This window comes from Amblyomma mixtum, chromosome 8, assembly GCF_055824585.1.
Source record: "Amblyomma mixtum isolate Tamu chromosome 8, ASM5582458v1, whole genome shotgun sequence".
Classification (NCBI taxonomy): domain Eukaryota; kingdom Metazoa; phylum Arthropoda; class Arachnida; order Ixodida; family Ixodidae; genus Amblyomma; species Amblyomma mixtum.
The window spans coordinates 121,624,706-121,768,884 of NC_143019.1; the positions used below are offsets into that span (position 1 = coordinate 121,624,706).

The 144,179-nt window shown below is 46.7% G+C and overlaps 2 protein-coding genes and 1 pseudogene across 5 annotated transcripts; 1 reads left to right on the top strand and 2 right to left on the bottom strand.

Moving 5' to 3' along the window:
- Nucleotides 1–17,618: 17,618 nt before the first annotated feature.
- LOC149334162 (uncharacterized) lies at nt 17,619–89,438 on the bottom strand. Its single transcript, XM_089556209.1, has 13 exons — nt 86,037–89,438; nt 85,869–85,912; nt 79,053–79,212; nt 78,299–78,346; nt 77,252–77,284; nt 58,807–58,983; nt 43,880–44,153; nt 39,306–39,444; nt 32,688–32,809; nt 29,399–29,510; nt 24,435–24,602; nt 20,097–20,210; nt 17,619–17,776 (listed from the first exon to the last, which is right to left on the bottom strand). The coding sequence occupies exons 3-13, from the start codon at nt 79,054–79,056 to the stop codon at nt 17,630–17,632; spliced, it is 1,338 nt and encodes a 445-aa protein (XP_089412335.1). The 5' UTR covers nt 79,057–79,212; nt 85,869–85,912; nt 86,037–89,438; the 3' UTR covers nt 17,619–17,629.
- A 3,836-nt stretch (nt 89,439–93,274) lies between these two features.
- On the bottom strand, nt 93,275–139,138 carry LOC149334163 (DNA polymerase theta-like). 4 transcript variants are annotated; one of them, XM_089555040.1, is made up of 12 exons: nt 138,979–139,138; nt 131,581–132,070; nt 126,959–127,222; nt 124,449–124,752; nt 118,058–118,195; nt 117,053–117,246; nt 116,452–116,580; nt 114,714–114,903; nt 101,975–102,159; nt 96,193–96,304; nt 94,663–94,941; nt 93,275–93,565 (listed from the first exon to the last, which is right to left on the bottom strand). In XM_089555040.1, the coding sequence occupies exons 1-12, from the start codon at nt 138,990–138,992 to the stop codon at nt 93,366–93,368; spliced, it is 2,499 nt and encodes an 832-aa protein (XP_089411166.1). In that variant the 5' UTR covers nt 138,993–139,138; the 3' UTR covers nt 93,275–93,365. The 4 variants fall into 4 exon arrangements, with proteins under 4 accessions (XP_089411166.1, XP_089411169.1, XP_089411167.1 ...); XM_089555043.1 differs by lacking the exon at nt 131,581–132,070; XM_089555041.1 differs by lacking the exon at nt 118,058–118,195.
- A 3,967-nt stretch (nt 139,139–143,105) lies between these two features.
- The window catches only part of LOC149334164 (uncharacterized), a 3,408-nt pseudogene continuing 2,334 nt past the window's right edge, over nt 143,106–144,179 (top strand).

Consider the following 144,179-nt stretch of genomic DNA (forward strand, 5'->3'; position numbering starts at 1 on the left):
TCGTAAATTAGTAGCGGCCGCGGTGTCTCAGTGGTTATGGCGGTCGGCTGCTCACCCAGAGGACGTGGGTTCGGTCCCGGCCGCGACAGGCGCATTTTGATGGAAGCGAAATGCTAGAGGCCCGTGTAATCTGCGATTTCAGTGCACGTTAAAAAAAACCACGGTGGTCGAAATTTCGGAAGCCCCCCACTACTGCGTCCGTCATAGCCTGAGTCGCTTTGGAGCGTTAAGTGCTGTAAACCAAACCAAACCAAAACCGAAATCTCTAATTGGGGGCTAAAATTCTAGCGCAGTAAAAGAATATGGTGGAAAATAAATAGACCAGCCACTTGAATTTTTTAGGCAAGGTGGTAGATTCCATGTCCGAAGAAAATTATTCGTAGCAATAGAGAGGGATTGAGAACTCGTTAGTAAAAAATGAGTAGCTATGACTCCCGTAGGTTACGAACCGCAACACTGGGGCTCCTGCAGACGATACTGCCCGATTTCCTTCTGCCATTCTCACCAACTTATACCACCGGTGACCACCAAAGTTGCGAGCCCCAGACAAGGAACTAACCAATGATAACTTGTCTGGTGGGAAGCTGCGTGTGTTCCTGGCTTCAGCTGAAGACCAGCAAACACGTAGCAATGTCTTCTTAATAAATACAGTTTTAGAAAGGCGGAAGTCACTGCACGCAAATCACTTGCACAGTGATCGTGTGCAAGTTTAAACACATGACATACAGCAGATTTCTAGAAAGCGAGAACGACGTGCTTCGTCGACCACTCTAAAATTATCGCCGTGTAACAGGTAACACAAAATATAAACATGTAAGGATGCCACGGTTCTTGCTGTGTCGAGGTAAGTGGGTTGATTAGTGTCCTCATAAAACGAACATGTCATTTATACTGACAGTAAAAATGAAAATAAAATACAGTGGAACAAAGGAGAATGAAAAATATGGAAGCCATATAAATGCAAAGCCAGGCTTGAGCAATAGGGCTTTAAGAAACTTTTTGGTCACAAGTTTGTTAAAACTTACGGAACCCAGCAGCCCGACTCACTCAAAATACTATCTGGTGGTCTGTGTATTGCCGGGTGTAGTTTGTCCTTAGGATAGGTGTTTTCCTGAGGCCTCTGCGAAGAGATTACTGTGAACATGGCCTTGGTTTTGTAATTATATAAAACTTATTTTTCTGCAAGTACTCTAAGAGTTTTTAATAATATAGTTGGTTTCCTGCGATTAATAAATGTATTGAAAAGTGTCCACTTGTAGGAATATGTTGTTTGTCACAGAAGTTTGCAATTATTCCCAGTTTTGTTTCGTAATGAAATCAACGTAATACAATTTTGACCTATTGTAGTTCCCCAGATCAGTGGGCAGCAAGAAAGCCATGAGTAGAACAGAATGCAATACCATTTTTTTAAACTGAAGCGAAACGAGATTTCTGATCTCATAGATACAGCCACCTTATTTGCTTAGCTTCCCTGCTAGGCGGCAGACATGTGTATTCCAAGTTGCTTTGAAACCGTAGACCCAAAACTTTTCCGTCATTACTTGATCTAATTGGTTAACCTGGAAGCGTAAGGTGATTTTTAAACATAAAGTCTTATTGATTGCTGCAAATATAGCATATATAGTTTTGTTTTAAGTAAAATGAATTACACCAGATCCTACTAACTTAAGGATCTAAAATGGAGGGGAGAGGGAGAGAAAAAACTACGAGGTTTCTACGAGGTTTTAATCTCCAAGCTTTGGAGTCGGTCAGGATCCCTTTGTGGCCTGGCGGCTGCCTCGGCTTGATTGATGACTTCGTTTTCCTTACCTGGGTGCGAGCTGAGCATCACAGCCTCCTATGATTCTTCATTTTGAATGGTACCGGATTCGCTTTCTAAGTGTGTGCACGTCAATAACATGTGCATCATGTTTGACTGTCCCTCGCAAAGTTTCCATCTACAGTAGTATTGCCCCGGGTACCGCTTACTTAATTAGTGCGGATTCGGGTATGTGACCGTCTGTAACCACCTCCAAATTGCTTCCTCCTTTTTGCTGAGCTTGTGATCAGCTTGCGGGTATAGCTTCCAGTATAGTCTCTAGTGCTGAGCTATATCCCTGTCTCCTATCAGCCCGTCTTTGTCTCAGTTGTGCGAGTGTGAGGGGGGATGGGAGCCAGCTCGGAAAGTGAGACCTCGAGCCAATTCGTTTGCTCCTTCGCTGCCTGTCAAAGCAAGGTGCACGGAGGCCCAGATTAAAATCTGCCCTTGGACTTGGTTTCGCTCCAGAATTTTTGCTACCTCCGCAGAGACACGAACGCAGTTGTAATTGTTAATTCCGCTCTTGGATTCGCTGACTGTGATCTTGGCGTGTTTCGAGGTGGTTGCTAGTGCAACGACCACTTCTGCCGTCACCAGGGAACTATTCCTGACCATGCAGCAGGCGTGTATTTTCTTGTTCTCGTCGGATGCCACCGATACCTTGTTTCTTCCTCTCTCGTATTTGGCAGCGTCAACCTAGAGTACGTGTTTTCTTCCTTCAAATTTTGACCGAAGTGCTTCAACCCTGCCTTTTCTCCTATCCTCGTGATGCAAAGGGTGCATGTTCTTCGGGAGCGGGAGAATCGTGATTTTATTCCCAATGTGGAGTTTAATATTGTAACTTGGCGGCCAGCCGAAGAATGAGGCGTGATGAACGATGGACGAGAGATGATTTAATGGCCGCTCGCCTAGCGCGAGCGCACCGTCCCGCGCCACTGCCAGCTTCGTCTTATTCGTAACACCGAGCGATCGTCCCGACCGTAAACAGAAGACATCGACGAAAGGATGCGCGATGCGGCGATGGGTTCCAGGGCAGAAAAGAAGTGACGAGGTGGTGAAGTGCTGGCCGCCACAGCTAATATCCTGTCTCGAATCTGCTCAATTTTCGCTAAATCGAAATTAAATGCGATAACTAAAAGCGCGAAAGCCACTCATGAATTCCGTCTTAGCCAGCTTGAGAATCATAGGCCGAACATCTTCGAGCCTGGTTTCATTTTTGACTGCCCCAGCGCTACTTTCTCATCCACTGTGATAGATATGAAGGAGACCGGCGGAAGATCAGGACCAAGGAGACGATAATAGCGATATAGGATGATTAGTCTCATCACCGCTGAAGCAAGGATATGCCTCTGCGACAGTGAACGTCAAAGCGTTTAGTTGTGGTTGTTGGCAATTGCTTTGTCACCTAATTAACGCAAGCCAAATAGCAGAGCCAAAGAGCTAACGGTTTTCCCAGCCTCCTGCGATTTGTACGCGTCTATCACTTTCCTACTAGAAATGAGTTTTTGAATGCTGCAGTGCAGTGACATATATTCTAGAAGCCATAAATTCGAGCTAGTGGAACAATGTATAAGAAGGCTGTCAAATCAGTACTGGGGACAGAAGTCTCGCTGTTCGCCTTTACCTGCTTGTATTGAAGCACAGCACAGTGCACCGAGATTGCACACAATGAATGATATAGTTGTTTTCTGTTCCATTCACGACATAATCATTGTTAATTATTGTTTTTATAAGCAGAACTTGGAAACACTGTAGAAATAGTTCCATGAACAAAACTGGATCAAATAAACATTTTCGCATTGAAAATAGTAATACCGAAAGTGCATATATGATGATAACTGAAAAATTTATTTCCGTAATTTTTGTTAAGTGGTTCAATTCAGTTTGTCTAGCTAACATTTAATTCGTATTATATAACAAATTAAAAAGCGCTATAGTTTGTGCAGAAACAAACCTTCGCTTTTTAGACAGTTCAGGTTTATTTGGATTTGTCTCATTTCGAAAAAAAGAACACTTCAAAGAGGAATAATTGTGCGAAAACGGGTTGAAACGGATAGGAGAGAGGGCACGGGACGCTTGGTAGTTGCGAGATAATAGAAGCAGACAGCGACATATGGTAACAAATCCAAGCAAGAAAAAATACAAACATCTCAATCCCGCGAAATGTAATGAACAAGAGAGGAGGCATCATTCAAAACGAGAAAGGCTAAAATTGAAGCATGAAAACATGCCCACAAAGGAAGAATATAAAACGCGAAACAAATGTAAAATGAGTTGAAAAGAAGGAAAAAATAGATAGCGCACTGTACAAGGTATCTTCTTTTTCTAATACGCGCCACGGACACCGTACTCATGCCGTGTGTCGTGTGCTCCTCTCTGTGTGTCGTTTCTTAAGGACAGTTCGGGCGTTACCTTTGGGCTTTAGCGGACGCGCCCTTCGTGGTAAATGTGCATGCAAGGATTCTTGGCAGCTATCTGCCGCTAGGTATTGCAGATCTAGCATGAGCCATTCGCCAGAGGTAAGCTGGCAGCACAAATAGCACATGGCGCCAGAAGTAGCCGCTTCAGTAAAAACGGGATTGTTCATCTGTGTCGCTACTCTGTGTGTGTGTGTGTGTGTGTGTGTGTGTGTGTGTGTGCGTGTGTGTGTGTGTGTGTGTGTGTGTGTGTGTGTGTGTGTGTGTGTGTGTGTGTGTGTGTGTGTGCGTGTGTGCGTGCGTGCGTGCGTGCGTGCCTGCCTGCCTGCCTGCCTGCCTGCCTGCCTGCCTGCCTGCGTGCGTGCGTGCGTGCGTGCGTGCGTGCGTGTGTGTGTGTGTGTGTGTGTGTGTGAGCTTGCGTGCGTGTGTGCGCGTACGTTTGTGCGTTGCATGTGTGCGTGCGTGGGTGTGCGCGTGTGTGTCTGTGTCGCTTGCAGAAATAGTTTTTCTATTTCTGTATATATATATATTGTAATGGGACCGACCGGCAGCAGTTCGAGCAGCGCAGCGAAGAGCGAGACGAAGTGGAGTTGGGATGCTGACTGACGCCCGTGAGTCTGTCGTGACGCGTTTCGACCACGACCAACGCCCACCGACCTGCGCTTCGAATAAACACCTTTACACTTCGTCGAGGTGTCTCGGTTCCCGTCCCGGTCCTAATCATGGAACTTCGCAGTCGAATGTTACTCGCCCCGGCCACCATGGCGGGTGACCCGAACCATCGCCGCCCATTCCTGCTACCAAAACTGTGACCAATGCTATGACGAGTTACAAAAGCAACGCGCTTCTAGGCGGCAGTCTGGAGCGCCTGCTGAGGGTCTTGCTGGCTTGATCCTTGGTTCATAGTCTTCGGCGCAGTCCTGTTCATGACCCAGCGCCGTCCCTCGCGCCGACAATCCGCCACTGTCAGCACCGCTCAGCTATGCTGAAGCAGTCACCCGGACGCGGTGTTTGCCAACCCCTGCCGTGAACCGCAGCAATCCTGCCTTTTATGCTCCGCTCCCACCAGTTCCACTACCGCCAGCCTGATCGACCCCGTCGACACCCAACGAACCTTTCGCACAGCTATGGCAATCGGCCAATTTGCTACGCTTGTAGGCTTCCGCACCTTATTGCAGTCTTTCCCCTCAGCGATCGCCTCGTTCTTTAGATGACGTGCCCCAGACCAGATAATATCCACAGCCGCTCTTTCCCAGTGTCCCTGCAGGTTCGTCTATGATTCGGCCCTAGTAAACTACTTGCCGCTCGCCTTCTCCTAACCGGCGTACCATTTCTCCGCTGATCCGGGACCGGATCTCCTCTACGAGGAATATTTATTGCTGCAGTTCCAGAGGCGAGAAGTGCGCGCTTTGCGAACTCTTTAAGTACCCCGTTTCTCCCACTAATGTGACTGAAGTGCATATTGAAGACGTCCCCCTTCTCGCGCTTGACACGGGCGCTGCTGTTAGTGATTAGTGAAGTCCATCACCACAAAATCCCTAATGTGACGACGCCGGTGTCTTACTGTTGCCTTCGTACGGCCAAATCGCCGCGCATCCACCCGATCGCAGTCTGCACGCTGCGATATTTTATCAACGACGTAGCATATACCTTCGAGTTGTGCTGCGTGACTGCTCATATGGTGTCATCCTCGGCTGCGACTTACTCTCGGCCAACTATGCAGTGATGGATTGTGCCCGTGATGAACTTGCGTTTTCTCCCGTGTGTAACGCTTCCTTGTGCAACCTGCCTGCGCGCTCTGCTAAGATTCTTTTAGCTGCCGACACCGACATACCTCCCTTCTCTTCTGCCCTTATTCCCCTACGGACTGGCTCTGCCCTTAGCAACCCTGTTCTTTGTCCACACACCGCAGCCGCCACCCGCCATCCCGCCTTCTGCTTCCTTTTGTCGTTCTCGCGATTTGTAACGGTCACTGTGCCATCCATGCAACCCTTTTTCTTGCCCATCGTCTGTTCATCGCGGCGAATGCCTCGGCTGCATTGAAGAAATGAACCCTCTTGCTTACTAGTTCTCCGGTCACCCTATCTGTCCTCAAGTTGCTGCCATGGCCTGTTGCGCGACTCCCGATCCCGATCCGCTTCCTGTCAACGTCTTCCATCGCACCACCGCTACCAACCTTCCGGTCGTGGGTTCGGATCCCACCGGCGGCATGTGGTTGTTTTTTCTCTTGCTTTTCTAATCAATTAGCTTTAAGCGATAACATATTCAGTAATATTATAAATTGATCAACACCACAAAATAAATAAATTAATTAGAAATCCCCTGTGCCCCTTGGTTTCTGTGGCTGTTGGCTTCTCCCATATTTCTAACGAGCCCCTCATTCCCCTTTCCTTGTCTGCTTAATTGCTTAACGAGGGTTCTGGCAGCCTTGATGCCTTAGGAAGCATAAGAGGGTTCTCACACAGCTTCCACCCTCGCCGTTCGATGACGTTCTATGTCACATCAGCGGTAACTCAGGACGTGCTACGTCCGCCGCTTAAGAACGTGGGTGGCGCTGGTGAACACTCCCAAGGTTAGGTTATTTGTAAACATAAATACCCCCGAAAGCAGAAGGTTTGACAGCCGTCGCCGTAGCTCAGTGGTAGAGCACCGGACGCGTAATTCGGAGGTCGTGGGTTCGGATCCCACCGGCGGCATGTGGTTGTTTTTTCTTCTGCTTTTCTAATCAATTAGCTTTAAGCGATAACATATTCAGTAATATTATAAATTGATCAACACCACAAAATAAATAAATTAGAAATCCCCTGTGCCCCTTGGTTTCATGTGGCTGTTGGCTTCTCTCACATGACGTGATATTGGCACTTCGCAAAGCTTCCGCACATCTTTTGACCTTCAAGGCTTCCTCACATCTATTGACCTTACTCAACCTTCCTTTGGCCGCGCGCTGGCCGTCTCTAAAGAAATGAGATCAGTGCGCACGCCCTCATGTGCCAGCGCCCGTTCCGCGTCTCGCCCACTGAGCGCCAAGTCACCCGTAACAATGCCGACGATATGTTTCGGCCCGGCATCATAAAGGCCTATCACTGCCCTTGGGCTTCTCCAGTTGTCCTAGTAACGAAGAAAGACGGCTCTATCAGGTTCCGTGTGGACTACCGCCGTCTCCACAAGATCACTTGCAATGATGTTTATCCTCTACCCCGCATCGACGACGCACTGGATTGCTTGCAGAGAACAGAGTGTTTTTCGCCCTTAGACTTACGCTCCGGATACTGGCAAGTCCCTATGCCTGATGCTAACCGGCCGAAAACAGCCTTCGGCACCCCAGACGGCTTGTATAAAGTGAATGTTTTCCCATTCGGCCTATGCCATGCCTCAGCCGCATTCAAGAGGATGATGAATATTGCCAACATGCTAAATTAGGTAACGTATGTATGTTATCTGGTGACATTGTCGTTTTCTTAAAGATTTTCCAAGCCACCTACAGCCCATTCATCTCCTACTCTCGTGGATTACCGAAGCCGGGATAAAACTCAACTTCAAAAAATGTTACATGGATGCTACGAAGCTTGAAATATTACGCCATGTCATCGCCAGGGATGACGTTTGCCTGATTCTGCCAAACTTCGCACCGTCGCTAACTTCCCAAACCGACCACCTTAAAAGAACTTCGCAGCTTAATGGGCTTATTCTCATATTTTCGTCACTTCATACGAAATTTCGCTGTTATCGTCGCCTCTTAAAAGCAGCTTCGCGCCGGAAGCCTGAACCTCATATCTTGTTCACCAGCCTGTAAAGCTGCGTTCAACACCTATAGTCGCCTGCTGGTCTCCCTAACTTCGCCATTTCGATCCGGACTGATCAACGGAAATTCACACTAACGCAAGTGGCGAGAGCTTGGGGACAGTTCTTTCCCAACGAAAGTCTGGAAGTCCGGAATATATTGTCGCTTACGCACCGCCCCAAGCCCAAGGCGGAATCTAACTATTCTGGCACAGAAAATAATGTCTCGTCATCATTTGGGCAATTTCCGAGTTCCGTCTTCATATCTACGGCCGGTCGCTCTACGTCGTCACTGACCATCATGCCCTCTGCTGGTTGTCCTTCCTAAAAATTACCTCTGGTCGACTCGCCAGCTGAGCTTAACGTCTGCAGGAGTTTTCTGCTCACGTAATATTTGCTAACTTGACGCCCTTTCGCGTTCACCGCTACCGTGCGATTCGATCTCTGTCTTCGTCCGTCCCCAGATTTCTCGTCGTTAGACGTCCCTGGTATGCCTGGCACCAGCGGAAGCCCTAGCCCGACATTATGGCAACTTAACAGGTGTATACAGCTGGACACCTCCGGCCCACACCACGGGGGACGGTACTCGGTCGCGGTCGTTCACAACAGCAACACAATTAACGGCCTCACCTTCAGAGCTCGCAGTGCAACTCCAGCAAAAGAGGTCGCGATTACTCTCGCGGCCTCGTATTTCGATTCAGAATACGTAATTACCAACTTGTGCGGGGCCTGTCGGAACGTCGAACAAGGCTGCACTTCCTTCCTAGCCTATCGCATCTAGCAAAATTGCACACGGCACCCCGCACTTCGTTACTTTATATGCGCCCCTGCTCATCAGGGGTTGGCAGGAAACGAGGCAGCAGACACAGCCACCTGTGCGCTCTCTCACCGGGCTGTTCTTTCTTCCCCACCCGATCAAGAACCCGATTTTAATCTGGTCTATATTTTCAAAGTTGATTCAACCTACTGTCAAAATTGTCACGGCCTTTATCCTTGCCTATGTAAAGGCCTCAAGACGGCAGATGAGACGCGGCCACCGCATTGCCGCAAATTTCTTAATCTCATACGCCCATCTAACTTTCTGCCGCCCTCTGCTATATACGCTTGCCTTCTCTTGGAATCCACTCCGTTACCCTTAAGGACCAGCGGTTATCTTGCCTTCGCATTACATGCCCCGCCCAAGCCCACTTCTTCCTCCTGATTTCAACTAGGATGTCATTAACACGCGTTTGTTCTCTCACTCACTCCGCCCTCTTCAGATCTTTTAACGTTACACCTATCATTTTTATTCGAAGCATATTAACGTAGGTTCCGGGCCTTCGCGCGACGCCCGGCGGTGGCCACCATTGACCTTGAAGTGAGATCACATGATGTGACGTCACGTGATGACGTCACACCGGCTGCAGATGGGGCCTCATATCGCGCCGTCGGACGTCGCCCGGCGGAGGCCTCCACGCTTCGGTTCGCGCCGTCGCGCGCTACGCGGCGGCGGCGCCAACATCGCTGCATCACGTGATATGTGACGTCACGCCAGGGATGAAGCGGCGCGCGCCCGCCGTCGCGTCAATCTCTGTGCCGGCAACCGCGCCAGCGTCTTTGCGCCGGGCGTGTATGCGGTCAAGATGCCTCCAAACGCTAAGGACGTTAATAAGAATGCAAAACGAAGGCTGCTTCGCATCCACTGGGCTTAACCTTGATAAGCCTCCAACTTTTTTTTCCATACCTCGCTGCGTTGTCCTTAACTTAAGCTGAACCCTCTTTGTTAGCCTCCACGTTTCTGCCCCATAGGAGAGTACCGGTAAGATAGAGCTGTTGTATACTTTTCTCTTGAGGGATATTGGTTAACTGCCATTCATGATCTGAGAGAACCTGCCATATGCGCTCCGCCCCATTCTTATTTTTCTAGTTATTTCCCCCTCATGATCCGGATCAGCTGTCACTACCTGCCCTAAGTAGACATATTCTCTTACTACTTCCAGCACCTGGCTACCAACTGCGAACTGCTGTTCCCTTGCTAGGCTGTTGAATGTTACTTTGGTTTTCTGCATGTTAATTTTTCGCCACACCATTTTGTTCTGCCTGTCTAATTCATTGATCGTCCTTTGCAGTTCATGTCCTGAGTGACTTAGCAATGCACGTCATCATCTAATCTCAGATTACTTAGGTATTCTCCATTAACTCTTATTCCCAACTGTTCCCATTTCAGGCCCCGGAATACCTCCTGTAAACAGGCAGTGAATAGCATAGGCGATATTGTGTCTCCCTGACGGGCACCTTTCCTTATTGGAATTTTATTGCTGACTTTATAAAGAACTATGACAGCTGTGCAATCGTTACATATATAACGATTAATTGCGCAATATTTTTATATTCGCCTTAGGGTCAAGTGCGTTTCATTAAGCTCTAGAGGGGGTACAAAACGACCGATCCAGTTCCTTGTAGCAACATATCTTTTACGTGATCCTTTTTCTAACATTTTGCAGAAATCCCGCAATATATGAAAAAAAAAGACATGCGATTGCGCCCTTGCGCTCAGTGAACGAAGCGTGGGTGGTCACCCTCTCGAACTGAGCGGGCGACGCAGCATTTAGCATTGTCTTGAAGGTGCGTCAGCACATTCTTCGTGAACATGGAAAGCGACCGTCGTGATCCGCGATCAGTGATAAGCAGTCCATCGAAAACCAATTGACACGGTGCTTCTATTGAACCATCGCATACACAAAACAAAATATGAAGGTAAACCAGTAGAATTGCGTATTTCAAGGTGGCCTACGTTTCTTCGTTTTTATTTTGCAGCCAGTCGAACTGAGCGGTGGCCGCTCACTTGGGCGCGGTCAGCGCGCACGTTCGCGTCGATGAAAACATGGTTAGGAGCACTGGAATATGGTGGTGCATGAACGAAATCACGTGGCTTTTCTTTCAGTTCACAGGCTTTCATTAAACGCCAGGAAAAAAACTACAGAAAATGTTTACTTTATTCGAATCGGCGCGAAATCATTTAGCAGGCAGTGCTGAGGGACGGAGCAGACAGAAATCGGTGAATATGACGCTCTCCAAAGCAAAGCGCGACAGTGGGGCGGATTTTAACACGAGGCGTGTTGGCTGCGGTGATAACCTAGTGAAGAAAAAAAATAGCCTAGTGGTCTCGCTCAGCATAGCAGTTTCGAATCAGTTATGGATATGGTTCAATTTCTTTTTCTCTTTTTTATAGTTTGACCTCTAACTCAGCTGAAGGTCAGATTTACACGGTCCGCAATTGAAGCGCGAGGTCCTGGAGTGAAGCTTTCGTTTCAAAAGGACCACGCATAAGAAACGTTGCTACAAAAAACTGGATCGGTTCTTTCTTTACCCCTCTACAACGTAAAGGAACGTACGTGATCCTAAAGTCAATAACAGCCAATTTGCATAATTAGTCTGAGCTACTGAACTAATTAGGCGGAACTTAAAAAATACCGAGGAGCGCCACACGAGGAGAAACAAATGTTTTTGGTTTCGCCCAGCTCTGGTAAGCCACTTCTTTAATCCTTGATTAACGTATATATATATATATATATTTATATATATATATATATATATATATATATATATATATATATATATATATATATGACAGAAGCCAACAGCCACAGAAACCAACGGACCGGGGGATTTTTTATTTATTTTTTTATTTGTGGTGTTGATCAATTTAGAATATTACTGAATATGTTATCGCTTGAATCTAATTGATAAGAAAAGCAGAAGACAAAAAAACCACATGCCGCCGGTGGGATCCAAACCCACGACATCCGAATCACGCGTCCGATGCTCTACCTCTGAGCTACGGCTACGGCTGTCAAATCTTCTGCTTTCGGGGTTATTTATGTTTACAAATAACCTAACTTGAGAGTGTTCATCAGCGCCACCCACGTTCGTAAGCGGCGGACGTAGCACGTCCTGAGGTACCGCTGGTGTGACGTAGAACGTCATCGAACGGAGAGGGTGGAAGCTGTGTGAGAACCCTCTTATGCTTCCTATGACATCATGGCTGCCAGAACCGAGGCCCTCGCTAAGCAATTAAGCAGACAAGGGGAGGGGAATGAGGGGCTCGCTATAAATATGAGAGAGATGCTAACAGCCACAGAAACCTACGGGCAGAGGGGATTTTTAGCTTTAAGCGATAACAATTAGCTTTCAGTAATATTTTAAATTGATCAACACCACAAAATAAAAATAAATAAATAAATAAAGATCCCCTCTGTCCGTTGGTTTCTGTGGCTGTTGGCTTCTCTCTCATATTTATAACGAGCCCCTCATTCCACTTCTTTTGTTTGCTTAATTGCTTAGCGAGGGCCTCGGTTCTGGCAGCCTTCGCGCCATAGGAAGCATAAGAAGGTTCTCATACAGCTTCCACCCTCGCCGTTCGATGGCGTTCTACGTCACACCAGCGGTAACCCAGGACGTTCCACGTCCGCCGCTTACGAACATGGGTGGCGCTGATGAACACTCTCAAGGTTAGGTTATTTGTAAACATAAATACCCCCGAAAGCAGAAGGTTTGACAGCCGTCGCCATAGCTCAGAGGTAGAGCACCGGACGCGTAATTCGGAGGTCGTGGGTTCGGATCCCACCGGCGGCATGTGGTTGTTTTTTCTTCTGCTTTTCTAATCAATTAGCTTTAAGCGACAATATTCCTACTTGATCAACACCACAAAAAATAAATTAATTAAAAAAAAATCCCCTGTGCTCCTTGGTTTCTGTGGCTGTTAGCTTCCCTCATATTTATAACGAGCCCCTCATTTCCCTTCCCTTGTTTGCTTAATTGCTTAGCGAGGGCCTCGGTTCTGGCAGCCTTGATGCCATAGGAAGCATAAGAGGGTTCTCACACAGCTTCCACCCTCGCCGTTCGATGGCGTTCTACGTCACACCAGCGGTAACCCAGGACGTTCCACGTCCGCCGCTTACGAACATGGGCGGCGCTGATGAACACTCTCAAGGTTAGGTTATTTGTAAACATAAATACCCCCGAAAGCAGAAGGTTTGACAGCCGTCGCCGTAGCTCAGAGGTAGAGCACCGGACGCGTAATTTGGAGGTCTTGGGTTCGGATCCCACCGGCGGCATGTGGTTGTTTTTTCTTCTGCTTTTCTAATCAATTAGCTTTAAGCGACAGTAATATTCTTCCTTGATCAACACCACAAAAAAATAAATTAAGTAAAAAAAATCCCTGTGCTCCTTGGTTTCTGTGGCTGTTGGCTTCTCTCATATATATATATATACTACGGTTTAATTCAACGGTTTAATTCAACGGTTTAAAACATACGGTTTAATTCACAACATTTCGACTGGAAGACCACCTTTTTTCGAATGTGTATATAGAAGCCAACAGCCACAGAAACCAAAGAACACCGGGAATTTTTTTATATTTATTCATTGTGTGCTGTTGATGAATGGAGAATATTACTCAATATGTTATCGCTTAAAGATGACTGATTACACAAGCAAAAGAAAAAAGAACCCAATGCGGCGGGTGGGAACAGAATCCGCGGCCTCCGAGTTACGTGTCCGCTACTCTACCAACTGAGCTAGGGCGACGGCTGTCAGATCTTGTTTAGGGGGTATGACGTATTCAGTAATATTCAACAGAGATCAACACTACAAAAAAAGTAAATATCAAAAAATTCCCAGTGTTCCTTAGTGTCTGTGGCTGTTTGCTTCTCTCAAATGTATAACGAGCCCCTCTATCCCTTCCTTTATATATACCGGGTGTCCCAGCTAAATGTAACCAAACTTTTAAAAAAGTCGAAGTGTCCTAGTCCAGTGAAACCAATTCAGGGTTGTTCATAGTCGCGTGGCCTAGTCTTGAGTATTTTTTTCGCTATTCCAAGTTAATTAATTCGTTAAGTTTAATTAGCTAACTTTTTTATTACTAACTTCAGGAAGAAAGCGTCAATGCCGAAGTTTTAGATCACCTCGAAAAACCGCTAGTAGTACTGTTTCCGTGAAGTTATGATTTACGTAACTTCATTTATTGGCCTTAAAAGAAACTTGTCACGTGACCAGCTGATCGCTCACTTCTCTGCCCCAATGTGCACCCAAAGTCTCATCGAGAAGAGGACTTCAGAAAAAAATGGATTTTATTCTTTAAGGCGCGTCTTGGGACGTTGAGGTGGCACAGTTGTCATGTCGAAGCTTTTTCTTATTGTGCGGGTTAGGGTTAAAGGCCGGTAAAAAACTACTTTACGTAAATATTACTTTGCTGCAAATGTCCCAGTAAGCTGTTTCTCAAAGCGGTCTACAACTTTTCCATTGACACTTTGTTCCTCAAGTCAATAATTAAAAAGTTAGTTAATTAAGCTTAACTAATTAGTCAACCTTGAAGAACGAAAATATACTGGAGACTAGGACACGCGACTCTAAACAACCCTCATGTGGTTTTAGACGGCTAGAACACCCCGTGTTTTTTAAAAGCTTGGTTACATTTAGCTGGGACACCCTGTGTATATATATATATATATATATATATATATATATATATATATATATATATATATATATATATATATAAGAAGGGGGTGAAGATCGGATGGATCCGGTAGAGCATAAACGTAATTCGGTTGACACACGGTAGAAAAACAACAACTTTATTCTAACGTTTCGACCAGGGTCTGGCCTTCGTCAGAGTCTGACGAAGTCTCTGACGAAGAAAAAGGATCACGTAAAAGATATGTTCCTACAAGGAACTGGATCGGTCGTTTTGTACCCCCTCTAGAGCTTAATGAAACGCACGTGACCCTAAGGCGAATATAAAAATATTGCGCAATTAATCGTTATATATGTAACGATTGCACAGCTGTCATAGTTCTTTATAAAGTCAGCAATAAAATTCCAATAAGGAAAGGTGCCCGTCAGGGAGACACAATATAGCCTATGCTATTCACTGCCTGTTTATAGGAGGTATTCCGGGGCCTGAAATGGGAACAGTTGGGAATAAGAGTTAATGGAGAATACCTAAGTAATCTGAGATTCGATGATGACGTGCATTGCTAAGTCACTCAGGACATGAACTGCAAAGGACGATCAATGAATTAGACAGGCAGAGCAAAATGGTGTGGCTAAAAATTAACATGCAGAAAACCGAAGTAACATTCAACAGCCTAGCAAGGGAACAGCAGTTCGCAGTTGGTAGCCAGGTGTTGGAAGTAGTAAGAGAATATGTCTACTTAGGGCAGGTAGTGACAGCTGACCCAGATCATGAGGGGGAAATAACTAGAAAAATAAGAATGGGGCGGAGCGCATATGGCAGGTTCTCTCAGATCATGAATGGCAGTTAACCAATATCCCTCAAGAGAAAAGTATACAACAGCTCTATCTTACCGGTACTCTCCTATGGGGCAGAAACGTGGAGGCTAACAAAGAGGGTTCAGCTTAAGTTAAGGACAACGCAGCGAGCTAAGGAAAAAAAAGTTGGAGGCTTATCAAGGTTAAGCCCAGTGGATGCGAAGCAGCCTTCGTTTTCCATTCTTATTAACGTCCTTAGCGTTTGGAGGCATCTTGACCGCATACACGCCCGGCGCAAAGACGCTGGCGCGGTTGCGGGCACAGAGACTGACGCGACGGCGGGCGCGCGCCGCTTCATCCCTGGCGTGACGTCCCATATCACGTGATGCAGCGATGGTGGCGCCGCCGCCGCGTAGCGCGCGACGGCGCGAACCGAAGCGTGGAGGCCTCGCCGTGCGACGTCCGACGGCGCGTTATGAGGCCCCATCTGCAGCCGGTGTGACGTCATCACGTGACGTCACATCATGTGATCTCACTTCAAGGTCAATGGTGGCCACCGCCGGGCGTTGCGCGAAGGCCCGGAACCTACGTTAATATGCTTCGAATAAAAATGATAGGTGTAACGTTAAGAGATCTGAAGAGGGCGGAGTGAGTGAGAGAACAAACGCGTGTTAATGACATCCTAGTTGAAATCAGGAGGAAGAAGTGGGCTTGGGCGGGGCATGTAATGCGAAGGCAAGATAACCTCTGGTCCTTAAGGGTAACGGAGTGGATTCCAAGAGAAGGCAAGCGTATATAGCAGAGGGCGGCAGGAAGTTAGATGGGCGTATGAGATTAAGAAATTTGCGGCAATGCGGTGGCTGCAACTGGAGAGGGACAAGGCTAATTGGAGAGACATGGGAGAGGCCTTTGCCCTGCAGTGGGCGCAGTTAGGCTGATGATGATGATGAATCTTTGCTAACTAAATAAACGGAATATAATAAACATACTGAAGAGCGCTAGATGACAGGAAACATTGTGCACTTGTTTCAATCACATCTGGGGCGCCACTTTTTTTTGTCACTTTTTTTGTTTAATCCTTGGTCCAAGTTACGTGAAACGCACTGTATGCATGTATGGAAAAGCCAACAGCCAGAGAAAGCAAGGAGCACAGGGATTTTTATATTTTCTAGTGTTAATCAATGGAGACTATTACTCAAAATTTTATCTCTTAACAATAATTGATTACAAATGCTTAAGAAAAAACAACCACATGCCACCGGTGGGTACCGAACCCACGACCTCCGAATTACGCGTCCGGGGCTCTACCAGCGGAGCTACGGCGACGGCTGTCAGATCTTCTGCTTTCGGAAGTATTGATGTTTACAAGTGACCCAACCTTGAGAGTGGTCATCAGCGCCACCCACGTCCATAAGTGGCAGACGTAGTACGTCCTGAGTTACCGCTGGTGTGACATGTAACGCCAAGCTGTATAAGAACCCTCATGCTTCCTATGGCACAAAGCCTGCCAGAACCAAGGCCTTCGATAACAGTTAACCGAGAAAGTTAACCGAGGCCTTAACGAGGGCCTCGATTCTGGCAGCCTTGATGCCATAGGAAGCATAAGAGGGCACTCGCACAGCTTCCACCCTCGCTGTTCGACCTCGTGTCACGGACGAGCGAAGACGAAGGAGTTGAGTGCGAACGTGGTGGAAGTTGAAGGCGCAAAAGATTTGCTCAAGGTCGATGCACACCAGGTGTAGCAGGCGTACCAAGTGAGTCCCCGATGGTGTTAGCACTACGTTTGCACTTCCAACTCCGTCTTCGCTCGTCCGTTGCTCCACGTGTGTGTGCGTGTGTGCGCGCGCGCCTGTGAATGCGTGTGTGCGTGCGTGTGTGCATGCGTGTGCGTGTGTGTGTTTGTGTAGTGAATATGAAGCGAATACTATCCAGGTTAAAAACGGAATTTGTTTTTTATAGATACCACAGTACATGCCTACAGCTCCAAAAGGAGTGTAGTGAAGAAGTTATTAAATATTGATTAATTTTTATAGCGCAAGGGTTCCGCTCGTCCTAATCGCGCCATAGCACAATGTTTTCCCCTCCAATATTCCTCCAATAATCAGCTGAGCACCGGGAGACGGAAAAGCATGCACCCATTGAATCATCGTGGGGTACCTGGTGGGAGGCATTGCGCGTCAGACCCCACGTCATCCGCCGGAGTAGAACAAGCTCGAACCACAAGGTCACCGCTGAGTTTAGTGCGCACAGTTAGCGCTTATCCAGCGATGGTTCGGTCATGTTTAATTATATACAACACGGAGCCATAGGTAAGACGAACACATTTTTTTATGAGACATGATCCTCATGGGCGGGCGCAGGGTGTCCCACATGCGCTTTCTTACATACGCATGTAGTAGCTCAATGTTCTCACGCGGTGAAAAGCCCCTGACCGACACTTGGAACGAGGGTCGTCATAGTCCACATCATACAAGGCCAGACCGTGCTTCTTGGGAGGACTTGGCAGGCGTCCGAAGAAGGCCGTCGCCTGTGAGGAGACACAAACTTGTGCACACTCAACGGACCCACACCGCAAAATGCCGCACGTGTACCATACACCATGAATGTATGCAAACCTCACATCTCTTTACGAAATTTGAAAAAACAAAGCGAGTGTTATTCCATACTAAAACAGTTGTGACGTATTAACCAGCGCAAAATAAAAAGTGACAAGAAGGAGGTTTTCACAGGGAACAGCGATCAACACAATGGTCCGTGTAAAGCCATGGTGTTAGATTTTTTGTTTTCTGCGACAGTTATCATGTCGAAACAGCTTAATTTTGTTAGGATCAAACCCTCACACGCAGGCTCAGTTTAAATACAAAATTCCAACTTCGTTAATGAAACCCGCTACCAACCGAAGAAAGTCTTAGGAAGTTATGGTCCTTTCCAATCATTTAACTTCCAGGTATCTCTCTGTAGTCGCGCTGAAGAAAGCATTTAATGTGAATATTGGTAAGCTGACAACGGAAGTATTTGTTCTCCCTTCAAATAATTTGTTCACCAATGTAATTCTTCAAACAAAAAACAGCCCATTCGCTAATCACTGCCTGCTTGCGGCAGGTGTCGACTTTGTGTCACTCGCTGCCGACACCGACGTAGCCGAAGCGCGCACTGCAAACTGTGACATGATTTGTACGCCTGAAAGCGAGGCGTTTTCTTAATCGCATCGTTAGTGACACCGATGTCAAGTGCAATGAGGATAATTTACAGGTGGTCGATAATCACCCTTATTTCCATTTACGGTTGACGTGTTCGAACAGGCAAACAATATGACGGGAGACAGATCAAAGGATACGTTATCACAAGGACGCTTTGCGAGATCTGTCTTCCAAAGACCAGGTATTATCGAGAGCTCATCAAAAGTGGGCGCCACAGCTGATGTCAGAACCTTCCTCTTAAACAATGGTTCCACCATTTTTGTACAACCGTCACCCCGAAATAGCATCGAAAGAGTTTAATATGCAGCTTTCCCTCACACTGCATCTCTCATCACACCTTTCCCTCGGTGTTTCCCGATACGCGGATATTGCACCAACTGGTCGCACCTGTACTGGTGCAGCCCAGCAATCTCTACTTGGCCAGTCCTCGGCTCTTCTACTAGCCGTGAATGTTAGCTCAATCAAAGAGAAGGTCGTACTCCGCGCTGAGACAGACCGAAGTCTTGCGCTCCCTTGCACGAGCCAAGCGTTACACAGCCTAGACACGGGGCTAGTGTACAGGAGAGCACGGTCATATTTTTCCCAAATAAGAGCGCCACCGTAGTTTTGTGTCAGCCCAGATAACCACGCCAGCACTCTAGCGCCTGATCTACACAGCGGCGCAGTCGTCTTATTCCAGCCTGTGCATGACTGAATAGCCCAAACTTCCGCTCACTGCTTAATTTGCTGTAAGAAGTAGGCCATCGAATTGTGCACACATTTTGTCCTGTTTAAAGCACCACCAAACAAAGAACAGGACAGATAGCATGCATACGAGTTACTGTGCTAAATACTTTGAGCAAAGAATCGAAATCGTAATGATTTCCTATCACACAAGTGAACTTCCAGCACTTTCCTTGCCTCTCCTGACCGCTACTCCACGCCGTGCCCTCCTGACTTGAGAACATAGAAAATATTAAGCGTTTCCCTCCTTCGATACATTTCAAGATGAGAACGCTAGCAGGGACGCTATAAGAGATGCTAGATACAGCTCCGAGCAAAGTAGCTGCAATACCTGACATATGCAGTGCCTGTACTACACCATTTCAGTAGGTATAGCATCTAAAAAATTTTAAAAGCTTATGCGCGCCGCCCGCAATGATGCCAGGTGTTGTAAACGTAGAAATCAAATCACACTGATGCGCCTAATTAGGCTAATATTAGTTTTTCAGAGACGGCAAACGTAGCAAGGGGCGGCGAAAAGTAAGGTGGGCACATGAGATTGAGAATTTCGCGGAGATACAGTGGCCACAACTGGCAAAGGACAGGTTTAATTGGAAAGACATGGGAAAGGCCTTTGCCCTGCACTGGGCGTTTTGAGGCTGATGATGATGATGACGTGATCACCAAGTTCTTCTTGGCCTTGGCGTTATAAGTTTGCACTGAGCGAAATGAAGAAAAAGTGTTATATTCTTAAATTAAGCAATAATTCTGTCGTTTATGCCACAAGCATCGGTGTAGGTAGACAGAGTCATAGAATCTATATTTACTCAGAGTATACATGGGGTGCAAATGTCCTCGGCGTGCTTTCTACAAGCGGCCCACATCAGCTGCCCTAACGAATAGGACCCGAGATTACGTCGCGCATTGAGGCCATGGTTATCTTACCTTCTTGAGCATGTTGTTCGAGGAGTCCCACGTCAGAAGTTGTCCAGAGTCCCAGTTGCCCTTGTACATGTACCAACCGTATGATTCCTCGTACCCTCCGCCATCAATGCAGACCTGGGTTGTATATGGTGAGTCATTGCCAGTGAAATAACGTTAACGAGACAATAAAACAGGCGTTTAGTATGGCTATAATGTTCTCTTGCCACTATTTTTTACAAAACAAAATACCAGGCCATGGTTTAACCTTCTACGTAGCCTTAAGATTCGTGTTGACTTTCTGAAAATGTAATTCTGAAAAGAAGCATATTAAACCAGCGTCAACAACGCTGCGTACCACCTGACGCCAAAGATCTCGAAGAAATTTTTAGCTGCTTCCTCGCTCTGCCTTCTTGCCTATCTGCCTAACACAGTCTTCTATCTGACCACTTTTTACAGCATTATTCCGCTAATCTCACCCTTGGCAGTTGGCGATACCTTCAGTTGCCGGCGTGCCGTTGCCTTTTTTTTTTGTAAGCAATCAGTACTGGAGGAATTCAGTTCCTACAGCGAATTGGTTTCGCTGATGTTTTAGATGCACTCGTACGTTATGATCGCCTATAGCGACTCCACAAAAAAGATGCATATTCTTTTATGTCCGGCCAGGACGCAGTCATGAAAGAGAAACTTCGTGGCTAAGGCAAAGCTTATCTAATATTGATACAGCCCTGTCAGGCATTCAAATGAGCAGTGGATTAGAAGCCAGAGCTAGCCAGCAACGCGAATCACAGAAAATACTCGGAATCAATAATATTAATGCGGCAACCACATGGAGCCAACATAGTTGCGGGGAGATTTCAGGCGGAAAGGAGAATATCCACCGACATTGAGAGTACGATTCCAAATAAAAGGCAGCATTGCCTGCAGCCGCTGAGGGTCGCTTGGAGTGATAAGATAGGCATTTCGCTAGGACATCGTGACAGCAGCTGCCACCTGAGGAGCTGCATGTAGATCAGCAAACCTACCTACCAACCCACCTACCCACCTACACACCCAGCCACCCACCCACCCACCCACCCATTTACCTACCCACCTACCCACCTACCCACCCACCTACCTACCCATTTACCTACCCACCTACCTACCCACCTACCCACCTACCTACCTACCCACCTACCCACCTACCTACCTGCCCACCTACCTACCTACCCACCTACCTACCTATCTATCTACCTATCTATCTATCTATCTATCTACCTACCTACCTACCTACCTACCTATCTATCTATCTACCTACCTACCTACCTATCTATCTATCTACCTACCTACCTACCTACCTATCTATCTATCTATCTACCTACCTACCTATCTATCTATCTACCTATCTCTCTATCTCTCTCTATATATCTCTCTCTATCTATCTATCTATATATATATATATATATATATATATATATATATCTCTATCTCTCTCTCTCTATCTCTCTCTATCTATCTATCTCTCTATCTATCTATCTCTCTATCTATCTATCTCTCTCTCTATCTATCTCTCTATCTATCTATCTCTCTATCTATCTATCTACCTACCTACCTACCTACCTATCTACCTATCTACCTATCTATCTATCTATCTATCTATCTATCTATCTATCTATCTATCTATCTATCTATCTATCTATCTATCTATCTGTCTATCTATCTATCTATCTATCTATCTATCTATCTATCTATCAATCTATCTACCTACCTGTCTACCTATCTATCATCTATCTATCATCTATCTATCTATCTTCTATCTATCTATCTATCTATCTATCTATCTATCTATCTATCTATCTATCTATCTATCTATCTATCTGTCCATCTGTCTGTCTATCTGTCTATCGATCTGTCTGTCTGTCTGTCTGTCTGTCTGCCTGTCTGTCTCTATGTATGTCTGTCTCTCCATCTGTCTGTCGGTCTGTCTGTCTATCTATCTACCTGTCTATCTATCTCCTATCTATCTACATACCTATCTATCTATCTACCTATCTATGTACCTGTCTACCTACCTATCTAGCTACTTACCTATCTATCTACCTATCTATCAACCTATCTATCTATTTATATATTATTTATCTATTACCTATCATCCTATTACCCATCTATCTATCTATCTATCTATCTATCTATCTATCTATCTATCTATCTATCTATCTATCTATCTATCTATCTATCTATCTATCTATCTATCTATCTATCTATCTATCTATCTATCTATCTATCGGCAGCGCCATCTGTCCAGCAGGGCCTATCTTTCCTACTGTTGACTTTAATTACGATAATCATAAGTATTCTGAAATATCAAAAAGTCCAATCAAGCCCCCGACAAACGTCTGGCCTGGCGTATGCTTAGGAGCATGTGTCGCGTAGCTAGGGTGCCTACCTGCCACTGTTGGCATTGTGGAAAAAAAAAACCAATACGAAACGTTTTAAATCACAGCGTATATCACATGCCGGCTGCAAACATCTCGTGATAATTTATTGCACATGCTCGTGGCGCCGTTAACTTTTACAGCGAAACTACACCAAACAATTATTCACTTTTTTCAGCGAACTCGGGTCTGCACTAGAGCGAGAGGGTGGTAATTCAGCATCTCCAAACACCTCTTCCGAATGGGTTTGGGACTAAGCTTTCACATCGCCGTCGTCCACTGTGAGCAGTCTAGAGAGCATCGCGGCATTAGCGGGAAATACGGTGATGTGGGTGCGCGCTTTCGGCTGCGCGCACCAACATCCCCGTATTTCGCGCTAGTACCTCGATGATCCCAGTTTAAACGTTCCATAGAAACAGTGCATGTGGAATTGCTTATTCCGTTTATTTTGTTTGCCCTCAATGGCATAAAAGCATTCAAGAAGGGAGGGATGGGATAAAATGTAAAAGCATAAACAGCACGCAACCAAATAATATTTAAGTTAGAAAGGACGCCCAACAAAGATATTTCAGGACCTACTCGGTTACTTCATAAGGTATGACTGCGGGCAAGTTGCAGCTAGCCTTTTTAAGTTCTCGCTTAGCCGCCGTTTCACTGAATGCAGACCGTGGATGTAAGAGGTGGGAACGGTTCCTAGGGAGTGGTTAGCGTTGCCCCGCATCTGCTGAATATGCCATAACTTAAGAGCCTTCTGCGCGGGCGCGCTTGGTGCCCAGCACAATAGTTCCCTCGAGGTCAGTCTTCTGGTGACATGCCTCACAGAGTGCCTCCAGCGCGCTGCGTTCCCCGCTTCTTTTTATTTTGTTTGCGTCCTTTCCAACTTTAATTACATTTCTTTTCCAACCAGATACACCTCTATCGGAAGTTTTCTTTTGGACCAAACAAAGTGCAAGCTGGAAAGTGATGCTAATCTAAAGAAAGCAAACAAACAAAGCATGAAAAGCGCGAAGCGAAACAAAATACTGTTAGATTTTCAAATAGAATGGGCATATAAGCGCACCAGTGAATAAAAACAAGGCCATATTCTCAAAAACCCAAGCTGCAGAGCTAAAATACACGTGGTCATATTCGCACATCTAGCACACACACAGGCGCGCACAGCAGCACTCCGCACGCACAGTCTTCATGGCACAGAAAATGCAGTTCCTTTGCGTTTTTCACAAACTTTTCTGACCTATTCCGTATTACGTGTTGCTGTGTGATTTTCACAAATTCATTACGGAATACGGACACAGAAGCTATTTAATGTGTTCCGTATGCGTGGTCTGTACAGTCCTACAAACTCCGCTTCAGTTTGAGCAACACGAAAAACAGATTGAATAATGAAAAACTACATGAAAACTTTCAGCCACTCTATCAATACTGAGGGTAAGCTGGCTCTAAGAGCGCCAACGATACAAATTTGTCAGGTGTTTAGGCACTAGACGCAAACTGCCGTACAAGATTCATACCTTCGTCTCCAACTCATTACAATGATGGGTGTGCCTCGATTGTAGAATGTTTGAGGCCTAATGATGTCAGAAATTGAAAGTTGAAAGCATGCACTATAACAACCTTACCATGGCAGTATTCGGAGGGTCGCTGCAAGAAATTCAACGCGGCTTGAACCTAGTTATAGGAACGAAAGATCTGTTAAGTATGGTCTCCGTTGTCGGAAATCGAATGCCAACGTCAAGGGCCAAGTCACAGGTGAAGGTCAGGTACCCAGTGGTCATGGTCATATGATCGTGTGGCCATACTACAGTAGCTTGGACCACAACACCACGCAGGTAAGTTCGGTTTGAAATTGTGAGGCATTGAAGGTTATCGTCTCAACCACACCGAAACCGAAAGTTGTACCCCGAGCAACAAAGCTCTCGCTCTAAAAAAGATTTCTACGTATTCGTACCTGCTCATAGAGCGTAGGACCCCACGATTTTATCGTGTAGTAGCCAACCGAGTGGGACGTATATCGGTCGTAGTAAAGTTTCCACGTCGAGGCTGCCATTGTGAATGATGGCATGTACCACATGCTATCACTTAGCGTCGTGGACTTCCATTGGTCCGCGATGAGAGCCTGGATTAAAGAATAAAAATAGCGTGCGCGAACATGGGCGGCAGCACCAAAGCTACAAATTTTCGAAGTGGAGAACCAGTCACAAAGCACAACGACGACAAGAGACACGTACGCCACGATGACTGAATAACCAACCGCGCTTTAATATAAGCAACAACCTCCCAGCAAGGCTAAAATGGGCATATGCAGCACAGCAATCGTCAAATCCCGGAAATAACGAAGGAAGAAAAGCAGCGTATCTATCGCCGGTAATCTGTAAAAGCAAATTAAGTGGTACTGATGCACCATGCATACTGATGAAGTATGCTTCTAGAACTTCGCGCTCCTCTCCACCCCTAGCTCTGCCAAGAATGCCAACATTACCGCACAGAGGGTCTCGTCCTTGTCCTTTTTGACTGGTTCTCCCCTGTCATGTACCAAATGGCCCAGATTTCCACTCTTCTACAAATTTTACTTGCTCTGCTTGCCCTTTCAAAAAAAGAAACTCATTCCTTCTTAATGCAAGAAGTATTTTATTCACAAAAAATTGCCCGCGGCTTAGCTCGGCTACGCTAGGATATACGTGGGCATACGACAGAGCTGGCGAAGCGAGCGGAGGCGAGCGCAACGACGAAGAAAGTGGTGTGACGTCATACCAAACGGCGGCGGCGACTCTGCGGCGAGGCGCGCGGTGTAATGCATGCCAGATGGCGCGGCGAGCGCGCGGAGTCCGCCAGCTGCGGCGGTTGCTAGGCAACTGCTCAAAGTAGGTCTCTCTGCCTCCTCGGAGCACCACCAGAGCGAAATCGCAAGTTCGTGTCCAATGTAGCTTTCGCTACAAAACCCTTCCTGGCTTTGCGCCCCCATTTCAGTATGGCAACTAACCAGGACCAAGCTCCTTGTGTACAAGGGGCAATAACATCCAACGTGGACTGCTTGTTATACAAGCAAGAAAGCTTGATATTTTCCTAAGCATGCTGATTTCTCTTCCATAACGACTCTATATGACAGGAAGCAATAAAAACAAAATTTCCTGACACCTCAAGGGCAGTGTTGAGTCTCAACATGATTATAATAGGACGTGAATAACTAATCCTTGGCGTCATGCTTAGTATTCTTGATGTATTTTGATAAAAATTTTCCTCCCGCGAGACCGTTTAGCTCGTCAAGAGAATAATGGCACACTTTCCGACTTGCTATCGGCGACCGGTGAGAGTGTCACAAAGCCTCAACCAAGGATTGAAATATAAGCGCTAGTTTCACAGCATTCCTACATGTAAGTGACGCTGACAAAACTGCATGTTTCCCCACTCTTATATCTGCTCTCAAATAGGATAAAATTACATGTAGCAATGAGAACATTACCAATAGGCAGGATACCGATATAAGGACGGATTTCTCAATATTATAACTTGTTGCGAAAGATTTTTTTTATTGATTACTACATGAGCAGAATAACCGAGGTGCTCTAAGATGGAGGCTGCTTGAAGACTTTTGCAACGGACGCCCTAATTTCAAGGTAAGGTAAAAATTTCACTTAAATCAGTGCAACTGTCTATGAGATTGGAGAAAAGGCAGTGAAATGCCCTGAACAGCACCATCGCCTTCCCAACCACCGAAATAGGTTGCACCCACATCGTCCAATGAATCTCGGCTCTAAGCATCGCACAGTTTTTTCGGGGGACATGGATGAAGTAGATGCTGCTCTATCGCTAGTTAATTCATGATTATTAGAAACAAAACTCCGAAAGCACTTCCATTCAATAAACAGCTCTATTTTTTTCACCGCGAACTTTTGTCCTCAATAAACTATTCGTACACTGCTGGTATTAGGGATGTGAAATATTCTGTGTAGCCAATAGGTGCAGATGTGTGTTCCAAAATTTGCAGTCATCATTATATGGGCAACGGAGGCAGCTAGAACAGACTGCAGAAGGCACTGAAGGTACTCTGGCCAGTGCATTATCCGAATAACGAGGGCATTTGCCATACTTACGAACTTTACCAACACAGGAAAGTTTTCCTTTTTGTCCGCGTGGTCTCGGCAGCGGGTGCCACAGGAAGATAAGGATCCTCAACATTCGACTGGCCGCCTGTTACCCCATAACGGTTTCCTTTTTTTATCGTCACTTCATACGTGCTCATCACCGACACCTGTAAAGGGCCCTTCCAGTCCATAACCGACAGAGCGGATCCACGTTGCAAAATGCACTCACCGCACATTCTCTTCGCTATCAGATAAGGAACTGAACAAGCCCTCTTGCACTGCCGGTACCCTGGACTCTTACTCATCGGCAAGTTCGTCATACCGAAGTGACTCTCGAGCGGATCCACGTTGCAAAATGCACTCACTGCACATTATCGACAATATCACAAAAGGAACTCAACAAGCCCTCTTGCACTGCCGGTACCCTGGACTCTTACTCATCGGCAAGTTCGTCATACCGAAGTCACTCTCGACCGGATCCACGTTGCAAAATGCACTCACTGCACATTTTCGACCCTATCACATAAGGAACTGAACAAGCCCTCTTGCACTGCCGGTACCCTGGACTCTTACTCATCGGCAAGTTCGTCATACCGAAGTCACTCTCGAGCGGATCCACGTTGCAAAATGCACTCACCGCACATTCTCTTCGCTATCAGATAAGGAACTGAACAAGCCCTCTTGCACTGCCGGTACCCTGGACTCTTACTCATCGGCAAGTTCGTCATACCGAAGTGACTCTCGAGCGGATCCACGTTGCAAAATGCACTCACTGCACATTATCGACCCTATCACATAAGGAACTGAACAAGCCCTCTTGCACTGCCGGTACCCTGGACTCTTACTCATCGGCAACTTCGTCATACCGAAGTGACTCTCGAGCGGATCCACGTTGCAAAATGCACTCACTGCACATTATCGACAATATCACATAAGGAACTCAACAAGCCCTCTTGCACTGCCGGTACCCTGGACTCTTACTCATCGGCAAGTTCGTCATACCGAAGTGACTCTCGAGCGGATCCACGTTGCAAAATGCACTCACTGCACATTATCGACCCTATCACATAAGGAACTGAACAAGCCCTCTTGCACTGCCGGTACCCTGGACCTTACTCATCGGCAAGTTCGTCCTACCGAAGTGACTCTCGAGCGGATCCATGTTGCAAAATGCACTCACTGCACATTATCGACCCTATCACATAAGGAACTGAACAAGCCCTCTTGCACTGCCGGTACCGTGGACTCTTGCTTATCGGCAAGTTCGTCATACCGAAGTGACTCTCGAGCGGATCCACGTTGCAAAGTGCACTCACTGCACATTATCGACCCTATCACATAAGAAACTGAACAAGCCCTCTTGCACTGCCGGTACCCTGGACTCTTACTCATCGGTAAGTTCGTCATACCGAAGTGACTCTCAACTCCCACGGATCCGCTTTGCAAAATGCACTCACTGCACATTCTCTACCCCATCAGATAAGGAACTGAACAAGCCCTCTTGCACTGCCGGTACCCTGGACTCTTACTCATCGGCAAGTTCGTCATGCCGAAGTGACTCTCGAGCGGATCCACGTTGCAAAATGCACTCACAGCACTTTATCGACCCTATCACATAAGGAACTGAACAAGCCCTCTCTCACTGCAGGTACCCTGGACTCTACTCATGGGCAAGTTCGTTATACTGAAGTGACTCTCAGTTTATAACTGCACTAGAAAACAGAATGAACAATTCTAGGGTGAAGGCACAGACTGCTAACCAATGTTTCGACAATGGGGATTGTTTTCCTCAGGCAAATACTATGCACTTAGAATTGCGAGGTAGTTAATGCCCGCCCTGACGTGACTCAGGCTATGATGGATGCCGCAGTGGAGGCCTCCAGAATAATTTATACCAATCGTGGTTCTTTACGGTGCGCTATGTGACGATGCGCTTTTGTATTTCGCCTCCCTCCAAACACGGCCGTAGCGGCCGGTATTTAATTCGCGACCCTATAATAAGCAGCCGAACGCTAATGCCACTGTGCAACCGAGGCGGGTAAATACATGTTGCACGGTTGACTTGTGTACTATCGGGTACAAAGGTGGTATAGTCCACGCGGCGGGAGCCGGTGCAACGGAAAACTGCGCTGCAACGCCATCTACAGGCGGCATCTGGGATCGAGACAGCCTGTGCGTGACCTTTATTATCAGCACGCATGTCGCCTGGCTCGTTTCATGTTTCGCGCTCTAGCTCGCCAAAACTCCGCTGTTCTCCGTTGCTCTGGCTCCCGCCTCGTGTTTTGTGTCTGATAGTACAACGACATAAATATGCAGGTGCAAACTTGCTTGTAATATTTTTAAAATAGAAGCACGGTTTTTTTAACCACATAGACGCAAGGTGGATAAGATAGGATGTACAGTGTACTCAGAGTGCTCTGGAGCAGATAAGAAGTACAGTGTACTCTGGGTAGCTTTCTTAAAGCTGCATAGATCTTTTAGGGGTGGCCGTTCACAATACCTCCGGCTTTCAGTATTTTTAAATTCTTAAAACACGCGACTTGTTCTTTAAAAAATCAAGCAAGAGTATTCGAATTCGTTTGTTTGGGCAGCGAGAGGCGTTTCCACGCAAGAGAGCCGCCATTTATTTTTGTAATTTGCAGTTGGAAATGCAGCTCTTAAGGCATCAAAGCTGACGGTGCAACTTTAACAATTGACGCCTGTTTGTGAGGCGCCGCTCTAACGACGTTAGGATGAAAGAACGACGACCCGGGGTTATCATACACGTGAATACATGGAACAGCGAGGCAAACGGCAGGGCCACAAGGCCACTCTTTAATGGCAGGCTCACCATAGCGTACGAAGCATGGGTGGTAGACCACGTGGTAGGTCCTTCGCTATAGTCGCTTTTTACGGCCGAGATTGTGTGAGTGACCGTGATTACGATGGTTACAGGGTAAAATCTGGAAAATAAAAAATAAAATGCGTTATCTCAGTCAGCCCAAGATCAAGAAGTGAAGCAAAATACCATCGCAACAGGTCGCCAACAATATGTGTCGCTGCTCTTTGGTTAACCGCCGCTGCATGATGCTCAATTCAGTTCTCGTTCTTAACGTCGTCATTATTGCAGTTCTTGTGATTTTTTTAGTCAATCCTTGATTATAATTCTCTTCCCTATATTCATACACTGTTTATCATTGCTATATTCACACCCGTGCAATTGCGAACACGTTAAAAAGAGACCCTAAAGCCACCAACCTGGAACGCAGCGAGTGAAAATGAGTTCTTTTAAAGCTCTTGCCTTCTACAGCAATATTTGCAAATTAAGAGGACATGGAAATCAACTCAAGTCCTTCAAGACATTTCTCTAGAAAAAGCGGGCTTCAACCAAGGAGCCCACAAATAAACGGCAGTGTTGAAATGTACAGGCTATTGCAACGAACGGAAATTAAGATGTCCTGAAGCCTTGAGGTGTTGTACACTGCAAAGTAATTTTAAGTGAGCTCTGTTCTCAAAATTGCTTGAAGCCGAAGAAGCTTCGGAACATTTCGTGGGCTGTATACTTAAGCAGAGTAAACACCCTCGCAGTCATCTCCTCTCCAGAGTCGGTGCGCGAACATTTTGGCTATGAAATCGGTCAGCGCATGTTCTAACGGGGGATAAAGCTCTGAGTGCAGATTTGGCTTTTTGGCTGCTCAAGCGTTGATATCGAAATGGCGAGAAATGGGCCCAATGTGTTGTTCATGACGGTTCAACGCGCTTAACTTTTTACAGTTACGCGCTTGACTTGTTCAGCAATAAGTTAAGCGCCTTCAACCATCATCGTTGATATCAATTATTGCTGGTTTGTCTGACCTTTGGTGTAGCCTTCTCAAAGGCACCACAAGTTGGCGAGTTTAGAAGATCCAATGAAATTTAGATAGGGACGCTTCATTTCAAGCCGTCCCCACGAAGCAGGCGTGATCCTTCGTGAGGCGCACGTACAGTTAGCTGATGAACCAATCAAAATTCGCACATATAACTAGTGATCTGTTCTAGGCACGAATTGCGCCTAAAAGACACACACAGGAAAAAACACACACACGAGGGAGACTGACAGAGCGCCAACTATCAATTGGTGTTTATTCGAATCAGTGTCGCTTTATAGGCAGTGTGCACACGTGCCTACAAAGAGTGGAAAGAGAGGACAAGGAGGCAAATGAAACCCTGCGCGACAAACCATCAGAAACGAAAGTAATTAAAAGCAAGCCTGTCGATTAATAATTTAAGCTTATCGCTCGCTCCGGACTTACAAGCATCTCTCAAGCATCGATGCTCTGTGCTCTAGGGGTGGATTCCGACTGCCACAACGACGAACTGGATCCAAGCCAAACTCTAATGAAGTGTGCCACATCCACTTGATGGTTTCCCTGAATGAACTCATCCTTCTAGCTTCTACTGCATCTGCTTCCTGCATAATAAGTGCGCTCACGGAGAGTCGAAACCCGATGGCTCAAAGCCCTTTCACAACACAAGCGAGTGATCTCAAGCAGCAGTGCGCGCCTACTATCCCAGCCACGGCAGGCAAATACACTTATGCAAGATAAAGAAGCATCCAAGTAGGAAAATTTTGATGCACGTTAAAGTTCGACAGGGGGCTGACAATAACAAGCAGTCATCCAACACGGATTTAGTCATGTTCCACAGTAGTCACTTAGCGATAAGAATCCTAAAATCAACTAAACGTTTCTTATACTCGCCTTCCTGATGGCCCCTAAAAAAGATAAACTAACCATATAGACACATAGCAATACACTGGTAAATTCATATCATCCCACGTGGCATACAATTAAGAAATTGCGCATTGATTTACAGACTTCCTTCCGCCGGAATTAAGGTACAATACTAGAGGCATGAATTCTGCGCTATTTTTGTCGGCCGTTTAGGAGCACGCTTGAAGCTGTGTCAGAGGAAAGGGATGATCGAATAACAGGAAGCGGCCAAAGCAAATATCAGCGTGACACAGGCTAGGTGCAGGCAGATCATAGATATATTTGAGAATGACATCGGCACGGCCTGTCTTGCTTCTGCGTTGTTGTGTAGAGAGGAAACGGCAAGCATGCGCAGTGCACAACGAAGCACCACCAGCGCTTCGTCGCCTGGGATCAGACTATTGTCTATTATATTCCGCTGACCCACCGTGGGGAATTCATGCGGCAGACCATTCGCCATCTTAATGAAATGTTGAGAGATCACAGAAAGCTTTAAAGATAATATCAGGCCACCACGAACATTGCCTGCCGAGCAGCTGAGAAAGAAAGAGAAAAATTGGATGAGAGGACGGTAGACCACCAAAGTACGGAAGGTTGGAAAGCTAGGAAATTTGTTCGCTAGCTCCCCTCCTACAGTGCTACTTTTGCCGGTTTTTTTTTTCTGCAACTAAATCGCTTCACCATTTGGCCATTTTCTTTTTTTCGTGCTCCGCTGCCCACAAGCAGAAATCGCAACAACCAAGATATTTGCAATTTATTTAGAGTTCAACGGAATGGCAGTTTTCAACTTTAACGCAGACAAGCTACAACAAGGTTTAAGGAAACACTGGACAAAGCTTATGTCGCAGAAATTAGGCTCAAAATTTAATTTTAAAAATGCGAAAACCTTCGTATATTTGCTCTGTTAAACAACTTTATCCCATACGAAAATTGCGCACTCCACTGTTTATCTTTAGAGGCAAGACAGAGCATCTCAATAGCTGCCTATGTGCTGAGGCGAACTCTTCCGGCAAACAACGGCTCGTGAACAATAATTTTCTCTAAGTGCCGAGATTAAGTCAATTTCTTAGATTCGAGCCCGATATTTGGAGAAAAAGTTTTTTGTCACTCAAAAGAATATTGTGAATTTTTCAACCAAATCTTCTTTCGCGTGGAATGATTCCGGTTTTGATTGATGGTTACCACTTACCGTTTGGTGTCAGATATCCGCACGTACTGTATGGGACCACTGAAAGGCACCTAATTTCAACGGATTCAGGCATCGCTCTGTACTCTTAGTTATTTTGTTTTTAATAGTACTGGCATGGAATATTAGTCAAGCCTAAGTCCTAACGACCAGCTCCTGTATTTATGCATGTTTCCAGCCGTAAAAAAAGGAAAAGTGCTCACTTTTGAATATATTCCAAGATGCTCTTTGTCTTGCTTGTGTCGCTTCTTTTTTTCACTTGGAATCCCAATGCCATGTGCGGGTTCTTGTTCTTTCCTAGCGCGTCTTGCTGTTTTTTAGCCTCCTGCAAAATGACCACATATGCTGGAGTCCACATTGTCCCGAAGACAAAAAAAAACCATGCGCGTATTGTTTCGCAGTTACAACCAGTCTCTCATGCTCGCAGCGTCTCCACGTTAAAGAGAACGGGGGGGGGGGGGGGGGGGGGGGGCCACAGGCGCCAGAACAGATGGACCGTCGGAGGCATCAAGACGGCAGCCATGCTAAAGACAGCTGTAAGCGTTTCTGTTCCCGCACCTGACTTCTCTTACCCAAATGCCCTGTAAAAGAAGACATGAGAGTCACGCGAATATTTTCTGTCGTTTTAATACTGTTCTTTACTACCTAAAAATAATCAGATGACTCTAAAGAAAAGCTGAAAGCAACTAAAGAAGGAGAATAGGAAACGAATCAGAAGAGTCGCTTAGCCACTGAATCATGCTAGCTCTGACTTTTCACTACTTTTAAGCGTGACCTGCGTAACTGAGGCATTCAAGGCAACACCCGAGCATAAAGCACGTGAAAGGGCAGAGATTCCGAAGGTTACGCGACAGAAAGTCGCCGATTCATAAGCACGTATCGTGCGTTTTGTCTACAACTGATGCTTCTTCGAAAAAAGTTGACGGGTTTATGAGCTTTTAACGTCCCATAGCGACTCAGGCTACGTTGGAGAAGACATTTAAGCTCCGCCTTAAGGGTATGACGCGATAGAGTGGGTTTATACCCATCTATGCAGAAGGTCATTCTCTACTGGAAGTCCGCCCCGCCACGGTGGCTCAGTGGTTACGGCTGCTAGTCTGAAAGACGCCGGGACGGCGGAATTTCGATGGACGTGAAATTCTAGAGGCCCGTGATTGCGCGATGTCAGTGCACGTTAAAGAACCCCAGGTGGTCAAAATTTCTGGAGCCCTCCACTACGGCGTCCCTCAGAGCCTGAGTCGCTTTGAGACGTTAAACCCCAATAAACCAACCAAATTAATCTGCTGGAAGTCCTCATGCCCCTCCTGCTGCAGTGGTGCAGCAGTTAAACGATGCGCACTACCCTGAGAAGGCAGGTGCTCCGAGTCGTGGGCCTTGTGCAACCTAGTGAGCGACCAGTCAATAATTTACCGGCCACTGTGGGCAGTTCGCTTACTATCCGATGGGCAGGCTGTAGCGACGCAGCATGGTCACGTGACCTAGTTGGCCCACCAGCCTTCTAGGTTGCTCTCTCGGCACCGCCTGCCAGTGTTGCGGTCGTGCTTTTTCGCTCACAAAGCCGACTATTTGCTGGGTAACGGGGCTTTCATCAGCTATTTACAGCGCTCCATATATTTAACATTATTTGTTGTGTTGTAGTCCCTTTCCCGGTTCTTCCTACGGTTCACTGCCTTCCTGGAGACATTAGGAAGCGAAGCGAAGATGTCTGCTGCCCTCGTGGCCCAGGCGTTGGCCATCTGCGGTCAGCAGTTCACTTTCAGGCGCAGCAGTCAGGTGCGAAATGAAATTAAACCGCGGCATATGCAGCTTGCTGCTCTTCTGTTCATCGAACAATTATGAAGCTTTGTTTCAAGCAAATATAGTCAGAGAAATGAGGTTCGCGCTAATTAAACTGTGCAACAGCGAGCTCCACAAATATACAAAGTGAGTCTTCATTAAGCGAAAGCGTCCCGTGTTACTGGTAGCGCAAGAGTTCTTAATCTTAGCTTTCGCCAGTGGTAAGCTCTCAACCTAGTGACCAGACCCAAATGGTAGTATCATTCGCTGTTAGCGTCTCATCACGCGCTACGCCTGCTGGTATGTTTAAATATAAAAAAATTACCACGGGCGCCACATTCCTGTCTTTAAATATTCAATAAGAAAGAGAAAGATGCACCGGATAGCTTTAAAAGAATCCCTATGTCGAAGAAAAGCTATGATAAGGAAGAGTGAAAACACTAACCAGCAAAAATCTACTTGCAAGAAGACTCTCCCAAATTTTTCGCATGACGTGTTCTTTATCTTAATGGAGGAACAGTCCCAGAACTGACAAAAAACTTGAGGTACACACAAGCTTTGAATGTTACGGGTCATGGTTGGTGAAAAAAAAAAAAAGTCCCGAGCGTGGACAAGCACGCTATGAAGGTGTCTTACACTAGCGCATTCATTCGGTTATCTTGGCCCCAGAAGCTCCTTTTGTGTTTTATAAATCACTCCACGCATGCGCAATCACTATATCGTTATGAGCAAAACCATTCATTATTAAAATTCTTACTAGCGGGTAATACTACAAGAGATGGTATTGATTAGCTTACGTAGAACTCTCTGTAACTGTCCAGCGGACATGACCGGATGGTTCGCAGAAAAAAAATAGGCAATGAATGCCTCGATTTCCTCTCCCATAAGCCTCTTCAAACAAAGCGGATGGTGCTACGTCAATTTCGTGACCTGGAATGCCGAAGACCTCGCCCAACTAACGAAAGGCAACAAAAACGAAACCGCTTAACCTTTTAATAGTTGTGCCATTATTACAATGTCTATCAGGTGATGACGAAACCAAAGTGTTTATCACCTCCCCATGCCCTGAAAGTTGCGGCTTCACTTATACGAGGTCTGTTAGAAAAGTATCCGACCTTTGACCGTAGAAAAAAAACTTGCATAACTGGAGCGTTGCAAACCTATTCACCTTCAAAATAGTCTACTTGGGACTCCACACACTTCTCCCAGCGGTGCTGCCATTGTGGGAAGTATTCCGAAAAGGCCCCTTTCGGAATGGAGTTTAGCTCAGCTGTCGTTGCAGCCATAATGTTCTTCCTTGTCTGAAATCGCGCTCCTTTCAATGGCCTTTTGATTTTGGGAACCAGCCAGAAATCGCAGGGGCCATATCAAGAGAGTAAGGAGTCTGTTGAACTACAGGAGTCTGGTTTTTGACCAAAAAATCTGGATCAAGTGCGAGGAATGTGCAGGAGCGTTGTCACGATGGGTGCGCCAATTTCCTGTTGACCTCAGCTCCGGGTTCTTGCGCCGCACAGCATCACGTAGGCAATGGAGGACATCCCTGTAGTACTTTTTGGTCATTGTTTGACCCTATGGAGTGCGTACTCGTGGTCTGCCACACAGAGGGTGTTAAAGAAAGCAGTCAGCATCACTTTCACATTGCTGCGCACTTGGCTGGCCTTCTTAAGTCTTGGTGACAGGGAATGCTTCCACTGTGACGACTGGCATCTGGTTTCCGGGTCGTACCTGTACACCCAAGACTCGTCACCAATGATTATGATGTTGATGAAGTCGGGGTCGCTGTTTGCGGAATCCAGCATGTCCTGTGAGACTTCAACACGAAGCTGCTTTTGCTCCACCGTGAGCAGCTTCGGCCCGAATTTCGCCGCAACTCTCTCCATGGCCAAATCTTCGGTGATAATGGAATGTGCGGAGAAATTGCTCATGTCCACCTCTTCCTCAATTTCTCGGATAGTCACGCGACGGTCCCGCATCACCACAGCGTCCAGTTCGGCAATGACCTGGTCATTTTAGCACGTTGATGGCCGATTGGAGCGTGGCTCGTTCTCTACCGATGTGCGGCCATCTTTAAATCAATTGTACCACTGCTGAATCTGTGTGCTGCTCATAGAATCGTCACCGAAAGCCGTCTGAATATTTCGAATGGTTTCCACTCGGCTGTCGCCCAGTATATGACAAAATTTGATGCAGTAGCGCTGCTCCTTTCACTCCGCCATTTTCCTTGCAATAAAAAACCGACGAGAGCACTGCGCACTGCCTCACTCAAATGCTGCGTCCCAGCGACTGACGCTATCGGCAGGCGGGAAAAAATTCCTGCATGCGCATGAAAGTTCAAGGTCGTCTGATGCAAGCGCGCTTGTTTCATATCCATCAGGTGTTCGCAAAAAAAGATAAAGTCGGATACTTTTCTAACAGACCTCGTATGAACGAGCGCGAATGACTCTGGAAGCTCGTGCTTTCTTTGCGCCTCTGCGGGTGTTGAGTTAGATTTAAGCTGAACAACGACGGCGAATGCAAAGCGACTCATTCTTCGCTTTCATGCACCTTTGAAGCCATCGCCTCATTATTTACCTGTTATATCGACCGAAGAGCACCTACCCTTTGACCGCTACAAGGCCATTGAAGCAGTCGGGCAAGTAAGAGCGACGAACGTATCGCAGTCACCGTATATTGTCTCTAAATAATGAAACTACAGTTATTCGTGGAGGGAGTCGATACAAGCCTTTCGCGCATAAATATTTTATGGCTTATCCGAACTGTCTTCCTCCCATAGATGAATTATTTCTTAGGACACTGTTCGGTGCGTGTCGCTGGTCTGAGTATGCTCCATTAGTGGTTACTTTACGCTGGACATCCATGATATTGACGCGACTCATTAATTTTTAATCCTCAAGAGCAGCGATCATTCGCTTGTACTCTGGCCATCCTCGGTGCAGTGTGGTAAGGTCATAAAAAATGTGCCGGCGGCAGCGTGCTGGTGAGCGCGACTCACTTTAACCGTCGGCTTTCGCCGCCTGAGAACGCCAAGAGTGAAGATTCGTTGCGCCACTGTAAGGGCCCGTGGAACTCCTTCCACGGCTGGCGCACGCTCCAGGGCTTCGCAACTACTTTTAAAAGGCCACCGATATTGCGGCGTATTTAGCTTTGTCACACATGAAATGAAGCAAAACAATCGCGCAGGAGGGTTAACACTACGTAACGCTAGATCCCGTCGCTTCTTCGTCCTCATTTCTCTTCTGCTAGAGCAGAGTTTGCATAACGTCAGTAGCCTGTCAATCGCCACGTTGAATTGTTCGAACCACTCAATGTGATGCGCTTTCGTGGCGCGCTGAAAAGTGACGTTGTGCGTTATTTGAGTGCAATCCCAACAGTCAGCTTCGCGCGTCGGGTTGAGCAACGCCACTGTTTGCTGATCAATCAATGTGGCGCTGTGTTACGTCGACGTCGAAGAACGGGAAACGCGGTCTTAAAAGCTGTCACTGCAAAATTCTCCAGATTAAGAGGATAGAGTTCAACGGCCTGTTGTCCAAAAAATCCGGCATCGGCGTTGTGAGCGAACAGTCACGGGCATGACTCTGGCAGGTGGTTCCAAAGGGCATTATAGGAGACAGGTGGACCACCTTGGTAACACGACCTCGCGGCGTCATCACAGCCTGCCCACCTGATAGTAGCAGTTAAAATTAATCATTGTTCGCTTGCGAAGACCGACCTCGTCAGCACAAGGCCCACCGCTGGAAGCACCAGTGTCATAAAATTCGGCGCAATTGTGAAAAAAAAAGAAACAAAAAACAGCGGCGCATGTCGTGAAACGGAGGAGAAGGTAACCCTGGTGAGCGACTAGCCTTATGCTCGTGGCTGCCCCCTCCACCACCGCTCGCCGACGCAGCGCGCGGGGGTATTGCCGTCGATTTTTCTAGAATATCGGAGATGCTTCTACTCGAAACCGGCGGAGAGGACGTAGCCTTGCGTGTGCTAAGACATGCCCTCCTCCTTTTCACTAGCGCGTCGGCAGCGGCGCCACGCCAGAAAGTTACAGATGCTCCTGGGAACCACTAATAAGAAGGCCTAAATAAGAAGGCCGTTGACCGCTGTCGGTTAGTCCAAGCCGCCGTTTAAGCTTCATCGAAGCGCGCCCGCTCGACTCCCGAGACAACACCACTCGCCCCAGCCGCGGTCCAACGAGGCAGCATGCGCCAGCCTGCGGGACGGCATCGTCGTTAACTCTGGTCGTCGGACTGTCGCAGTGCCCGATGAACAAACTGCATTTTGTTTATTTGCCGCTCTCTTGTTTTAGTGCACTTTAGGTGCAATATTTCCTTCGTATTGTAGTCTCTCTCGAGTTTAACTTCGCATGACTTGCATTCTTTTGTTAATCACTTGTATGTATTTGCACTAGTGATTGAGAAATCATCTGTGTCACCTCATTCCTGTATAAATTCTTTGGTTTGTGAACCTTTGGCTCCGACCCATTCTCGGGCTTGGGGCCTGCTAAAGCTGGGCACCAAACGACCAAAAACCTCTTGTCACTTGGGAGCTGGTCTCCGCTGAGCTTGCCACACTGAGTCGAGGGCATCTCCTTTGAGTCCGAGACCGCTACCCCCACACGCTCTACGGGTGTCTGGGAACTCGCGCAAAAGTGCGCGAAGTTGGGTGACAACCAGCCATCACAGGGCAGTGGGGCATCGCTTAACCGCTGCACCACTGCGCCAGAAGGGGTATGAGCATTCCCAGGGATCCAAGAATGTAAACTAGAGGACTTCTGCATATGTGGGAATAAACTTGAAACGTCATACGCTTAAAGCGTTGATTAAGCGTTCCCTCCAATTTTCGCCTGCGCGTCAGAGCAATGAACAGATTAATGGTATCAACATCCTAGGATCGATCAAATCAGCTCAGCTCTGCTTCCATGAGAGCCCATTACCTGGGTGTTGTTAGCCCCAGCAAACTTGCATCATATTCCTCATGGCCCACGCATAATCACGCATAACCGACGCATAATTAAGATAACGTTAAAACCACCTTTCAAGAAAGCATTAATCACTGACCTTGATTAAATCAAGATTGGTGTTTGAGGACATGAGATTACTGGCCGTGTCCCAGACGTGGAGGATGCCGTAGTGGTAGATGCCTTTGTTCCACAGATTGCTTACTTTTGACGCATATCTAGTGCCGTAACTCGCGTACCTGCGCATACATTAAAAAAAAAAGGTTCCCATAACTCAGAAGCTGCGGGATAGAGACATGCGTGACTGAAGCGAGGGCGTAAAGGCGCTGCTGGCACACACACAAGAATTCAGGACAAAAGCATTTTTGATCAGAAGAGAGTTTATCAGTGCAATTTTTTTTATGTATTGTACGATTTCATTAGAACAACCAATATATCCGCAGATCTTTTGTCGGCAGGCTTGAATTTTTTGTGACGAACGTTTTTGCGATCGTCAAGAGCATTCCCCTTTGGTTTTCTATACAAGCCTTAACTGCTTGATACGAGTGATGGAAGCACTGTCCAAGAGTGTTGGGCCTGAGGCTTCCTGCAAGTGAGCAAGCCTTCATGAAATGTCCCCCAGTAGGACCCTTGAGTGGTCAGTTAATAAAAAAAAAACCGTGGAGCGAGATCCGAAGCCTCCTTGGCAAGGTCGAAATCACGTCTCTAGTAGTCGAGGAAGGTTGGTGCAGGAGAACTGTCTTGGCGCAAGGAAACCAAGAGACCTCCCCTACTAGGGCGCCCTGGCTCGGAGACCCCGGCCAACGTCCCGGTGTCTCGAAGCTCGATTGGAGGCCGTTTGTACCCATTAGGCAAAGAGTGAGTGCTCGCTCTCTACGGAGGTTTGTGACCAACTCTGATCTATTCGGAAGAATTTCCACGCTCCAAATTTTCTCCAAATCCTAACGCAACTCTCATAACACCCGCAAGCATCCTAATTCAACCCTTTCTGCCCATCCCTTCAAGATGTACCCCCGCATAGGTCACTGGGTCCACTACCACGCTATTGCGCCGCTTGAAATAGGTTCTTCCAAATAATTTATTTTCCCGACTTCACGAGTGCCAAAAGCTGTTTGCCTGCCAGGGCATTTTCGTTTCTATTTATTTCTTGGTTAAGGCTGCCATGTGTCGCCAGTACAGGTAGGGGCTCGTACTTTGCAATATTTCTGACAGCATGTCCGTATCTGCACGTGTAAAACGATAAAATGCAGGCTGGACGAGACATCAGAAATTCATGTAGCGCGCTGGTAGACTTGAAGGAGGAAACGCAGTTTTCGCAGTAAAAGTACCGGCTCTCGAAGCTAGTGCACACCCTGCGTGCATCATCATCAACAGCAGCAGCCCAGCCGCGGCCGCTGCAGGACAAAGAGGACCTGGACGCTCTTCAATTACCCATGGCCTCGTCAGCTGCTGAAAATTACCTCTTCGAACTTCCTAATCTGAACAGCATATCAGATTGTCGCCCACTGCAACTTTCGGCCCTTTTCCTTGCAAAAGTACTGTATTTCTCTCGCAGATATTTGCGCGGAACAAGATATGGCCGAATTTAGGTGCGTTCGAAACGGAGGGACGGAGCCGGACACCTAAAATCTTGAGCACAGGACTCTGCAAAAGGTCTGCTACGTAATACTGAAAGCTGATCTGTGGAAGCCAGCTCTCAGACTAGCCGCGTACCCGCCGGCTGTGCACATACACAGTACTTTCATGTAACTCATTCTATTCATGTCGCCAAATGGCGGAGGTAATTTCGATAGATAGTTTCTTCCCATTAAGCAAATGACCAACCGTGACGTAGAGTGCTTCGTCTAATGTCTGAGAAATTCAAAATGAACGAAGCTGAAGCAGATCATCACTACCACGTAGCACTACCACATGTTGCTTTATTTGCAATTATTCCAGTCAAGTTGAGCGGGGATGTTCACGGTTTCAATTACTGGACAGCAACCTATGCAGGCTACGTGCCGACCCAATACTTCGCAGTGGTATTGCGGCACCTTCTTTGGAATATGTACGTAGCGCCATTTCTTCGAGCTAAAACGCTCGTCATATAGCCTGGTCCGGTTTTCGCTCATGTTTCACACTGTACCTGCATACTGCATGTTTCAAACTAGCAGTATTTGATTTTCAGCTACTTGGTTGTAACCAGACATAACTGACTTTATGAACGTGTCATTGCCAACGTTTTAATCTCACCTCATGTAACTTTCCAAGGGTATATTATCCTTATTCGCCCTCTTTCTACTGCTTTCGTTTGTTTCTGGATTGTTACGGAAAATAAACTTAGTAGGTAGTTGGCGCCAGACCTGTATGTATGTTCGTCATCATGTCTTCATGCCGGTTCACATTGAGCAATTACTTTTCCCCCAGTGACCTTTGGCACAGCTGTAAAATTCTATTCCCGGCGTGAAAATAGCGGGTGGCTGCAGTCAAGCTCTAACGCCGCGCTTTCACGAGGTGGGATGTGTCTGTCGCACATTTCTAAAGTTGGGAGCACGTAATGGGGTTTAATATATCAGAAATGGAAGAACGGACTGAGTGTAACGACAGAATCCTGAGGAAAGACAGAGGACCGTAGCAGCTGACATCACCCACTTGTCCATGAAAATTCAACAAAGGAGTAACAGCATAGCCGACGGTGGCACTGCGCTCTGTGCTGTGTCACTGCGCTCTATTTGCCCACGTCTCCGCCGGAGAACTAATGCATTACGAGGGGGTACCCAAAAGAAACCGGACTTATTTTTGTTTGAACTTATTTGTTCACATTTTAAGCACAGACCTTCAATCTCCTTCAAATAATTCCCCACTTGCAATGATACGCTTGTCGAATCTTTCATTCCATTTTTCAAAACATTGTTTAAATTCATCTTTTGTGATGCTTGACAGTGCCTCCGTCGTTTTTTTCTTCACCTCAGCAACATCAGCAAAACGCGTTACATTCACCTATTTTTTCATTCTAGGAAACAAAGAAAGTAGCACGGGGCAACGTCGGCAGAGAATGAGGGTTGAGGAATAGGGGTCATGCCATTTTTGGTCCAAAATTGTCGTAGAGACAGGGCTATGGGAGCAGGGGCATTGCCATGATGGAAAAACCAGTCACCCGACCGCCACAAATCTGGCCGCTTCCACCGCACACTGTTGCCCAATCTTTTCAAAACATCCAAGTAGAAAGCCTGGCTAACTGTCTGACCCTGCGGAACAAATTCTCAATGGACGACTCCTCTCACGTCGAAAAAACAAATCAGCATTGTTTTGAGGTTTGATTTCACCTGACGAGCTTTCTTGAGGTGAGGTGAATTTAAAGTTTTCCATTGGCATGATTGTTGCTTTGTTTCAGGATTCGATTCAGGAACACTTGAGTTGTCCCCATAGCATCGTCCTTGTACGTCTTTCTTAATATTTCAAGAGTTTCCATTCAACTTTTTTCGAGCAAAAATCAGAATTTCACCAGCGCACGCTGTTCCAGAAAATCAGCCATTGCAAAAACGACATTCACACAAAACAGTCGTCACTCTAAAACTCTGCCTAAACTAGTCTGACCTCCGTCAACGACGACACTCGGCTTACTGACTCTGTATGGATGGATGGATGGATGGATAGGAGCGCCCCCTTTGAAACGGGGTGGTGGCAATTGCCACCATGCTCAGCTTTTTTTTATTTATTATTTTTTTTTGGTTTACTGTGTTGGCAATTCTCATTAAGATTCTCCATCAACTTTGCCTACGGTTTCCTACTATTCTAACCTTATGCCACATCTCTGCTTTTCAGCCACCAATCCTCCAATCGCTTTTTGCTGACTTCCACTGCAGATTTATTTACATGACCATTGTTATCTTTAAACCCTAGGGCCTCAGAAAGAGTGACTGTGCCTGCATCGACATCCGGATGGATACCATCACATTTGATTATGAGGTGTTCAATTGTTTCCACAGATCTACCACACACTGCACATGTGTCATCTTCTTCGTTAAATTTCTTTTTGTAGCTGCGCGTTCTAAGACACCCTGATCTAGCTTCAAAAAGTAGGGCACTGCCTCTTGAGTTATCATAGAAAAATTCTTTCCTGATCTGCCTTTTCCAGAATCGATATAGTTCTACACTATGTTTCTTTTCCATTGAATTCATCCAATTTTTAACTTAATGTTCGTTCTATGCGCTCCTAGTGGCAAAACGCGGTACCACAGAAGCTTTGCCGACCAAAAAATTTAGTGCGGTTTCTTTTGGGTACCCCCTCGCACACTCTCTAAAGTTAGAGAGACTTTGTCCTTTTGTCCCACTCCTCTTTTCTATTATGGTACTAGATAGGCAAGTGCTTCTTTTATGATTACTGTTCTTATTACTTCATATAGCTTTTCGTTTTACAATGTGTTCTTTTTGTAACAAAATAAAAATTCCCAGCGCTATTTCTCTGCTGCAATGTACAACTAAAACAGTTAAGTGAGCACAACTTTTGTGATGCATGTAAATTTTAGTCTGAAGAAAATAAACCAACCGACCGACTCACCAACCGACCGACCAACCGGCCGACTGACTGGACTGATCAATCTTCATTCAAACATTCATTGAAAGGCGGAGCAATGCTTTCAATTCTTCCCAACAGCCGGGCGTAGTGACGCTGGATGAAAAAAGATCACTCACTCGTACTCGAAGGAAGCACCGTAGCCGGTCTTCGCACTGCTACCGGCCGCTGTCGCTTGCTTCACGAAGAGATCGAAGCTTGCCTGGTCGTAGGCGGCAAGGAAGTCCTGCTTTTTTGGGTCGTATCGGAGGGAGGTATAGTAGAGGAGGTCGCAATAGCCATCCGGGGGGTAAGACGCGGCCCACTGAGCCCGGTGAGTTAACGTGCACAGCACGAGGTCGTCGTGCGTCGATTCCAGCTTATTTGGCGCAGGCCGAGCGGTAGAGGCGGGCTCTGTAAGCGCGTAGCGCAGATGTACAGAAGAATCAACCGCACTAGTCATGCAATTTTGAAAAAAAAAAAAACATGCAGAATGGGATTAAAAATCTCTGTATGCATTCACAACATAGTACGGCACAACCACCCTTTTCATGCATCTATACTTCATTTCCCGCTTCGGTCCACTAGAAACCTCTCCTTCGGCAACTGCAACCTCCCTCCCATCCGCAATGTATATCGTGAGCGTTTAGTGCAGTCTGCTGGGGTAAAGATCTGGAGCGCGATACCCATTTCTCTGAAAACCTCGCACAATTTTGCTGGTATGCTTAAAAAACACTTAATTGAAATAATTCATTTAACCTGAAATTCATTTTTCGTGATAGGTTTTTGTTATTATGAACTCTGTATGTAACACAATAGCTTTTACTAACACTGAATGTTCGATAGTTCATTTTGCATGTCATGTTTTCAAAGCTATTTTCTTTCTTTTGCCTCGCCATATGTTATCTACTAGTGTTTAGACTGCATTGCTTTTAATAATGTACTACGCTTACGCTTTTCTGTATGAGTCCACCGTTTTTGAATTTGCTTTTACGTATTTTGTGTACTTGGGCCCGAACTAGCCGTTGGCTATGGGTCCAAAAAGTGTTTGTATTTACTGTAAATGAAATCGAAATAAATTGAAATTGAAATTGCGACACAAGCCACATCAGTTCTCTTGCGAAACAGCGCAAAGGCACAAGGCTAGAGGACGAGAAGGGACGATACACAGCGCTGAGCGTCACTGTAGGTTTCCTAGGAAGGCACCCTAGAAGTAGCGGAAGCTGCTGTTGATGCATATGAACTCTGTTGTGCTGCTGATGAGGCGACTAACACCGTGCCACTGGGTCTTCCAACTACCTGGCGGGTGGAACATTGCAGAAGCAGCATCGCGTGGTCCTTGCTAAGCCTCACTTGTCATTGCCATTCTGCTCTCAGGAACTTGCACATCCTTATACCACGGCTGACGGAAGGCAGAAAGCCCCCAAACAGTGCCAGCACTTCAGCAGGAAGAAGACGCTTTCGAATGCAAAAACCTAGCATTCTTGATTTGCACGAGGCGTTGGCGATGACAGGGACGAAACGTGACGGTTCATAGAGACAAGACCTGGCCTCTGGCCTTGTGCCGTTGCGCTGTTTCACAAGAAATCATGTCTGACCAACGTGCCCACCAGCTATTGTTGTAAAGCCGCATCAGAATACTCCTGCGCATTACATCCACACAAAAGCAGACTAAATACAACTCCATGCAGGTTTTCTTACCTCAAAAAGCGATTATATGCCTTTACTCGCTATATTGGCGTCTGTGCGGCAGAAAAATAAGCGCTCATTGATGACAAGATAGAATTAAAATGACTAAAATGGACCATTTTTTTCCAACACTTCATGCCTGTGAACGGCCGGGAGGCAGAGAACAAAGTGGGTTTATTATCAGACAAGGGACTGCTTATATAAGGACAGGTACAAGCATGAGCATGCGCACTTGGTACCGTAAGGGCATGTGTTAACATGACAGTGCGCATACTTACATCTTCCTTCTTTTCGAAGAGAAAGAAAGAAAAGGAAAAAAAAGGAAATAGTTTCCAAATTCACATGTCAGGGACCTAATGCTGCGGTCTCTCTGGCAGGGGGTAACGTTCTGGCGGTTCTACCTGGCGGTCACTTCTACGAAGGATGCCCTCAGGTTGTAGCTCCGCCATCTGGTCGTGCTGGATACCGACTCCGCAGAAATGGTCGCTTCAGGGTCCGACGTTGGTTGCATTCCTTTGCCGAGAACCCCGAGAATGCCGAGAAGCCCAAAGTGATCGATGACTGGTGTCCACACAAAAGCAGGCTAAATACAACTCCATCCAGGGTTTGTTAGTTGAAAAACCGATTGTATGCCTTTCCTGGCTAGTAGGACTGATTTTTTCCTGGGCGGACGAGAGGTGGTCTGCGCGTGCAGGATCGGTGAAGGGGGATATTGGGAACGCTTGGAAAAATGGGCAGTCGGTTCTTGGCCGTTGAAGAGAGAAGGTCGCTTGTACAGTGAACCCCTGTCGAAATGCCTCGTCACTCACCATTATGGAGCGTTTACTGGATCAACGATACGCTAGCAAATTTTATGTAAAGCTCTGCAAAACGGGCAAAGAGACTAATGACATGATTAAGGAGGCCTACGGTGATGATGCCATGGGTATATAAGGTGTTTTTGAGTGGCACAAGCTGTTCCGACAAGGTAGAGAAAGAATGGAAGAAGACGACCGCTCCGGACGCGCTTCGACCAGCAAGACCAATGGAAATGTTTCGCGAGTGAAAAATTTACTGAACAGTGATCGTAGGATGTGTATCAAAATGATTGCTGATGACTTGAGCATTCCTCAAACCCACTTTTTGAGATCGTGACAGAAAACTTAGGCATGAGGAAAGTGTGCGCGAAGTTGGCGCCGCTGGTGTTGTCAGAGGAGCAAAAGGCCAACCGGAAAGCGATCTGCAAGGATCTTTATCATGTGAATGAGGACGCGATTTTTTGGACAATGTAGTGGCCTGTGACGAGACGTGGGTGTTCGAATACGACCCGGAGAGCAAGAGGCGGAGCTCAGAATAGCACACCCTTTCTTCCCTATGTTCCAAGAAAGCGCGAAAGAGCAAATCCAAGCAAAAGTCCGTGCTCATTTGCTTTTTTCATCGACATGGAGTCATTCACACACAGTTCGTAGCACCAGGACAAAGAGTTAAGGCAGTTTTTTACGTGGAAGTCCTCAAAAGACTGCGAAAAAGCGGCATTCGTGTCCGCCCAGCCACACCATGAAAGCGCGCCGAGCCACACAGCGTTGCGCGTAGTGAAGTATCTTGCCCAGCACAAGATATGAACGCTGCATCAGCCCGCCTAGAGTCGTGACTTGGCCCCGCCAGACTTTTTTCTATTGCCGAGAATAAAACGAACGCTCAAGAAGCACAACTTATCGGTAGATGCGGTTAAACAGGCCGTCACGAGACAGCTAAAGAGCATTCCGGTCCAGGCCTTCCTGGAGGCGTACGAAAACTGGAGAACTCATTGGGAGCAGTGTGTAGATGCGGAAGGGTGCTACTTTCTAAATTCCTAATCGTATCTACTATTCTCATGAATAAAATTTAAAAAAAAACGAGTAGTACTACTTTCAGAACAGACCCTGTATATTGACGTCTGTTCGGCAGAAAAATAAGCCTTCATTGATGAGAAAATAGAATTAAAACGGACCCTTTTTTCTCAACACTTAATTCAAAGTCGTGATGACAACCCACATGTGGTCGATGACTGGCGTTTGCGAGGGAATGATTCAGCAGCACAAACTGGATAGTACGCGGGAAGATACTGCTCGCGTAACAGCGATATGCCTGCGAATTGCTTGTGGCGGTGACAACCACATTTAACTTTTTGGGGGCCTTATCAGTCTCAGTATCTTCGTTTTCAGTTACTGTTTCTCCATTTTACTACACTTTAATGATTTACCCTTCCGGGCAGACTTCCTATTCTCGTCAGTGCCTCCCTAAAACGAAAAAAACAGTCTCTCATCATAGAAAGCACTAGTGCCGCTGAAAATGTAGACGCAGAAATGACGGTTGATTGGAGCAGTTAAGCCAACTCTGAATTAGGAGCGCTAAAACTACGTGCCCATTTTTCGGCATTGTTTAGCTTTGTTTTGTATTGTTTATCGTGGTTATGCTTTGTTATGCATGGCATTGCTAGGGGATTAAAGCCGCAAGCAAGTGCATGTGCGCGTTTGCATGGCATGGGCGTAGCACAGGAGATAAAATTTTTGACAATCGTTCCATGTATGTATGTATGTATGTATGTATGTATGTATGTATGTATGTATGTGTGTATGTATGTATGTATGTATGTATGTATGTATGTATGTATGTATGTATGTATGTATGTATGTATGTATGCATGCATGTATGTATGTTGTGGGGACGCCTTCGTCCCCTGCGTTCGCATTCCCTCAACGCACTAGTTCCCTCTCTTTCTTGGGACCGGGAAAGCGAGCAGACGTTTCGCTCGCGGCTCCGCTCTTCGTCGACGGGCGCCTCTTGGTCGGAACATGCTCCCGCCAAACCCGTTCCGTCCGGCCTCGGAGCTTGCCCTCTGCCCTACCGTGGGCGAACATTCGCTCGTAACCGTGCTGGTGAGTCGGACATCCTCGATTCCTCAGTGTATTTTGTGGCTAGCTGGCGTTATTGTTATAGCAATAAAGGCCTTGTTTGTGTCAGCCAGTGTGTCGTTCCTTTGTTCCAGCAGAGCAAGGCCCGCCGTGGTCGCCGTGCGCTCGGTAGCGTACGCGACCACGGGATGGGGTCAGCGCGGTTTTGAACTGGGTCAGCCGCGCTTAAACGAGGAGAACGGATTTATCTCCCCATTTTAAAAACCCACTTATGGCAGCCCAACGTGGGGCCTGCTCTTGGAACGTTGGACGACTGTCTATTCGGTTCGAGGAGCGCTCTTTGTCCGGACTTGACAAGTGCTAGGCCTAATGAGAGTTTTGATCGCTAGGACCTGCGGCATGCTTTCTTGAGTGCGAGGTGGATTGCGCTGCAGCATGTTTGAACTTTTCGACATACTCAGCACGTTTTTCTTCGTTTTTCTTTTCTGGAGTATCTTCAGCACGAGAACCACTTAGTCGGCACCGAGGGAGCGCGAGGCCTAGCGCCCGCGGAGTTGCCGAGACCGAAGCGAGTGAGTACGGAAACTGCGTGGGTGGTCCGAGTTTTCTGTACATATTTTCTCGCGGTCTCTTTTTCGACTCTGGGAGTCGCGGCTCCGGGAGCCGGGTGGCCTGAGCCACGGGTGCCGTTACGAGCTCCCTGGTATTGCAACTCGGCACCGGGCGCTCCGACACCGTCCGATACGGTGGGCGCCGACCGCTCAGAAGCTGCTTCGTGCATTGAGCGGGGTAGGACCACCCCATAAAGCTGATGCCACCTCGCGGCTGCGCGCACGAAACCCGTTTCGGGTCTTTCTTTTTTTTAGGGGTCGACGACCGTCACAATGGCAGTGAGGCCTAAGGCTTTTCAGAGCTGCCTGTACCATGTCGAAAGAGACACGACCACCGGACCGTGAAGTTGAGAGGGGGCGCACTTTGCTGTCAACCGTTTTGTAACCTCGCATGAACTGAGCACTCTCGCTCAACTCAAAAAAGGGTTTTGTTCACTCGAACTTTGCGTGGCACAGCCGTCCGACTCGTTTTGCTAGCGAGTTGAGCATGGAGCCACGAGGCCCTTGTGTACGCCGTTTCCCCTCCCGTGGCTTACGTTAAAGGCATGCGGAGTGTGTTTCGGAAATCTTGCAGATCCAGTGGAGCCACTCCGGCTTGCTGTCCTGTGCACGTCGTCTCGCTGCCGCCTGCTGCGACGGAGCGGCCTGTATCTTGTTCGCCGCATCCATTCGGGGCAGCCGTGGCGAGACCAGACAGGAAACACCTCCGGCTGCTGTTACCCTGGCCACTAGTGCAGAATCCTGGCCTGTAGTGGTCAACCGGCCCTCCTCTTCGCAGGCCTGCGGACACGTAGTCCGCGGCCCATGCGAGTCGTCCCAGCGGAGACCTTCACACCGCCTTCAGAATACCTCGGAAGACTGCGTACACGCTGTCGGCGTGACCTCCGCTGTAAGACCTGCCTGAAGTGCATTAAGACCAGGAGACTGCTCCATAGCATGTAACTTGCAGGTGCGTGGGTCTATTTAAGGTTGGGGGGATGTGGGGACTCCTTTGTCCCCTCCGTTCGCTTTCCCTCAACGCACTAGTTCCTTGTGGTTACCTTCCACGCAACGCACTCCCCTTAGTTGTGTTACTTCAACTAACAGGGGAGTGCGCTCGCGTCGCAGCGACACCAGCGCCACGGATGGCGTTTTGCTGCGCGCTCGCGGGGAGCGACGGGCTCTCTTCTCCTTGGGACCGGGAAAGCGAGCAGACGTTTCGCTCGCGGCTCCGCTCTTCGTCGACGGGCGCCTCTTGGTCGGAACTTGGTCCCGCCAAACCCGTTCCGTCCGGCCTCGGAGTTTGCCCTCTGCCCTACCGTGGGCGAACATTCGCTCGTAACCGTGCTGATGAGTCGGACATCCTCGATTCCTCATCGTATTTTGTTGCTAGCTGGCGTTATTGTTGTTATAGCAATAAGTGCCTTGTTTGTGTCAGCCAGTGTGTCGTTCTTTTGTTGCCGCAGACCAAGGCCCGCCGCGGTCGCCGTGCGCTCGGTAGCGTACGCGACCACGGGATGGGATCCGCGCGGTTTTGAACTGGGTCAGCCGCGCTTAAACAGGGAGAACGGATTTAACTCCCCATTTTAAAACCCCACAATGTGTGTGTACGTATGTATGTATGTATGTATGTATGTATGTATGTATGTATGTATGTATGTATGTATGTATGTATGTATGTATGTATGTATGTATGTATGTGTGTATTGGTTTATTGGGGTTTAACGTCCCGAAGCGAGTCAGGCTATGGGGGGCGCCGTAGTGAAGGGCTCCGGAAATTTCGACCATCTGGGGTCTAACGTGCACTGACGTCGCACAGTACACGGGCCTCTAGAATTTAGACTCCATCGAAATTCCGCAGCCGCGGCCGGGATCGAACCTGCTTCTTTCGGGCCGAGCGCCGTAACCATTGAGCCACTGCGGCGGGTGTATTATGTATGTATGTGTGTGTATGTATGTATATATGTATGTATGTATGTATGTATGTATGCATTTATGTATGTATGTATGTATGTATGTATGTATGTATGTATGTATGTAGGTATGTATGTCGGTCTCGTGATCCATAAGTTCGTTCAACACTCATCAAACACCGGAAATCGTACACTCTGTCTGAAACACTAAATCAATGAAGCTTTGATACTTCGCGCTAGCCACACTGTCCGGTGTAACCAGATGGAAATACACGTGGCCACCTATACAGGTGTTTCACCTAGAGTTTACACAATTTTTAAAAATAATCTCTTGAGAGCGTTTTTCTCTGCTTGGCATTATCAGCGGTGTAGTACATCAGAAAATATAAGACGTGTTAACTAGTAGAGTGGTCAACTAATCTTGAATAGTTAACTTTTTAACTTTTGCCGTTTGGCTCCTCAATTGTCGAGAGGCGTGTAGCCCACCGCAAGTAATATAAATATTTCTTTTTATAATATCAAAAATGCGGTTACCCTCGGCGCTGTGGTTTAACAAATTATGGCGACATCGCGCAAAAATACATGCCCTTTCAAAAAGCTTGTAGGCAAAACAACCCTTGCACTGCACGTAACTTGTCGAAATAGCCAGAATTGCTTGGGTCACAGCGTCGAATGTAGCCGCGTTTTCTAAATTCTAAAAAATGATATAGATATCGCTTACGGTGGCCTGCACGCCTGTAAATAATTAAGGAGACTAACTGTAATAGTTAAAAAAGCTCGTTAGTCACATACATATCTCTTAAATGTGGGAAGGCGAAAACCATTTGCGACTCATTGCACGGATTTGAATTTGCCGCGCTTGAATTCATTTCACGACAGAGGATAAAAGCGTGGCGAGAGGAAGTGGTGACGTCATGTTGCGCATGCGCAGCGCGTCGGCAGTTGCTTGGCGGTGGATCACGCTGCTTCGACGTCCTTTCGTCTGATGTGACATCATCCAATTTTTCTTGTTTTTAAGCAATTTTTACCCAAATTAGATCTTCCGGTGATTCTAAGCACTAATGACGCCTAATTAAACATTTTAAATGTAATTTGACACAGATCTGGCGTTTTTCCGAACATTCTATAATAATTTTCACAATGCTGTGATGACTTCCGGCGCATGTGACGTCACGTCATTCCTGTTGCTATATCAACGTCCGCGCTATATCGACGCATGTCGTTGTATTCTTTTTTTCGCTTTAATTGGATGTAATTAACTAATACTCTGCAGTATCAAACTTGGCGTCGTGGTCACATTTTGTCCCCTCTATTTGATGCGACCATCAGTTTTCTTACAGTCTCACAAACAGCATGCCGCAAATATCTACGCGGCAGAATCGGGCACAGAGCGCTCCGCATACTCCGCTCTGGGGGCCACATAACACAACGACAGCCAAACGAAGAACCATTCAGGCACACGATAGTATGGACACCGGGACACACGGGAGTAACAGGGAACCAGGAGGCGGACATAATAGCTCGAGGGTACACTTATTACCGAGCATCCAAAGTAGGCGACCTCGAGGGGAACGAACCTGCACCCCAAGATTATTCGGCGATACTAAACTACTACAAGGGCTCAAGAAAGCAGTATCCACCACCACACAACTCCCTTAGCAGAGAGGACTCTGTCGCGTGGAGGCAGCTACAAACGGGCTCGTACACAAACCTACAGGTACTCAACCAAATATACTCCACACAATACACTGACAAATGCCCTTGGTGCCAAGAACCCCCATGCTGTAGCACATAACGTAGGCATGCCAGAGGATAAGCGTGGTACCAGTTATAACAAACCCGAGTGCGGAGCAATGGGAGGGAGTGCTCTCCAGCCATCGCCGAGTCGACCAAGAAGGTCTGATTCGGCGAGCACAACTGGCAGCAGCTTCCAGCGGAGCCCTGGACTAAGGGCAGCCGATCTTTGTACAAGCAGATGGACGAAGCCATCTGACAGCCGCAGAAGAAAAGCAAATCTATAGCTTAATAAAGTTTTTCACTCACACACTCTCCTATCCTAATCAGTTGCCGCGTTATTCGTGGAAGACAGCGTTACACCGGACATGACCTTGGCCACGAGTATAAGCCATAAAAGTTTATTAAAAGTTTATTATTCAATATTAGGTAACCATGGTGCCTGCTATTTAGCACGTCTTCGCAATATTCTGATGTCCGTCATCGCTGAAAATGCTATGGTGGAAAAAGGGCTCTTCTCTCAAAAAGCCTATCTTTAAACATTGTATAAAGTTTTAGCTGAAACATACTGTATATAACCAAGGAAGTCGCGTAACGGTCAGCTCGAAAAAACTGAGACCAACATTTGAAACAATTTATGTTTCGACCTTGGAAGGGCCCTCGTCACAATGGCAATGAGTTTACACACGGTGGAAAAACAACTTCCTTTGTTCTAACGTTTTGGTCATGGTCAATTCCATTTCTTCTACGTGATCCATACGATTTTCACCCCCGGCTTTTATATATATATACCGGGTCTAGGCGGCCACAGTGGAATTTAACTAGACGCACGTGGGCTGTGGATGCACACACATGCACACACCCACAATAAACAAAAAAAAGCCAGTAACATACGCGACTTTGGGGAAGAAAGGTCGCATGGGGCCACTATGAATGGCGGCAGTGTTGAAGCGAGGGTCCTTTGATTGCGCCGCGCTCGTCAAGATGGTCTAATTGGTGAAAGAGTGCTGTGTGGGATGAAGACATAGAAGTCGACATTGATTTTCTATGTAAAACCTGAAGCTCTGCTTCTTGCACAACTTTTTGTTTCTACATGTTTGGAGACCTGGCATCTACTTTTTTCACAAGGTTGGCACGCCAACCTCAGGTGGTTATATGTTTTTGAGTGTAATAGAATATTCTGCATGTTCTTCGGTCGTCTGCAGGCTAGGTAAGGGGGTGTAGGAAAAATTTTGGCAAGGCGCTCTCTTTGTTTAAGAATGTTGAAATGTTTTTTAAGGATTTTGTTTTCGTTGGGGGGGGGGGGGGGGTTACTTGTGAAAGTAAGTACAAAGTTTGCCCGGCGATCTGTTTCTTCGCCGCGTCGTCCATGCACCGCAGCGCCAACGAGAAAAAAAAAGAAAGAAAATATAAGTAGTATAGCTCAGCAGAGCAAGCTGTCCGGCTAGGTGGCGTTGCATGTTGCGAAGAAGTCAGCACAAAAAACAGACCCACTCCACGCTACACCCACGCAGCCACTCTCTCCACCCTATACCCACGCGGTACACTTTGCTTGCATATGAAGGCACTTAGCGGAAAACATTACCGGAGCTGCCACAAGCCGCGCAGTGCCCACAGTCCAGCCGACATGCCCTCAGTTATAGTTGGAACTGTGCAGGAGACGGGGGCTGGAGAATAATCCATATGATATAAGTGCTGTCTCTTAAACTTCAAAGTATAACTGCGTCATCAATGCCCATCCACAAGCTAGTGACCGCTGCCATCTGAGATGTCATTTGGTGCGTGGTCAGTCACCCGCATAGAAATAAGAGTGCAATATTCTAAGAAGCGATGCGCATTCATTCGAACAAGCATCTGCTCATTACTTAATAAAGGCAGTTTTTTGGTCGGCAAGTATGTCAAAAGTATGCCAAGTTTTCGGTGCGCGGAGCTAGCCCAAAGAGGCACGTCGTCCGTCGGCGCGCCATCTGACACGTGACACCATGCTTGAAGCCTTAAAGGCGTGTTGTAGAGCTATGGGACCCCATCACAGCATTGTGTTAAACAGTGTGTGGCGACAAAAGAATGTCAGGAGCTCTGAAGCCCAAGATAGCAGTTGTCGACAGAGACTGAAAGAACAATCATTTTGTGCTGAACACTAACATATCAAAGAAAAGGGAACCGGAAGCCATCGGCGGCGTGATGACTTGCATGAACAATGCCGGTTACGTAAACAATTTCGTTCTACAAAAGCCTCAGTTCCCTTCGAAACTTGCGCATACAGGGCGCCCCCGCCGTGACAAACAAAGCTATCATCTGCTAAACATGCCCTGGGCACAAAAGTTCCAGAGATGAAGTAAAAAAACAGGATGCACTGAACAGCTATCCTATTGTAAAAAGTCTGCATTCAGAAGAATCACTTTTCAGGCTTTCTCCGGGTTCATTGTTCGGATAAAAATTCGACCGCAAAGTGTCTATGGTTTTGCCGACTCACACTAAAATGCAGTTGTCCCCAATATGCCGTTTAATTTTGGCAAGAGTATTTTCGAAGCGCTCTTACACGTGTCTCTTCCTGAGCCTTGATTTTTCTTGAATATTCTTCTTGGTGTACTTCCGCTAAAAGCACCAATTATGTCTGTTCATTAGCTGCCACAATGCTGTGTCCACCCCAGAAATGCTTGCCACTAGTACTGGCACATGAAGACTCCTTTGCTGTTGCACCGCTGTTAAAATCATCTGCCAAGACGAGATGTAACAATCCATCCTTCTCGTGCTTTATGTTTGAAGTATGCTTGTTGTTAGCGACGTGTTGAGCTGAATAGGCATCGCTTCTTGCTTGATACGCTTTGCAGAAAAAGAACACTTGTACCAGCTGAACAACCATCTCGAAACAGGAAAACCCGCTTGTCTAGAACGAACCGCCTGCGATGCTTTTTCTTTCAGTCTGCCAGCGCAAAATGTAGCGAAATGAATGCTAATGAAGCAAGCGCAGAGCAAGGTCATTCAAGTTAGTGTACTGAGTACTCAAAGCTGCCGGCGACGAAAACACCGCCTCCGTGACGATAGACGCGGCCGCGAGCTTGGAGCCGAGCTTCCTTTCCATTTATATTTGCCAGTATGCACAACACCCATACACCTTTTATTGCGAAAGCAATACTACGCTCATGAACGGCCTTTCGCGTAGCGGCGGCCAGTAGCCACGTTTGACCTATAGAATGACCTCTGACGTCAACCAGGGTGAGGGATGGGTCGTCGCGCAGCGGCGGCCGGTAGCCACACGTGACATTTAAAATGGCCTATGACGTCATGCTATGCCTAGTGACGTCATAGCGTGACGTCATACAAGGGTGAGAGAAGGGCTACTAAGTCGAGTCTTCACGCAGCGGCGGCCGGTAGCCACGCGTGACCTGTAGACGCGGCGCACTGCGTTCCTTCTTTAGACGCGGCGCGCCGCGTTCCTTCCGTTAGAGGCGCTGCGCTCGCTTTCGCAACCTACCAGGCTTAACCAAAGCTAAGTCCCCGCCATTTTTTTTACAATCGGACTGACTGCCCCTTCTTTTGAAAGTCGGAAGGAAATTCCGGCGCAGCGTTCGTGCGGCCTCGACATTGGACGGCCGATTCGGGAATTTGGAGTCGTACCGAGACTTTACCTTCCCAATGATGCCTGGAAAATATGCCACTGCAGGCGCGGGCGCAGTTTTGAGTACAAATGCGCGCCTGTCAATGGCCTCGAGGCTAACCAGGACACCGCCACAGACGCGAGAGAGCGACGAGCGTGAAGCACTGTGCAAAGGTGGCAGCCTTGAGTATATTGACGTGACGGTCCCCAGCCGGACAGCGCCGGTTCGGCCAGCGGCTACACTTTGAGAAACAAAGGTTTCACGATAATAACAACTTTGGGCTTGCACTGGTGCGCCCTTTGTATCCTTTTTAGAGCTACGCCAAAAAATGGCACAAGAGCACAAAACAAATGCCGGGTTTAGGCATCTTCAGGCAAACATTTGTCTCAAAGAAGACGTATTTTAAAAACCTGCCAAAAGAAAGGAAATTGCAATGCTTGTTCCTTTAAGTGTCGAAGAAATTCATATTTGCACCTAATGCCTAGAAGCCCATGGGCAAATATTCCTGTACCCATATCTGCCTGGCCAATTAGGAACTATATTGAAAGCGAATAACGACCATTTCCTCGCACCGGTCTAGATGCTAGGCTTTCACAGTGTCTTACGCTGACGAGAATGAGTTGTTTAGGTAGTAGGTATGTACACATAAGTAAGCCCCAGGTGATGTAATATACTCTGAAACAGTATAATTGCGCTAGCAATCCCAACAGGCGCTTAGGGAAGGGTTCAAATAATAATTTGGGTACAGCGCATATGAGTAGGTATCACAAATCTTGCTATTAAAATTATATGTTAGCCACGTTCCAAAGAACACAAGCAATAGGATCAAGGAAAATATTCCCTCTATACCTAGTTTACTCATAGTAGGGAGAGAGCAGGGGGACGGTTGCTTGACAACAGAAACAAATGAACAAGGAACATGGGCGGAGGGTGGAAGCCAACGTTGCAACATGAGAACTTGTGCTCGTATGGAAAGCCGTCCATCATAAGCAAGGCTTATCAGGCCATTAGCTCCGAGGAGGAAGTTACGATGGGAAAAAATGTGATGTGGGGGACGGTTGGATGATGAGCTTGAAGTCGAAATTTTCTGTCTGGGCGGGATGGCTGATAGAGGATTAACTGAATGGCCAGTAGAACTCTGATATAGAAACAGGTCAGCAGAAAGGAATCAGGGGCGAGGGAAGGTCGAAGAGATAGTGAGCTCGAAAGGCTGTCTGTCTGCCCAGAGAACTAGCAGAACGATTATTTTCACTTAGTTTTTCCATGTCAACCCCACCAGTCCTACCAGGCCACCTGTCGCATCTTTTTATACGGGGACACAGCCTTTCAAATCCACGTTCTCTACCTTTCCACCCCCTTTGCGTACTTTCGAAAACCCACTATGGAGAGGAAGCGTCATTTCCGCTCACCAAAGCTGCCTCTTTAAGCCACGCGTGATTTTCGTCATAAGAAAAAAATCAAATGCTCCCACTCGAGCTTATAACAATTTTATTGGCAGTCTGTATTCCTCGTAAGGAATTTGCTTCACCCTTTCGAGGATCTATTTAGCGCTTGCCGGTTTCATAACCTGACTCTCCATACAACTATTTCTCTTGAGGCGGAAAAAAATTGACTCACGTCTAAAAGTTGACAATTTTTGAAAGGCTAGTTAAGATATGAAAAGAGAACAGTAAATGTAAGCAGAGATAAGAGATACTAATTGGACATCAGTATGAAGAAAGTGGTAATTTATTCCTTAAAGTTGAAACAAAAAATGCATTCTCTGGTTGACACTTAGATAATCGGGCGTAAGCTTCGCAGAAGACTATGCGCGCACTAAGCATACGTAAATCATCCGTAGCCCAAAACGGGAATAAATAAAGTGGAAAATTATTTCTAAAATTTGAAACAAAGTTTACAGACGGCTTGCTAAGCCTCTAGCCACCCTCCGGGGCCTTCCCGTGCCAGGCATCTACCGGTGGCGCTTCGCTCTGCTGCTTGGGCAGCAAGTTACACCGGTGACACCGACGCCGACAACGACGCGGAACGCATTTTTTATATCGACACTTTTTTCTATCGAGATCGAGATTTTTATATCCACACTTAGATAACCGGGCATAAGCTCAGTAGAAGACGTGGCCTTCATGCACGCTAGACGCATAAATCCGCCGTAGCCGCGAGCAGTAAATGTACTTTCCCCTCGTGATCAGAGAATGGAATCGCCTTGATCCCTCAATCATAACTGCAACCACATTATCCCAGTTCACGTCATGGATAGAATCCTTATCAATTAACTAATAATGCAGTATCACTGACATACTCCACCGCCGCTCATCACTTCATTAGATTGTTGATTAACCGTGAAGAAAGTATCTTTTTTTTCCGCTGCCGTGTTCCCATGTGCTCTAATTGAATTCCTTATGGAAATGCTCCACCCGACTCCTAGACATGTATTTTTCTTTTTCCTTGCTAATGTTTACCTTTTCTTTTGCTTGTTCCTTTCTGTTCACCTGTGTTTGATTTGTATTCACTTTTTTTTTTTGAGTTACAGAGTGCACTGCTCAAATTTTTATCATGTTTGTCATTTTTGTTCGCCCACCTGCTATGGTCCCTGATGGGACTGGCAGTATTGTAAATAAATAAATAAATAAATATTGCACCACCACTGTTCTCATCATAGTAGCGCTCACCCTGGAAATCGTCCGGCGTCGGTGAGGTCGTGGCTTCGGTGGTCGTACGCCGCCGAACGAAGGGCGTCGTCGGCGCAGGCGGGTCAACCACGATGACGAAGCCGGGGCTCCCCTTCCCGCCCTCGCCTTCGCCGCCGCTGCCATCCTCATCGTCGCCGCCGATGTAGCTCCCTTCGCCTAAAAAGGACAGACAATGTTTGTTTGCTGCTGCGGGGGTGGCTCTGGTCCCGTTATAATAGTAGTAATAATAAAAATAACAATCTTTATTCAGTGTAATCCGAACATACATAAAACGGAAGCAGCCAAGCTGCAAGTGGGCTTCTCCGGCGACGACCGGCAGCCGCGGCAATCTCCGCGCTACATCAGAACTCCACCAGAGGCAAAAGAAATTTAAAGAAGTAAATACAAAGAACAAAAATTTCGCACAGAATAAAGCACTTAAAGGGACACTGAGGAGAAATTGAAGTTGACTTGTTTCGGTAAATTACCCGCTCCTGATTACAAAAACGCCACTCATAGTAACGTAGAAGAGAGCGAGAACCAAAATACAAATGTCGCCGCCACAGGCCAAACTCGCAAGTACAAACGTGATGACGTCATAGGACAAGACAGTGTTGCTAGAACCAATGGTTCGAGCAACACTGGGACACGAGACGCCACGAATCACTGAGGCTGACAAACGAAGGTTGCGCGGTTGAATAGTCAAGTAAATTTTGTTTTGAAACCAATAATGCGCTTTTATCGCACAAGGCAGACCAACAAAAGACAACCTGAATGTCGTAAGCGAAGAAAATCAATACTTAGCGGCGCCAGAGGCGGCCAGATGACTTTCGGTGTATCATGGCGCTTCGCGTCTATGCGCTCTGCATTCCTGCGTGGTTTTGACGCGCCTCGATTTACAAGCACGGAACAGCAGAGGAACTCCAAGTGCCGCTCCAAATGCTAGTTAATTTTTGAAGGAGCCTGTTAAGGTTGGTCAGATGATCGCCACGGTCGATGAAAAACTATGATGGCACGATTTTCCGTGATCGTACAAGGCAGTTTGCAGTGTAAAGAGCACGTTGAGTCTACGTACGCTCGCCAGGCGAAACGTTCCCGGTTGTCCCAGTCAACTTCCAACTACTTGGCGCTCTGTGGGGTCGCTGAAGTGCAGGCTGAAGTTATTACACTTTTAGCATACCGTGTACCTCGTTCCCGTTACCGGTACCTGAGTTCCGGAGCCCGCGCGCAGCCAATGCATGCGCAAATCTCCTTGACGTTGACAGATGGCGCCACGTACCCGGCAGCTACGCGCGTGCCTGCAGCATCGGGGCCAATCAGCGCCTGCTCACCGGCGGTAGGCGGGCTTCCGGTTCTCCGCTAACGGTAACAAGGTGCACAGTATGCTAAAGGTGTCTATTTTCGAGGACTTCGTTGACAACAAATCACTGCTGCTATCACCGCTGCAAGCAACAAGTGCGCGTGCGCGCCTAACGGAGCCATCGACCGGATATAAATCAGAAGCAGCTGGCGAAGCGGTCATTTGGCAGCGGCGGCAGCACCCTGCGAGCATCACCACTTACACTGCTATCGAAACTGTGCAGATACGACGGAGAGCAGTCTTTTCCCGGATCGTCTAACGCTGCTCGGCTCCATCGGATGCGGCGGGCTGCCTGGATTTTCCTGCCACTCGTCACCTTGCCCTACCGCACTGCCGGCTTCGCACGAAATCACTGCTGCTATCACCGCTGCAAGCAACAAGTGCGCGTGCGCGCCTAACCCATCGACCGGATATAAATCAGAAGCAGCTGGCGAAGCGGTCATTTGGCAGCGGCGGCAGCACCCTGCGAGCATCACCACTTACACTGCTATCGAAACTGTGCAGGTTAGTTTGTACTCATATTCTTCTATTTTATGGTGCTTGTGCTGCGGTCGCTGCCAAAGACCTGTAGTGTAGTGTTTTTTCCTGTGTTGGTTCTGGCGACATCTTGTCGCAGGGAAAGCCATGTCTGACGTCTGCTGCACTTGTAATGTGGTCCTTCTTGAGAGCGAGGGGCGCGTGGCTTGTTCAGAGTGCGCACGGGAGTACCATTTCGGAAAATGTGCTGGGATAGCGGAAAAGTCTTTCAAGGGAAAATCTGACGCTGCTAAGAAAGCGTGGCGATGCCAAGATTGTCGGAGTTCGACGTCACATGGTAGCTGCAGTGATGAAAGTAAGACCGATGGAGATATAAGGGCTATCCTTACATCTATTAATCTGAAGCTTGAAAGCCTACCAGCCCTCGTAACTCGAGTGGAAGCCATAGAGGAATCTGTCACGCACATGTCTGCCATTTTTGAAGATTTGAAAAAAACAATCGGTGTGCAAGACAATGAGATAAAAGTGCTCAGAAAGAAGGTGCAAGAACTGGAGGAAAGGGAAGAAAACAACCTATTAGCTCAGGTTCAGCTTCAACGAGAAGTAAATGAGCTTGAGTTTAGAAATAGGCAACTTAATCTTGAAGTTCATGGTGTTCCTTTTCGGAAAGATGAAAATTTGCTCACCATATTGAATGAGGTTGCAGATAAGCTCGACACGCCTCATCTCGTCGAACAAGACATTGTCTCGGCACACAGGCTGCCCGCTCAGAAAGATAAGACACCCGGCATAATCGTGCGCTTCACACGACAGGCGATCAGGGAATCGTGGTTGAGTAAGAAGAACAACCTAAAAGACAGTAAGCCAAAAATCTTCATCCAAGAAAACCTAACCAGGCACAACCGCGAACTGCTTCTAGCAACAAAAAATTGGGCGAAAGAGGCTGAGTTCAAATATGTATGGTACACCCATGGAAAGGTTCTTGTGCGGATGATGGATGGGGCAAACGCAATTCATATTAAATGCTTCAAGGATCTTGATCGCCTTAAGCCAGAATGAAGTATGCACTGAATGCTATACTTAAGTGAAAAGGGCAAAGATGTATGAGCACAACTTTTACTCGGCAGATGAGCTGAACATTACGGTTTCTAATTTTAGGTCTTCCACACTGAAATGTGTACACCTAAATGCAAGATCTGTCCGCAACAAAACTTTTTCTTTAGAAGAATTCTTCAGTAAATTTTCTTTTAGTTTTTCTGTTATTATGTTCAGCGAAACATGGAGCACGAACGAGAGTGACGTTTTCAGAATGAAGGGCTACAATACGTACTATGTCAACCGCCCTTGTGGTCGCGGAGGTGGCATTGAAATCCTCACTTTGGAACAAATTGACTGTGAACTGCTTGATTCATTTAGCATAGTGACTCCAGACTATGAAGTGTTAACTTTAATTGCAGATAAGGTAATATATTCGGTCTGTTATCGACCACCAAATGGTCATATTTCATCATTTTTTGATTTTTATGAAGGCTTTCTTTCATTTGTTGTAGAGAACAAGTATAAGCTGATCGCCGCGGGTGATTATAATATTGATATGGGCGTTAACACTCCTATTAGTACAAATTTTAGCAACCTTCTCATTTCATATGGGTTTGACAACGTTATTAATGTACCCACCAGAATAACAACTGAATGTGAGTCAGTGCTAGACATATTTATAACAAACCTTTCATCGCAAGATATAACAGCTGGTGCCCTATCGTGTTCCATCAGTGATCATCTTCCCGTGTTCCTTTGTTTACGAGTTGCCCGCGCTCTAAACTGTTCGTCGGCTGACAGTCTTTACCAGCCAGTAACTGATTCGGCTCTCAATGCGTTTAGAAGTGAGCTGCTGCAAATAGACTGGCGCGAAGTTCTGAATATACATGATGCTAACAACGCCTACAATGTTTTTTTAGATACCTTCAAAAGATTGTACAATGCTCATTTTCCTGTTAAGCGACGCAAAAAGAGTAGAAAAATTCGAAAGCCATGGGTTACACATGAACTGTACCAAGAAATGAGAGCAAAAGATAAGCTCTACAGACAGTTTTTAAACACCCGCAACGCTGATGATTTGACCGTCTTTAAAAGGTATCGGAACCAGCTAACGAAAAAGCTGCGCACTGCACGTAAAGAGTACTTCTCGCGTTTTTTGGACGACAAAAATGTGCCGAGTGAGTTGCTTTGGGACAAATTAAACACGCTACTGCGTCGCGATAACCAACGTAGCTGCATTTCTAAACTAACAATTAATGGCAAAGTTTTGCATGAGGAGGAACTGGCTGATGCTTTCAATAAATTTCTTACAAGTATGAGTACTCCACGCGGTTCCTCAAATGCATGTCGGTATATCAGCACGCGGAATGAAAAATCAATATTTCTACAGCCGGTGAATGAACAGGAAGTAATTTCAACAATAAAAAATTTAAAAAACAGCACCAGTAGGGATATCGACGAAATTCAAATAAAACCAGTAAAGTATGTCGCAGATGTCATAGCACCAGTTCTAACACATATATTTAACAAATGTCTGACGACATCGACATTTCCGGTGAAAATGCAAACTGCAAAAGTAGTAATGCTTTTTAAAAAGGGAAGCCGAAATGAATTGGGCAATTACCGTCCGGTGTCTATCTAACCTATATTTTCTAAGCCTCTTGAAAAAATAATTCACTGTAGGCTTGTAAGTTTTGCTGACCACTGCGAATTAATAACAAAACACCAGTTTGGGTTTAGGAAGAATATGTCTACTGAATTAGCTCTGCTTCACCAGAAAGAGTATATTTTAACGCAGTTTGAAAGCAAGGCAATAGTAGTCGGCCTATTTGTCGATTTTTCCAAGGCATTCGACTTGGTGAACCATGATGTTCTGCTGCAGAAGGTGGACTTTTACGGTATACGAGGGTGTGGATTACAGTTATTACAATCATATTTATCCCATCGATGTCAAGTAGTCCAAATAAACAACTCGCGATCACCAGTCTTGCCACTGCTTTGTGGTGTCCCACAGGGCAGCATATTGGGCCCCTTGCTATTTAACCTGTATATTAATGACATTGTTAACATTAACCGGAACGCCAAATTTATTATATATGCAGATGATACTAGCATATTTTTTTCTGGTAATCACATCGATAAACTCATCACTGATTGTAACGACACCATAGTCCAACTGCAGCAATGGTCCTCATCCAATTACATGAAGATTAACGAAAATAAAACGAAAGCAGTTGTCTTCCGGCCGAAAAAATAAACCTGTTCCTCCTCATGCTGATATTGTTTTAACTCTCATCCTGTTGACATTGTTGACCATTTCAAATGTCTTGGTGTGATATTCACTGCCAATATGTCCTGGGAATCTCATGTGAATTTTGTATTAGTGAAACTTGCTCGAATAACCGGTGTAGTTGGTCGTCTCCGATATATGCTTTCTACTAAAACAAAAATATTGGTCTATAATTCTCTTTTCTGTTCACACGTCAACTACTGCCAGCTTGTGTGGGGCACAACTACATTCTCTAACACACAAAAAATATTCCATATGCAAAAACGGTATCTACGTCACGTGTACAATGCTGGCTACAATGCAACTACTGCAGAATTTTTTCACAGTGCTCATGTTATCACAGCCCACAAGCTATACCGTTACCGTTTGAGTGCTCGGTTTAAATATGAAGTGAAAAAAAATATTCACAGCCTGGATGCCTTGGCACATTTAGAACGAAATGCTAAATGTTATCAGACGAGACATGGAGAAAACTGGAAGGTTGCTGTACCACGCTTGAATTCTGGTATGGAGCGATTGTGTTATTCTTTGCCATCTCTGTTAAACTACTATCAGTCACTGAATTTTGATTTATTTAGTTGTTCCACGCTTAAACTTAGAGACATGTTTGCCGATTGACTAACCTGATTTTATCTATTCTGATGTTTGTTTTACCTAGCTCAGGACTTTTTTCCTTTGTTCTGCACTGATGAAGTGTCTTGATTTGTTTATTGTTTTTTCATTATCTGGTGCTGTCTACACGCTGCCTTATATTTGGGGCTGCGGACTCGTCAAGTTGCCAAGTGGCAGCTTTTTTTCCGTAGCCCTCCATCTGTAGCACCGATGGAAATAAAGATTTGATTTGATTTGAACTTCGAGAATGGGATCCATCGTTACGCTGGCAAAACGCCGGTGCAAACGGAAACGAAGCGACGGTAGCGACGACCGCAGTAGCCGATAGATGCCTTCAACGTGCGGCCTGCGGTCGCTCTCATTTCGGCTGCTGCTAGGCCGCCACACCGCTAGCCGCCAGAAATCACGGAGTCTACGTTACGTCATATGCACGTCCACAGAGTCTGCGTTACGTCATATGCACGTCGACGGAGTCTGCGTTACGTCATATGTACGTCATGTTTCACGTCACTTAGTCCTGTGTCGTCATAAGAGAGTCCCAAGTTTGAATCAGCGGCGGGAAAAACTTTTTCAACTTTGAATCCGAATTTTTTAGAAATCAATGCATCTTTCGCTGCCGGCCAAGTGGCAACAAAGCCACGAAATGCCGAACTATCGGATTTTGCTATAAAAAATAATAAAGCTCTCCTCACTGTCCCTTTAAACATTCTCCAACGCTTCAACAGCAACACGTAGTTTTTTTCGGGTGGTTAAAGAAAATAAATCGTCCGGCAATTCCTTAAAGATAGCTGGCACGTAATATTGTCTAGTTGATTTGCCGTAGTGAGGGCGCACTCTCGGTTTATGATAACGAGGAACATGTCTAAACGCTACCGGTTCCGTATTTATGTGCCTGTATGCGCTGTTCCAAACATACTTCAGTACTACAATTTGTTTAAAAAGTTTGTCAGAAGAAGGAAAAGCGGCTGCGGTAAAGACACTGTTGGGCAAATTTTCCTGCGGCAAGTAGAAAGCGCTTGTAGCAATGTTTTTCAAAAGTCTATTAACCGGACATTTCCATGTGAAAGAGCAGTTAAAAAAAACAACACATACCGTATCTGAAGACACTATATCCCAGATCCTGGGCGACTGATTTTTTAATAGAAAATGGCATGCATCATAGTTCGCAAATTAAACAACAGGCATGCAACACTTCTGAGTTTCTTACAAATCTGAGTCATCTTTGTATTCCATGCCAAATCACTGTCTATGTATATACCAAGATACTTAACCGACGGGACACTAATTGAGCCTCCATGAAATATGAAACACATTCAGAGTATAATCATTTACCCGGATTGGAACCTCGCCGCGGCGGCCGCGTTTCGATGAAGGCGAAACGCAAAAGGCGCCCGTATGCAGTGTGAATCAGTGCACGATTAAGATCCCCAGGTGGCCGAAATTATTCTGGAGCCTACACTAAGGTCTCTCTTTCTCTCTCTCCTCTTTCACTCCCACTTTTATTCCTTCCCTTACGGCGCGGTTGAGGTGTCCGCCCGGAAGTGAAACACCGACTGAAGAATTTAATTTCCTCTAAAGCCCCAAAATCAAATTTTTTAAAGAAATATTTACGCGTACTGTAGAAGAGTTACGGAATCCAGCATCAGCTATGGAGAGGTTCTTCATACTTCACAGTAGCGATACACAATAAATCCAGCAACTACAAATAACAGCAAAATTAGCAGAGGAGAAGAAACAACCGCATATCCAGCCTTGCAATAATATGGCTGGTACAACAGTCTACATGCAAGCACACAAAACTGATTGCTATCTATATTTGCAGTAATGCAGAAGGCTTTGTGGAAAACGGTATTAAAGCGCTTGACTGAACATGAGTAGCTCAGTCATGCATTTAGACCCCAGAATGTTGCCCAATTTTGCGGCCTTCAACCTGGCAGCATGGAGGAAGCGTGTACGGTGTAGTCTCAAAAAGACCACCTTAGCTCCCTTCAGTGCGCGAAGCAGACTGCACATCCCTTTTTATGACACGCGTCACTATGACACCCGTAATTGGAAACACGAGTTATGACACGCGTAATCGGAAATCATGAGCTGAAGAGAACAATGGAACGGTTTAAAGCCACGAATTATTATTCAGCATTAAGAAAACTCAGTTTCTAGTTTGCACCTCATACAGATAATAGGGGCCGAAAATATACGCTCTAGAGATCGGAGGAATACCCTTTGATCAAGTAGACAACCTTAGATTAATCCCTTAATTGAATTCCTCACAAAGAAACAGTGTGCAAAATATTAACCTCTGCCTTCGCCACATTAATTACATCAAGAAAGCATTTTGAAAGTGAATCACTGCGCGTTATCTTTCATTGCATGTCATCGTCAAGTATCGCCCTGCGTTCCGTCGTGGGGCTTCTTTTATGTATCGTAACCCACCCGGCTTATTACTCTCCAAAAAACAGAATTAAGAATAACTGCGTGGTACCTTGCCATTCAGCATCACAATTGCTGTACAGAGACCTAAATTTCATGCCTTTCCATTTAATTCGCGGTTAAACGACAGCTCTCTTGATGAGCAGCATTATAAACGCAAATATACCTCCATTTCCATCTTTCACCTTGTTACTATCTTCCAGTAATACTAGACAACAAAATAACAGTAATCTTACCAGAACAGTACACCTCACCATACTAGCGAAAGCTTCAAATCTTGCAGCAATAATCAGCTGCCACGAAATATGGCATTTTTGTAATACATCCATGAATAGCCTTATGCTTGGGCTCAGTTGCTTACATCACAATGAACTTTGTGTGTATTTTCTGTGCCTTAACAAAGACAAAAAAACAACCGCATAAACGCAAACTTTTCTTTTGCAACTGAAAAATTAGGTTATATATGTCTTACCTAACCCCGAGTGCGCATGCTCAATAGCGACCATAGTAAAGTTGTACTCTAAGCTGCGCAGAATCTCTCGGTTCGTTTCATTAACAATAATCGTAGCGCTAGCGTTACCGCATTAATAAATGGAGTAGGCATTATTCTTTCTTCCTGAGGAAAGTTATCTCGTCTTTCACTCTTCTTTAACATCTACTAAAATTGCCACACCGATACAGGTGACCGACATCTTATATCTCGCCGCCTATTGATCACCGCTTAACAGTCAGTCTCCAATCACAACGCACAGTCACGCATTCATATTAATATTCCCACACTTTCCAATACAGTGCTTCTCCATCTCGATTTGTGTACATAATGTCACCAATTCTTTGTATTTTGTTGCCATAAAGTTATCGTGCTTGTATATCAATGGTATGTACTGCGCACCGCTGCCCCTGCTTCAGGTGCCGGGACCTCGCCAGGCCAATTGTGGCCTTTTGCCCCAGCTCCCTCTTTCTGTTAAAAAGAAAAATTAAATTTCAATTTCAATTCTTACTAAAGTCGGTTTGGTTTTATGGGGTGCAACGTCCCAAAGCGACTAAGGCTATGAGAGACACAGTAGTGAAGGGCTTCGGAAATTTCGACTACCTGGGGCTCTTTAACGTGCATTGACATCGCAGAGTACACGGGAATTCAAACTAAGGACATGTGATGAGCAGAGCCAGCTACTTCCTACATGAGTCGCTGCCACTGACACCACGATTGTTCTTGGAGAGCGGCGGAGCGCTTAGTAACGTAATATAAAGCATAAACTTTATGCCTATACAAAAGTCGCCAGTCCTTGCTGTAGTTTTGTTTGTTTTTTGCGCCTCCTTTAGCTTTTCTTTGTGTTTTTGCTTATGAGATCGTTTAGCTGTTGTTACGTTTTCTGGGGACTTGTATTTTTTTCCCAGCGCACTTGCGGCCTTTGCCCAATTCCTTCTATCACGCTGCCTGCAAGCGCTGACAGCATGGAAATAAATGCTGGTCAGAAATCAAGACAGTAACCGCGCCTTAGCACTGCAATAACCTACTATGACTTTCAGCTGAGGCGACCAGTCATGAAATGTTCTTGCGTGTTAACTCTTCTGTAAATTCCATTTCTTGCTCACGCGAGCTCTCCAGTTGGCTAATGCGAGTTTTTAAATTCCCGCACGTCATAAGGTGTCGAGATGGCAGTGTTCTACTTCGTTTTTTCTATTTATAGCTGTACTTTATGCGTGCATTTAAAAAGCAGTGGCTTTTTTACGGCCTAGTTCCTAGACCATTGTACAGCTCAGCTAAGCCTTCTTCCAGAATAGTGCTGCTTCCTTTTTTTGTTTTCTAGATTTGTAATTTACTTTCTCGGCACAGACGCACCCCGCGGAAAAAATAATGCTTTCTTCAGCTCACCAAAGACACTATATACAGCTGTGACGCATGCATCGACGGCAAGGCACTGTCGGGAGTATGTTATGCTCTCACATGCTATTCAAGCTGGAACCCTAAACATATCGTTAAAGCGTCAAACCTAGAGAGAGTGTTAAGTGTAGGAATTTTCCTTATCCGAAACACCAGTCGTTATTGCCTTGCGGAACATAACCTTGATATCAAAGAGAGTAAATTGAACATCTATTAGTCTGGCGATAGGAGATTTGAGGCCAGGCTAGTTTCTTCTTCGGTGAAAAGTTATTGCATACTCTTCTCCGCATGTAGATGAAACATACTATTTGCTTTGGCGATTTTAGCCATCCAAAGATGATACACAGGATACAACAAGCTCATTTCATGCCGCATCCTTTGGTTTAGATGTTTGCAAACCGTCTAGTACCATTAGCAAGAAGCAGCGCTTTACATAATACCGGTTTCCATAACCTTTGAACTTACATACTATTTGCTTTGGCGATTTTAGCCATCCAAAGATGATACACAGGATACAACAAGCTCATTTCATGCCGCATCCTTTGGTTTAGGTGTTTGCAAACCGTCCAGTACCATTAGCAAGAAGCAGCGCTTTACATAATACCGGTTTCCATAACCTTTGAACTTGCAGTTGCACTTATACTCGTAGTTTTCAGCCATTTACATACTTATCGTCGGCCGGACAAAGGCACAGCCAGTCAAAATCTCATCGCGAGTGGTAAGTTCTCAATTTAAAATCTGACTGTTTACCCGACAGCATCTCAGCACTGTTCGCCTACCATCAGGTGCAATTGCGTCAGTTTATCAGGAAAAATCAAGGGTGGTGAAGCAGGCGCTGAAAATGGAGGAAGGACCACTCCAACATGGTAAAATACTATGACATGAAATTTGTGATGTTCCCAGTGTCATTAAGCGGTAAATTGTGCATCGGAAAGAGCAAAATGTGAACGGTTCATACTCTAAGGGAGCACTGCTTTTCAAGAGACAAATACGGAAACTATTTGCCTCTGCGCTGCAGTGCATGGCCCTGTCATGAAACGAATACACAAGTACATCGTCTAAAAAATTTTGTACTTTCATACATTCCACTTAAACACAAAAATTTGCTTGTTTTTTTTTTCACCACCAAGAAAGGTAACCAGCGCGTAAGTGCGCCTTCTGTTATTTGACATGGAATAAAGAGTCGGTTTTCCAACGCTATATAATGGTTTGGTTTGGTTTATTCGGGTTTAACGTCCCAAAGTAACTCAGGCTATGAGGGATGCCGTAGTGAAGGACTCCGGAAATTTGGACCACCTGGGGCTTTTTAACGTGCACTGACATCGCACAGCACTAAGGCATCTAGAATTTCGCCTTCATTGAAATTCAGCAGCCCCAACACTAGATAAGTCACTACAATAGCCCATATCTCTTAGGCCATGAGTAGTGTTGCCGCGTTCTCAAGTGTAAATCGGAAGCGAGCGAGCGGTACAATTCTTTCCCGTCTTGTCCGTGTTTGAATGCATAATTGCCAAATTAATTCACGCTTGTACCTCCCGTGATTTGCCCGGCCGCTCGTCTTTCTTACGCGAAGCTTGGATACTACGCGTGGGATCTCGGCTGTTGCTCTTGGAAGCTAAAGCGTGCCTACCGTTCTCCGCCGTTTCCCCTGTCCCGTACTCACACGCACTACGGCAAACTGACAAACGAGTCGCTAAAAACCAGCTCTCCGAAGTGAACAAACAACTCACCACCCCGCGTAAAGTAGACGACGCCGATTACCAACAGCAAGACCACAATGATGCCATATCCGATCTTGATGATCTGGCTGTTCAGCGACAAGAGAGGTGAAAAGCACGGCGTTCAGACGCACTGCCGCACACTCATTGGCGGCATATTGCTGCAGCGATCTGTGAGCGATACTGTTGCATGCACTGATGCAGTGCTGACGATTGCAACGACGTCGGCACATTTACAGCTAAGCATGTCCGGTCAGCCACAATACGTACAGTCCAATTTTGATCATTTTAGACGAACACTTTTCTTGCGGCAACAACGGTGCCTTTTAAAACTTTTCCTCTTCACGGCCGAAAATATATCTGCTCTGATCTCTAACTTGTGTTTCTTAGAAATACGAAAATTTAGTCATGAAACACTTCCCAAGGAAAAATGGACAACCCTCCGTGAACATGCTATGACATCTAACCTCACAAAGCACATCAAGATGAACTGTTTTTTTTTTTTTTTTGTAGAATGCGACACCCGATGTGCTCTGGTAGACTACTGAGTGTAAAAAAAAATGTTCGTCCCACTGTAAACCGTTGCTAGGAAGGCTATAGAACACCAATGCGAGAAATTCAAATGTTTACTTACTCGTCACCTGAGAAAAGAAAAATATATTTACAACTGTCATGTTAAAGCAGCCGTGAAAAATATTACCTCAAAATGAACAAATCTGGTGCATGCGACTGCATTTAAACATTACACAAAGCCTTATCTTTCACAACCATTTGCAAACTCTCCACGATTTTCACGGAAAAATTTCTTTCCTCGGATATGGTGACATGATTGGTAAATAATATTTACAGGTGCTGTATCCTTCACGAATCCTTTCAGTGGGAAGCGCTGCAGCGATCGCACGACCAAGGGGCGCTGGCTGAGACGTTGTGTCGCCGCCAAGCCCGCCTCTTCTGGCCTTGTAGACCAACAATTTTGACCCACAGCGCATCAGCGTCTTTCATCCCGCGAGCGTCCATGCAAGCTTTCTCCGGCGCCAAGACGAATCCCTTCGCCGCAGTTCGACCTTGACGCCGGTGCAATGTCTCAGCCAGCGCCCCTGGTTCGTGCCAATGCAGCAACGGTTGCCACTGAATAAATTCATGCCATCTGTAACGCAGAAGTTAGAGCAGACAATGAAGGCAAATATAAGTTGTCTTCTGTGGCTAGAGAGCCGAGTTCAATAAAAATTACGAGGAACTTGAGCGGCTAAAGTGCTGAAAGGCGAAAGCCTGATTGCTGCATTCTGCTACGCGATTGTTCACTTCACATTTTGTTGGTGCATTAATTAACTGCCAATTAATGACGCTTAAGCTTCGCTTTTAGGAGTGGAACGCAACAGCGTGTTGTAGCGCTGCCACGGAGTCCATTGAACGCCACCACCCGTTCGGCGCGATGCCTTGCCCTTTGAACGCAACGCTTTTTAAGGAAAGTAAATGGCGCAGTAATTCTCTGTCGTCTCAGTGGACACCTGAGCCGCACTGTACAGGAAGGGAGGAAGTGGAGTGAAAGAAGAAAGAGGGGCCGTAATGAAGAAAATGAAAATTGTATTTGTGGAAAGGAAATTACGCATTAACTGTCTCGCATATCTCAGTAGCACTAGTCGAAAATTGTATTTCACGAAAGAAAGTTGCGCAGTAACTGTCTCACATATTTCGGTGGACACCCGTCAAAAGTCGCGCGTGGTGACATCACGACAATTTGGACCAATCTGAAACGCGGACAAATACGCCTTGCTCGTCAGTAAATTGGTTTTTGAGGAAAGGAAATGTATCTGTCTAGCATATCTCGGTGCACACCTGAACCTCGCCGTAACGGGAAGGGAGGAAGATGGGAGTGAACGAAGACACCGTATTCACTAGACGCACCTTTGATCATTCCAATCCATCGAGCTGGCATAGCGGAGTGGTAGCGTGCTCGACTCGCACTCCGGAGACCGGGGTTCGATTCCCAAGCTCGGCCAATTTCTTACTCGGTTTTATTTATTTATCTGGTCTGACTAGAAAGGTTAATTGGACTAATTGGTTAAGTAAGCAATTAACTGAACTCAAACTTACTTGGAGCATCACTATACGATCCCTTTAATTGGTTGCATACAATTGGCCCCGTTTGAAATTCGCGCACTGTGACGTTACGACCGTTTCGACCAACTGAAAAGCGTGACATTTCTTGCCGACAGCTCCTGCTTACAACGATGAGGCATTAAAGGCTTCCGCCTTAATATAGACATTTTTAAGGCGGAAGCCTTTAATGTCTTATCGTTGTAAGCAGCAGTTGTCGACAGAAATGTCACGCTTTTCAATTGGTCGAAACGGTCGTGACGTCACAGTGCGCGAATTTCAAACGGGGCCAATTGTACTTTGGCTAGTAACCATGCAACCACTTGAAGGGATCGTATAGTGATGCTCCAAGTAAGTGGGAGTGAGCTTAGTTAATTGCTTAATTACCCAATTGACCTAATTAACTTTTCTAGTCAGGCCATATAAATAAATAAAACCGAGTAGGAAATTGGGCGAGCTCGGAAATCGAACCCCGGTCTGCGGCGTGCGACGAGCATGCTATCCACTTCCCCATGCCAGCTCAATGGTTTGGAATGAACAAAGGCGCGTCTAGTGAATACGGTGTCTTCGCTCACTCTTATTCTCCCTTCCCTTCCGTCCCTTCCGGCGAGGCTTAGGTGTCCACCGAGATATGAGAGAGAGATACATTTCCTTTCCTCAGAAACCAATTTACAGACGAGCGAGCCGTAGAACCGAACGGGCGATGGCGTTCTATGGACTTCCTGGAAGCGTTGCAAGACGCTGTCGCGTTCAACACTCAGAGGCGAAGCTTAACATCTTAACCACACATCAGTGACCACACTTTAGGTAAAAAAAGTGTCCTCCTGAATTTTCACGGGTGTCCACCGAGATATGTGAGACAGTTACTGCGTAATTTCCTTTCCTCAAATACAATTTTCATTTTAGTCATTATGGGCCCTCTTTGTCTTCTTTCACTCTCACTTCCTCCTTTCCTCTACGGTGCGGTTAAGGTGTCCACCGAGATGAAAGAGAATTACTGCGCCATTTCCTTTCCTCAAAAAGCGTTGCGTTCAAAGGTGAAGGCATCGCGCTCAACGGGTGGTGGCGCTCCGTGGACTCCCTGGCCGCGCTACACCACGCTGTCGCGTTCCACTCCTAAAGGCGAAGCTTAAGCGTCATTAATTAGCACTTAATTAGTATTCAGGCATTGATCAGTAATTAACCATTAATTAGTGATTTGTCATCACTTAGTAATTAGTACTCAATTATATGTGACGCCACCAGTGCCACAGAAGCAGCGAAAGTGGTGCGGAAAACGCTTCCGCCTCTACGCCCTTTACACAGTCAAAGTGACCCCTGAATTTTTTTGTCGAAGATTAAGCGTTCAGAACCTACTTAAAAGGAAAAAGTCTAATACATGTGTCGCCATCTCTTGCTGATTTCCCAACTAGAATGCATGCGGGCCCAGCAATATTCGAACACATATCTCATAGAATACGCAGCACTACCATTCTCATTATAAAACGACAACAACCCGTCCTTTGTCGACTACGTCGTCTCGAGTTGCAGTGGAATGAAGGGAATATTTATCAATCCAATTTTCTCACAGATAACTCCATCTTTTGATGCCGGACGGGCTGCACCACAGAGAGAGACAGCGAATTTTTACCTTGCCAGCCAACGGCGGCAACCTGAAGTCTGGCCACATCACAGGGAGCATGCTCTGTCTATTTGTACTTCCAAACCCACAGGGTTTCCCTCGACACAAGCGGATCGGAATGCGACCAGGAGAGATATGGTTTGGTTTGGTTTTATGGGGTTTAACGTCCCAAAGTGACTAATGCTATGAGGGACGCCGTAGTGGAGGGCTCCGGAAATTTCGACTACCTGGGGTTCTTTAACGTGCACTGACATCGCACAGTACACGAGCCTCTAGAATTTCTCCTCCAATGAAATTCAACCGCCGCAGCCGGGATCGAACCCGCGTCTTTCGGGTCAGTAGCCGAGCACCATAACCACTGAGCCACAGCGGCGGCTTACGAGGGATATGGCATTTACAGTCATGCTTCACTTAAGCTGGCGCCGGCGCTGGCGCGTCAGCGTGGCATGACGGCCGGTGGCATAATAGCGTGGCATAATGACGTGTTTCTGCTAGCCACAATCGTGACGTCACCCCATCATTTCACTTCGCCAGAAGCAACGACTAATGCAAAAAAACCAAATGAAACACAAACGGAACGAAACCGTGCGAAACACGGTCCCTGAGTGAATTTTCACTGGTAACGTAGAAACACCCCATAAGAAGCTAGGAACTAAAAAATTCAGAAGCGGGAACTTTACAATCAGTACTCCCAGAGGATCAATTTTCTCTGGAGATAGTTTTTTTTTTTTTTTGCCTTTCAGCCTGAACAAGATTCACAACCGAAACTAATGCTATAAGCCGCCCTATGCGCGAAAAAAAAAAGAGTGAGGCATTGAGAATCAACGTCGTTCACCCTCTAGCCTAAAAGGGAAGCCCCCGTTCATGAGATGGCGATAGGCGACCGGCCGTAGTCAAGCAGAGGTGAGCATTTGTTCAAGGCCTTCCCACTGCGGTTGGCTAGAAACCGCCCTGATTTCTCACATTGGTATTATTTTAAGTGAACAAGCTATTTCAGCCAACATTTGTGCAGCATGCAATTATGCGCCGACCGCTGGCATGTTGCGGTGCAGTCTTCAAGGGCAGAATCGCGCTCAACAGTCATTTCACGCTCTAGTACGCCCTCCTGTAACCTAAAGAAAATGGTTTGGTTTATGGTTTATGGGGTTTTAACGTCCCAAAGCGACTAAGGCTATGAGAGACGCAGTAGTGGAGGGCTCCGAAAATTTCGACCACCTGGGGTTCTTTAACGTGCACTGACATCGCACAGTACACGGGCCTCTAGAATTTCTCCTCCAAAGAAATTCTAGCCGCCGCCGTTTATATTCGTTATCGACAAGTAGAATGATATTTGTTTTCGAGAATGGTTATGAAACATAAACGGTGTGTTAGATTCGTACACTCAGCTGAATATCCTAAACCACTACAGTATTCCAAAACAATAACAGCAGGATTCGCGAATAGTTCGTACAGTCAGCGTATTTAAGCCAACACTTTCGTAGAGAAATAAACTTATATCCTTTGGAATTACGGCGGTATTATGAGCGACTGGTAGACGTGCTACCATTAAAGCCAGGACATGGGCAGTAACCCTTTTGTGAAGCCAGTTATTCGGCGACTACTCGCGCGAAGCATGCATTGTATATAAGAACTTCTCGAACAGCCCTTGTGTTTAACGCGCTCACTTCTAGTCGTGAGCAATGCCGGGTTGCAGAGTATTTTGAATCGAAGCTTAAACACTTGTCTCAGGCCATCCTTTCAAAGCGTTTTGCTTGTGGCCGGCTTAAGATGCAAAGCTGTTCTATACTCCGTCTCACAAGCTGTTTGCAGCACTACGAAAGGTACAGCTCTCTCGTCCACTCAGGATGGCGCGCACTACATTAGTGTGTTCCTACGCGCCTGTGGTTCGATCCACCTGATGTCCAGGTGGCTTCTTTCTACCTATATCAGGTGGCGCTTGATGTCTTTTTATTCTTTTCTTGGTTTGTTTTTGGACAGGCGGACGCCCGTTCCAAAGGAACTAGCCCCACTTTTTTTTTTTTTTGTCGCAACCTGTTCTCATCAGTTCCTCTGTTGTCGCGTCGCAGTAAATTTCAGTAATCGTGTCATGTGCATATAAATTTATTTACTCCAGCGTGCCGAGGCAGCCGAGTGTCGATGGTGGCGAAATGCAAAACAAGCCCATGTGCTGCGCGAGAGGCAACGCACGTTAAACGGCGGCCCGCGTTCAACAACACTCGGCCCGCGTTCAACGTCTCCGTTGTCCACTTGTAAAGCGTTCGCTCGCTCACCTGCGTGAGTTTTGCCGTCCTTGATTAGCGCATTTGTACTCCAACTGCCCCCGCACTCGACGCGAAGCGCTTCAAGAACATTTAAAGCCACCTGCTTCGCCTGCTTGGGGAAACAGCGCACTGTCGGTGTAGAGCACACAGGAGACACAACAGACTCGACCGACACCATGTTTGTAAGTGGCGACGCATCACCACCTCGCAGCAGGCCTCCGCAGAGCTGTGTCCGTACGGGCTTTGTCTGGTAATTTCACCAGTGATTGAAACACTCCCTACCATTTAAATATACCTGTCCAAATCATGTTTTAGTTTCAATGCTTATTGTTTTGATTAATAGTCATACACTCCTCAGATATTCGAGGGACTATTTTCTGCGTTTCTGCAGCCCTGATTGGACGAGAGAGCTCTACCTTCCGTAGTGCTACAAACATCTTGTGAGACGAAGTATAACCTTCGTTTTTTTTTAGCCTTGGTCGTGTCATCTGAGAAAAAGCTGTGCACCTAAGCATAAGACTATTTCTCAAAGCACTTTTTTTCAACTCTGACCTTTTTACCACGCACGCACACTTGCCTTATGTCATCTGCGAGTGCTTGAAGTACGTTTCAAACAAATAACACGGCATTGAAACCAGCGGAAATATGTAGCTCACCTTCCTCCACAGGTTTGTCCGCAGCCGACATCCCTGAAAGTAAAACAAATACCATTTTGCATATGTTATAAAGCACAACAGTACCCTCCTGCCGTAGCAGCTATGTGGCAATTGTGTTGTTGTGCGAAAAACGAAATGGCTGATACCGCACATCTGCGTTATGACTTATGCGAGCCACTGGGGTCAATTATTACTCGTGGCCCATAGAAGGCTCACAGAGCTCTTCAGTTAATATTAACAAAAAGGCAGCTGCTTATAACATAAGGCATAGAAAATGCCTGGTTCTTTTATAAAAACGAATGCTTCTAAAAAAGTTAAATACCCACCTTTTTGAAGGAAATGTTTACAACTAACGACTCATACACAAATGCCTAACAACTTATCCACTGAGGCTTCAAAGAGGATTGCTAAAAATTGAGTGGGACACTTAAGCTCAACTGAGAGTTTATGAGGCAATTCCGGCCTTTGGTATTCGCTAATTACATGCAGAATCATTAGCATTCAGTCGAAGATACCTCTTGACAGGAAAAACCACATCACAGACATGAAAGCCTTTTCGTCAAGAGAAATCAATTACTTTACAGCGTTAACTCATTTAAAACATACGGTGAGTTTTTTTCCGCATGACATGTGAAGTTTTATTCACTTTCATTCCACGCACGACGGTACGCTTAACGTGAGCTTTCTGGGCTGTTTGAAATTCCTGCTCGAGGTCATGCGCCGTGACGTCATGACACTGTCGGCCAATCAATGTTTTTTGGTCAGAGCCAACGATGTTGATGCCGACGCCGACACCGCCGGCTTTTCTGCGATATGATATCTAGGAGGATATCGTGTTAAAAAGGAACTTAATGCGCCAACTAAACACAACAAAGCTTTATGTTCCACCCCACCAAAACACAATGCATCGCCACAAAGTCGGAGAACACGTCTGTGCCTGATGCCCCAGTATTTCACAAAAAGAATTTGGCAAGCAAATGCGCCTGGCAGTAAAAAATCTTAAATAGAAAAATAAAAATATGTGACCGTGCCCAACGTGTTGCTCACCTGACATCTCGGACATAGAAGACATCTCAGACATAGTCGACATCTCAGCTGGAAAATTATGAGACAAAAAAGAAAAGGTATTTTAAAACGAGCTGGAACAATGCCCATCTCAGTGTTACAGCTCAACTCCGACAGTATCACTAGCAAGCGGGCCGCATAAAATATGGAGACAGTGGAGACACGTTTCTCGTAACACAGCTTACGAGAAATAGAACAAAGGTACGCATGTCTGACTAAATTCAAATATTGCATTATAATACGGTAGCCGTTAATAGGCGTTCACCCTCTTCTTTCACCTATCTCTTGGAATTTGGGGTGGCCGTCGTCGGCGCCGCTGTAAGAAGCTCGCCGCACAAACTTAATTAGCAACGCCTGTTGCACGTTTATTAAAGCGATAACCTTACCTCTTCTTTTATCAGTCATGTTCATCGAACTACCAGAATACGAAAACACGTTGCTTGTCTAGTTAGAATGCTATTTCCACGACATTTTCAACTGACCTGTAGACTTATATGTTAAATCACATCTATGATCAGCGAATCACATTGGCAACAAAAATTTTACGGCATTTATGCAGCCAGAAATTTTCCTGTTCTAATATCTGCCTCTCAGATTCAGTGGAATAATGATAGCTACACATGATATAACAAAATTACCTCGTTTCTGCTGGTATTCTTTCAATATTTGCAAAGTGCAAGCGCATCATCAGCCCGAAGCGCATTCCGCATTGCTTCGCTTTAATAGTTCAACTCACTCATGGTTGGAGCTGGTTGTTTTTTTCTCCGCTACCGAGGAATAAAGACTTCGGGAAGAAGACAGACGCTAGACGGCGACGTCAATCGTTGATGTCAGCCCGGATGTGGAAGCCGACACTGGTCGCACTGGAAATGACGTCACTTGATGGGTCTGAGGGTCTGCGTGGACAAGAGGGAGAACGAGAGTGTGTTTGTTTCAGTCACAAATTTAAACCTAAATCATCCACACAAAAGTATCACGCGTACCCCACGCACAACACTACGCGGCACACTCTGCTTCAGTGTGCATGCCGCCAATGCTGAAATGGCGAAATTAAGAAGCGTTTTTTAGCCTCGATTTTCTGAATTAACTCGCGTGGCGAGCAGCACAAACTTGCTCTCAAGTATTCTAAGCAGTTTATAAAAGACACGCAGATAGAAGGAAGCAAGGGCCTAATAATGTCATAGGCTAACGCGCCAACATCGCCTTGGGGTAGGCTAGTGAAGATCGCGTTACCTACTGGCCTCGATGTAAGTTCCTCATTTACGCATTAAACCGCAATCATGACCAGATGTTTGGGGGAGATCCTCCAAGGTGGAGTGGATTTGTACTACGGTAGTAATATTCATTTGCATCGATCCAACCTTAGCCTTAAGGCTGCAAAGGAAAGGTAAACAGCTCCAAGAGAAACTTCGCAGTTAAAATTTGTCCTGGTCCGAGGTTCGAACTAGAGCCCAACGCAAATGCATTAATGATTTTTGTGAAGAAAGCGTCAACCAGGCCGATCACCAACCATTAAGTCGACGACAGCTTGGGTAGTGCCTTTTGCGTTTTGTCAACGCTGCGAAGTATACGCTCTCCTGGAACATGCAGCGCTCTTAAAGTAATGGCACCATTTTAGAGGTCGTGATTCTTCTTCGACGCAGTTCTGCTGAGAACTTCATTCAGGTGACGCCGTAATCCGTTTCGGTGCAGTCATCGTTGCACACAGGCAAGCGTTCTAATGATAAAACTGTAGTTGTGTTCACGCGTCTATTTTCAAAACAATAAAACTACGCGTCTTGTTACGCAGAGGAACGGCTCAAGCAATAAATGATCTCAGAGAGTATCAGAACTAGGTAGGTAGGTAAACTTTAATGATTAAAATCAAGGGAATGTTTCTTGAGGCCTGTGCGTGGGGCTCCCACTCCAGACCTCCACTGGCTTCAGCTGTCAGACGGAGCTCTTTTATGAGGGCTCATCGGTCCTCGATACGATCGCTCACCAGTATCGCCTCCCGCCGCTAAAATGACTTGTACTGTGTCTGTATGTGGTTCGGTTTAGACCGGCATTCCCACGAAATGTGGAAGAGTGCTGGGAGGGCCTGGCAGCTTGTGCATGAGTCAGTGTATTGGGCTGGGTGTGTGAGGTGGTTTGTGGAGATGAGGGAAAGTGTTCGTTCGGATCTGACGCCAGGAGACAGCGTCCTGGGTGTGTAATTTTCTGTGAGCAGGAGGTGATTTTCGGGGCTGGAGACGCTGGAACTCTAAGCATTCGTTGTACGAGGAGGGAATCGGGATGAATTGGAATCTGCGGCTTAGCGCCACACGGTTAATTGCTCCTCGAGCTAAAGCATGCGCCCTATCATTTCCCTCTAGTCCCTCGTGACCAAGGGTCCACGTAACCTGGTGGGGTTTGTTGAAGGATTGGGTACCCATGAGTCGAGCGGCGTGTCTTGGTACGCGTCCTCGTAGGAAGTTTCGGCAGGCTTGCTGTGAATATGTGATCACATGAGCGCTGCGCCCTTACACGTCGTACTGCCATATGGCAAGCGCAACAGCGGCGGTTTCAGCCGCCGCTGGAGAGTCGGATTTGACGGAGGCAGCGAACACCGGACTTAATAGGGAATGTTTCTCTACAGCGGCGTATTTATTGCGTTTCGGGTATGGCATGGCGTTCAAATACATCGCGCTGGCGGAGATGGCAAGTCGCTTGCGTAGGTAGGAAATTCTGGCTAATTCCTCGATCTTTCTGGCCGGAGCAACGTTGGGCACTAAAGAAGGCCTGATGCACAATGCGATAAGAATGAACTGCCGAACCAGAAGCCAGGACAAAACTGCTTCAAAGCGAACAACGCCACTCCAACGGCCGAAAGTGTTGTTGAAGAACATAACCGAAAGAACCTACCGCTAGGGTTTTACTTCGTGCTATAGCATGAATCCTCGATTGGAGAGCAAACCATTAGTTAAACATATCTGCAGAAATAAATGTACAAATGCCCGACCTCCATTTTTAAGCAACCTTCTGCAGAGTACAGCACCACATAACCACATATGCAACTGTTCCTATTACCCTTGGGGAGACACGATAAGGTCCGTTCACGGTCATGCCGGGCTAGTGGTACTAGCTGATAATTTGTAACGAAGTTCGTAACAAGTTCTAAATTTACGGGTCAATTTATGTGCTGTGTGCCTGAAAAACGCGAAAGAACAAACGGTCAGTATTCAAGTGCAGCTAAGATCAGCTCTCAAGCTTGTAACTTATCTCCAGAAAGGTTGGATTGGTTTATGGGTTTTAACGTTCCCAAGCGACTAAGGCTATGAGAGACGCTGTAGTGGAGGGCTCCGGAAATTTCGACCACCTGGGGTTCTTCAACGTGCACTGACATCGCACAGTACACAGGCCTGGGATCTGGTGGTTCTGTATTACCTTGGATAATGTATACTTATCTTTGTTATGAGTACAGTCATGAAATTTCTGAGTGAACACGGCAGTGCATTGCAGATAGCCTCGAGCCCTACTGGTGGCGATACGCGGTGGTCGCTTTCGTAAACAAATTGGAAAGGGAGCTCTGTCCTTCGGCTTGCCGGGAGCAGGCAAGGCGGCATAACCCTTTCCATCACGTTGCGGAAAGCAGCCGCCGCGTATCGCCACGAGTAGGGTTCGAGGCTATCTGCCACGCGCTGCCGTGTTCACGCTCATCAATTTCATGACTGTACCATGTGGCAATTTCATGCTCAGCACAAGTAATTTAGCGCAATAGCGTTAACGGGCCGGTGTCGCAGCGAAGCCGCTGTCGGCGTTGCTTGGTTTACGGTTTCTGCGGGTTTAACGTCCCAAAGCTACTCAGACTACACGGGGCGCCGTAGTGAAGATCTGTAATTTCGACCACCTGGGGTTCTTTAAAGTGCACTGACATCGCACAGCACACGAGCATCTAAATTTCACCTCCATCGGAATTCGAGCGCCTCGGCCGGGATCGAACCCGCGTCCTTGGGGTCAGCAGCCGAGCACCAACTGAGCCACCGCCGCGGCCTTTCGGCGTTGTTGGCGGCGTTGCAACAGGAGCATCTCCAAATAAAAAAATTTTGTCGACATAAGAGGAACCAAATTGAGGCCTTTCAGAATGCGAGGCAAGCACGAGCAGAACACGCCGTGAAGGCTCGTTAGCTCGAACTGAATAAAAGTAGACCTAGTGAATGTCTTGTCTTTTATTTCGTGAAGTGTCGAGTACTGATACGTACATGAGCAATTACGAGTATGCGAATTTTGAAACGGGACCCGATAACAATAGTGTTCTACTCTATAAAGGATTTCAATTAACTGCCATGAGCTGTGGCGAAGCAACGCCATCTATGTTGTAGCGATGAAAGTAAACGCGAATAGCTTGTGCTGAGGTGGCGTCATGGCCGTGCTCGGTTCGAGTTTGGCTTTGTGTGTTCCAAAGCGACTCTTGTTACAAGGTAGGCCGCAGTGTAGGGCTTCGGCAACTTCGGCGACCTGGGGTTCTTTCACGTGCACTAACATTGCACAAAGGTTGTAGATTTGAATTCTTTGCATAGGCAGACGAAGCCTTTGAAGGCGTCAACTTGTTCGAACGCGGAGCCCGGTCATAACACTATGGTTTCACCATTCGGGCGGCAACGTGAGTGCAACCGTTCACGACCTCTTCGGGCTTCAGACGGGCAGGCAGCGGCGACCCGACCTGTGTGCGTCACGTTTTGGGCGGGTGTCAACCATTGCGATGCTATGAAACCCGTACCGTCCGAACACCTGTGATGCACTTACGCGTCTGTGCGCTGTTGTGGTGAAAGTGACAACGGAGAAGCAGACCTCCATTACGACCTCTCTTTTTGTCTTTTCTCTTTCGCTCCAGGCATTCTCCCGTTCTTCGCCGCGTGGTTGAGGTGTCCACTGATGTCTGAGACAGTTACTGCGCCCTGCCGTTCCTGTGAAATCCCAATCACAACGCAGACATACGACGGCCAATTGCGGGAGCAGCGTCACTGGAGCCGGTTCGTGATCTCTTCGGGCGGCGGATAGCCTGTTTTGAGAGGCCTTCTTGAGACTTCGAGCATATGTCCAACGGGCAAGGCATCGTGCCGAACGGGCGATGGTGCTCCGTGGACTTCCTGGCATCGCTATAACAAGCTGCCGCGTTCCACTCTTAAATGCGAATCTTAAGCTCCCTCCAAATTTTATCATAAATTCAGTTTCTACATTATTAGGGGTGGCTGGTTTGAGAAACGAACAAATTCAAATGCCAATAAAAGCACCAAGAGAGAAATTAGCCGGGTTACTTATATCGTGACACAAATATTAGCAGTGCAACAGATGACACAAGAAGAGAGGCACTAACACGAGCGCGGCAGCTCTCGTGTCTGTGCCTGTCTTCTGGTTCAGTCTCTCGCGCTGCTGATTTTTCTGTCAATATAACCAGCGTGTGAGCATGACGTCCACACTCATACAAAATGGAAGGACAATACGCTCCAGAGCCTTCAAGAAGGGATTGTAATAGAAGGATGTCCAACAATCCTCATTACACAACTACTGTTCATATAAGAATTTTGGTCCTAAGTTTAAGGGAATCCCCCAAGCTGGAGTAGATTTCTAATAATTTGTAATCTCTAATAGTAGATTTCCACCCGAGCGCAGCCGTACAGCTGCGCTCGGGTGGATGTTAGTGAGTAATTACTTCCTTATTATATGAGAATTTTAAATGGCTGCGAGGTTCTGGTTTTGTAGAGTGGCTGTAGTGTGAAGACTATCACGAATTGTTTGATTAGGCGTTGATAACATGAGCTACGAGCATTTCATACGTTGTTGTTGTTGTGCTTTGACATTTATTGCGCATCTGTTTTTTTTTATTTCCCTGTTGTAAGGTTTACACTCTATTTTTTTTCTGTGTTCATGTAAATTTGATAAGTACTACATTTTCCTTTTCATATCGTTCGCCGTATTCTGTTAATGTGATGCCCCCCTCACACAATGCTCTAGGTGCCTGTAAGGTATTTAAAATGAGCAAGAGCAGATAATCGAGGCTGAGTCTTGACATTAGAAGACCACGCATCCCAATATAAAAAAGGAGGGACCAAGGCAAGTTTTGCATACAATAAAGACGCGAACCATGACAACTGGCAGACATTAATGCTAAGGTGCAGGCAGAGAAAAATTAATTATTTGAGCGTACAAGAGCTGGAGAATAATAAATGTCTAGGCTCCGTTTGAGCGTTGTATTCACTCTTTAGTTTAGTTTCAGTTTCAGTTTATTTCCCACAACAAGTACAGGGCATGTACGAGGTGTGGCGAGGGTGACGGGATAGAAGCTGCGTCAAGGGCAGCTTGACTGGCCCCGTCTGCCCGGACAACATGGCAGCAAGCACAACAGTTCGAAAGTGCAGTAAATATATATGGCATATATACAATATATACTGCGCAGCTACAGCCGCTGTCTCATTCCTGGACGCGCAAAACCTAAATCCTGCTTGGTCGCAGCATGGGCAGAGAATCCGCGCAAAATTTAGTCAATTTTGCCCCGAAGCTATTTTGTCGAATTGAGCGCTTTTTAAACTGTCTACAGATGTAGAGAGCAAAACGCTTGTCTAGAACAAGTTCCGGGGGTGTTTCCAGCCTAACATGCGATATCTTGCGATAACATTTTGTTAAACAGGGTCTGAATGTAAGCATGTGCAGTTAAACTCATCGGATTTCACCGGCATTTCTTGCTTCCCTGGTCGCAGCAGCTTTGGGAGCTGCGGTGCACACCGTTCAGTCGTTCTAGACGTGTTTTGCCCTCTGTAGAGCTAGCCACTGAGACAGTAAATAAGCATTGGATTTTGATAGTGAATCTAAATCAGGCAATCAATTAGTCAATTAAATGACACATCAATCAAACACGGCGTATCAGTAAGCTGCGGTTAAGGCTCGATAAACCTTGACAGATTCACTAAGCGCGAACAAATCTGGATTCGGTGCGGACTCGCGTAAGACGGTCACTAAACTTAAACGCCTCACTCAAACCCGCTCCTTAGAGGCGTGGTCATAAGGCCGAACCACAATGCAGTGTTTCTCATACATCGCGTCAGCGTACCGCCTATGGGGCTCGCTCGGGTCTTGCAGGAGAGGACGACCAACACAAAGTAATACGAACTAGAGGCCCCAAGAGGGGTGTGGACAAATCGTGGATGAAGCCTCTCAGTTAACTCCTGTCCGGAGCGAATCGCTTATTCAGCGTCGGAGCTACAGGGGGAGGGGGGGGGGGGGGGGGGGGGAAGCGAAGAGACAGAAAGGGCGCTGCTGCTGTCCAAGCGGATGGAGGGGGTAAATTCGAAAGCCGCTGCCGCTGCACGGTTAGTCATTGATCCCCAACAATCTCCTTCTCCGGCGCCGACGCTAAAATCAGGCCTCGCCAGATGTCTGCGTCTGCTTGCATCCCGTAGCTCAAAGCGCCGGAACTTCGCCTGAGGAGACTCCCGTAGCCGAGAGGCTGACGCGATGCCGAACAGAGACTGCCTTGTGGTTCGTCCTTTAGGCTTGCTCACGCGTAGCCAGCACGAAAAAGATTGGGCGTCCTTACCGTGAGCTGGAGGACGCAGTTGCAACAGGAACAAGGTGCAGAACCTGTAAAGCAAGAAAGAAGTGTGTGAGGAATTCTCAGAGACACGTACAACGCACCGGTCGTGGCAGGCTACGCTGCAGCTATTACTGGTGCGTCAAGCGCAGAAGGACCGTGGGCAGAACGTACCTGAGGCAGCGAGAGCAGTTCGGACGAGCGACCGTTGCAAAGGGCACGCGATGCACAAACTGTGGCGCAGCTCGCGGAACGCGCACTTCCTCATCCTCTTCTAGGAGATGCTAAAGTTCGTCATTATGTCAAAGGCTACAACAACAACAACAACAAAGTTCGTCCTATTCACTGTTGCTGCAATGGCTGACCGGACATCATATAGTGGATGAGTTGGGTCCTCTGGCAACTTTATCAATAAGAATAAGAGCGGCGTGAAGTTTCTTTCGAGCCATGCTTTACATCGTCAAAATCTTTTTCAGCTTATAAGCTATGCTTTATTGGCTTGTTCTGTCCTGCCTTAAATGGGTTTATTTTCATCTTATATACCTCTTGCCGTCGGCATGAGGCCTTCCACACGATCATTTGTTATGAGCCAAAAATAAAATTAAATACCAGGTGCTGGCCTTCCTGGACAAAAGCTAGAAGACCAGGATTTGAAGGCAAGAAGCCGGGTCAGGAATCTCGTACCTGGCTTCTTTTAAACATTTCCCATTGTAACTGTCGGCGTTACGTCATTATATTCGCGTTCGGTGTACTCATTACTTGCTTCAGAGCGCCACTCTTCACGTAAAAAGAACCGTGACGGTACGAGAGCTAGCGCTTTATCAGCCCGCGCCGCCTTCGAGTACCACCAAAGCCACGTGACCTTCTTCCGTTACGACGACGCAAACTGAGCTCCGAGCGGCCCATGTGACCTACGCGCCGTGACGTTCGAGCGAGCATACTTAGCTGCAATCGCAAATTCAGAGATCACAAAATTATACAACAGCTGCTCTGGAAATCGGGATTCGGGTTAGTGGAAACCATGATTGCTCATTGATTTTTGTATTCTAGTCAGGTTGCCTCCGCTGTCTTAAGATTGAGCCATTCACGCAGTAACCATTATTAGAACAGTGCTAAACAATGCTCCGGGCTTGAAATGCGGATGCATCTTTACACCTTTCGGTCGCGTCTGCAGGCCCCAAAGTCTACGTCCGCCATTAGTCTAACTTCAATTGTGTCAAACAGCTCGGGCCCTGCTCCATTCACGGTCAGGAGTTTGCTGCTCTTCACGCCCCAGAGCACACGAGAACGCCCGAAACGCGGGATTGTCGTAGAAACATTATTCTCCGATCAATTATCTAGTTCAAAAAACTCCTCTGAAAGGGTTTAATTTGAGCAGCCACTGGCAGCCCTCTCTAGTCTAATTGGTAACAAGACTGCGTATATCTTTCCTCAAGAGATCCTCGGGCACGTCTATCATCATCGAATGTCCCAAAAGAAGAGAGTTTCGCAAAGCAGCCAGCATAAAGGGGAGTAGAATGCTCGAAAATTAATTGCAGCTTTGTCAAGAGACCAACAAAGAATGGACGACAAATTATATACCGGGTTCGATCCCGGCCGCGGTGGTCGAATTTCGATGGAGGCAAAATTTTAGAGGCCTGTGTGCTGTGCGATGTCAATGCACGTTAAAGAACCCCAGGTGGTCGAAATTTCCGGAGCCCTTCACCAGGCGTCCCTCATAGGCTGAGTCGCTTTGGGACGCTAAACCCCAAGAAAGCAAACGAAACAAATTTCACATTTCTGTAACTCAACCACTGAATTATATATTTCTTATGAATCATTCTTTGGCGCTCCCATGAAAAACAACATTCTTCATTCGTTGACGCTCCCATGAGAAGTAATATAGCGACATTGTGAGCACTCGCTGTAGCCAACAACTTGAAGCAACGCCAAGCAAAGGGGATGTTGCATGTGCAGCTTGTTCTTAACGAACGTTTAAGGACTTGATTGTTAATGCTAACGAGCACTGATCACATATCATAACAGAAGAGTAGATTAACAAAAGCAAGCAGGCCTGAAACCGAGACGTTGTTGTTGGCGGCTATTTCTTAATCAAAATGACATTGAAAGGAAAAGGTATTGCCAGCTGCTGCATCTGCATGCCATCGAAATCTGAAGCATTTCTGCTGCGGCTAGCGGGATAAAAGGTCTGGGAGAGTGTCACAAAGTTCGCTCTTCTTCTTTTTCTTCACCATACAAAAATGGCACATACCCACGCGGGGGGATTGGCCAAGGTACGGTGGTGAATGCCAAGGGGAAAAAACATAAAAGTGGGAAAAAAGCGAAGTAAAATAGTGAATGTTTGAAATTAGAAAATATGTATGAATTGTTAAAAATTTAATAAATAAACAAATGAGATATACCAGGAATCAATTAAAATACGCTTTTTGGACATTCGGAGGAATTTTATATGGATTTAGCAGGGTAAACGACCAGTTGCAATGATGTAATCATGAAGATAGCCGCAAATAGAGCTTAACGAGAAACCCGTGGCGCTCGCACCAAACGAGAGCAGAACGGGTAGAGACAAAGGGAGACCTAACCTCGAAAGAGGGTCTTCCAAATACTGTTTTCTCTGAAATGCGAACCGCCGGCAAGAGAGGAGATAATGGTCAATTGTTTCAACTTCTCTGCATGCGTTACAAAGGTTTGTCGTAGCGAACCCGTATCTGCATAAGTACAAGTTGAGGTGGGGGATTCTGCATCGCAAAAGCGTCATGGACACTTCACACTGCCTTGTCTTACATGAACGGACATTCCATGGGAACTTTAAATGTTGAAAGTCCGCGGTATTCAGCAACGGATCACCCAAGCTGGCTGATATATGTTGGAATCGCTGGAAGCGGGCGGTCTCCAACATAATAAGGTGGGGTACGGGATATATTACAGGGGCAGTGAGAGCTGACCTTGCCAATAAATCAGCCACCTCGTTGAAATAGATTCCCGAATGACCAGGTACCCAGACAAAGCGGACCTCCTTTACTGTGCGCGGAACAAAAAACCTAAGGGAACGCATCAATAGAGAGGTGCCGGAAGTTTGGAGAGAGATTAAAACTGAAAGGCAGTCTGCAAGGATAAGTACCCGTGCTACATGCGACGGAATTTTAAAAAGAGCCAAACCAAGTGCCAAAAACTCTGCAAAGAATACAGAAGTGTAATCCGGGATACGAACGGAATAGCTGAAAGCCAGATCCTGTGAATATATCCCAATTGCCGCCTTCTCACAGCTCCCGGAAGCATCAGTGGAGAGAACAGCATGATGAGTTCGCTCATGCCTTGCGTTTCTTTTTCTTTTGGGGGCGAGGTGGCCACGGCGCTGGTGGTTCGCAAGCATGTCGCAATGCGGCGGAGACGATTTTGCACCCCTCGCGGGGGCACTATTTTGCACCCTTCGAGGGTTTTGCACGAGTTTGCACCCCTCGCGGGGGCCCGTATCCGCAACCCCCCATCAGCCCCGCGCGCCTCCGCAGCCCGGCGCTCCCTGCGACCGGACCTTGCCACCCGCAGCTAAGCCACCGTTTCTCACCACTCGCTTTACTCTTTTCTTTGTTCTGTCGCTCTTTCTCGTCGTAACCTTTTTTACAGCATTGCTTTGTTGTAACGCGGATGTATAGTTCTTGCCCTGTTGTTTTCCTCTTCCTGTCAATAGTTGCTTGGGTTCACATTTTGTGTGTGTAATTCGCGTCGCTCCTGTGCACGCACTCCTCTTTGTTGAGCTTGGTGCTGTAACTTCGTGTTGTTCTTTGCCCAAGTAAAAGTGCTTGCTAGTTAAGAAACTTGCGTACGCCTCATGCCTCCGGTCAACGACTAATCAGGCGTGGCCTCTATCGCCGGTCAGCAGTCGAACCTCATCTTTTGCACGTGGGGTGGAGAAGTTTGTCGCTCCTCCCCCTCCAAACATACGGAGAGTGCAGTGGTGGGCAGGTTGGCCCGATTAATTATAATTTCGGCGCCAACCAAACATCAAGCCGCCCACAATCTCGTGACAGAAAGGGAAGGAAAGGGTGCAGCGTTAGAAGAAAGGTTAGGAGTAGGGTGGCAATACGCACTATGTACAAATACGGGACGCGGAATTAATCGAGATCACACCGAAACAAAAAGGGAAAGAGTTCATCTTGAGGTCTGTCCTTCGCCCCTTGATAAAAGGGACGAAAGCATAAATGATCCATAATGGAAGCATAGCATAGCATAAATGGAAGAAAGCGTAAAGTTACAATATAGAAGATTTCATCCCAATCGTTCAGTCTCCATTCTGATCCGTTCTTTTAGAATTATTGTGGGCGTGTTGCAAGAGAGAAAAAGCTAGAAAAACAAAATAAGGTGAAGCACATATTTCACTTGGTCGAATTTAATGAAGAGCATTTGTTAATGTACTTTAAGGGGAAACTATTGAGTGTGTACTAGGGCAAAACACACTAAACATTTGTGGACTATCCTTTCAGCATAGCGACCAGCAAATGTTTTTGATATATGTGCATCCATCCTACCATCATGCTCTGCAGAAATGAAGAAGCCAGCCAAAGCTGAACAGCCTAAAAACATTACGTTAAATCAACAAACTATCGCATTTTGCCCTACCTCAACGGGAAAAATGAGAGGGAGTTTAGTCTAGGGCCAGCAACAATCTTTCCGCGCCGAGAGCCGCATAAAAAAACTAGCACCCTTAAAAGGGTCATGGCATGGTCTACCAACAAATCGCGCTTTTACGTTGCAGCTACTAGCCACAACGTTATTATGCATATTTAAAGAAAGAAGTAGGGCAGTACGCACGCATTTGTGCTCGAAATTGTAATTTGAAGTCATCGGCTCTAAGCCTCTCCCCCTGGCAGCGACGGCTATATCAAAGTAGCCTGAATGACATCATAAACTGACAGCGGTGTCGTGTGCTGCAAAACTGCGGCGCGCACGGTCGGTGCAGGGCACACAGCGCGCGTACCCGAACGCGGTTGTGGCACATTGTGATGGTCGACGAGACCCAGAACAGGGATGGGCACATGCCTTTGTTGCCTTTGTCCCCCTCCAACTTCCCCCTTTGCTTCAAATAGTGCTGCCCTGTTATCACGCCATTTACGCAGATGTCGAGGAAGTCGCACAGACCGCAACTTCAACTTAGACAACTGCGTTTGTTTGCTAACTACAGTGTGGGGTAGCGTTATGCGCATGTTCATCCTGGCCTCGCTTTTCTGCTAAGTACGCTGCCATGCAGAGCTCGCTATACTTGAAGTGATCAATCTCATAAAAGGCCTCATGCGATTTCAACGAACGAGGCAAGTAGATACCTGAAGGCATCAATTTTACCTCATTTTTCAATTATTCTTGGCTTAAAAACACTATTCGCTGAAGTTAATGACGTTCATGGCAACATCAGTAGGAACGGTGTTCAATTATTATTTCATTTTGGGGTGCTGATCAATTCCCGAATCTAGGTAACATGTTCCTAGCCGCACCCTGCCATCACAGCACCAAGGATAGTGATTGTAAAAGGGTGAGCACTGCTTTTTCCCACAATTTTTCATGCTTACTTTCACAGTTGTTGCCGAAGAACAGGTAGTAGGCGAAATGCTCAGTCACTTCCAGACCACCTTAAGTCAGGTTTCTGAGGCACAGTGACATCAGTAATGAAGTCTTAGTGTGCGTTTGAAGTGCCACGAATGCGGTGTGTTCTCAAGGCAGTCAGATTTGATAATCACAGTGTCGATCACGCCAGCAGTTTACTGCAATCATTACTGCTCGTGGAAACATTTTCAGCCCCTCTCTTTCTTTGCGTTCTAAAAGGTTCGAACTCTTCGAAGAGTTCGAACAGGCCGAACTCCTTTTTCCAGGTGGTCCAGCTGTGAAAGGCGTCTCCCGTTGTGTCCATCGGTTTCGGCGGTGGAATTATTGACGACGCCATGATTGCCCCAGCTTTCGCGGCGGTTCCTGCGGGGGTGTCTTCGAACTGCCAGGCTATTCTGATGACACGAACGACGGCGAAAAACCACCGCCCACTTCTGACACCATGTAGCACGCAAGCATGAGGGAACAAGGAATGACTGGTTTATAAAAAAGTGCGCCGGTATTTATACCGACAGCTTTTCAGCTCAGACATGCGCAGTGGTCGTCCTGTGCGCGCGTGCCGATGGCGATGCACTCTGCCACAATAGCGAAAATAAACGATAGGGAGTAAAGGCGCCGGCGCAAAGATCCTATAGGAAAAGTGCATTTATGAGTTGCGGATAAAAAGAAATGTCATTTAAAATACCATCTCTACAAAATGCGTAAACGGAAACTTAATATGATCAAGGCCGGAGCCAGAGAAGGCAACGGATGGCGCGTCGCAAAGTCGTCAAGCACGAGCAGGAGCTCCTATTGTTTTCACTCTGTCATAGTTTTCAGTGCGCGCCCTCTGTCCCCGTGACATAGTGGTCGCTGGACACTTGGAAAACTCATTTCATTGCCGCTTTTTTTCCTTTTTACCCTCCCCATGAGTAAGGTAGCCTACTGGGCATCGCCTGGTTAACCTCCCTGCCTTTCCGTCCATTTTTCTCCCTCTCTCATAGCTGAACTCAACAAGCCACTCGACGAGAAAAACGTGCATCATCCTTATGAAACTTACGCACGATGCTCAAAGAACAACAAAATGCGACGCATCATGCAGGCCTTCGCATTCGACCAGCAGCGTACAAAAGCGTACCTACCAAATAATCACAGTTAGCTGGACAGCCCGCGGTCGCAGCCGTTCATCCTCGAGCTCAAAGCGTGTTAACGAGTGAATTTTCGTGCTTTTCAGAGCAGGTGTCACCTATCAAGACATCTGATTTTGGCGGCACCGTTTAGTAAAACTGTAGTTTTGTCGGCAGTGTCTCGCCTTTCCTACAGCTATTTTAGGTCACCATATTCTTTCCTAGCACGGGTGTCACGAGGCTACGGAAGCGCTCTTCACACTTTGCGCTTACCGAATGCGCGGGATTTTCGACGGGGCTGAATTTACGCCGTTTTTGCGTTTCTTCTAACAGAATTATACCGCCACGCTCGTTCATTGCACTTAAAACGCTGTCCCCTTGCCCTAATGCATAATTTCACGGTATCACCGCCCTCTTTCATAATAAGCGAAAGCTCGTTCCAGCTGCGGCCTTTATAAGTGGGCTCAACTGTAATCCATGCAAGTGGAAATCTCGCAAGAAACTACCTTCCACAAAACCTGCAGAGGCACACCGGAGGTCACAATAAGGCGATCAGTCATGTCGGTAACTTTAGCGCTAAACTCACTCGTACCAACTTCATTTTGTTGCAGTGACTTCCTGCAGTTTGACCATGAATACTGTAAAATTTTGAAACGTAACATAGTGGGCTCGCACTTTTAACGTCGACCACATGAAACCGAAAACTGCAGGTTTATGGCGACGGTTATGGTTTTATTATAGGAATTTCAAATGTTCTTCCTCTGGACGCGAATAGCTATGCCGCCATTATGTAGTGTGTGGATCACTCGTTCTGCTGGAACTGGTCCAAATGCGCCCAGTCGTGTCCTTTTCGGAGACGCACCACGAGCGGCACGCACATCTTCGCCACCTTTCCGGCGACTTCCATCTGTCGACGCACGAGCGCAGACACGGCATCCACACTCTTCTCGTTCACTTCAAGCAGCAGTTCGTCGTGCATCTGGAGGACAACATATGCGCCTTCTGCGTGAAAAAAAGAAAGAAAAATTGGGAGTAAGCCTCCATTGAGGGCGCTACAAAATATTTGTTACGAAAGACATTAGATCGTCCTTTCCGGAGCGGAATGTAGTCTACAGCCAAGATTTAGGTTCATTTAATGCGCAGGTTACCGCGTTAAATCCATGCGCACGCAACTACACCCCTAGCAGCGAGAAAACAAACACTCGGCAAACAAAACAAAAAGATTAAGCAAGATTATCTTTCAGGGCAATTCTGGAGGCATTGTTGGCACGCGAATCAAATCACAGTGCGACCTTATTGATACTCGTATACCTGATGAGCTCCCCAATGATCATTCGTATGTTCGAAGCTTGGGCCCACCTAACCGGTCAACGACGACAAATACAGAACGGTGTATGGACAAGTGGGATAAGAATTAACCGATCATTTATAGGGTGACTTGGCAGTGAAATTTTCTCAACTTGGCTGCTCAGCTGCGGTGTCAGTTTTCTTCTGCCAAGTCCGAGCACCGTTCAGTCTTCATCGTAGTGCCTCACCTTTTGTCTCCTAGAAACAAATTTGGAATGCGTGCCAAAGAAACGTCAGTGCAACGTCAAATTTTTTTTTCACTTTCCTTCCAACGTTACGTTATGGTATCACGTCTGCGTGGCGGTTCCTCAGACCCTGAGCTTCCCGTTTTCCGGTGAGCTCTACCGTCACGCTGTCAACCTGTGGGACTTCGGCTACAAGTTGACCGATATTGCAAGAGCCTCGTAATGGTCTTTAATCATTTGGTCTGTTTTCTTTGTTCATACATTTGCGGAGTGTCTGTTTTATCGTGTCATCATGTCTTTCGCACGCCAGACGAGCTTTCATCGAATCCTAGTCTACAACAGCGCCACGCTTATAGGACACGTTCTTTCTTCAGATTATGAGTCTAGTGCTGGTTGGAAAACTGTACGCAGGTTCCTATTGTGAGACGAAGCCAGTCGCCACTCAAAAAAAGAATCGTAAGGTTCCCATCCCGAACTTGGCTTTTAAGAGGACTGGCTTTACGGTCTTCTTTCTACATGTATCTTCTGCCTGCAATTAAAGCGTTACGACGAGTCACAGCCGTTCACCTTTTTTCCAACCATCCGTGCGCCATTCTGCCGGCATGAAGCAAGGCAGTTCTGGGAACTGCTTTGCGAGCTTGCGGTCGACCATCACGAGGGCCAGGCGCAGCAAGTCTGCCGCTGAACCTTGCACAGTCGAGTTTAGAACTTGGCGCTCCGCTGCTGCCCTCTCGGCGTCATCACTGCTGCTCAGGCCTGGCAGAAGACGCCGCCTCCCTAGAATAGTTGTCACGTAGCCCCTAGCCCGGCTCTCCTTCAACAACCTCTCTTGATAGCTCCCGATGCCTGCAAATAAAAGAACCGAAGAGCACAAGGTGAGCCACTATGTGTGAAATGGTCGGGGACATAACTGTCGCTTCTTGCCGCCAAGTTTTAAGGGTGACGAATGAATTGGAAGAAAGACAGTTCAGGTTCTCGGAGTGATTGAGTAATGCCACACCAAACTCTTCACACCTACCAATACAACCCACCAAATAGGCGACAGCTGGTTCAAAAGCCGGTTCAAAAGAGGCAAGTATGCTACTTAGGGCAGCGAGCTTGCTTCCTAGAAACCAAGTTCACAGTTATCATCTGACCGTGAATTGGCGAACAATTTCTCTTTGTATAGTTTTGTGTGCTTCTTTCAGCCCATTAGGAGTCATATAAAGAATCGCAACGCTACAAATTATTATTGCACTCCTTGGTTACTGGCACATCGCGCTATCTTCCGAGATTTATCGCCCTCAGTGGTCCATGAGATAACTGATCACCCACGCCGCCGTGTCGTGCTGGCACTGTATTTATAGATGACGACGGGAGGTCCACGCCAAGTCAGCAGCATTTTGGTGCTAACGGCTCGGCACCCTCGACGTGGTAACGGTGCCACTATACGACGCCGTCACGACAACCTCCCGGAAGTGTTCTATCTGGACCCTGGACGGCTGGACTGGAGCAGAAGCCATCGGTGCCCACGCCAGATCATTAGCCCTCGGGCGATGGCAACGAAACTCTGCTGTTGTGTCAGTCACCGAAGGGAATGTCTTGTCTCTATTCCACGTTACCGCTTTCATTTTTTGTCTCATGCATCATCTAACCGATCTTCTCTACTATTCTTCACATCACCCTTTTGTACTTTGCTTTCTCCTTGTCTTCTCTCAAGATCGATAACTTTTCCTGTTGTTAACACGTTCGATCTGCAAGTCGTTTTTATATGTGTCTTCTCTAAGGTAATATCTCTGTCCCCATTCATTCTCTTCCTTTTCTTTATAGCAGAATCCGAATTCCTGCAGGGGCAACAGAACAGCGCTCCTCCTGTTGTCAGTTTCCCGTCCCGTCCTTCGCGCTGGTTTTTAAGAATCCTGTAAGGCAGAGTGACCGCCTTTTTTTAATCATTTCCCAAGCAGAAATAAAAATTAATTCCTCAGTTGTCTTCTCTTGCGTGGCACAGCTGCATATATTTTTATCTTCTGTGATTATATAGCGCCCGGTGTCGCAAGCCAACAGAGCAATGATGCGTAGAATAGGCCATAGTCAAAAGGAAATTTACGCCTCGCTCACCTGGATAGGCATTCTTGAACTGCTGAATCAGATACTCTGCCTGTTCGCGCTCCACACCAAGATTCTTAGCTAGTGTATTGGCGTGCAGTCCATAGCAGATCCCATAACAGATCTGAATCATAAAAACAAAAATCAAAGATTAGAATTATTTGGAGACAAAGGGGAGAGTGGTCATCATGAACAAGGTTTAGTTCACTGCAGGGCAAAGGCTTCTGAGTTACACTAGAGTTTCCGTCGCCCTTTACCAACTGCACGCACACCACAGCAGCAGATTTCCTCATTTCATACCACCATCTGACTTTCAGGCGAACGTTTCAACGACTCCCTTTCCTTCATACTGTCTCTTTTATGGCTCTAAAATATATGCGGAATTGCTCATTTTCGACTTTACATTCATCTATTGCTGGGAGTCCTGATGCCACTCATGGTGGAGTGGCGCAGCGGTTAAGCGACGCGCCACTGCCCAAGCAGCTGGCTTTTCAAAACACAGCCTCCCCTGAGGCTTGCCAGACCAAGGTGTTTGAGAGTTAGCTGTGGTGTAACAGCATAGACAGAAGCCTTGTACCAAACTTATCCAGCGGTGGGGTTCGAACCTACAACCTCTATCAGCCAAGGGGGACACCCAGGTTGCACCCCCTGTCGTTTCCAGGAAAAATTCCACGGCCATTACTCAAAAGGGCGAGTGGTGTCGGCAAGGGGACCACCACTTTTTCTTCATCCGTGACCGGAACTCTGGTGTCAGTTTTCTTGTCGACACCGGGACAGAGGGGAGCATCCTTCCCCGCACCCTTACATCGTCACCCAGTCGCCGCTCCGGCGCACAGCTCCAAGCTGCCAATCTCACTTCCATTGCTCCGTACGGAGAGTATGCTCTCGCAGTAACTTTGGGTCTCCGACGTGTTTTTCACCGGTTTTTCTTCGTCGCGGATGTCGGCTCTCCGACCCTACGAGGTGATTTCCTGCGTGACTACAACCTGCTGATCGAAAAGCACTGCAAGCGCCTCCGCAGTGCCACGACGAGCCCCAGTCGTACGGTCCATTGTCTTCGAGAACCGCTTGCCAATATGCCCAGCACACCTACGTCAGACTATGAGACACTCCTGGGCGAATATCCATTCCTGCTCCGTCAATCCAACTTCTTATCGTCCGTCAAGCACCAGGTCGCGCCGCCAATTGTGACCACGGCCCGCCCACACACGCACGACCCGCCGCCTTGCTCTAGACTGGTTCCAGATTGCTCGCAACGAGTCACAGCACATGCTTGAGCTCAGCATTATCCGACCCTCTTTTAGCCCATGGGCGTCACCTCTGCACATTACCTCTAGAACACTCTAAAACGCTCTAAAACAGGGTAAAATAAAGGCGCCAACCCCCCCCACCCCCCCCCCCCACACACACACACACATACACATGCACAAAGCAAGAGAACGGGATAGAGAGCCACTCACAACTATTTTTTTTTGCAGAACGCAGTTACATATATACACTTAGCCAGGGCCTGCGCAAGGAACAAATTTACCTATCAATGCCTACATGATAACGAACGCTCAAAATCATCATGTAGACATTGTAGATCATGTAGACATTGATGCGTAAATATGTTCCTTGCGCAGGCGCTGGCTAAGTGTATATATGTATCTGGGTTCTGCAAATAAACTAGTTTTGAGTGGCGCTCTGCCCTGTTTTCTTGACTTGTGTATGTGCGTGGTTTATGGCACCTTTACTTTACAATGAATTACCAACTAGCCCAGCAAGGAGTTCTCTTAAGCTCTAAAACAGAGGCCATCTTGGTCGCCTCCCGAAGCTTAGCCCGCCTGAAGTCACATATATGCAATGTTTGCACTGCAGCGGTATTGTCACGCTTCATTCACTTAGTATTGCTGGTTTGGGCCACAAAGAGGTGGTCCATGCTCTCTCCTCGTGTTGCTTAGTGACTTATCAGAATAATTATCTTATTAACGATATGTCGTTGAGCAGTTCATTTCGCAGAACATCAAGCGGCGGCGGCGTCGGCATCTTTGACCGGGAGCGAGCGAAAAATCGATTAAAAATCCCCACAAAAGCAACCTATGAGGCAGGCTGGCCACTTAGGTCAAGTACCCTTGTGGCGTCATCACAATCTACCTAAGGGATTGTGAGTGAACTGCGCACCGTGGCAAGTGGCATTTAATCATTAGTCGCGAGAAGTTGCTAGGAAGAACAACCTGGTTCGCACAAGTCCCACCGCTGACAGTACGTGCCACCGCACGGCAGTGACGCATCAATCAAGCGCTGCAGCACTGCACCAGGATCGGTATGACGACTTCCAGGGATCTACGAATGTTAAGCAGAGAATGACGAACACTGCATAAATGGGAACTAACCCATTAGCTATCTCGTAGTACCCTTAAGGCGGAGCTTGTGTCTCCTCCAATTTTTTTGTCGCGTCTGCCATAACCAGTTTTTAGCAGGGATATTGTGGCAGTACATAGCAAACTTTCTAAATCAAGGAAACTGGCTCTAGTTTTCTTTCTTTTCTGGATGTTTGAGGTGAAGGTTACATGCCCTAATGAATATTTATTGTCACAGCTTGGTTCACCGAAAAATCTCGGGCATAACAAATCTGACACGCAAAGATCTGGAAAAAACAAAAGCTAAACAGAAAACTCAAAAAGAAGATTGCGGAAATCACGATGAAGGCAGAGGAGTATGCCACGCAACTGGCCAGGCAGGGATGGCAGCAGTTCAGCAGCTCACTGAACGGCACGCTCAGCACGGCCAAGACGTGGCGCATACTCAAGGCCCTCATGGACCCAACCAAGACAAAAGCAGAAAGTGGCAAGGCAATTCAGAAATTGGCCTACCAGTACGAAAGATCGGACGAAGAACTGCTAGAAGCAGTCCGCATCAAATGCTACGGCAAGGACAACCCCCAGGGCTACAACGGGGAGTACCAAGGAGCAGACAATCCCGCAATGGACAGGCCGATCACAAGAAAGGAAGTCCAGGCGGCGATAAGCGCGACAACAAGAAATACAGCAGCCGGCGCAGACAAGATCAAGAACGCCTTGATCCGCAACCTCAGCGACGAGGCGATCGACCAGCTGACGACGTACCTCAACACGCTGTGGGCAGAGGGAGTGGTGCCGAAGGAGTGGAAGCACGCTGTCGTGGTTATGATACCCAAACCCGGCAAGAAGCTTCAGATTGAGAACCTGAGACCCATTTCCCTCACGTCGTGCCTTGGCAAATTGTACGAGAGAATCGTCACCAGGCGAATTCAACAATACCTGGAAGACGAAGAACAGTACCCGCACAGCATGTTCGCCTTCCGGGCGAACCTGTCGACGCAAGACGTCCTGCTGCAGATCAAGGAAGAGATCATAGACACGGCACCTAGAACTGGCGAAAACATTATCATGGCCCTGGACATCAAAGGGGCCTTCGACAATGTTAGCCACGAGGCCATTATGGAAGGTCTAAACAACGCCAACTGCGGAAGAAGAACCCACGACTACGTAAGATCCTTCCTGTCAGAACGCACTGCGACAGTGGGATTGGGAGACCTGTGAAGCGACACCTTTACCACCCCACGTAAGGGCACGCCGCAAGGATCCGTAATCTCACCAGTGCTTTTCAACATTGCAATGATCGGACTGGCCAGAAGACTCAGCAAGATCGATGGCATCCAGCACGCGATGTACGCCGACGACATTACGGTCTGGGTAAATCGAGGCTCGCTAGGACAAAGGGAAGAGAGACTGCAAGAAGCAGCAACGTGTGTAGAAGAGTACGTGAGGGAAATCGGCCTAGCCTGCTCCACAGAAAAGTCGGAACTTCTTAGGGTAGGGTCCAACCCTACCAAGGAGGAACTGACAGTAAAGTTAGAAGGCCAAAATATACCTGAAAGGGATATGATACGCATCCTGGGCATGTGGATCCAAGGAAGCAGGAGATGTACCTACACAATTAGCCTACTCAAGAAGTCAACAGAACAAATAAGCCGCATGATAAAGAGGGTATCACAGAACAGAAGCGGGATGAAAGAAAGCGACACGATCAAGCTCGTCAGAAGCCTGATAGTCAGCAGAGTCACGTACTCGTTGCCATACCACCGCATGACCAAGAAAGACAAAGAACAGACGGAGGCGCTGCTAAGAATGGCGTACAAGACGGCACTCCACCTGCCAAGAAACACATCAAATGAAAAGCTGCTACAAATGGGACTAAACAACACATTCGAAGAACTAACGGAAGCCCAGCTAAGTGCGCAAATAGCCAGGCTCCAGCAGACAGCCACCGGCCGGAAGCTCCTAAAGAGATTAGGGCACAATGTAGAAGGGATCACAGATAGAACAGCTAGCATTCCAGACGAGGTCCGCCAGACACTGGACATCAGCCCTCTGCCGAGAAACATGGATCCCAACCTCCATGCCGCTAGAAGGCAGGCCAGGGCAGACTATGTGAAGCGGAACCTAGCCACAATGGAAAACACAGTATACACAGACGCGGCCCTCTATCCATGGGACCACAGGACCAGAAAGTTCCGAGTCGCGGCAGCAGTGGTAGATTACATGGGGGAACCAATTAGCAGCGCGACATTAAGAAACTGTACGGTAACGGAGGGGGAGGAAGCTGCCGTAGCTCTAGCGGCGGCCGAAGGTTAGCGTAGGAACAAGTCTTTGATAATCCTAACAGACTCCAAAGCAGCATGCAGGAACTACATACAGGGCAAAATAAGCAAGGAAGCGCGGAGCATCCTCCTCGAAGCAAAGCTTCCAAATAAGACCTTAAGACACAGGATTTTCTGGATACCGGCACACACCGGGATAGAGGGTAACTCGAGGGTAGACAGCCTAGTTCGCGAGATCACGAGCCGAGCAGGGCAGTCAGAAACCCTGGAGGACCCCATGACGGTGGAACCAACGTATGCAGAAATATTAAACTACTACAGAGGGCGGAGATTCAAATACCCACCACCCCACACATCATTAACACAGCACGAGGCGGTCTGCTGGCGGAGACTGCAAGCAGGGACTTTCCACAATTTATACATACTGCATAACATGTTCCCTACACAATACAGGGACACATGTCCGTGGTGCGGAGCAATCCCCACTCTATATCACATCACATGGGAATGCGAACGTAACAGAGCATTTCACAAGCTAAATGACCCGAATGCGGAACAATGGGAGGGCCTGCTGACCAGCAGCGAGCTCACGGCCCAAAGGGCACTGGTGCAGCACGCCTGCGAAGCAGCAAGACTCAGCGGTGCCCTGGAATAGGGGCGCCGACCTTGTGAAGAGGCCGAAGACATGACGACATCGGCCCACCGCTAAAACCTGATTTTTGGAGCAATAAATGTTTTTCACTCACTCACTAGTGTGCGTGACATCATTTACGCTCAGCATTCATTTCAAACTTTTACTCCCCAAAACATTGGTTGCTGAGGAAAGGAAATGGCGGGGTAATAGCCTAACGTTTCGGTGAACACCCGAACCGCGCCATAAGGGGAGGGAGGAAGATGGGAGGTAAAGAAGAGAGAATGTGGGGCCGTACTGGACGGCTCCGGAATAATTTCGACCATCTGGGGTTCTTCGACGGACACTGACATCGTACAGCACACGGGCGCATTTGCGTTCGAACGCGGCCGGGTTCGAGCCGGGTTACTCCGGCTCAGTAGACGAGCGCCCTCACCACTGAGCCACCACGGCGAGTTTACACAAGAATATGTCATAAAACAAAATCCCCTGTTGAACATTTTGAAAGATGTTAAAGCAAGTGCATGACAAATACATGCCTGTTTTGTTTGTTGCCTGACCGAGTCATCCACTTCCCCTTCGTCACACTTCTTCCAGTCGCTTGCCATTTTGCGGAAAGGGTCGCGGCCTGCCTGGAACACACCGGCCAGATTCTTGTCCTTTGAGAGGTGCGCCAAAATACGTAGTTCCAACTGTGAGTAGTCAGCAGACAGCAATACTGCACCTGATCGAAAAAAAAACGTGAAAATAAAACTGAACTGACACCTAGAGGTTTGCGATCGCCCTACGACCTTGTCGACGTCGCTTAGCATGACTCAGCGTTCTCTACACATCATGTCATCCCATATTACACGTTGTTTGAACACATTCGGTTCAGTGACGTCACTTCTGGTTTAGGAACGTTACTTCCGACCGTGTCTTGCGGTTTGGTGAAGTCACTAGGCGTTTGACGTCACGCTAGCTCAGTCTTTTTGCTGAATCATAACTCCGAATGACCACGTGACCAGACATTCACGCGGTCATACGGAGTTATGACTGTATATGTGCACATACATGCATACAGCTGTACACATAATATATACAGCCAGCCTTAACTGTGACACCAGATGCCGCCATACGAGCCAACGAGCTCCTTGCGCTATCTCCTAAAAACACCGAGTTCTTTACGCTCTCCTGCCCAAGCATGGCAAAAGCACCAAGGCGTAGTTATAAACACTGCAGTTGCAAATGGTTCCTTTAGCCACTTCATCACCTAATCGCACTGCTATATCATATCAAACTTTTTTCTGTAAGACAACGGACGGATGCTGTGGACAAGTCATTACTGAAAAGAAACAAAGATTTTCGCATTGCGTGTGGTAAGCGAAACCCAGTCTAAATTGAAATTCAAATTGATATTTCTCGTTAATGCGTGCTGTAAATGCAAATACTACAAAAATAGGTTACAGCATGAGGTCCCAATGCCCACGACTGACAGTAAGACCTCAGAAAACAATGCTGGTGGTGTAAAAAAGTGGTGAACTAGGCACCAAATAATTAACATAAAACGAAATATTCAAAAGCAGTGATGCTAGCATAAAAGTGTAAATTTACACGTCCAAAAATTTTGCACAGTATAACATTAGGCACATATCATGCGCAAAAGTAAAACAAAAAAAGGGTGCGATACCCTGCCTTGAGAATATTAGCGACACAGCAAGTCGATCAAATACCATTTAGTGCGCTGGTGAAATTAGTGAAAAGTGAACGATGATTCATTTCGCAAGAAGGTAATTCCGAAACGTTAGGTGGGTGGATGCTATGAAGAATCTTGCGGTGATAACATGGCAGACGCCTCAGTCCTTCTGGCCATAGCGAGGCTGATGATGTCTACGACTGTTTTCGACAAACCCTTACAAAAAAAAGTTCTGGACAGTCTATAGTGTCTATAGCCTTCTGTCTATAAAGTCTATAGACTATCTACACACAAATCTTACAGAACAGTCTATAGGCAATACAAATGCCATAGACAGGCTATAGACAATCTATAGATTTATGGCCATACACTTTTAGTAAATCTTTATCTATAGACAGTCTATAGACTATGAATAGGCAAAAGCAATATCTATAGGAAGTCAATACAGTCAATAAGAAGTCTATAGACTGTCTATAGACCATTTCTATAAGGGTTAACGTCGCTCCTTCCCGAGTGCGCGGTTCTTTTATGGCTTTGGTTCCTGCTTTATCGCCATTTCTTGAGTTTTTCCTTCCCCTCCGAGACCTAGCTGAGGCATTTGCATACCCTTCCTTTATATCTGTTCTCTCTGCAACACGAGGGCGGCGCCAGAGAAAGCAAGCGGCCGATCGTTTTTCGCATTCGCGTACAACACTTGCCGTGCGTGAATACAACCATGTCTTGCCCGGGAACTTTCTCCGTTAGAGCTAGCGCGTTCTGAATAGAATGTGGCGCTGTTAAAACATAGTGTGAGCAGTATTAATAAGCTTATTAGTAGTACCATCAATATATGGCTCAGGTTAATTTGCTTTGTGAAATTAAAGTAAAATATCAGACTGAATAACTAATGGACTGTAAGTCTGAGTTGAGATATTGGGGTAAACAGCGTGACTGGAATCAACTCAATACATACGTTTCGGATAGCTTGAGTCTCAGGGCGCTCAAGGCTTTCGACGTGTAAAATATACATCACCCCAGCGACGCGCGCCGATCGCGGCTGCGGACCCCACCGACGGCGTATGGATGTTCTTTATTATGCTTTCTAATCAACAAACCGTCAGCTAAAAACGGTTACACGACAAATTTTTCCTTCAACAGCACAAACAAAAAATCGAAATAGGCTCCGAACATTTTCTCAGTTTCACCAATTGTTGGCATTCTTTATACGTGAGTCGTGCGAGCCTCTCAATTTCTTACCCTGGTCTGCTAAATAGCTTAGTGTGGACCCCTGTTCTGGCACTCTTGTTGCCATATATGAAGCTTAGGAGAGTTCTCAGTCAGCTACCTCCTTAACTATTCGATCGACTTCTACGCGGCACGTGAAGTATCTACAGGATGTTCCTATTCTCACCGCTATGGCCGACGGTGGCGTTTGTGAAGTCTCAAGGTTAGGTTATACATGCAACCAGAGAAGATTGGACAATGTCTCAGGTAGCTCAGTTGGCAAAGCAACGCGCACGACATGTGTAGGCCGCGCGTTCGGGTTCCACTGGGGACATGTGGTTGTGTTAGAGCATGAAATTATTTTGTTCCTCAGTTTCGTGTCGTCGTCATCGAGGGCGGCGGCATCTGTGTCCGCAGCACAGACTATCTCTCGTCGTACGCGCGATTGCGTAACCTGCTACTCCCCGCCCCCATGACCTCGGAAAAACGACCACTGTGCGTGTGTGTGTGTGTGCGTGTGTGTGTGAGTGTGTGAGTGTGTGTGTGTGTGTGTGTGTGCGTGTGTGTGTGTGTGTGTGTGTGTGTGTGTGTGCATGTGTGTGTGTGTGTGACTGTGTGTGTGTGAGTGTGAGTGTGTGTGCATGTGCGTGTGTGTGTGTGCGTGTGTGTGTGTGTGTGCGTGTGTGTGTGTGTGTGCGTGTGTGTGTGTGTTAGTGTGAGTGCGTGTGCGTGTCTGTGTGCGTGTGTGTGTGTGTGAGTGTGTGAGTGTGTGTGCGTGTGTGTGTGTGAGTGGTGTGTGAGTGCGTGTGCGCGTGTGTGTGAGTGTGTGTGCGTGTGTGTGTGTGTGCGTGTGTGTGTGTGTGTGTGTGTGTGTGTGTGTGTGTGTGTGTGTGTGTGTGTGTGTGTGTGTGTGTGTGTGTGTGTGTGTGTGTGTGTGTGTGTGTGTGTGTGTGTGTGTGTGTGTGTGTGTGTGTGTGGCCTAACAAATAGCGGCCGTTACAAGTAGTCGGCCCCTCGGAAGGATACCAAACCTCAGTCAATTAACCAGGGTGTCGAACCGGAATTTTTTCGGGTTCGGTTCAGGTTCGGATTCACGCCTTTCGGGTTCAGTTCCGGGTTCGGCTCCGGAGCGACATTCCGTTCCGGTTCGAACCGCTCCGGATAGCGTCGAACCGGTTCAAACGGGTTCAGACTATAAAAAATTCTGAACGTAGGTTTTTATTCAATTTTGTTTTGCTGTTTACTTTTCTTTGTGATAACAGCATATAAAACAGCACTGCAAAATTTGCTCAATGCGAGATGTTGTATTGTCCGCGGCAAAAAGATTTAAATTTACGCAAGAGCCGCTAAATCAAATACACTCACAATTAGTGTACACCGGCTATGCATACTAGACTGATGAGATACATAAAAAGAAAAGCTGATGGATTTTTCATCTACGAAACCTTTAAGCTTCAGCAGTTTCGGAGTCCCCGTCAGGCGAGTAATAGGTCTCTTTTGAAGCTCGTGTCAATCGGGAATTTCTCCGGCGCATTAAGCATGCGCCCACTATGAGCGGAAGTTGCCTTGTATTTGCAGGTATATACAGCCAAGACATCTTTCTGTCACCCCAACAGTGGCTTGCCAGTCCCCCCGCCCCCCGACTCTGGTACACCTGCAGCATACATCTAGAGAGTTGAGCAAAAATATTTTATTTTCATCACCTGCTCTACATCCCCTTTGTAACTTGCATTATATCTCTCGACCGCCTATAGCTAAGTTTCTTCAAAAACGCAGCTAATCGTGGCTTGTCGCTAGTACACTGTAAAATTAAGATTTTGGCCTATGCTGATGTCGTCTCCGTCTTTTGCTCTGATGAAAATAATATGATAAAAAGCAGGCTTGCATTGGTTCGGGGCACTTCGTGTCTGTACGGACACAAACTTGCGACGTCTTCGATGCGACGTTGCGTTGTGACAATGCTGCAATTGGTGCATTGAAAGAGGAGGACCGTAAATTCGTTAAATAGAATTTTTGTGTCTTTTATGGGGCGCTTTCAAAGGGAGCCCATGCGTGGACAGAATTTAATGCTAGTACGGTGAGTCTTTCGTGCCGTTTTTGTCCACTGACCTGTTTCATGATTTTTATTTTTCGAAACCGAAAACCACTGCTTCCTGGCAGCTGTGCTTATTAGGTGACTAAATGCTCATCTGTCTTTCATGTCTGTCTTTTTTTTCGTGAGGGGATTCTGTGCTGACACACTCGATTTCCTAAATATTCGCTTTTCCTTAGTATACCTGTACGGCTTCTCCAGAAGGCAGCTGACAAAGGTTCTGATCGGTCATTACTTCCTCTATGTGCAGCCTTACCTAGCCTTTCTTGACGGCCTTATATTAAGGCGAGTTCAGAGGATGTACGTTCAATAGGCCCCAAAAACCTTTCTTAGACTTCAAACGTCGACCTTACATGTTAGGACATGCCATCGAGCCAAGCTGACGTTTGTGCCATCTGCAAGCAAGGAGGAACTATTGAACAACAGAATTATTTTTGACGCTATGCGCGTTTGAGACATAGCTCACTTCAGCAGTCTCTTAAAAAGGACATTGAGGCCATGCCTTACACCTTAAGATTTGTGCCAGTAATGAAGGACACCGGAATTCCGTGCGAACTTTTCCTATTAATAAGACTGCTTAGCGTGTGAAGAAGCTGTATGCTTGATAAACACGAACAATCGCCACTTTCGACGAGGTCACTATTCAGAGAACAGTTCATTTTAGCTCAGAACGTATGTGCTGCGAAAGTTCAACCTCCTGACTGATCGCCCTTTCTTGATGTGTGCGCCTTCAGGAATATTTATGTGCGGGCAGAGGAAAGGAGTGATAGTGGCATGAGGCCGTATGCCGAGGTCACGGAATTCGTCCCAGTCAAGTAAGGCAAGACGAGATCAGGGAGGTTCCTGATATTCCATCCGGCAACAATAAAAAGAATCCTCGAACATGGCCGAGTAGCCTAAGGCATCAGTAAACAAAGTTTCTCTGTTGCGCCCGCCGCTACTGGCTCTCGATTCCCACTCTGGGTTAGAGTATTGTAGTAAGTTTCTTTACTGCGTTAGCAGTTTTGTCCCCTTTCTCAAAAATTCAAAGATTTCCGTGGTGTGTGTGTGTGCGTGTGTGTGTGTGTGTGTGTGTGTGTGTGTGTGTGTGTGTGTGTGTGTGTGTGTGTGTGTGTGTGTGTGTGTGTGTGTGTGTGTGTGTGTGTGTGTGTGTGTGTGTGTGTGTGTGTGTGTGTGTGTGTGTGTGTGTGTGTGCGTGCGTGCGTGCGTGCGTGCGTCCATGCATGCGTACGCTTGAGCATGTGTATGCACACGCGTGCCCAATCTGGTGGGCGCACATCCCGGCACTCACTGCCAAAAAACTGACAGACGGTTGCGATTGTCGGTAATGCGAAGTTTAAGCGCAGCTCATCACACGCCACCTGGCATGTGCCGTATTATGCTGCTAGCCACTCTTGGAGTCTTCCCGTGGCGTTTAATTCGCTCTGCTACTTGGACAACAGGCTACGCCGACTACGACGCGATACGCTGGAACGGGCGCATAATAGCTGCGGTCTGAAATGCCCAATCTACCTGCAGTCGATCTACCTGAGGTGGAATACTGTGAATGCTGCACGTGTGCCGTCGCAAAGCGTTCCACAAAAGAACGCGAAAACGCTAGCGAATCCTGACACCACGGTGCAATAACTTGTATTTGAGTCGTCGCGGTGGTAAGCGGCGAGGTTCCAACAAGTTGTAAATTTTAGCTGGGACGCGCCGCTCAGTCGCCCATTCGCTTGCATGTGGACCAACCTTAAGCCTCTCGCCTCAGACACAAACAACCCGAAGCGAGGGTTCTCGCACAGCTTCCACCCTCACCGTTCGACCACGTTTTTCATGTGGCACTCTCGGTAACAGAAGACGCATTACGTTGGCTGGTATTGACGAGGGTGGCGCTGGTGCACACTCTGATGGTTCGGTTGCACTACACGCCGGTTGCACCCCCGAAAGCCAAAAAGATTAGACAGTCGTCGCCGCAGCGCGGAAGTAGCGGACATCTTAAATATCCTCACTGTGCGCTTTTCTTTAGACTACCTGTACAGCCTCTCCCGAAGGCAGAGGGCTCAGGTACTTACAGGATATTTTTTCCCTGTACTGTTATATCGGCAACCTTTTCTGGAGCTCCTTAACACTACTGCTTTAAAACGTGTTAGGCGAATGTACATTTATTTCTTCTGCTTCAAAAACGTTCTTATCTAAACTTCACACACCGGCGCTGCCTGTCAAGGCATTACTTCATGCTGAGATGTTGGTGTCATAGACAGTAAATTGCCGCCTGCGCAATGCGCCAAAGACCATTGACCTTTGTTTTATTCTTTGCAATGATGCTACGTTCTTCGGGACATAATTACGGCGAGCGTACACTTCAGAAGTACATTGAAATCACACGGATTAGTACCCGATTTTTTCCAGTGGAGTAAAACTATGTTGTGCCGTGTGATCTATTTATGTTGCTGTTACTGTTCAGTCTCAAGAGCCGTATGATGGACCGCCGCCGAATCACCGGGGTCAATAGAATCTTTGTTCCGTGAGTAGTGCGCTTTGGTGAGGAGAGTATATGTTGCCCTGGAAGGGCCGCCTTGCTGGCTCCCCTATCTAGATGCATGGGTGTGCCTCTCGGACTTCTGATGTTTAGGGAGGTGGGGATTTGCAGTGGTATGGTGGGCTCGTATTGCACAGCCTGGTGTTTTGTGGCATGGACTTACTCCGATTTCCTTTTTCGGCCCTATTTCCATGCAATAAAGAAAAAAATCGTCGCCGTAGCTCACTTGGTAGAGCACCGGACGCAAAATTCGGAGGTCAAGGGTTCGAATCCTATTGGCGGCATGTGTTTTTTTTTTTCAGTTTAATCAGTTATCATTAAAAGTAATTACTCTTTAGGCTCCTATTGATGAACACCACAACTCTTTTAAAAAAGCGCGCCCTTTATGCTCCTTGGTTTCGGTTATTATTGGCTTCCCTCATGTGCGGCAGAGAGGCAGATATAAGCCGCCTTTCAGAGAATTCAGGATACAGCAATCTGAGAACAGCGTGACGAAGCTGCCCGCTAGCGATCAGCATTTTTTTATGTATGCAGAACAATTTCAATGCATCGACATAAAAGAAAATCACTTCATCGCAGTAACTTTTCATTCCAGTAGCACCTTTCTAGGCGTTTTTCACATCTCAGCGAGCGCATGTATTTCCGCATTGCCTTTTTGAGTAATCACTATTTTTGTTTTTCTAAGTATCGTACCGCTGCTGCATGCCCGCCTTTCATTGGTTATTTCCGTCGCGTGCAACAAATAATGTTCGGATTCTTTAAAATGTATATGTATATTTCTTTGTTTTGTAATAATAGTATCATGTGTATTCTAACGCGTCAAAGCGACGCGGAGTCTATCAGGAACGCTGTAGTGGAAGACTCCAGTTTAGCGTAGACCAGCTGGGGTTCTTCAGTGTGCACTCACATCGCACAGCACGCACGCATTTTTGCATTTCGTCGCTATCAGAATGCGACCTCGCCACCGGTATCAAACCCGCGACCTTGGCATTAGCAGCCGAGCACCACAGCCACTGAGCCATCGTGAGGGGTCTTATTCATTATCTGCTATCTGAGACAAGGAATGCTTCAGAAAGTAAATGTTGCACAACGTGATTGGTTCATTGCGCCTATGCTTCACATATTTATGGCACTCGAAACAAAGAAAAGGAAACCATTCTCACTCAGTGCTTTACGAGTTAAAGGGACCATGAAAAGAATTAAAAGCCGCTTGTAAATGTTAGAAGTTATGCTCATAAGCACTGACACCAAGTATGTCTTCGGAACTGAGCCGGCAATTTATTATGGCTTTTTAAAAATCGCGTTTTTTAAAATTCGCGGGCCGTTTGGTGTCTTCGTAGGGAGCGATTTTGAAACCAAAACCGGGAAAACAGACGTCACTAGTCCCATGACGTCGGTAGGCCACCACACGCTGTCATTCGCTCGAGCCGCGGCAGCTACGACGTCACGGGCACACTTCCGGTAGCGGTGAAAATCGTCTGCTCGAGGCGCCGCGCGACCCCCTCGGGCAAGCGCGGGCCAGGGCATTGCCTTCAAGCATATGTTTTCAATTTACCTCTGCCGCCTCTTTCTGCCGGGAGTTCGGGAGCAAAGAAAGCGCCGAGACCGGAGAGACGCTGCCGACGCACGCTGCTCCTCGGGAGTGGGACACCCGGAAGCCGTAAACCGATCGTCAGCGAATGACGTATTCATGGGCGGAGCCCAGTCCCGGAGCTGTTTTCTTTATTTTTTCTTGGTGCTCTGCGTCTATGAGTTGAGGGGGGAGAGGAGGAGCGTGATTTTTAATCGTTTATAACTTCGTTGTTATTCATGCTAGCTCGAAAATTCTTTCGCTGGGGCGACGAGTGATGGATTGCCTATCTTTACGTAATCTCAATTAATTTGTTTCATAGTCCCTTTAAAGCAGTGCTAACAATTCGAGTAAAGCTGTACGTAAGCATGTGAAAGGGGGATACTATAAAATCTAACATTCCATGTCAATCTGGTGTAAAATACTTTAGAATTACGAAAAGAACATTGCGCAAACGCCATTAGCTTTCTTCGTAGACAAGAGACTCCTATCAGTGTTGTTGTTGACCTGGATGCCATTTCGACTGGATGTCATTTTCACGCTCCATAACGCTGACAGGTTTCGCTGGGTAAATCTACGCGCTGGCATATGCTATTTGGTCTGAAAAAAAAAGGAAAAAAGTATGCCGTGCTGCACAAAATGTGCGGCTGAACCGAGTCCCGAACCGGTTCGGAACGGTTCCTTTGAATCGTTCCGGTTCGGGTTCAGTTCCAAGATGGCGAAAAAAATTTGGGTTCGGTTCGGTTCCAGCTCCGGGCGAAAATTTGGGTTCGGTTCCGGTTTCGGGTTCGGGTTCGGTTCCGGTTCGACACTCTGCAATTAACTAGGCGCAACAGGCCCGCATTTCCACATAATCGTGGGCTACCAAAATAAATATAATCTTATCCTACATTCAGAAGTATCGTATTTTTGTTATTTTAATTATATGAAACTCCCCCTTCTAATATACTGCGCCAGTGTTCGTGTAGAAGAACGTATATACGAGGTCTGTTAGAAAAGTATCCGACCTTTGGCCGAAGAAAAAAAACTGGCATAACTGGAGCGGTGGAAACCTAATCACCTTCAAAGTAGTCTCCTTGGGACTCCACACACTTCTCCCAGTGGTGCTGCCATTGTTCGAAGTATTCCGAAAAGGCCTCTATCTGAATGGAGTTTAGCTCAGCTGTCGTTGCAGTCAAAATGTCCTCTCTTGTCTGAAATCGCGCTCCTTTCAGTGTCCTCTTGACTTTGCGAAACAGCCAGAAGTCGCAGGGGGGCATATCAGGAGATTAAGGAGTCTGTTGAACTACAGTAGTCTGGTTTTTCGCCCAAAAAGTCTGAATCAAGTGCGAGGAATGTGCAGGAACATTGTCGTGATGGATGCGCCTATTTCCTGTTGACCTCAACTCCGGTCTCTTGCGCCGCACAGCACCACGTAAGCGACGAAGGATGTCCCTGTAGTACTCTTTGATCATTGTTTCACACTATAGGGTGCGTACTCGTGGTGTGCCACACAGAGGGAGCCAAAGAAAGCTGTCAGCATCACTTTGACATTGCTGCGCACTTCGCGGGCCTTCTTTTGTCTCGGTGACATGAAATGCTCCACTGTGACGACTGGCATCTGGTTTCCGGGTCGTATCTGTACACCCAAGACTCGTCACCAGTGATTATGGTGTTGATGAAGTCGGGGTCACTGTTTGTAGAATCCAGCATGTCCTGTGAGACTTCAACACAAAGCTGCTTTTGCTCCACCGTGAGCAGCTTCGGCACGAATTTCGCCGCAAGTCTCTCCATGGCTAAATATTCGGTGATAATGGAATGTGCATAAAAATTGCTGATGCCCACCTCTTTCGCAATTTCTCGGATAGTCACACGACGGTCCCGCCTCACCACAGCGTCCACTTAGGCAATGACCTGGTCATTTCGGCATGTTGATGGCCGACCGGAGCGCGGCTCTCTCTCCACCGATGTGCGTCCGCCTTTCAACCAATTGTACCACTGCTTAATCTGTGTGCTGCTCATAGCATCGTCACCGAAAGCCGTCTGAATATTCCGAATGGTTTCCACTTGGCTGTCGCCCAGTTTCTGGCAAAATTTGATGCAGTAGCGCTGCTACAGTCGCTCCGTCATTGCGCTCCGCCAGTGCACTGCGCACTGCGTCACTCAAACGCTGCGTTACAGCGACTGACGCTATCGGCAGGCGGGAAAAAATTCGTGCATGCGCACGAGGGTTCAAAGTCAGCTGAACCAAGCGCGCTTGTTTCATATCCATCAGGTGTTCGCAAAAAAAAAATAAATAAAGGCGGATACTTTTCTAACAGACCTCGTAAGAGTGGACTGATTGCAAATTGTTAAGCATGTCACTACGAAATGGCATGAGTAAAAGCATAATGAAGTTTAGGTGAAGAAGAGTGCAATCCTGGTGCTGACCTAGTTTATTGTCATTAGCTGTATCTCGCACAACTCTATGCTTGCACTCAAGAGAAGAGAACAGACTACGCTTAGTCTAGATATGCTGTCTCCTGCTAACTGTCTTCCTTCGCAACGCACTACATGCGAAGGCACTTGAGGTATAATCATTTCAGGCGCATAATCTGGGCCATGCTGCTTAAAAATGGTGTAGTAATGATATTTTTCCTTAGGTCAACCACTAACAAATGTTTCTTTGTCCTCTTTTCTCGTTATAAATGATGTAATATTCCTAATTAATCAAGCAACCCCGGCACACTGAAGAGATATGAATGGAATTAAACTTTCGTAAATTTTAAAGCGTCTCGACTGGACTCACTAATTACGCCAGGCCAAATATCCATTCTGCCCTCTTCATCTAGGAATAGGTACCAAAGACGACAAATATGCAATCAAATGCAGCCCTACTAATACAGCCCCACTATTTTAACTAATTACCTTAAAAAATATAGTAGCTACGATATTATGATGGCCGCCACCCTACCTGCAGTGGCCGCCACCCTACCTGGCGTCAGGTCTTTTTTTTAATTTTGGTCGGTTAGATGGTTGGTTAGTCTATGGGGATTTAACGACCCAAAGCTACAAAGCTACTCAGTCTATGAGGGGCGCCGTAGCGAAGAGCTCCAGTCAATTCCGACTACCTGGGGTTGTAACACGCACTGATATGGCACAATACACGTGCCTCTATAGTTTCTCCTCCATCGAAATTCGACCGGCGCAGCCGGGATCGAACACGCGTCTTTCGGGTCACCAGCCGAGCGCCATAACTACTGAGCCACCGCGGCGGCTTTATTTCTTGTTCTCCTTCGCTGAAACACACTGTATTTGAATTCCAGCGTATGCTGAGATGCATTAGACAGAATTCGAAACAAGAAGAAGATTAAGGTGTACGCTTCAGGCGCCCTTGTTCCAAGCGTTATTATTTAGCACATCTATACTTTTCTTTCACCAACACTGCGACGAGGTCAACAGTTACACAGAAGAATATGTCCCCAGCACAGACGGCTGCCCTTATCAGAGCAGCCTAATAAGTATATTTCAGAGGTCTACAATTGTTTGAGGCTGAACGCCAACGCGATTACTCAGACAAAATGGCATTTCTAACGACAGCAAGTGCCTGATGATTTCTAACACCGCATTCGCAGAAGCGCCTGAAACGCGGTGAACTACCGCACTGTACTAGCGAGTACGGACATTGACAAATCACGGATTTTCGGAGAACATACGAGTGATTTTCCCTTCTCTGGGCTTCAGGGTCATTAATGGCTTCGCGAGCTGGTCAAAATGAAAATCCTCCAGCCGACCGGCAGCCACTCGAGCAAAGAACGCTTCTGAAAGCCTGGTTAAAGGGTGCATAAAAACTAGCAAAGAGGGAGAGATGACTACGCAAAGAGCGAGGCAGCTACCATTTTTGAAAGATGCTCAATCTACATGCACACTCGCTAGAAGAACTCGAATCAGGTACTGTATATCGAAGCACTGAGAACGAGTTTCACTGATGCATCTATGCTTTTTATTGCGACCCTTTGTAGCTGACGCCAGTTGTCAACAAACTAGGCGTCTTAACGCGGAAACATAACGTGGGAACATAGCCTCGTGTCATGCCTCCCTCCTTTGTAGTGTCCCTCAATGGCTGTTGTTATGTTTCGGCTATGAACCAACTAGCTCAGATTCAGGTCGTCCTGCTAAGAACGAGTCTCATTCCACCTCAAAAAAAAAATTGGGCTCCAACGCACAAACATTGGCCGAGCTAGGTACTTGCAACCCACCTTTAAAAGGTTGAAAAACCTCCCTGGCAGAGATGTTCGTGCTTGGCTTCGAGCAGATGGTCAAGCTTGTGTCGATAAATTGCAGGTTGGGAGTAGATAACGATACACGACCTGTGGACGTCCATGGCCCGCTCCATGGCTGAATGCGGCATACATCATTCCCGTTGCAAAATCGTTGCACAGACAGCAACTAATACGAAATGCACAAGAAAAAAATTAAATTTCCAATGCAGCTGCTTCAGAACACACAAAATATGGTACGACAAAAGTGTTTTTGGGGCCCCCTTGGTTCTCCTCCCCACGTGTAGGGTAGCCTACTGGTGATCGCCCGGTTAACCTACCTGCCTTTCCAGCCTTCTGATTCTCTCTCTCTTGCACTGCTAAAAAGTAGCCGCGATCGTACGCCTGACAGAAATAAAAGCAAACTAAGGCCATAGTCTATGCGTATCCACAGCCACGACTGCAACCTGCTTAGTCTTCAAGAACTGCCGCCTGAGTCATCTTTACTGGTGTAGCTAACTTACCCGGCAAGCATCGCCCACCTGCATTGAAAGGCTTGTGAAAAAAAACCAGCCAAAAAGACGGGTACAAAGGAGAGGCGAGGCGCACACAACGACTGGACTAACAACTTGTTGTTAGTCTAGTCGTTGAGTTGTTAGTCCAGTCGTTGTGTGTGCTTCGTCTCTCCTTTGTCCCCGTCTTTTTGGATGCTTTTTTTTCATAAGTATGTACCAACTAAACCCGATTTCAACTCTCCTGCATTGAAATACGCTTGCTACTTTATGTCCCCACACTCAAGAAACACACTTTGAGGCTTCCCTTTGACACCATCGACGTTCAACTCAAAGCCGCATCATGTCAAGGAAGAAACCGGCGACTTCCATTCGACTACTTTTAATCGCAGCTACTGAACCCTAACACTGTTGAGTGTGCCTTTATTACCTTTGCTCTACCGCTTTCTGTTCTTCATTTGGTGGGTGTTGAACTGATATGAACATTGCACTGCCTATCTGTGCTAGCAACTGCGTCTGCCAGTTTTCCGTCCACCCCACATATCTTATCGGGGTAACCCTAAAATTCTTGAGACTCTTCCACCTTCTTCCCTGAGAAACGGCGGTGTGCTTAGCTGAAATTTTTAGCCATGTGGTCGGTTTAATCCTTGTACACCTCCTATGGTGTTGGAATCAAGGGTATGCAGTGTGGCTGGGGTGTATTTTTGGCGTTTCAAAGCGACCCTTGCCCAGCTGATATAAATAGGCATGCCATTGCATGGACAAAATTTGCAAAGAGGCTGTGTGAAGTGCATGCTGCTTCAGTTTCCTCTGCACGTGTTTACAAATTTCGTGCTTCCTGCCGCTTTCCATATTTACCTCTCAATACTTTGTAAACATCGCTTGTGAATAGAAAGAGCGCAGTCTTCCTAGGGGAGCACAGCTGGTAAAGCACATTACTAGTCCTATTTGCGCTTTACTCTCCAGAAGCGAACCCGCCTATGTTGCTTGAGCTGGCGGCATCGTATTGCCTAGTGCAAATTAGAGGGTTCGACACTCGTCTCTCAGGTCGGCGCTTGCCAATCCTGCCAAAATGCAACGGTGTCCGCGCACTAAATTTTTCGCTCATGTGATCAAGTCCTACGTGGCCAGAAGTGAAGTAAAACAGTGCATTCCGGCGGTTCGCAGAATTCGGCTGCAATATTTAGAACTAAAACCTTGTTGCGAATTTATCTGGACTCACCCACCTTCGTGTCGACCCTCTGTAGCTTCTTCCAGTCGTGGATCTTCGCCACAAGCGGGTGCGTTTTTCCAAGGTGTGCTAGGAACTGTTGGGTTACTTTTGGTTTGTCAGGAGGCCACGACCCGTGAAAAACCTGTGAAGTCAGCAATGGTTAATCCATGCCAATTACTAGACACTCCATCAGCGCTGACATTGTACTTTGCCTCTTTCTTGAAGCAATGCTGCAAAGCCTGGAATTGCCTCCCGTAGAGGTATGGCCAAGTATTAGTGCAGCGAAAAATTGCCGCTTAACTTGGGAATTTTTAGCACCACCGATTTACTCTATTCACCTTGCACATTTGACCGCAAAAACTAAGCCAGTACAAAGACTGGGACAATATACTGATAAAAAAATTTAACCTCATGCTATGCATGCATCCGGAGTAATCTTTTCTGACGGCTGAAATTCGGTTAATAACCTTTTATTTCTTCACTAGGAATGTGCCGTTGCCAAAAGAGTATTCTCTTCATGTGCCCAGGCTGCTGAACATCTTTTTGACTCTCGTATAAGCAGATTTATACCTCCCAATGGAAGCCGCAGTAATGAGATTTTAAGTGGCACGCACCTTATCTTTAATTACGTCATGCACTTCATTAGTCTTGCCCGGTGAGAACTTCTTTCCGGCCAGGATCTCAGCTTCCTTTACGAGTGCGCCCATGACATGCTTTATATTCCTTCGTGTCTTCTGCGTATGTGATTGGTTGATGCCGAAGCCATTGAGATCCATCTTGCTCACAACTCCAAGTACCTGTATTTGTTCTGCACGACGCCGCATGAGGAGCAATTTAATAAAAGCAGAAGAAATGCTTATGCACTCTTGATGCTAGACTATACACTTGCAACCGTCTTGCACGCTTGTCAAAGACGGCGATTCAGCTACAGTGATAAGGCGTTAGCTGTAACATTGCCCTATAATGTTGGCAATGACCAATATAATGACTTTAACAAGAGCGGTGGTTTGCCTTTTCAACTTGAAAGGAGTGCTTGTGACAACTTTTATGATTACGCCTTCCTGCAAAGGATAAACGTTATAGGCTGTTTACTTTCAGTGGCGTAACTTAGTCGTAAATTGACCTCAACAGCATGGCAATTCGTTCCACGAATAGCCACATAGTATAAACTTCATGTAAAGATATTTTTCAAATGGCTGCTATGCAAAGTCGTGTTTTCAGTGGCACGTACCAACACAGTGACGCAACAGACGACGACACACCAGCACTGAACTATATTTCAGATGGTCCCCTCACCACTGTATAAACAGCAGCATCTTATAGCGGTACGGACAACAAGCAAAGTGTTCATATCGCACAAAAAATCAACAATAACGGGTGAAATGGCGGTCATGAACATAGCGGAGGCCTTGTACAAAAACGCCAAGAGCTAATACAGTGGCACCCAAAAATGTAACATCACAATTCGTCGTAATAATGGCAGTCAGTGAACTGGGCGTACTGAACTAAATGTAAGCTCTTTTGAAAAATTGCTCTTGGCCTAAAGACCAATTATTGTACATTGTGTCACGTTTCCATGCAAAGAAAGAGAGGCCACAGTCTAGCTAGAGTGTACTTGCCTTGGTAAAGTTTATTTATGTCATTTTCGAGCAGCTTAGACTCAAGTCGCCTCTGTACGCGCCACACCAGGACAGCCCACACTGCAGCACAGTCCTCCATGTGAGCTCCGGAGTCCTTCAAGTTAACTCCGCAGGCCTCTGCATTCCGCAAGAAATTATAAGGGCATATGGGTTTCTGGCGTCCTTCCGTCGATTTCCGCGTCCCTGCCCCATCAGCCTGACATGCCACTCTTGAAAGGCTGGTACCAGTTCTTCAATCTAGGAAAATGTGCGAAACTTAGTCTAAAGGGGCAAGAACGCCGGAAAGGCCGACTCAAGTGTAATTATCAGCTAATGTTGATAAAAAGAAACATTTTCTGGTACCCGGCTAAATGAAGGCAAAATAAGTATGCCCAGCCGATTATCAGCCAGACACACAATCAACGTTGCAGACCCATGTAGTAGGCCCCACCTCCTCTTGGTAATATATGGCATGATATGGTATGGTATCGTATGGTATGATGTGCTATTGTATCGTATGTTATAGTATGTTGTGGTATGTGTGGTATCGTGTGGTACCGTACTGTGTGGTAGGGTGATATAGTCTGGTATGTTATGCTATGTTTTGGTATGTTACGTTATGGCATGGTGTGGTATGGTATGGTATGGTATGGTATGGTATGGTATGGTATGGTATGGTATGGTATGGTATTGTATGGTATGGTATGGTATGGTATGGTATGGTATGGTATGGTATGGTATGGTATGGTATGGTATGGTATGGTATGGTATGGTATGGTATGGTATGGTGTGGCATGGTATGGTATGGTATGGCATGGTATGGTATGGTGTGGCATGGTGCCGTACGGTATGCTATGGTATGGTGGGCAGTGTAGCGTACACTACTGTACAGTACAGCATGTTATGTGGGATTGATATCCTGAAGTGACGTACGGGCTATAACGGTCGCTACAGTGGAGCAGCTACAACTACCCGCTCCACCAGCGTGATATTTTACTGTTACGTGCAAGGACTTCATTCTTAGACCGCATACTACAACTTACTCGTTTAGCAGCTTTTAAACACGCTTGATCGAAGTTCTTTATATTGCGCATAAATAAGCGCTGTTTACAGTAAATCATTTTTGAATAGTAATATTTGCTAAATAAAACTAAAATAAAAATCTTTATATGCTAACTCTTTGACTATGTTTCAATCTATGAATATGTTTGTATTGTTCAGCTCTATCCCCAAACCTAATGTGTGGTAACTAATTTCTTATGTTTACACCCCTGCATTTCAGTGCCATGACGACTATCTTGAACTTGCATAAATTGGATCGGCATCATCAGAGAAAGGCAACAAATTTGGTTACCAAAACTCGCATTTCAATAGTTAATTAACGCTCAAGACAGAGAAAAACAGTGCTTGAACCAGAGAAATGTGGCGCTTTGGATTTGTATGGCACTGTTATGTGCTTGTAGGCTATCATGTGCACACAAAGTACACTGCATCGCATCGCGCAGAATGACCGTTTTGTTGCTCTCTAATGCTCACTGCGCCCAACTGAATCTGATATAAAGATATCGTGTTGGCACCCATAATTCTTCCGCTAGCAAACTGTCAGTATTGAAAGCTTTTAACATCGAAAAACTTTCGTTTCTACAAATATTTTCCTTCTTGTGTAATCTTCTAAATATCAATAAAGATATCGGTGTATAAATTGTGTGTTTTTCTGTGCAGCTTCATTTCTTTAAGGTAGCTAGTGCCAATTCAGTGAAATTAATAAACGCCGCCAGCGAAGCAGATAAAGATGTGTGGCAAATGCAGTGTTGGGATTGCTCCACCAATTGCGCAAACCTGCGCAATTTCATGAAATTTGCTAGAGGTACTCATTTTTGACGCAGTTGCGCCAAAATGCCACTCCAGCAACGACGAACCACGGCGAATTCGAGGTGGCGCAGGTAAACACTTAATATGCACAGGCATGAGTCTGGTTTCTCTCACAATGTATGACGAGAAAGCTGAACTACGGGGTCCCAATTCACCTCGTCTCTCTTGTTAGTCATTTGCTGCCTGCTTTTAGTGCATGGCATGTATGAGTTTTGCATAGTTGTCTCGGCGTTTCTGCCAACATTGTCCGAAGCATGGCGAGTGCACGTGCAAAAAAAGATGAGCTTTTCAAGAGCCTCAAATAGTTTTTGCGCTCCACCAACTTCTGTCCTGTGGAGTAAATGTTTGCCCACTAGCAAGGTTTCGCCTGTTTTAAGGCTGATACCTTTATTTCACGCACCCCAATCATGCTCGATGTTACCCCGGACCAGGAGGAATTTTTCTTAAACGGGGAGGTATCTTTGAAATTTGGGGATGCTAATGAGTAATCACTTCAGTCTCTTTTCGCAGTAGTTGACAACAATTCTGATTTCGCGGGCCGAAAGTCGGTTCGTATTAATAAGAGAATTTCTTGCTGGGTTAGTTGGTAATTCATTGTAATAATTGTTGGTAATTCATTGGGCGCTCTGTCCCGTTCTTTTGGCTTGTGTGTGTGTGTGGTTTTTGGCACCTTTATATTACTAGGTATAGTTAAGAGTTCATATTGAAGCACTTGCAATGCTGAGGTTAGGATACTGTGACCACACTGTGCACTCGTAACCTTTAGCTTGCATCCTTGTCCTGTGCTATATGAGATTGTGAATCATAAACTCCCCGCGGCGGCTCAGTGGTCAGCGTACTTTGCTACTGAGCTGGAGTACCCGGGTCCAATCCTAGCCTCGGCGGCCACGTTTGAATAAATGCGAAACGCAAAGGCTCCTTTGTGCTGCGCGATATCTATAACATTAAGGAACCGCAGGTGGTCTAAATTATTCCGAAGCTCTGCACTGCGGCGTACCTCATGGTCTGTTCTGAAAGTAGTAGGACTCATTTTTTTAAACAAAATTTATTCAACAGAATAGTACAAACGATTGCCATTTTTCAAGGTAGCACCCTTCCGCACCAACACGCTGCAGCCAATGAGTTTTACAGTTTTCGTACGCCTCCTAGAACGCCTGGACCGGAATGCTGTTTAGCTCCCTCGTCACGGCCTGTTGAACCACCTCTACCGATCCGTGATGTTTCCCCTCGAGCGTCGATTTTATTCTCGGGAATAGAAAAAAGTCTGGCGGGGCCAAGTCCAGGCTGTAGGGGGGCTGAGGCAGCGTTGCCGCCTTGTGCTGGGCAAAAAATCGGGGTCCTCATTCACATGATGAACAAGATCCTACCGGTTGACCTTTTCCTCCTCTGACAACACTCCCGGCACGAACTTCGCGCACGCTTTCCTCATGGATAAGTTTTCTGTCACGATCTCAAAAACTTGGGTTTGAGGAATGCTCCAGTCATCAGCAATCATTATGATACTCATTCTATGATCACTGTTAAGTAAATGTTTCACTCGCTACACATTTTCATTGGTCTTGCTGGTCGAAGGGCGTCTGGAGCGGTCGTCTTCCTCCACTCTTTCCTTACCTTTTCGGAAAAGCTTGTGCCACTCAAAAAACACCTGATCTACCCATGGAAGCGTCACCGAAAGCCTCCTTAATCATGTTGTGAGTCTCTTTGCCCGTTTTACCAAGATTTACTCAAAATTTGATCGCGTATCGCTGATCCAGTAAACGCTCGACGATTCTGCGTGACGAGACGTTTCGACAGGGGTTCACAGTACAAGTGACCTGCTCTCTTCAACGGCCGAGAGCCGACTGCCGATTTTCCCCAGCATGCCCAATATCCCCCTTCAAAGATCCTGCACGCGCAGACCACCTCTCGTCCGCCCGTTCGCCCAGGAAAAAATCAGTCCTACTACTTTCAGAACAGACCCTGTATATCACGAAGAAGTTTAGCGCACTAATAACGAAAGACAAGACAACACAGGCGCTTGTCGTTCCTCCGTTGTCGTTCGTCGGGAGTGCGCTAAACTTTTTCGTGATGCATTACCAACTAGCTCAGCTGCCGATCGTTCTTCTGGCATATGTGTATTTGGGAAGTTAAACCGCGTATTTAACAATTTTAATTACAGCCTCAGTGCGAGAAAATCATCCTAACTGAGTTTCTTCGTCAGAAACAATATTTTTTTTGTTCGCTCGGAGTAGTAAGTCATGCTGTCCATTCCGAAGCGTTTCGCTTGATCATCGGATACATTTGATAGCTCTTTATTCGAGACTGCCCCGGAAACCATACAAGAGGACAACGTATCGCCATAGTATCAGAATACTATTTACTACATGGTCTTGTCCTACGAGGGCTGTCCAAAACGTTTTGCCTTCTCCTCTGTAACGCCTTTATTAAATGTTCATACTCAAAGGCGTCTCCGACAAAAGAAAGCTTGAAATATTTTTTTAGAAGAACAGCCCATTTTTCACTTTATCCCCGCTACCAATAAGGCACCTGCGTTATCGAAACACTAGTCTTTGCATGACGTCAGAGAGGAACGAGGCTGGCTGCAGGCGACACCAACTACGCATTTCGTGGGCCAACTTATTGTCGGACACAAATTGCGTACCCCTCAGATGTTCCTTCAACTTTGGGAATAGCAACGAGTCAGGTGGCCTAAGTCCGAACTAGAGGGTGGGGGAGGCATGAAATCTCGGAACTGCAGCTCCTTCAATGCGAGAGTTGTCTCCCAACACGTATGTGGCCAAGCATTGTCACGTAGACTGTCAGCTGACGAGGCACCCATCTGGAATTCTAGATATGCCGCACATAGCGCCATGTGGCTCGTTGCTATTACCAAACCTGAAGGAAAACATCTGGAGGGCATGCACTTTTTGTCCGACAATAAGTTCAATAATGCAATGCGTAGTTTGTTGAAGAAGTTAGCGCAAAAAAACGAACAAGGGACATGGCTTGTTTTTTTGCGCTAACGTCTTCAACAAATGCATCAACAACCGGCCCTGCAGCTTGCTCTCCTGAATACATAGTTGGTGTCACTAGCAGCTATAACCGTTGTTCTCTGTCGGCATGCCAACACCAGTGTGTCGGTGACGTAGGTGCCTCATTGTCTGGTAGAGATGACGTCAAAAAGAAACTGCTCTTTCCAAAGAAAGTATTTCAAACTTTCCTTTGCGACACTTTTGAATTTCAGCAATTAATAAGCGCGCTACAGAAAGGAGGCAAAAAATACTGAACAGACATCGTAAATATAGTTCATTGTTCGGAATTGCCTTTTTTTATTTTCGGAAGTCTTATTCACAAATATCAAAGCAGTCTTTTTCTACCCTCATAATAATAACCACGACACAGTTAAACAAGACGCGTCGAACTCCCGCGAAAACAGTGAACTAGTCTGGGCCACCTCGAATCAAAATTCCACAGAGGTCAAGCCGCAAGGCTGTCGACAATGCTGCAATGCAACCCTTTAAATAAATGCAGCTCAAGCACTCACCTTAAAAATACTACCATGGACTCATGCTTGTATACTGAACCATGAAAAGCGCCCCGCAATTGTTATCGCTGAATTGGCAAAAAAGTAAGGTTTTCTCTATATATTTCGACGCCATTTAAGCAATACATGGCGGACACAGTCCGACTACATTGAGACTTCCTGTTATTTGAAGAACGCGAATACTCTTTTAACATCTCACTAAGCCCTACGATACAGAGTTCCATATATGCTTGTATTGTTATTTCTCTATGAAAATTTCAGAATTTCAATAACCTTGGAGCAGATGCTCAGAGAAATCCCCAAGGGGAAGTTTATTTGCTATAGAAGAGTAATCACCCATTAGATTCCACCCAAGTGCGGCCGGACGTCTGCAAAGGAAAGCTATACAGCTTTCCACAGAAATTTCGTACCTGAAGAAAAAATTTTCCTGACCCTGGCTTCGATCCCGGGTACGCCACCTAACGGGATCGAGAGCTCTACCATCTGAGCTACCCTTGTTGCCTACCATACGGTTGAACGGGAAGGAATTGACCAACAAACTGGAAGTCGGAATAGTGCTGGTTGAAATTTTCAGCGTCATGCTTCAAGGCGGAGTTTATTTAGGAGAAGAAATAATTGCTCATTAGCATTCTCTTGAGCCCTGCCAACACATCTTCATAACACAACTTGAGTGTGATGTTGTACAATATATCTTCGGCTGAGTGTTAAAGTATTGCTTATGTTAGAACTTAAACGTTATTTTGAACTTTGAACCATACACTGATATTTCGCATGCAACCTATAATGTTCCTACAAATTACCCGACAATTAGCTCTTTCTAATGCCTTGTGCTGCCTGAAAGATTACGTGATTCCTCCCTTGTCAAAGCAGAAGAATGAAGCTTTCCGCACTTGTTTCTCAGAGGCCTAGCAAGAACCAGGCAGGTGTTGTACAATGTGATGAGGCCAATGGGGTCAAAGAACTAACTCTCCTTCTTCACTTTATTATTGCCCTTACCGTTGAACAGGTTCTTCAAAGCCGGCGCTTGCATTTCCAACAGCTTCTCAAACCTGGCCTTGTACTCGACGGAACCCACCGTTCCACTTATTCGTTTAAACTTCCGCAGGTCTTTTCCAGACACTTTTATCGCGTCTGGATCCAGAAGCCACTGCGCCAAAAGCGGCTCCTCCCAGCCACATTTAGCCGGATCGATGCCACACGGCTTGGCCAGAAAACGCTGGGTCCGTAAAAGGTCTGGAACGAACACTCGCTTGGCTGAACTGAGCAGCATCTTCAAATCGCCAGCAGTCACATCCTCTGCGTAAGAAAACAGCGCCTTATAAGGGTTGAATAATCTTAGTATAACTATGGAAGGCATTTCTCTGCATTATTTTCAAGCTTGTGAACCGAACCCTTAATCTAGGTAAAATCAATTCTGTGCTTAATAATTTTGCGAAGTATGACCTCAAGAGCGTCCTCCTCTTCTTCCCGTAGGTAGGTATATGGAGTGGAATAGAGAATTTGATTACGAAGGCGTTTGCCCGCCGCAAGGCATCCTTACTTCGTAACCATCTGCGTTTCTCGGAAACCCGGTGAACGATGTATTTCAGTTGTTCGCTATGGAAAGGGGCGGAGGTGCAGAGATTCTGTTGTTTTGGGGGAACACTGAAGACCACAGCAGCGGGCGTAGCGGTGTACTATCGTCGCCGCTGTTTGCAGGATGGTTTCAATCTCCCCTGTGCTGCCCTGTGCGGCCCACAGGGTGATGCCCTTCGCAGAATTATTAAGCGTGCCCTGAACATCCCCATCACTACTTAAAACAGCCGGCGCATGGCCTTTGGGGTGATGAATAATTTCCGGTAGCTCCGGGAGGCGCAGCTTACAAACTAGTACACGCGCTTGTCGCTAACGCAGTCGGGTCGCCACCTTCTCGCTCGACTCCATATCCAACACACCCCTCCAATGGAAGGCAGCTTTCATATCCCAGAACTGTGGAGACGTGCCCTCCACGTGCGACCTCTTCAGCCAACACGTCACACGAAGGTCATAATGGTCGGCGCCTAGCACGAGCGGCAGCCCTAGCCCGACATTATGGCAACAAAGCGCGTGCATATACGTAGACGCCTCCGGCCCTCACAGCAGGGGTTGGTACACGGCCGCGGTAGTTCACAACAGAAACACAGCCAACGGTCTCACCTTTAGAGCCCACAGTGAAGCACAAACAGAAGAGGTCACGATTGCTCTCGCGGCCTCACATTCCGATTCAAAATCCGTAATCACCGACTAGCGAGGGGCCTGTCGGCAAATGTAACAAGGCTGCACTCTCTTCGTAGCCTATGGAATATACCAAAATTGCATGCGGGATACGGGCCCAGCACATTGTTACCTTACATGGGCCCCTGCTCATCGGGGGTTCGCAGGAAACGAGGCAGCAGACGCAGCCGCCCGCGCGCTCTCTCACCGGGCTGTTTTCTCCTCCCCACCCGATCAGGAAGCCGATTTTAATCCGGTCTATACATTCAAAGATATTACATAATATTATCAACATTGTCATCGCCTTTACCCTAGCCCATGTAAAGGCCTGAAGAAGGCGGATGAGCGGCTCCTTTTCCGCCTTCTCCCCAGTAAATTGCTTTGCCCGGCAGCACTAAAACATTTTCACCCCTCCTTTAGCGGCAGCTGCCCGCACCGTAGTGCGATGTCTTCTGACACCTATCACATGGTGTGGGTCTGCCCCTGCAACCTGGCCATTCCCCCCATCCCCAACCCAAACCGGGAGGACTGGGCGGGCGACCCTGCTCGGCTGCCACGACTCAAAGGCCCAACAAGCCTTAGTCGGGCAGGCCCGAGCGGCGGCCACCGCCACTGGGGTCCCATACTAGGGGCCTCCGCCTAGTGCTTGTAACTATCGGTTCCTTACGTACGGGCTGATCCAAACATACCTCCTGTCCCTTCCTAATAAATGTTTTCATCACTTCCGATTCTGCGCTTCCTTGCGCAATCACTGATAAGCTGGCACTTTTTTCGGGACGAATGTAACCGCAAAGGTGTGTCCTGTTGCAAACAAGGATGGAAAACATTATCTTTTTCGGGACGCCATAGTTTAAAGGAAAGCTGTCGCATTACGACCAGCCATGATTGGTGACGGATTCCTTCTATTTCTTAGGTCCGCGGGCTTTTTTTTTTTTTAAAAAAGGACAAACGTTAAAATAGTACACGCAGTCAAGAACTCATATCACAGGTTGAACATTGCCTTCTGCAAGTTTTCTATTGTCCGGCGCGGTAGCGCAGTGGCTTTGGCATTGGGCTGCTTCGACAAAGGTCGCAGGGTTTCCATGGAAGCGAAAAGTGAAACCAGCTGTGTGGTATACGCTACCAGCGCCAGTTAACAAATGCGGGTTAAATTAATCCGAAGGCCTCCACTGTGGCGTCTTTCATTCCTGCCTGCATCTCTTTAGCATCAGTCTCCCCGTATATGATATACCATACGTGCTCTGTTATACAGAAAGCAAGGTACACTTGCCTAGAGACAGAACGTATGCGTGGGGATGATCCGACTCTTCGGAATCCTCCCACGAGATGGCGATCCCGACGGCGCGCTCGTTGCCATCGATGAAAGGACTGTCGCAGGTATCTCCTTCCGATAGGGCCTGTACAGCCAAAGCCATAGAAAACTCCTTTATCTCCGACCACTTCTCTAGGAAGCTCTTCACCGACTTTACATGCTCCCATTTTATTTTTTCTTCTGCTTGCCGGTATGTGTATTCTTGAGGTACGGATGTCTTTACATTCTGGAAAGAGAGAGATGCGTAATTACTGCCTTATTGCAGTATGGAACAGAACACAAAATATAGGGTATAAATATTAAAAAAGAAATTACGCACCACCATTTCGAAGGAGTTGAGGAAAGATATTACTTGCAGACAAACCACGCATTCTAGTACTGAATTCGATGAAATCCAGGGTTCGACGGAAACCCGTCTGGTCGGGAAAATTCATGGCGGGAAATAACATGCGCCGACTAATCGATACAGACACAAACAAAATGAGACGTTTCGGCTCGGCTACGGGAGCCTTCGTCAAAATCAGTTCACAATCACGATGAATTGTGAACAAGGCTCCCGTAGCGGAGCCGAAACGTCTCATTTTGTTTGTGTCTGTATCGATTGGTTGGCGCATGTTGTTTCCCGCCATAGTAATGACTTCATAACGCCAAGTGCTTCAGAAAAGACAGATGACCAAACGGACGGGAGACATACACAGGACCGACTAGCGTGTAACCCCTGTATATGAGTTCTGTAGTGACGTTTGTCTTTTTAAACACAAGACATTATGGCTTCAGGTGGCGGTTAACAACTAACCAAATTTGTACTCGGATGAATTGGGACAATGACGTTAAAACGGCGTTTCTGTCTCAAGGAAAATTTAGCTTACCGAACAGGCCACTTTAAACAGTGTAGTGCAGAGATTACGAAACTGAAATCAATAAAAGTCCGGACCCAGTACAGAGGAGAGCAATCCCAAGTATATTTTGCAGTTTCTACTGCAAATCTTAATTGACTGCCTCTAGTGTGTGGTCAGTGCCCTTGATTGACAGTCCGCCCCTTTTCGTTCCCGAGGGGCCTAACGAAGAGAGTTTGCATTTGCCGAGCTCTAGCATGATTTTCGAGACCATAAGCGAGGCTACTGTAAAATAAGGTTAAATGCTGTCTTGGCTTAGTCATGCTGACCGAGCTCACGTCATGGGCCAGCGGTTAAGCAGCCACTTTCAATGTCCAGATTAAAAAATTTAACCTCAACACTTTTTACTTTCTACGTGAGGGCAGGTTTGTCACCTAAAGTTTATAATTTAGTTTTACAAAACCAGGAAACCTTTACAGCTCTGCCGAACGTCCCGTTTGCATGCTTTGCACTTAATATTGATACATAGAGTAACAACTGAAACTCATTTTATACATTCGACAAAAAGGATTGCTGCAAGGAAATGAAAAGTGTCTCCAACGAAGTATAATAAACAAATAATATAACCAATTTACGAGGCATATGTGCGATGGAACAAAGAACGCAGGATAGTTTTCTGAACATTAGCTCCAGTCTCCGATTTCCTCCACGCCAAATAAAAGCAGTTTTCGCTTCAGTACCTCCTTAGTGCTGAAATACGAGTGAATAGCATTTCTGTTCCGCGTGTTCATCGTCTGCATCTGAAAAAATCTGGCCTGACGTTTTAAAAGGCCTCCTAATGATATTTTTTCTTTATTTTGGCGAGCAGTGTCGTGAGAATTAAGCAGCACACGAACGTCTTCGCGTTTTGACATCAAGCAATGACAAACAGAAAGCACTGCCAGGGCGACGCCGGGATAACAACGTACGAAGGAGGGGGACTCTTGGCACAGCTGATCAATTAGGCCCTGACGCATGCGCAGAGTAGCCCTGAGCCTCCGGTGCACCCATAGAGTTTCTTACTATTACCTAGAGGGAAAGCTGACAAGCCGCCTATGGGAGTTTGCATGGAGACCCCACGTGACCACCTCAGCCACCATGGGCGCTCAAAGCATCATGGGGCGGTGAGCTACTTGTTGCGAAACTGCAACTTTTGGCCAAAAAATAATAAAAAAAATAAAGCTGTTTGATAACTACAAACGACCTAACATTCAATATCTTGTCTAATGATTGCAACAACCGAGCAGAAAAGCATTTAAGTGCAAAGTTTGCCTAAAATAAGAGATGACTAGCTTTCCTATTGGCCAAGTGATGAACACTAAAAAAACTAATATTTCGTAATTAACAGGCGCACTTTTAAAAGTAAATATGTTTTCAAAAAAAATGTTGTTGTTTAGATACTTTAAGAGGTTTTTTAATGGTATTTCGAAAGAGTAAAACCTTTTATTGGCGTCGTGTGTCGTCGCGTCTTCACTACTATGGCTTTTGCACACTGCGTTCGCGCGAAAGTCGTCTGCGCACACACGAACTACGTTTTCGGAATGAAACGCCTTAGTACTGCCACTCTGTGTTCCCGAAAAACTACGACTGTGCCGCAACAAGTAGCTCACCGCCCCATGATGCTTTGAGCGTCCATGGTGGCTGAAGTGCAGCGCCGCCAGCTTTCCCTCTAGGTAGTAGTAAGAAACTCTATGGGTGCACCCACAAATGTGCACCTGCTTCTCGAATCAAGTATTAAGGGAACCCTCAAGCTTCGCCCTTTAGGGTATGACGCGACAGAGTTAATGGCTCTCCTCCACAGTTCCTATTCAAACACAGTCGCTGTTCTTTTAGAGCGCAGCTCCCTGGCACCCGTTTCTGCGTTTCGCGCCGTCGCCGTTGTCCGTTGGAACGATCGCTCAGTGGCCCCGGGTAGTGTGACGAAGAAGACGAAGAAGCTGGCAGTGGCGCGGGACAGCTAGGCCGGCGGCCATGAAATCATATTTTGCCCATCGTTAATCACGTCTCATTCCTGGGCTGGATACCACGTAATAATATTTTCGCACGAACTACTTAACGTAGCCGATTCAAACTAGGTTATTTTTATTTATTATTTTCCAATCTTTGAACTGAACTACAGCGGTCATTTTATATCTGATATTTGCAGTTATGCATTGCTGTATACGAACGCAATCTTCTTTGTGTTCGCCTTGGTTGAAACACTCCTATCGAAAAAATGCACTGCATAGAGGTGTAACTTTATAGTTCAATACCTTTGTATATCTGTGCAGATAAACCGAAAGTAATCAGCTTTCCACCTCTTCGTCTTTTCTAATAACCAGTCAAAGGTTAAACTGGCATACTGAGATATTTCTCGTTAAACAAGCAGCACTCATTTATCTAATTTTCTTGCCGAAAGAACATGCTCTGATAAACGTTTTGCAGCCACTGGCCATGTTGTCAGTGCGAAGTCAATTATATGTTTCTTTGCTTCTGTCCCCTTAGTCATCTGTTTTGCAGCTTTCCGCCTGAAGTACTGTTGGACGATGGTCTACCTCAGGCAGTTATGTCATGACATAGCTCCCTAGTGATACCCCAATTGCCTTGGCTTATCACTGGCAATATCACGAAGTGCCCCCAGGCCCCGCTTCTATGACAAAACTTAATATCTGCAGCTAATATTTTGACTCTGAGATAGGCATTTTAAGGAGAGCATTCATCGACACACGTCCCGAGAAGGCTGAAGTAAATGACCCATTAAATGTTCCGTTCTCCTGGGGAGATACTTCTAGGGGAGATCTAGCTGAATTAGTTGCAGGAAAAAAAGACATTATGGCATGAAGGAGTGATTTCGGCAATTTTTTTTGTACAAAATCATCTTTCTTATTTGGTCCTAGTGCGTAGGCCAAGTGGTACGGTCTTTAGAACACATTCCACAAGAGACGTCGCGGTCAGCGGCAAAGGTACGTAATTATTGGCCAAAGCATGTTTGCGCAAGTTTTCTCAGTTTGAAACTGAACGCAAATCGAATGTTTCAAAATTTGCACATACGAGTGAAGAAATCGCACCGCTGACAAGAGGCACGACGCGCGCAGGGTAAAGCATGCGAGTATTCAATAAAACATACCACGCGCCTTCCTTACTTTACCTGATTGCTGATGAAGAGTCACTTCACGTTAGAAAACTTCGTAGTTTTGTTTCTTGCATTCTTGGTTGTAGTACAAATGAGAGTCCATAGATATCGTGTTTCCCGGGCTGCAATTATTTTTGGGAACCGGTTTGTTCTAGAAGTGACAAAATTATGTGTCACTGACACCTGCTTATAAATGCTTATGAATTCGAGGCTGGTAGAAAAGCAGAAATCAATTTTCTTCTCTTTTAGCCGCCTTTTGAAGGCAAAAGTTTGAATTGTTTAGTTAGCTGCCTCTTGATCGCGCACGTTGATTAAATTGTGAGTAACAGTTGCGAATCGACGTATTTAACGCCCCGAGGTGACACTTGCGGATGTTCTCGGAATACTTTTCACCTCGTCGGGTTCTTTAACGCGTGCTGAAATCGCGCAGCGCGCGGGCGTTTTTGCATCCCGCCACCGTCGAAACAGGGTGTCCACAGACTGAAAAGAACTCTCTGTTGGGACCAGCAGCCGAACACAAAAGCCATTGAGCCACTGCGACTGTTACTTTTAACTGCAAAGGATCGCTCAGTTAAGGAAAATCAATCGTTAGCTTACCTCAGTTTTTGTGTCCTTTACAGGCGGACACGATTGAGCGTTGTTATTCTCCCTCTTGCGGCGTCTTGAAATATTTCGAGCTGAAGCCCCATTGTCACTGGCTCCGTCATTGGAGGTAATTTCGGAAACATCTAACTTCCGACTTTTGATTGCACTGTTGCTTGAAACAGTCGCCGAAGTAGTGCTTGTTCCCCCTGCTGACGCAGTGGTGGAAGGGTTTCTCTTCGGCTTTTTCGAAGTGTTCTTGGTAGAACTCGATGCAATACCATCGACATTCGAGGCAATGTCGGAGCATTTCCTTTTGAGGCTGTTTGAAGGGTTGTTGGCTGATATCGAGAAGGTGGCCTTGTTGTCTCCAACAGTGGAGGCAGTAGATGTAACCAACAAATTCTTGACCACTGCTGCTTCGTCATCGCTTAAATCGCCCACTGTCTTGGTTAAAGGCTTACAAATTCCTTGTGGGACTGGCTTGTTTCTGCCCTCCGGCAACCTGCGTTCAAACGACAGTGAATGCTTAAGAAATAGCCTAAGTCAACGATATGCTAGCTCCTCGTGATTGAAAATTGAGAATCCATAACCTCTGTCAGACCGAACTAGAACGTGACTGGTTGCCGTGTCCAAAAAACTAGACATTTGAATTCATGTTGCGGAAGCTTTTTGGGAAAGTGGTTTCTGTGGTAGCTTATGCTTGCCCAGTGTTTGTTAAAAATACAGTTTTCTTCTATTTTTGTCACAATGCTACATGCATATAGCTCCAAGCATATAACTACGCGATGGTGCCAAATATGATCAATATTGCCTTTATGTGCTTGACTAAACGACTGACGGCGGTCGTTAGGATGTTCACGCGGAGGCATTACTAGCCTCGCATTTCTTTTATGCCGGCATATTTATTTATTTTATTTATTTATTGATACTGTTAGCCCTTTTGGGCCGATACAGGGTGGGAATTCAATGACTTTTTTTTATATATATACAACACAAACACAGTGCAGTAAATACGACATAAGTGCACAATTCAAGCCAGCGCCAGTTTTCTATATACACAATTTTCTTGATGGATACACTTCCAGTCAGCTCGCCGTACAAGAACACAATGGTAGAAAGGTAGCATCAAAAATTGGGGTTACAGGGCTATCAAAGGTGCTACATTTCAGGTTACAGCGCACTTCGTAAATAAAAATAACAATAAAGGGGAGGAAGGGGTATCTGTCTGACTGCTATACTGTTAATGTATCAGCAGCGAAGTGGTGGAGGATAGAGTGTTCAAATTGCTCAAGGGAATTGATTTCTATTATGTCGTATGGTATGGAATTCCAAAGTTCAATTGTTCTTGGAAAAAACGAAAACTTAAACGTATCTGTTCTTACCTGTAGAGGAAGGAACTGCCTAGGATGGCTACCGCGTACTGGACGTGATGATCGTGTTTGAAGGTACCGTTCTGTGTTGAAATTGAATTGGCCTTTACTTATTAGATACATGAACTTTAGTCTGGCTATTTGTCGTCGTTGGGAAAGTTGCAGCAAGTTCAATTTATCTAGCATTTCCGTTACTGAGTCTGTTGACCTGTATTTTGAGAGTATGAACCTTGCAGCCCGTCGCTGAACCTTTTCAATTTTATCTATTTGGTTTTTTCTAAAAGGATTCCATACAACACTTGCATATTCTAACTTGGGGCGTACTAAAGTCACGTATGCGGTGAGTCGGACATCTGCTGGTGCAAGTCGAAGCTTGCGTTTCAAGTACCAAAGTTTTTTCTCAGCTGATGCACATATGTTATTTACATGCAATTTCCAATTCAAATCTTCACATATGGTCACGCCTAAATATTTGAAATGCCTGACACGTGTTACAGGCTTGCCGTCTGTCTGGTAGTCAAAAGGGAAAATATTTTTAGTGTTCCTAGTTATCCTTGCAAAAACAGTTTTATCATGATTTAATTTCATTTTCCATCTGGTACACCACTCTTGTATACTGTTTAAACCCTGGTTCAACAATACCTGGTCTTCTTGACTTGAAATTGTTGAATAAATGAGGCAATCGTCTGCAAATAGACGGACTGTAATTTTTGTGTTCAGACTTTCGACAATGTCGTTAATATAACTTAAGAATAAAACCGGACCCAGAACAGATCCCTGGGGAACTCCCGAAGTGACTGGCAACATACAAGATTTTGCGCCACGTACTTCTACGAACTGCGTTCTTTCTGCCAGGTAAGACTTTATCCACATAACCATGTTTTTGTTAACGCCAAGATAACAAAGTTTTGTGAGCAGCTCAGAATGCGCGACCCGGTCAAACGCTTTCGACAAGTCTAAGCATATAGCGTCAATCTGGCTTCTATTGTCAATCGCGTATGCGAAATCATGAATTGCTTCAGTGAGCTGCGTAACTGTTGACAGGCGTTGTCTGAAGCCATGCTGATTTGCAGTGAAGACATCAGAATTCTCGAAGTAGTGAAACATGCTTTTTGATAAGATATGCTCCAGGATTTTACAACATGTGCAAGTTATTGAAATCGGCCTATAATTTCCAACATTGTATTTGCTCCCAGATTTGTGGATTGGGACAACTCTTGCCCGTAACCAGTCGGCAGGCAAACTGTGCTGTTCTAGAGATGCTTGAAAGATGACAACAAGGTACTTCGCGATCCATTCCGCATAGCGTTTCAAAAATTCGTTAGGAATGCCATCTGGACCAGCTGACTTTTTGGTGTCTAAATTCAGTAAAAGTGAAAGAATTCCTTCTTCGGAAAAAATAACGTCTTCCATAGTCACATGTCTTTCAACATCAAGGTCATTCAAGTTTACAGTCAATGTTTGTGGTCGGTCGAATACGGAATGGAAAAATGTATTACACTTATGGGCTATAGCACACGGATCACTAATCACGCATCCATCATCTAAAATATAATCATATCATCATCTAAAATATGTTATCCTCGAATCGCATAATAAAAATAAAGATATCTTTTCTACCAATGTCCCGCTAGGCTAGTGCGCTTAATAGTTTCAAGAATAGTTTCGCCACAGCACACCACTCAGTTCGTGAACATGAGGTCTCTACATAGCGAGAGACGTTGTAGAAATGCACATTCCTTCTCATCATGTTCCACTGGAACTTCTGACGCTCTCCACGCGAGGAACTGCACACAAAAATTTCAGAATCTGAAGGCGATCCTCGGTGGATCGTTTGAATGCGTTAGCATTTTTCGTTGCTCCTGATTATGCGATTATGTGCAATATGTGTAACCCATATATGTGGAATTGCTCATTTTATTCATAGATTGCTGAGATTGCTCATACCACTCCCGGCGCAGTGGTGCAGCGGTTAAGCTATGCACCAGGCGTGTGGCTGTTTCAGACACGGTCACCGGTGAGGCTGGTGGGACACCGGTTGCTCTACCTGAGCAATATCGCCCCCAACCAATAATTTAATTGTCAGCTGGCACGGCTTGCAGTTTTACCATAATACGGTGGGCAGGTTGCGATGACTCCACAAAGTCACACCGCATGTATCGTGCGTGACACTGTCGCCATTTCTGTGTCCACAGACCCTTCTCGTGCAAACGCATTAAACGAGTGCAGACACCAAACTTCTGGGTGCATGTTTTCTTCTTTATAACTACATGTAAGGCATTATTATGCATGGACTACTGCGATGTAAAGGTTCGATGTTCGAGGAACGTCGAACCTTTCTAACGCTGTTAACAAGGCGATCTTTATGTCAACAACACTAGTAATTTCCTTCAGGGCCACCCTATCCAAAAGCTCTTCCCTCACGTTGTGATCGGATGAAACAAAACCAACGAAAATGGCGAGTTGTGGCTTGTCCTCGATATCCGTCGATTCATCGAGCGCTAAGCTGAAAGTTCTACCGCTACTTGGACCATCCTTAAACTTGTTGACGATGTGACAGCTCAGCTCTGAAACGCGCCTCTCGATTGAGTGCCATGACGCTGGGAGTTGCCTGACCAGCGTTTGAAGTTTCTTGTTGTTCGAGTCCAACAGTGGCAAGACGTCGCAGATGCGTTTCCTCTCGAATTCTGCCTGTGAATAGCACGTTAAATGTTCCACAAAATCGCGAAGCTAGCTGCGGCTGCTTTTTCGGATTCTTTGCTGAAGACGTATACATCAGGGACTGCTGGTTCTGAAGTCGCGATTTGAGCTCGGCCAATTTCGTCTTCCGTAAACCAGATAAGTTTAGATAGTCCCGAGAAAACTTAGTGCGATAGGACTTAAAGTTATGACTGAGATCGCTCTCCTTGAAATTTGAAAGTGCAGTATTACAAATGGGTTAACGTTCTTCTCCGTGAAGGCGAAATCTTGCTCCCATTGAAGAATAAAATTCCTACGTTTACTTTCGTTATTGCGTTCTTTGCTTGATTTAGACGCCATTTTGTCGTAGATGGTCAGATGCACCGCAGTGTTTAACTTCTTTCACAAAATAACTAAAGTCTTGGTGCTACAGCTTAAGTAGTGTCATCTTTGCGAGATGGCGCCAGTTATAAATGACTGAAACGGCTGGGCCGTAGAGATAATATTCAGAAACTATGGGCTCCACACGCATCGTTTCGCGCTATCTCCGCGGGATGCCGTCAGCTTGCAACGGCTACACCAGCTGCACGTAAGCGGTAATAGAAACTATGACCTGCCCACGCATCATTTCGCGAATTCTCCGCAGGATGGCGCCAAACGGTGGCAGCTGCCTGCTTGCGCCTCTATTGCCTCTAATCGCAAAAGAGAGCGGAGAGTATAGACACCAGAAAATCGCAAGCCACACTTAAACCCGCAAGGATACGCTTGCGGCTCTCCAGCCGCGGTTTGGCTACTCCAACCACTTCTATGACACTCATACTACCCATATAACACCCCTACCATGACGACCATGCCATGCGGACACCCGTACTATATAACTTATGGTATGGGCCTGCCAAGCTAACAATTTTATATATCTTGTAGAACAGCCATCTTGGGAACAATGAGAGACACCCCTATCTAGCTCGGATGTCCAGGATCAATGAGCCCTCATCGAAAGAGCCAAGGCTGAGGACCCAATCATCTTCCTTAATTCCCCTTCTCCTTTTGTCCTCATTAAATATTTTCGTCATCGTAAAAACGTCGCCAACCTCTCCTGCAAGGATCCGCAAGTAGTGGCGTCATGTGTTCTTCGCTTTTACGCAGTTGTCTGGTTTATAAGCAGCCGGAATTCGCTACCAGCCGCCGCGATCGATTTGCTGCCAGCGCCACCCAGCGAGCGGCGGTTAGAGTACTGCCGGATCGCTCCGGCGCAGCCGGCCTAGCAGATTGAGTAGAACAGTGCGAAAGCGAAGGCCTCGCAAGAGAAAGCGTGCGGATAAATGCTTCCACAGCTCTCATGGCCTTCACGGTTCAATTGGGGGGTTTTTCTAGAAGAAATTTAAAGTATGGTCACACTTTCTTGATTAAGGACACATACATCACGTAAAGGAGTTAGTGTTGTCAGCCACGCCCGATATCACTGCGAAATGCACGCCACCGAAGACCAACGCGCCGCTGTACATCCTCACAATAAACGCCTGTATTTTGAATGTGTACAGAATTCGTTGCTTTTAGACTTTAGCACAGCCCCGCGGCCGGCGAATGGGGTAGTGCGTGGCAGTTGCTACCGTTGCACCGTGCTTGTCTGCATTCGAAGTGCGGTTGTACAGATACCGTAGTTGGCTTATTTACCGCATGACCGTCGTAAAACTTTGCTACCGGCACCAGAATACTACCGGTGTCCGGCGGCTGTAATGCGGCAAGCAAAAAAATGCAAGCACGATGCAGCTATCGTGCTGTGCGCTCAAGACACGAAGTTTCGATCCCGGATCAGCCGAGCCCGAGCTTGCGTGTTTCTGCTGGTAGAAAACGCTGCTGAAAGGAAACGGCGGTTGCTGGACACAAAGAGAAAAGGAGTAAATGAAGGGAATAACTATTAATTAATATCGAGCTACGGTGACAAGATCCTAAGTCACCCAACTGCTGATTCCAGCCGCAACTGGTCGACGCACAAAACTTCCCCAAACCAATTTGACCACTTACTTTCACTTCAGAAAAGAAGGGTGACATACCTTTGCAACCAGCTGTACCGATCCGAATGAACCCAAAGACAGTAATGCTTTCGGTCAAATGTTTAGGGGAATCGCCCAAGGTGGAGTAGGTTTGTAATAAGGCAGTAATTACTCGTTGGAATCCACCCCAGCCCAGCCGTACGGCCACAGAGGAAAGCTATACGGCTCACGCGGAAACTTTGTGCTTACAAAAAAAAAGCTTGTCCTTGTCCGCGGTTCGAACCCGGGACGACCGCTTCACCTGAGCACTCACTCTACCAACTGATCTAACAGGGACGACTAGCATATGGTAAGTCGAAAGTGAATTGATCGAGCAGTGTTAATGAAATGATTTTGGGAACCCCCACTGTGCAATTGAATTTGTAGTGAGGGAGTAATCACTCCCTTATTACAAAATGAGCTCCACCTATAAGTCTAGCCTAATTTGGTATTTTTCTTTTGTGACCCTTTAAGTCGTCAGCGGTAATAGACGGCACCGATAAAAAGAACCCATACACGTGCAGTACTCTGTGTGAATTTTTCAGACGCTATGTGTGCGTGTCTGCGTTTGTGTTCTTGTGTGTTTGTTTTAAAGTGACTAGTACCACCTTCAGTAAGAAACAGTAAAGGATGCCTGAATTGCCCAGAGAAGTTTCTAAGAACCACGGGCAATGGCAAGCGATCAAAAGGAGTCACGACAATACTGCTGATAATGCTTTCGCTCTCATACATGGCGTAAACAGTGGTACTTGGCCTACATTCCCAGGAGTTGTGTTTTTTAACGCAGCATGGCGACTACGCGCAAGGAGCTTATTTATATGAGGCGGACGGCCGTCCACTCTGAGTGCGGTATTTTCGGGGGGGGGGGGGGGGGGGGGGGGGAATCATTAAGACGTTTATTTTTCGAAGCAAGGATTCTCTCAAGAACATTCCCTTATAAAAATGGTCTATAGACAGTCTATAGACTTCTTATTGACTGTATTGACTTCCTATAGATATTGCTTTTTCTATACATAGTCTATAGGCTGTCTATAAACAAAAGACTACTAAAAGGGCATGGTCATAAATCTATAGATTGTCTATAGACTGTCGATGGCATTTGTATTGCCTATAGACTGTTTTCTAGGATTTTACTATAAACAGTCTATAGACTTTATAGACAGAAGTCTATAGACACTCTATAGACTCTCTAAAACGTTTTTTGTAAGGGTTGCGAAAAAAGGCCCCCATCTGCATCGCACGCACTGCCCCCTTCAATAGTGATTTTAAAATCAGCCGCTCGTCGGTGCGTGAAAATTAGTTGAAAAACTCTAGCTTTTGTTACTGACCTTTCTTTCTGCATGCTGGGTCACGTTGGAAACGGGGGGCAATCGAGGCAAGGAGCAACTGTTGGTCCGTCTTGAGCGCTTAGAAGTCTCTCATACTGCCGCAGTTGTCAAATGCGACCGAAAGAGTCACACCTCTCATGCTACACAGCGAGCAGGGTACTGCCACATCACAACGTAGGAGGAAGAGATAACTGAGGCTGGAGCGGTGCCAAATAGTTTATCAGCGGAGTGACAATGGTGCGGGCAGGGCTCTCCGCTTGCCTTTTGCCGATAAGCAAGCGATATGCAACGCCCCTCGAACTGTGACTGTCTCTGGATTTCCACAGAGAAAAATTTCAGGGGGGCGCTTTGTTGACCTAAAGTGCGGTGAGGCGGAAGCCTTAATTAAGCGCAGTGTTGCTGCTTGTGTCCACTGATGTGTGGTTGGGATGTTAAGCTTCGCCTCTAAGAGTGGAACGCGACAGCGCCTTGCAACGCTGCCAGGGAGTCCACAGAACGCCATCGCCCGTTCGGCTCTACGCCTTGCTCGTCCAAAAAATTGTTTTTTGCGGAAAAGAAATGTACCTGTCTCACATATCGCGGTGGACACCTGAACCTCGCCTTAAGGGAAGGGAGGAAGATAGGAGTGAACGAAAACACCGTATTCACTAGACGCGCCTTTGTTCATTCCAAACCATCGAGCTGGCATGGCGAACCGCCCTTTAATCCCGCAGGTCTGATGGGGACCAGCTAAGGAATGAATGACAGTCTGCAACCTTCGCGCCAGAACCTTCATGAAAATTTTTTACTCGACGTTAGTGAGTGCTATGGGTCGGTATGCTGTAACCTGTCGTAATCTATCAATGTCTTCCGTTTTGGGAACCAGAACAGTATGGGACGACCCGTATGACGGAGGCAGTGCTTTTACTTTAAAGGCTTCATTAAAGATTACGTTCAAGACCGGGGTGATAACACGCTTGAATTCTTTCTAGAAACCCGCACTAAAGCCATCCGGTCCAGGCGACTTACCAAGGTTTAACTGTGTATTGCTTGCTCCAATTCCCCTTGCGTTATGTCCCGGCCGCTCTAATCTGTCTTTTGTTTCGTCGTCAAGACGCGGTGCTTGGGCTAGAAACACCTCCTTAAATGTGCTAACATAAGAGCGCCTAATAATGCTCCAAAAAGGCTGCTATGATGTGATCGATGTCCGTTGTTAAAACACCTCTCCATTCTATTTCGTTAATGTGGTTTCATTCGGCACGAGCTTTTTTATACCAAGAGCTCATTTCGTTGGCGCTTTCCCTGCCTCTGTGTCTTCTGCCCTTGCCCTCACCAGCGCTCCCCGATAACGTCTTTCTTCGATTAGCTCTAACTTTCGTTTGTTTTTTTCTTATATCTTCTATCCATTTACCAGGCGCTCGGCATTCCTAATTTAGCATCTTCTGAAGCAGTGCCTTTAGCTCCGTTTCCTGTTGTTTCGCCCCATGATGTATACAGGTAGCTTTTTCTATTGCTTTTAATTTTAAGGTTTCTTTAGTGAGCTCCCACTGCTGCCATATCCTCATGTTTCTACTGGGTTCCATTTTTGATATTTCTTCTTTTACACTTCGGTTATAAAATTCGTCCTGAAGTAACGTGTCATTTAATTTCCACATTTCCCACGAAAAACTATTCCCCTTCTTAACGATTCCTATGCTGTATTGAACCAAACAATGGTCACAAAATGATACCGGCATAACTTCATGACTATTGCATTTAGGTACGGTAGCCACAGATGCATAAATGCGATCTGACCGTGCTTGACTTGAGCCCTGAAATCATGTGTACTTTACAGCACGCGCTCCTTCGAGACACTCTGCCACATCATCTAGGTTGCAGTTCTCGATCATTCGCAAGAACACTTCAGTGCTTTTATCTCGAAAACCGTGTACGCTTGTCTTATCGCGAGCGCAAAGGACACAGTTGTAATCGCCCATAACAATGAGCTGTCTGTCCGTGCGAAGCCGGTTTTCGACATTTTCAAAAAACACGGCTCGGCCATCAACCGAATTAGGCGCATACAAACAAACAATACACCAGTCAGTGTTCCTCCGCGAAAACTCGAGTGACACGTATCGACCCGACATGCACGACTGATGACCATGTACCTCTAGCCCCGGCAACTTCTTAACAAAAAAAAACACAACCAACCGATGTGCCCACAGCATGGCTACCGACGGCAAAAAATACCTAGACGTGAAGCGTCGCACCATGCTCCCGGTCTCTTTGTCGCCGTCAACTTTAGTCTCCTGAACAGCCAGTACATCAATATCTTGGTCCATTATCAGTCGGTACAGCTGGCTTTGTTTTCTTTTACCTGCCAGGCCTCTGACGTTTAGGGTGGCGACTTTGAACGGAGATGCAGAAGCCATTTTCACATAGGAAGAAGAGACCGGAAGCACGGTGCTTACCTCCCGCGTCTAGCATGTTGCTAGACGTTGACGTCGCCGCCGGTGTCATCGGGCGCGAGCACTTGCCCCTGGTCAGGAGGCGCTTTGTCGCCACCACGCTTGTCGGACGGAACCTTTGAACGCGGCCGCAGACTGGTCCGTCGTGCTTCGGGCGCTTTTGCCGGTGGTTCCTCGACGCTGGGCTCTGTTGCCTTGTCCCCGTCGGGCTTGGTCTCGGCGTGCGGACGCTTCGCCGGGGTAGTGACGCAGGTAATCATGCGGGCGTCGGCCTTGTCGTCCTGGCCCTCGCTGGCCGCCTTTGATTCCACGACCACAAGCACTGGCGGGCTGGCTCCATCTTTTGGCGCCTCCAGATGCGTCAAAGATGGGTCACTAGTTGGCGACCCGCTCACCTGTGCGACCGTCGTGTCAGCGTTGCTCCTCGCAACAGCTGGCTCAACCACCACCCCCTTGATTTTGCCCGCGTTGACGGCACTGCTCGCTGCCTCCTCCGCTTCGACGACGTCCATGAGTTCTGCGGAGTCGCTCGCCGCTTCGCACCCGGTAGCCGACGCGTAGGTGCGCACGCAGTCAGCCTCCGAGTGTCCATAGCGTCGGCACTTCGAGCACCTGGGCACCTTGCAATCATGCCGAACGTCTGCTGGTCGCGTCGACGGCGTCGAGGCACTGCAGCGCCAAATCGAGCAACTGGAGAAGCAAGTGGCGGCCCTTCCGAATCAAATCATGTCAGGAGTCCGCGAGTCCTTCCAGGACATGTTCAAGGCGGCTTTAACGCAAGCATTTCCCGACCTTGTGGCCCAGGTCACTGACTCCGTCCTTAAAGCCGTGCAGCCCTGGGTGAGCACCCAAATTAAGAACTCCACTAACTGCGAATCCCCTCACCTCAAACGTAATACAGCCTCCCGCAAGGCAGCGGAGGAACACGGTTCAGGCTCGGCAGCCAGTGGTTCGGTGCGGCCCCTCACTGGGGTTGCGCCGGCTCCCGGCCAGAGCTAGTCCGCTCTCCGGTAAATAAATACAAAATGGCTAGCAGATCGAACAGGATTGCTAAAAACCTTGAAAAATTCCAGATCATACAATGGAACTGCAGGGGTTTCAGAGCTTGGAAAAAGCGGTCACACCTCCAGCTCTACTTACAGTCCCTAGGTGACATGCCGGCGCTCATTGCCCTGCAGCTGACGCCGCCGCCCGCGCGCTCTCTCTCCTGGCATTTCCCACGGTACCCGACGCCGACCAGGACACTGATTTCAATCCGATTTATACTTTTAAAGAAATATGCGTGTATTACAAATCCACGCACCAAACTCTTCCCACCCCATGCAAAGGGCTGGGGAAGGTCAACGAGCGGGTACTCCTTCGCCTGCTCACCAACACGATGTTGTGCCCGGCAATTCGACAGCATTTCGATCCTAAATTCGACGGGTGGTGCTCACACTGTGGGGAGGTGTCTGACACCTACCACGAGGTGTGGGCCTGCCAGCAGAACCCATCCCTACCCCCTATCCCGAACCCCACCCGAGAGGACTGGGAGGCGACCCTGTCCGGTTGCTGCACCCTCGAGGCCCAAAGGGCCTTAACGCAGCGCGCCCGGGCTGCGGCAAACGCCAATGGTGTGCCTGACTAGGCATCCCACCTAGTGGTTGTAAGGGCGTGACCCTTCAGGTCACGACCCCCAACACCTCTCTTTATGATTAATAAATGTTTTCACCACCACCACCTGCCCGGCAGGGGCCCGGAATAGACGCTAAATTCTCGGGCTACAGCACCTTTCAGGGGGGCCCCTCTACGTGCATCCTTGTGAATAAGGCTTCCACCGTGGTTCAGGTCGACTTAGACTTGAGCACCGAGCAAGAATATACAATGGTCCGCGTACTGCCTCTCAGACGCCGCGACCCGTCAATACATATCCTCAACATATAATGCCCTCCGCATAAGCCGCGCGTAACTTTCAATGAAATCTTCCTTCGCGCGATCAAAATGGCAGCCAAAGAGCCTCTAGTGATCGTTGAAGACTTCAATGCTCCCTGCCTTCACTGGGGCTACCACTTCGAAAAGGCAAGAGGACGTAAGCTGGCGGAGCCCATCTCTACCCTCAGCCTCACGTTGCTCACGGACCCGGCGTATCCCACCCGAGTGGGGAATTCGGTAACCCGCGACACGTGTCCTGACCTTTCTCTCCTGAAAAATGCTAGAGAGGCTGCCTGGGAGAACTTGGGTGATTCTCTAGGCAGCGATCACTTCCCCTTTCGGATTACACTCATCGCAAAGGCAGCTCGCAAAAAATCAGGTCAGGCCAAGCTGACCGATTGGCACAAATTCCGAAATCACACTATCCCTTCCGTACTATTTTCCGGCGGATACGCGGAGTGGGCTAACCACATATACAGCATTCAGAAACAACACGTCACAACACTACAAACCACCGAAGAGATCCCCGCAGTCGACACCCATCTTCTGCATTTGTGGGAGGCACGCCGGAGCTTAACTAAACGGTGGAAAAAGCAGAAAACTAATCGAAAACTACGCGCCCGCATAGCGAAACTCACAGAGCAGGCTGCAGCGTATGCTGCCGAACTCTCAGATTCAAACTGGATAGCACGCTGCGACGCCGAAGCTCATCAGATGAGCTCGAAGGAGACATGGCGTCTCTTTCACAGTCTAATCGACCCCTCCCAAACGAGAGGGCAGACGCAAAAGCAGTTCCGGCGGGCTCTGCAAGGATATCAAGGTACGACGGCCCAACTTGCGGACACTCTGTGCGACAGATATCTC

What these genes read in the sequence shown, in the direction of transcription:
- LOC149334162 (XM_089556209.1), bottom strand. An exon ending in GGACAAACCTGTGGAGGAAG is followed by an intron (nt 58,984 to 77,251) that starts GTGAGCTACATA and finishes TGTCCTTTTTAG; the next exon opens with GCGAAGGGAGCTACATCGGC. An exon ending in GGTGCTTCCTTCGAGTACGA is followed by an intron (nt 39,445 to 43,879) that starts GTGAGTGATCTT and finishes ATGTATGCGCAG; the next exon opens with GTACGCGAGTTACGGCACTA.
- LOC149334163 (XM_089555040.1), bottom strand. An exon ending in TAAAGGACACAAAAACTGAG is followed by an intron (nt 127,223 to 131,580) that starts GTAAGCTAACGA and finishes CTCTCTTTCCAG; the next exon opens with AATGTAAAGACATCCGTACC. An exon ending in TTTGAAGAACCTGTTCAACG is followed by an intron (nt 118,196 to 124,448) that starts GTAAGGGCAATA and finishes TGCGGAATGCAG; the next exon opens with AGGCCTGCGGAGTTAACTTG.